Raw genomic sequence first — 136,985 nt, 5'->3', positions numbered from 1 at the left:
GGGTTGGATAAGATACTGTAGGACAGGAAAGGGAAGGGGGTTGGATAAGATACTGTAGGACAGGAAAGGGAAGGGGGGTTGGATAAGATACTGTAGGACAGGAAAGGGAAGGGGGTTGGATAAGATACTGTAGGACAGGAAAGGGAAGGGGGTTGGATAAGATACTGTAGGACAGGAAAGGGAAGGGGGTTGGATAAGATACTGTAGGACAGGAAAGGGAAGGGGGTTGGATAAGATACTGTAGGACAGGAAAGGGAAGGGGGTTGGATAAGATACTGTAGGACAGGACAGGAAAGGGGGGTTGGATAAGATACTGTAGGACAGGAAAGGGAAGAGGGGTTGGATAAGATACTGTAGGACAGGGGAGGGAAGAGGGGTTGGATAAGATACTGTAGGACAGGAAAAGGGGGATACTGTAGGACAGGAAGGGGATGGATAAGATGCTGTAGGACAGGAAAGGGAAGGGGGTTGGATAAGATACTGTAACAGGAAGGGAAGGGTTGGATAAGATACTGTAAGGAAAGGGAAGAGGGGTTGGAAAAGATACTGTAGGACAGGGAAGCCATGATCCCTTATTGATGTCACTTGTTAAATCCACTTCAAAATCAGTGAGACTTGTGTATGTGTGCTATGCAGAGGGATGAAATGGCAAGACACAAAATGTAAAAGTGCCTTTGAACAGGGTATGGCAGTAGGTGCCAGGCACTCCGGTTTTTGAGTCAAGAACTGCAACGCTGCTGTTTTTATTTTACACTCAGCAGTTTCCGTGTGTATCAAGAATAGCCCACCACCCAAGGACATCCAGCCTACTTGACAACTGTGGGAAGCATTGGAGTCAACATGGGTGTGTGCAATTGTGTGTTGAGCAGAGCTTGTGGAGAGCGTGTATAGTTCTCAGGATGTTGTCGACTAATTAGGATATCTCATGTCACTGACTGCGGTGCACACACACGCATTCCCTCACAATTTCGCTCTCACTCAGACATAGACACACACAACACTAAGCAATAAATTGTTGGTATCCAGGCAAGGACATTTCTTCATTCATTCATTCATAGTTGGTGTGAACAGCAGCCATCTCCATCTCAACCACATCCCCAGCACCAACACTAACACCGCTGACCCTTAAGCACATTGGATCATATTTGCCCTACAGGGGAAGTGAGAAACAGAAACATGCGTGGTAGGTGCTGAGAGTGAATTTAGTGAGTGGGATTTAGCCTGGAGTTTAGTGTTAATCAGGCTCCAAGTGAGATTATCTCTTCCTCCCCTCCCTCCCTCTCCTCTTTCTATTCTCTCTCCCCCACCCCCCTCTTCTCTCACTCTCTTTTGTCTCACTCCCCTCTCTCTCTCAGAGAAGATCTGGCAGGTTGTGATCAGCTGTGCTGATTCATGGTTTATGCTAAGTCCCACCCACCTATTAGCCCCTCCCACCTGGCCAAAAGTCCAAATTAAAGGAAATAAATGCCAAAGATATCTGTAAACACATGCGCTTGCACAGCGGTATAGAGGCAGGCTCTCCCATGCCCACGCACAAACACATTTACAAACAAACATGCATCCTATCACATGCCCACACAGATACTCACCGATTCACGGCTGCAGTCATTCACATAGACATACACACACACACACACACAAATAAAATATGGAAATGGTTTCAAAAGAACATTCCCAATGCTCTCAGCAACATTGATATAGAAACCTTTAACACTAACCCATTGATTTAAAACAGAAAAGCAGTGCAAAGGGCTTTACACTGGTTAGTTCTTAAACTCTCAGCCATAATGGGCACTGTGCCATGTAGGTCTATTGGTCTTCTAGTGTGTAACTTTATCTCCAGCTCTCTGTTTCAACCTAATCAATACCCCGACAGATGGTTCTGATGTTGTAACGTGAACCCCGCTTGGGACCAGGCTGAATGGAGTCATCCCATTGATCGACTGTGGTTGGGCTGAAGGAGCAGACCAAGCTTACACTTAAATTCAATCCAGTTTAAACCGGACTTCAGCCAAAGCAATTTGATTGAAGGTGAAAATCTGTATATTAGTGGAACATTATTTCAGAAGTGTTCATGTCTGTGTATCTTATGGTACCAGAGATAATTCTTATTTGTAAATTAACAGTTTCCATGGCGTGTCTGTCAATAGGGCGACAGGTAGCAGGTTGCAAAAGGTTGCTGGTTTGAATACCCGAGCGGACAAGGTGAAAAATCTGTCGATGTGTCCTTGAGCAAGGCACTTAACCCTAATTAGCTCTAGGGTTAGACCCTGTAAAACAACACATTTCACTGCACCTTTCCAGATTTATGTGACACTACAACATTTTATTTTTTATATGCTGTAATTGTCAATGGATAATATCCATGTGTTTGTCAATAATACATCATTGTAAATGTAAAGTATCGATGACATGTCTGTCAATGATTGTGCCTATAACAGTATCTAGACATGCTGTGGATATACAACAAGTTCACAGTCCACTCCAGTCACATGTGGAATAAAGACATAGTGGCAAGAAAAAGTATGTGAACCCTTTGGAAATACCGGATTTCTGCATAGATTGGTTATAAAATGTGATCTGATCATCTACGTCACAACAATAGACAAACACAGTCTGCTTAAACTAATAAAACACAACGAATTACACGTTGTCATGTTCTATTGAACACACATTCACAGTGCAGGGTGGGAAAAGTATGTGAACCTCAACCAAACCTTTCTGTAGTTGCGGATCAGAACTGCACAACGTTGAGGGGGAATTTTGGACCATTATTCTTTATAAAACGGTTTCAGTTCAGCAATATTCTTGGGATGTCTGGTGTGAACTGCTCCCAAAGTCATGCCACAGCATCTCAAAATCGGGTTGAGGTCAGGACTCTGACTGGGCCACTCAAAAGAACGTATTTTCTTCTGTTGAAGCCATTCTTATTGTTGATTTACTTCTGTGTTTTGGGTCACTGTCCTGTTGCATCAGCCATCTTCTGATTCAATTGGCCGACAGATAGCCTAACATTGTCCTGCAAAGTGTCTTGATAAACTTGGGAATTCATTTTTCTGTCGTGGTAGCAAGCTGTCCAGGCCTGAGGCAGCAAAGCAGCCCCAGGAAAGCAGCCCCAGCAAAGCAGCCCCAGGAAAGCAGCCCCAGGAAAGCAGCCCCAGGAAAGCAGCCCCAAGAAAGCAACCCCAGGGAAAGCAGCCCCAAAGCTGTTTTTTTTTTGGACAGCAGTGGCTTTTCTGTGGTATCCTCCCATGAACACCATTCTTGTTCAGTGTCCTACATATCGTGACTGCGTCAAGAGATGTTAGCATGTTCCAGAGATTTCTCTAAGTCTTTGCTAACACTAGGATTCTTCTTAACATCATTGATCATTCTGCACTGTGCTCTTGTAGTCATCTTTTGGGGCCGGCCCTCCTAGGGAGTAGCAGCAGTGCTGAACTTTCTCCATTTTATAGACCATTTTTTCTTACCGTGGACTCATGAATGTAAAGGCTTTTAGAGATATTTTTGTAACCCATTCCAGCTTTATTCAAGTCAACAATTCTTTAATCTTAGGTCTTCTGAGATCTCTTTTGTTCGAGGCTTGGTTCACATCGGCAATGCTTCTTGTGAATAGCAAACTCACGTTTTGTGAGTGTTTTTATAGAAGGCAGCTCTAACCAACATCTCCAATCTTGTCTCATTGATCAGACTTCAGGTTAGCGGACTCCTGACTCCCAATTATCTTTTGGAGAAGTCATTAGCCTTGGGGTTTCATACTTTTCCCAACCTACACTGTGAATGTTTACATTATATATTCAATATAAACAAGAAAATACAATAATTTGTGTTATTGAAGATCAGATCAAATTTAATGACCAATTTACACAGAAATCCAAGTAATTCAAAGGAATTCATACTTTTTTCTTAACACTGTACAATTGGAAACTCTAGATCTTATCAGAGAAAAAAACATCACTCTTAAAAAACAGAGCAATTGACTTCGTATCTTGTACTGTGTGCAGAGTGTTGGCCCTTGCACTAGGCTTGGGCGTTATACTGTATACACGTATACAAGGGTATTTGGAAATAGCCATGGGATGGTTTTTCAATACCTCTTTGAAGTCTTGGGCTGGTGGCTACTTTAAGTAGATACCTGCAGTCAACTTGTGCAATGTGTTAGAGATAAAGCAGCTCGCGTTCTTCATTTCACCTTTCACATTATGAAGCTCACTGTAGTTCTCCAGAACAGTTGAGACAGTCACATTATTGTACATTATGAAGCTCACCGTAGTTCCCAGAACAGTTGAGACAGTTACATTATTGTACATTATGAAGCTCACCGTAGTTCCCAGAACAGTTGAGACAGTCACATTATTGTACATTATGAAGCTCACCGTAGTTCCCAGAACAGTTGAGACAGTCACATTATTGTACATTATGAAGCTCACCGTAGTTCCCAGAACAGTTGAGACAGTCACATTATTGTACATTATGAAGCTCACTGTAGTTCCCCAGAACAGTTGAGACAGTCACATTATTGTACATTATGAAGCTCACCCTAGTTCCCCAGAACAGTTGATCCAGTCACATTATTGTACATTATGAAGCTCACCGTAGTTCCCCAGAACAGTTGAGACAGTCACATTATTGTACATTAACAGTGAAGTAGTTCCCCAGAACAGTTGAGACAGTCACATTATTGTACATTATGTTCCCCAGAACAGTTGATCCAGTCACATTATTGTACATTATGAAGCTCACTGTAGTTCCCCAGAACAGTTGAGACAGTCACATTATTGTACATTATGAAGCTCACTGTAGTTCCCCAGAACAGTTGATCAGTCACATTATTGTAGTTCCCCAGAACAGTTGGGAACATTCCTTGTATTATGAAGCTCACCGTAGTTCCCCAGAACAGTTGATCCAGTCACCTTGATCCAGTCACCTGTTTGTTAAAACAACAGGAGAAAAGGGGAGCAGGTGAGTCCAGCTGTGTGTTGACAGGGGTTGTGTTTTATATTGAAAGTCAGGTCTTCAATAGAGTGATCAGGCACGTGCAACTATAATTTTCCTTCACAGAAAATACATTGGTGAAACACATTCAGCAGAAAATAGCTTCATTTTCCTCAGATGACAACAGAAGTGCAACGCTCTGTCTGGCAGCCACACAAGTAAATGAGCTTACAATGAAAAGTCAAATCCCTTTGAATGAGTTATTTACTTGCGTTTTTTCCTCCTCTGTTCTCAGCCCGTCTCCTCCTACCCCTATTCTCTGAGCAGACATGCCGTTTGCCCTTAGCGACTCCAGACTCCACACAGACACAGCATGTAGCCTACACATGTTGCTCCAGAGCCTGTACTGTTCTTCATTCAGACAAGCATGTGTCAAAACTTTGTTCATTTGCACAATGTCTCTCGTTCACAATCACTTGAAATGTACAAACTCACCAAAAATGCCATTCGCTAGTTCCTACCTATATATGTATAACTTTGTGAGCTGGATTGCCTGTCTTTGCAATTTGTTTATTTTCATTTCTGCATTTTAGCATATTTAGCTAGCAGCCTCCATAGAAATGAGCTTTTACTAGTGCTAATTTTGTTAGCATTCTGGTAATAGACGCCTGCAATAGGTTTGTTTTGGCGTCCCCTTGTGTACGAAAACCAGTAATACCATAAATCCCAGGACGACAGAAGGAAGGCATGACGACATGAAAATCTAGATAGTTCCCTACCCTACTTGGCACAAACAAACCTCACAGTAGTAATTTACTAAACTAATGCAACGTCACTCTTTCTCCTTCCTAACTCTTCTTCACCAGTCCACTCTCACTAATACACTAAAACTTTCTCTCTCTCACTAATACACTAAAACATTTTCTCTCACACACACACACTTGCTCTCTCTCAGATCTCCCTCTCGTTCAGGTGTCTCTCTCAGTGTTCTCTTGCCCTCCCACATCATGTTTTCATCCCTTCATAACAGATTATCTTGCTATATATATATATATATATATATATATATATATATATATATATATATATATATATATATATATATATATATCCCAGCAGTATCAATGGAGGATGGAAGGCTTACTGGATGAGTTGCCCTTCAGTGTGTTACAGGCAGCAGCAGCAGATACACATTACTGTACTCAGGATAGCCTCCTGGCTACTGCAGAGTTGGATTTATACTTAACACGCCGAAGAATGAATCATGTCAATCACATTTAAACCAAAAGCAGCTCAAATAACTGACAGCATGAACGATACCAGAGCAGAGGTCTTCAGACATAGTTGTGTTCTGAAAGACGATTGCAGGCAGAGCACAGAGAACAACATGGTGAATGGTGGTGTATTGGCTACGGTGTTAAAACAAAAGACACTAAGGTTGTGGGACACTTTCCTAGACACAGAATAAACCAATTAGTCTGTTCTTGTCATTTTAGTAACAAGGCCAGGCTCAATAGTTTTCCCCCACAAATTATGTCAAGTGCAATGGTAAGTTGTGATGATTGACCTTTTCCTGCCCATGTTTTTGTGTTGAAAATCTGCACACAAAAGCCATTTAACTTGTCATCAAGAGACTGATAGTAGGCTAGTGATGGCCAATGGGATGAATGACTATTGAGCACAGTTAACATACAGTAGTAGATCCATCTTGCTACAGAAAAGTCCAAAGAAGAAAAGGAACCAGAAGTGTTTGTAACGTTGTAATATTTGAATAAATGCATGTCCTCATTGTCCTGATTGTAATCCAAAAACACTGCACTACAAATAGCCATCTTAAAATGTTGGGAAATTGTATTCAATTATTGTTAAAAATGTTGAATTAGGTCGAGTTGTTTATTTCACATTCATTGGGCCACAAACAAATGCCACAGGATATGGATAAAAGACCCTGGAGCAGTGAGCGGCCAGGCAAATGAAATACCCTGGCGTGCCCATTCTAATCATCATGACCGTTCATTCACTTGTTTTTAACTGAAGATGTTGGAATTTGGAGGTAGTCCAAACGCAGATCTCTTTCAACTTTTACAAAACATTGATTTATTTAAGGTGTGATTTTTTTTTTTAAACACCATCTCCCGTGTGCGCGTCAGATACACCGCGATGCTTATAGCGCAGGCATTTAAATCATCTTAGTATGAAAATGGCGCCGAATGTAGAAAACAAATAAACACCAACTCTAAATCCATCAGCCGCCAGAAATACATTCAAAAGTGCGCTTACCTAAAATAGAAATACCATCAATGAAGAACTATAATTAGTTAAATCCAACGCAACCGAATATTCCGTTCATCCAGTGAAGTTACATTAATGAAGTTACAACGTTGCAGAAACCGGACGCATGCTTTGTTGTGTTGAAGATGCTTATCCGCGCTAGTAAAGGGGAGGAGTCACCATACTGAAGTATCGGACTTTGTTAACCGCATGCACCAATTGAACACAGCTAAATTCTAGATTAACCTATGAGAAGTGGGGGAGATGTTGAATCATATGGTCCATTTCGATAACGATGTTTGAATTGAGTGCTTCATAATTAATCACCAAATTCTCAGAAATGATCCTGAGAGTTTGGTCCAACACCTATGACAGGATGAAAACGCCGAAACAATAACCTATTCTATTTCTCGGCTTTTTCTTATCTATATTATTTTATTACTGCATTGTTGGGAAAGAGCTCGTAAAGTAGCGTTTACTGTTTTACACCTGCTGTATCCTGTGCACGTGACAAATACACTTTGAAACGTGAAACTACAGACGATTGAAATAGACTTAGAGCCTAAGCATAAAGAAATTATTTATCATGGTCCTACAAAAAATATGAATCCAAAGTCATGCTAATTCGAGAGCTAGTCTCCATCACTCACTCAATTATTTCCCATTGATGAACAACAATTCATTGTAACACCATATAATGAATAGCCTATAGTGCTCCAGAGTGGTGCAGCGGTCTGAGGCGTCACTACAGACCCTGGTTCTTTCCCAGGCTGAATCACAACCGGCCGTAATCGGGAGTCCCATAGGGCGGTGCACAATTGGCCCAACGTCGTCCGGTTAAAGGAGGGTTTCATTGTAAATAAGAATTTGTTCTTAACTGACTTGCCTAGTTAAATAAATAAAAGGCCTATAGCGATAATTCATCAGCATTATCCTCCCAGCCTCTCACTTCTCAATGAATCACCTAATTTTAATATGCAGTAAATCAATTACACTATCAAATGAATCCACAGCAGCACATGTATCCACCATCCTCCCACTAGGCAGGGCTGGCCAATGAATGAGCCGGCCTAGGTTAGTGCTGTGTCATTAGGCATCGGGAGAACTGGTCTACACGACACAACCCTCCATCCAAGCCCTTTTCAGGCAGCGCCCCAGCACTTTTCTTTCTGCTGTAGGCTTCCATGCTGTGTGAGAGTCACCACCTAGAACTCCCTCTGCTATTGGCTACCATGCTGAGTGAGAGTCACCACCTAGAACTCCCTCTGCTATTGGCTACCATGCTGAGTGAGAGTCACCACCTAGAACTCCCTCTGCTATTGGCTACCATGCTGAGTGAGGGAGTCGCCCCCTAGAACTCCCTCTGCTATTGGCTACCATGCTGAGTGAGAGTCACCACCTAGAACTCCCTCTGCTATTGGCTACCATGCTGAGTGAGGGAGTCGCCCCCTAGAACTCCCTCTGCTATTGGCTACCATGCTGAGTGAGGGAGTAGCCCCTAGAACTCCCTCTGCTGTAGGCAACCATGCTGTGTGACGGAGTCGCCCCCTAGAACTCCCACTGCTATTGGCTACCATTGCTGTGTGAGGGAGTCGCCCCCTAGAACTCCCTCTGCTATTGGCTACCATGCTGTGTGAGACAGAGACACATAGGATCTGCCTCCAACCAATCCTCAGAAGTGTCTCCCCATTTTCAAGTGTAATGGGCCAGCACTGCTCATTTTATGTAGTGCCCCCCTGCTACACACACACACAGACTCTCTTTATTGGGGATGACATGGTCCCCACCCATCTGTCTGACCCCATTAGTGCCATACGGCTCATGGAGAGGCTAGGGTTGGGGAGGCAGGGGGAGTGGGAGGGTTCAATATTCTCTAAACAACCCATAGAGGGAAAGAGTACAGGTTTTTGTTTTATATATATATATATATATATTATTTAACCTTTATTTAACTAGGCAAGTCCGTTAAGAACAAATTATTATTTACAATGACGGCCTACCCCCGACCAAACCCGGACGACGCTGTGCGCCGCCTATGGGACTCCCAATCACGGCCAGATGTGATGCAGCGAGTTGTTAGGGTACGGTATACAGAGTACATGGTTAGGGTACAAGGTTAGGGTACAGGGTACATGGTTAGGGTACAGGGTTAGGGGTACAGAGTACATGGTTAGGGTACAGGATTAGTGTACAGGGTTAGGGTACAGGGTTCGGGTACAGAGTACATGGTTAGGTACAGGATTAGGGTACAGGGTTAGGGTACAGAGTACATGGTTAGGGTACAGGATTAGTGTACAGGGCTAGGGTAAAGGGTACATGGTTAGGACACAGGGTTAGGGTACAGAGTACATGGCTAGGGTACAGGATTAGGGTACAGGGTACATGGTTAGGGTACAGGGTGCATGGTACATGGTTAGGGTACATGTTCAGGGTACAGGGTACATGGCTATGGTACATGGTTAGGGTACAGGGTACATGGTTAGGGTACAGGGTTAGGGTACAGGGTTAGGGTACCGGGTACAGGGGGGTTAGGGTACAGGGTTAGGGTACAGGGTTAGGGTACAGGGTTAGGGTACAGGGTTAGGGTACAGGGTTAGCCACTGTCACCTTTGTCTCTCCAGACCAACTTCATGTGGCATGAGATCACAGACGACTGTCAGACTGGGCCATGGCATCTGGAAATACTACAGGTCTGTTCCTGTTTTTACAGTATTGAGATGACCAAATATGGGGCAAATCAGTTTCTGTATCTATCATTATAACGTTGTTACTGACCACAAGTGCAGAGCTGGAAACAAGGGGGAATGTTGAAATGGCATTAACAAGCCTCTGGTGTATATACGGATACAGTATACAAGAATATTGTTATTTTTTACTCTGATGTCGTACTGTAACATAATCCAAAATAATTACTGGACATGGTCACAACATGACAAGGGCAGAAGGAATGTAGACAGTCAGATAGGTGTGTTTTACTACACACACCCCTCCCTCCACCCCCCAGTTGTCTAGAAACCCCTCCCTTTCCCTCTCCCTAATGCAGGGAGCAGGTGCTGGGCTGGACCCCAGAGAGATGAGGAGAGGGCACCACTCACAGATGCACCCTCCCCAGAGACTCTGACAGACACAGACAGCCAAGACACAAAACCTCTCACTCTAAGAAAGTAATCACCACACACACACACACACACACACACACACACACACACACACACACACACACACACACACACACACACACACACACACACACACACACACACACACACACACACACACACACACACACACCTTTAGTTGGGCACATGGAGTGTGTTTATATCTCTCGTCTTCATCCCTCTCTTTGGCTCCATCACGGATTACATAACGGCCCCTATACCCCTCCCTCCCCCCTCCCGACTCCTCTCCCGTTGCCTTCCTTCCTCTGTCCTGTTAGCTACTGCATCATGGTTAGAGAAATCTAACACCTTGTTTTGCATCACACAATATATCTATAATACGTAAAACAATATTTGCGGCTGTGAACATCTGGTATTCATAAAATAATGCCAGTCGGCACATATAGTACTGTCTGTAGCATGCTTTAGGAGACTTAGTTTGTGGTTGGAGATCTAAGCTCTAGAAAGCACTAAGGGCATGGATGGATGGTAGGCTAACCGCACATTAATATTCATAGTGCACCATTATGGTATCAAGTATTTATGAAGCAGGAATGTTCCATGTTTCTGCAGTATTCTCCCAGTAGATAGCATACTATAGGAGCAGTAGCTGTGTTGCCCCTCCCCGCTCATGCCCAGTTTGGATGCTTCAGGGAGACATGCTAGTCTAGTTGCACAACATTAGGGTCATCATGTTCAGTAGGAACCAATGAGAGAAAAACATTTGAACGGGGAAAAATCAAATAAATGGTTATTGAACAAGCTCAGGTAGTATTTGCTCTGTTTCAGTAAGTTTTCTCCCAGTTCACACCCACTGAACGCACCCGAGGTTTTCTTACAGAGCTAAACATTTAATACAGACAAGTGAGATGACTGAAAATAGCCACGCCAATGAGAACGTCTGCCCTGTCTGCATCACTGAGATCAGAGGGTTTCTAAAATCTTGGTGATGATGCACGCTCTCAGATTCAACAACAGTCAAAGACACGGGCCTGTGTCAGGGCATTGCTCCATCTATTATGAAACAGCTTAATCCACTTTATAGGCATTATGAAGCTATGTCCACCACAGCCTTTGTGTTTACATCTATTCATGTTATTGCTGTATTCAGTGTTCATCCTCCTGTATCTGTGCCAGTAGAATCATCCCTGAGTTTGTGCTTCCACCTGGTGGCTAAAGAGACAACGACAGTTCTTGGCTCAACCACATACAGAAAGCTTCCCCAAGAGTATTCCTGACAGGGTTGTCTTTGAAAGTGGTGTTGGCCTTCTTCAGCAGAAATGCTCCATTGCAGGTTATGTTCTGGTCAGTTATATGTGATAGTTATTACTACTCTAGAACACACAGTTATTTAGATGAAATCCACATTAGATAAAGACCAAAATTCTGGCACATTGTGTGCTAACAGCACCAGTTGAGAGTCATAGGGAAACCCATAGAAGGGAACACTTTTTCCATTACACCACGATGCCGCAGTGCATGTTGGGACGGCAAGTGTTTGGGAGAGATAAAGACGCCAGAAGGTCTCAGCCAGATGTGATGCCACCACTCCCTACTTCAGCCTGGGTGAGCAGCACCAAAGCACAGGCATGCCAGAAGAAATACTCACACATCAGATCAGTTGTAGCAAACTGGCTCAAATTAAGATCCTACATATGTAGCTCTATGCTTGGTGGGATTAGAGCTCAAATATTCAAACAAGGGGATATTGTATTTCGGACTCCCATAGACCAAAATACAGGCCCTTCAGTCATGTTCCTGTCTGCCTATAAGTAAAACATTTAGCACATGATGTAAAATAAACACATGAAACAGCCTACTTCAATGACTCTAAAGAGCAGCTTTTAGCAGCACTGAAAATAGAATTGGATACTCACCAAACATCAGCATGGAAACACAGGAGACATCCCAGACAGGACGGGGTACAGGGATCCAGTCCAGACGAGTGAGAGAAAGGAATAGCATCAGTAAAATAGATCAGGAAGGGTTGAAATATATATTATAGCTCCCTATCCCCTGTGCACTACCAGAGCTATGGGCCCTGGTCAAAAGTAGTAACTATATAGGTAATAAGGTGCAATTAGTGACATATTCGGCATATTCCTTCCCAATTAATTCTATTTCACAAATGTTCACAATTTTATGTATGAAATACATATAATATTACAAAACTGGCCATCTTGCATTGCATAGTTGTATTGGTCAGCTTTTCTCTGTGAAACGTCAGTGCCTTTAGAATGTATTCACACCCCTGGACTTTCACATTTTGTTGTGTTACAAAGTGGAATTCTTCTTTTTAACCTCTATTTAACTAGGCAAGTCAGTTAAGAACAAAATCTTATTTTACAATGACGACCTTAAAATGTATTAAATTGTCATTTATTTTGTCGACGATCTAAACAAAATACTCTGTAATGTCAAAGTGGAAGACAAATTCTGACATTTGTAACAAATTAATGAAAAATAAAACACTAATATATCTTGATTTGATAAGTATTCGCCCCGAGTCAATACATGTTAGAATCACCTTTGGTAATGATTACAACAATCATTACAACAAACGATTACAGTCTTTCTGGGTAAGTCTCTAAGAGCTTTCCACACCTGGATTGTGCAACATTTACCCATTATTCTTTTCAAAATTGGTCAAATTGGTTGTTGATCATTGCTAGACAACCATTTCCATGTCTTGACATAGATTGACTTAAATCTTGCCAGCAGATTTAAGTCAAAACTGTAACTCAGCCACTCAGGAACATTCACTGTCTTCTTAAGCCACTTCAGTGTAAATTTGGCCTTGTGTTTTAGGTTATTGTCCTGCTGAAAGGTGTATTAATCTCTCCTCTAGGAATTTCCTCCATTTAGTTCATTTTTTTATCCTGAAAAACTACACGATCTTTCACGATTACAAGCATACCCATAACATGATGAAGCCACCACTATGCTTGAAAATATGGATTTGCCCCAAACATAACACTTTGTATTCAGGAGAGAAAAGTGAATTGCTTTGCCACATATTTTTGCAGTACTACTTTAGTGCCTTGTTGCAAACAGGATGCATGTTTTGGAATATTCTTATTCTGTACATGCTTCTTTCTTTACACTCTGTCAATTAGGTTAGAATGGTGGAGTAACTACAATGTTGTAGATCCATCCTGTTTCCTCCTATCATAGCCATTAAACTGTTTTAACGTCACCATTGGCCTCATGGTGAAATCCCTGAGCGGTTTACATTTACATTTACATTTAAGTCATTTAGCAGACGCTCTTATCCAGAGTGACTTACAAATTGGTTTCCTTCCTCTCTGGCAACTGAGTAAGGAAGGATGCCTGTATCTTTGTAGTGAATCTGTGTTTTGATACAACATCCAAAGTGAAATTAATAAATTGACCATGTTCAGACATTCATGTCAGTTGTATTTTTTACCCATCCACCAATAGGTGCCCTTCTTTGCAAAGCATTGGAAAACCTCCCGGGTCTTTGTGGTTGAATTTGTGTTTGAAATTCACTGCTCGACTGAGTGACCTTACAGATTATTGTATGTGTGGGGTACAGAGATGAGTCATTCGAAATCATGTTAAACACTATTAGTGTAAGATAAAATCCACGCTAAGCAAATTTTTACTCCTGAACACATTTAGGCTTACCATAACAAAGGGGTTGAATAGTTATTGACTCAAGACATTTAGGCTTACCGTAACAAAGGAGTTGAATAGTTATTGACTCAAGACATTTAGACTTACTGTAACAAAGGAGTTGAATAGTTATTGACTCAAGACATTTAGGCTTACTGTAACAAAGGAGTTGAATAGTTATTGACTCAAGACATTTCAGCTTTAAATGTTTAATTAAATTGTAAAACTGTCAAGAAATAACGTCTATGGCTCCTCTGCTCGGTGGGTACTGGACTCTAAATACACACACCAAAGAGGCCTATATTATGTATATTTTAAAAAATCAAATAGCCTAATACAAATCAGCAAAATATGAAAGAACAATAATAACAGGTAGTATTGTATTAAACGGAGGTATTCCAAATATAAGCAAGTGGACTGTCTTGACAAGGCCAAGCGCAAAGGCTTTCTGTGGTAGGCTCAGAAACACCTGTTCAACATCAATGTAGAAATAGGCTAGTAAAGCAAAATTCGGATCTCAAAGGGAGGCAAGTCTGATAAATGTAATAGTTATTATTGAAATATCACAACGTCTAGGGCTATATTTGGATCAATTGCAACGCTGTTTGTGAAGAAAAGCGAAATATTTTGACTAAACGGCTGAGTAGTCAGACACCATCCCAATTGTAGTCCACCAATGACACGTTTGGACACCGATAATTACACCAATTGTTAACATTCTTGTTGTCTCTTGTTGTTCCCCCCTTCCCACAAACACGGCGCAATTTGAACTTCAAGCGAACTGAATTGACGGCTGCGCAAAAAAAAGAAACCGATTTTTGCCTTCCATATTAGATTATATTAGACTTTCGATGTTTCCCTAACATGGCACTCTCGTTTTTATTTACCTGAGAGGTGAGACGTTTCTTCCTGATTTCTTCCTGGTATTATTCCGCCATCATAATTCAAGTGTTTCCCGACGCCTTCAGAAGTTACAGCATATTGATCCGAGTATTCCAGTGACGCGTCTTGCAATGACGAAGCACGTCTCTGCTGGTCGCAGGCAGCTGAGGGTGGGTGGGGATACCCCTGTGGACTAGGTCAGGTGCTCACTCCAATAGAAACCAAACCTTAAACGATACCAGATGATATGCGCTCTACTTGCTGGGTAAATCAAATAGATGGTAACCTAATGTTGCTGGATGGGAGCATTGGAGCAGGTAGCTTTTCTTGTCAATGCAGGGATACTATTTACCTGACCACGGTGCCATCAGGTTTATGCAGTGGAGTGCATAACAGGTTTGGAATGTGTGGTCAAAGAACGCTTTGTTCAACTGGGCCTTGTGCCAGCGTGATTTCTCTCGCTCTCTGTTGTAGGATCTTCCGTTGTAATCCCGCTGTGTATACGGGGTATAACACACTTGCACGAATCTACATGTCAAGGAGACAATAATACTTTTTGACTTCAAACTATCCTGGATTCCGCTACCCTCGTATATTTTAATAACCTTCGTAATAAGGTTAGTGTATTCATCTAAAATAAAATGTTAAACTTTTTTCATTCACAATTAATATGATGAAAAATGTATGACAGTCAGATGCACTCCTCCTCAAAGAGGTATGCATTTGAAAGCCCTCAAAGAGGTATGCATTTGAAAGCCCTCAAAGAGGTATGCATTTGAAAGCCCTCAAAGAGGTATGCATTTGAAAGCCCTCAAAGAGGTATGCATTTGAAAGCCCTCAAAGATGAATGCATTTGAAAGCCCTGTCTCTGGGTAAAGCAGTGAGCACTAAGCACAGCTTTCAGGGACATTTCATTTAAACAGCTGTGCTGTCTGAGCATCTGTCCCAATATTACTACTAAGTCCCAGTGGCCATTCCTGGCACATTCTCTTGGTACAAAAATAACACAATGACATAACCTATCTGCCTGGTTCAGCACCATGGTATATGGTATTTAATCTGACCTGAGTGACAACATTAATGCTCTCTTTTCCCCACCTGACCACATTGATGCTCTCTTTTCCCCACCTGACCACAGAAATTTTCTTTTTTCCCCACATGACCATATTAATGCTCTCTTTTCCCCACCTGACCATATTAATGCTCTATTTTCCCCACCTGACCATATTAATGCTCTATTTTCCCCACCTGACCACATTAATGCTATCTTTTCCCCACCTGACCACATTAAGGCTCTCTTTTCCCCACCTGACCACATTAAGGCTCTCTTTTCCCCACCTGACCACAGAAATGCTCTCTTTTCCCCACCTGACCACAGAAATGCTCTCTTTTCCCCACCTGACCACAGAAATGCTCTCTTTTCCCCACCTGACCACATTAATGCTCTCTTTTCCCCACCTGACCATATTAATGCTCTCTTTTCCCCACCTGACCACAGAAATGCTCTCTTTTCCCCACTTGACCACAGAAATGCTCTCTTTTCCCCACCTGACCACAGAAATGCTCTCTTTTCCCCACCTGACCACATTAATGCTCTCTTTTCCCCACCTGACCATATTAATGCATTCTTTCCCCCTCATCTGCTTTTGGCCTAAACCTTCTTGTTTTCTCTATGAATTATCTGAGTAAGATTAAGGCCTCATTCTTATTTTCCACAATTCTTTGAGAATGCTATCGTTTAGAAATATACTACTAGTAATATGCATAAATATATATGCGCATATATTATCAACTGTTGATAACTGTTATAGTTTCATAAAATAAGAAATACATTTTCTTATTTTTTTCTGAGTTTTCAGAGGTTTCCGGTATAGGCTACATTAGTTATTTTTTCTTAGACTAACAGGAAAGATGTCATACAGTGAGTGACCTTTTCAAAAGCCCTCATTAGAGAAGATACACCTCTCACTTGTTTTTCAGTACAGTGAGAAAATGTGTGTGTGTTATGACGGTTGCTCTTATCTCTGTTTGTGTGTGTGATTGTGTGTGTGTTTGTGTGTGTGTGAGCTCCGAAAGGGCTGGTCAGTTTAGAAGCTAATCTACCCAACACAAGGGCGATTCTCCCCTGCTCAACACGATAATGGTGAATGGGGTGGTCCCTCCCATTGACTCCAGAGTGAGTAATATTGTAATGTTGAGAATGTTGAGCCCCACAGTGGAGGTGTCATAATACCCACAAAAACCTAGCGGTCAAACAGGGAAAGGGAAAGGGGGATACCTAGTCAGTTGTTCAACTGAATGCATTCAACTGAAAAGTGTCTTCTGCATTTAACCCAACCCCTCTGAATCAGAGAGGTGCGGGGGGCTGCCATAATCGACATCCACGTTTCGGGCGCCCAGGAAATGGTTCCAATAATTTTTCAACCATTCATTTTTACTATAGGGGATTTTAGAAACACTAAAAATAAGGCCTGTGTTACGTGTAGGCTTTTAAACATCTTATTTAACCGTTATTTAACTAGGCAAGTCAGGCTTTCTTTTTCAGACAAGGTGACTTTTATCAATATATTCGGCTTTATTTACACTCAGATTCCAAAGTGCTAATTAGCATCAAATTAGTCATCATGCAAGACTACAAATGTCATGTTTTATCATTGATTATCATGTCTTGTCTCTGTGCTTTCCTTCTATTCGTTTCCCTCTGCTGGTCTTATTAGGTTCTTTCCCTCTTTCTATTCCTCTCTCTCCCCTCCCTCTCTCCCTCTCTCGCTCTCTCTCTCTATCGTTCCGTTCCTGCTCCCAGCTGTTCCTCATTCTCCTAACTACCTCATTTACTCTTTTCACACCTGTCCCCTATTTTGCCCTCTGATTAGAGTCCCTATTTCTCCCTTTGTTTTCCGCTTCTGTCCTTGTCGGATCCTTGCTTGATGTTCGCTGTTCTGTGTCCTTGTTCCGCCCTGTCGTGTTTTACCTTCTTCAGATGCTGCGTGTGAGCAGGTGTCAAAGTCAGCTACGGCCGGTGCCTTCCCGAAGCGACCTGCAGTCTGTGGTCGCGTCTCCAGTCATTCCTCTCTACTGACGAGGGGATTGCATTAGGATTATCGCTTTTGTTTAAGACGTGAATAAAGACTCTGTTTCCGTTAAGTCGCTTTTGGGTCCTCATTCACCAGCATAACAGAAGGATCCGACCAAGAATGGACCCAGCGACTACGGATTCTCGCAACACTGCCGTCGAGATCCAGGGAGCAATGCTCGGCAGACACGAGCAGGAATTGTCTGCTGCTCGTCATGCCGTTGAGACCCTGGCCGCTCAGGTTTCCGACCTCTCAGGACAGTTTCAGAGTCTTCGTCTCGTGCCACCAGCTACTTCCTGGTCTTCAGAGTCTCCGGAACCTAGGGTTAATAACCCACCATGTTACTCTGGGCAGCCCACTGAGTGCCGCTCCTTTCTCACCCAGTGTGATATTGTGTTCTCTCTCCAACCCAACACATACTCAAGAGAGAGAGCTCGGATTGCTTACGTCATTTCACTCCTTACTGGTCGGGCTCGGGAGTGGGGCACAGCTATCTGGGAGGCAAGAGCTGAGTGTTCTAACAATTATCTGAACTTTAAAGAGGAGATGATACGGGTTTTTGATCGTTCAGTTTTTGGTAAGGAGGCTTCTAGGGCCCTGGCTTCCCTATGTCAAGGTGATCGATCCATAACGGATTACTCTACCTTGACGATATCCTGATTTTTTCACCGTCACTTGAGATTCATGTTCAGCACGTTCGACGTGTACTCCAGCGCCTTTTAGAGAATTGTCTCTACGTGAAGGCTGAGAAGTGCGCCTTTCATGTCTCCTCTGTCACATTTCTCGGTTCTGTTATTTCCGCTGAAGGCATTCAGATGGATCCCGCTAAGGTCCAGGCTGTCAGTGATTGGCCCGTTCCAAAGTCACGTGTCGAGTTGCAGCGCTTTCTAGGTTTCGCTAATTTCTATCGGCGTTTCATTCGTAATTTCGGTCAAGTTGCTACCCCTCTCACAGCTCTTACTTCTGTCAAGACGTGCTTTAAGTGGTCCGGTTCCGCCCAGGGAGCTTTTGATCTCCTCAAGAAGCGTTTTACATCCGCTCCTATCCTTGTTACTCCTGACGTCACTAAACAATTCATTGTCGAGGTTGACGCTTCAGAGGTGGGCGTGGGAGCCATTCTATCCCAGCGCTTCCATTCTGACGATAAGGTCCATCCTTGCGCTTATTTTTCTCATCGCCTGTCGCCATCGGAACGCAACTATGATGTGGGTAACCGAGAACTGCTCGCCATCCGCTTAGCCCTAGGCGAATGGCGACAGTGGTTGGAGGGGGTGACTGTTCCTTTTGTCGTTTGGACTGACCATAAGAACCTTGAGTACATCCGTTCTGCTAAACGACTTAATGCACGTCAAGCTCGTTGGGCGTTGTTTTTCGCTCGTTTCGAGTTCGTGATTTCTTATCGCCCGGGTAATAAGAACACCAAGCCTGATGCCTTATCCCGTCTCTTTAGTTCTTCTGTGGCTTCTACCGACCCCGAGGGGATTCTCCCTGAAGGGCGTGTTGTCGGGTTGACTGTCTGGGGAATTGAGAGACAGGTAAAGCAAGCACTCACTCACACTGCGTCGCCGCGCTTGTCCTAGTAACCTTCTTTTCGTTCCTGTCTCTACTCGTCTGGCTGTTCTTCAGTGGGCTCACTCTGCCAAGTTAGCTGGCCACCCCGGCGTTCGGGGCACGCTTGCTTCTATTCGCCAGCGGTTTTGGTGGCCTACTCAGGAGCGTGACACGCGCCGTTTCGTGGCTGCTTGTTCGGACTGCGCGCAGACTAAGTCAGGTAACTCTCCTCCTGCCGGTCGTCTCAGACCGCTTCCCATTCCTTCTCGACCATGGTCTCACATCGCCTTAGACTTTATTACCGGTCTGCCTTCATCTGCGGGGAAGACTGTGATTCTTACGGTTGTCGATAGGTTCTCTAAGGCGGCACATTTCATTCCCCTCGCTAAGCTTCCTTCCGCTAAGGAGACGGCACAAATCATCATTGAGAATGTGTTCAGAATTCATGGCCTCCCGTTAGACGCCGTTTCAGACAGAGGTCCGCAATTCACGTCACAGTTTTGGAGGGAGTTCTGTCGTTTGATTGGTGCTTCCGTCAGTCTCTCTTCCGGTTTTCATCCCCAGTCTAACGGTCAAGCAGAAAGGGCCAATCAGACGATTGGTCGCATATTACGCAGCCTTTCTTTTTCGAAACCCTGCGTCTTGGGCAGAACAGCTCCCCTGGGCAGAATACGCTCACAACTCGCTTCCTTCGTCTGCTACCGGGCTATCTCCGTTTCAGAGTAGTCTTGGGTACCAGCTTCCTCTGTTCTGTCCCAGCTCGCCGAGTCCAGCGTTCCCTCCGCTCAGGCTTTTGTCCAACGTTGTGAGCGCACCTGGAGGAGGGTCAGGTCTGCACTTTGCCGTTACAGGGCGCAGACTGTGAGAGCCGACAATAAACGTAGGATTAAGAGTCCTAGGTATTGTCGCGGTCAGAGAGTGTGGCTTTCCACTGTAACCTTCCCCTTACGACAGCTTCTCCAAGTTGACTCCCGCGGTTCATTGGTCCGTTCCGTGTCTCTCAGGTCGTCAATCCTGTCGCTGTGCGACTGCTTCTTCCGCGACATCTTCGTCGCATCCACCCTGTCTTCCATGTCTCCTGTGTCAAGCCTTTTCTTCGCGCCCCGTTCGTCTTCCCCCGTCCTTGTCGAGGGCGCACCTATTTACAAGGTACGGAGGATCATGGACATGCGTTCTCGGGGACGTGGTCACCAGTACTTAGTGGATTGGGAGGGTTACGGTCCTGAGGAGAGGAGTTGGGTTCCATCTCGGGACGTGCTGGACCGTTCGTTGATTGATGATTTCCTCCGTTGCCGCCAGGGTTCCTCCTCGAGTGCGCCAGGAGGCGCTCGGTGAGTGGGGGTACTGTCATGTTTTGTCATTGATTATCATGTCTTGTCTCTGTGCTTTCCTTCTATTCGTTTCCCTCTGCTGGTCTTATTAGGTTCTTTCCTCTTTCTATTCCTCTCTCTCCCCTCCCCTCTCTCCCTCTCTCGCTCTCTCTCTCTATCGTTCCGTTCCTGCTCCCAGCTGTTCCTCATTCTCCTAACTACCTCATTTACTCTTTTCACACCTGTCCCCTATTTTGCCCTCTGATTAGAGTCCCTATTTCTCCCTTTGTTTTCCGCTTCTGTCCTTGTCGGATCCTTGCTTGATGTTCGCTGTTCTGTGTCCTTGTTCCGCCCTGTCGTGTTTTACCTTCTTCAGATGCTGCGTGTGAGCAGGTGTCAAAGTCAGCTACGGCCGGTGCCTTCCCGAAGCGACCTGCAGTCTGTGGTCGCGTCTCCAGTCATTCCTCTCTACTGACGAGGGGATTGCATTAGGATTATCGCTTTTGTTTAAGACGTGAATAAAGACTCTGTTTCCGTTAAGTCGCTTTTGGGTCCTCATTCACCAGCATAACAACAAATCCCTGCAAGCTCCTGCACGTCATCTGTAGCTGACATCTTTGCTAACAGGTATTGTGTCAATTTCAAACTTGCAAAAGACAGTTCACAGAGTTGTCAAATTAAAGAGATTTAGCCAATTTATGAATTATTACATTTAGCTAACACTAGATAGTTAATCCAGAGATTTTTTTTAACCTTTGCCTCGATTCGGCAGGCTCGTCCAGATCATCATGGGATTTGGAGTTCTTTATGATAGCCACATTAGCAGCTAATTAACATTTCATTTTTTTTTGTTTTGGGGGGGGGGGTAAATACAGGCAAATACATTGATAAAAGTAACTTTGTCATAGAGATATTTACACTGTTATCAAAACATCACAGAAGGGTAAGCCTACACAAAACACATGCCTTATTTGAAGTGTTTCTAAAATACCTTGTGGGGAAAATGACTGATAGAAAAACGATTGGAACCATTTCCCTGTTTGTTATGGGTATTATGACTCATACTGTGGTACTCTATAGAGAGCAATAGTACATGGTGTCTTTTTGTAGGCACTAACTCCACAATGTCTCGTTGGCCCAAACTTATGTGGAAATTCATGATTAGGGGGGGTTGGATAAACGCTGAAAATAATGTCTGTGGTAAATACAAGTTTAGGAGCTCTTATACTTTTTGTTCTATGAGATCATCTCAGCTAACATCACCTTTTGTGAATTTTGAAGCATTTATGTAATCAAAACAAGCACATAAAGGTTTCATAATTCATAGTCACATTAACTGACTGATATCTCATAAAACAAAATGTATAAGATCTCCTGAGTCTGTGTTAGCCTCAGACCTTATTTTTGGCATTTTTCCCAAAACCCCATTCTTTCCCGATTCCTTTCCCTTCATAGCTGAACGAACCAGAGGTAACTCTATTCTGTTTTTTGGGACTACAAGCTGGCCAACTCAACTTAGTGCCTCTATTGTGCACTTGTGTGTAGGCAATGCCTGCAAGTAAATGTGTGTGTGTATCTGTATTTTATGAAAGGCAATAATGTAGGCTATTATGTTATTATAGCCTACATATCATGTTATTATATGTCAGTAATGTAGCCTACATATAGGTTAATAACATTATACATGCCCAGTAAGCATAATAACGCTGTAAATACGTATTTTCCTGACGTTGAAGTTAGGTTCATTTTCAGTTCTGAATGACAGGTGAAAAGACATCATTGACCAAATTTAAACTGTACATACATTCTCAATGAAGTAAACATAATATCACAATAATACATTTTAAATACATTTAATATAGGAAAGAGGAGCCGAGCGAAGATTGCAACATAGAATATATATTATGGCTCCCATCTGTAAACATGCACTTATGTTAGCTTTCCAAAAGCTTACAAACTGGCAGCAATGATGTTCAAAGTAGTCCAACCTACAGAATAAACCATCAGACCACATCAACTACAATAACATTCTCAGTAATATTCTCAGTCATATTTTTTGTCTTGCTATGACTGTGATATGTTGTTTATCTACCTTAGTTGAATGCACTGACTGTATGTCGCTCTGAATAAGAGCATCTGCTGAATGACCAAAATGTAAATGTAAAAAACAAATACTTGCAAACTGGAAATTATACTAAGTACAAATGTGGTTGCTCCGGACCAGACCAAATCTGAAAGAATCATAGACGTCTAGGCTATGCTTCACAAACTTGAACAGCACAGTACGACACAGTTCAGTACAGTAGAGCACAGGATAATACAGTACAGTAGAGTTTGATTCAGTAGAGTACAGTAGTTTAATTAAGTAGAGTACATTAGAGTAAAGTAGGATACAATTCAGTACATTATACTGTACTGAACTATACTGTATTGTACTGTACTCTACTTTTTTAATGTAATGTACAGTCGGTTACTGTATAGTTCTCTACTGTACTGTGCAGTCCAAACAAAACTTAGTCATCTGTGTTTGCGGGCAAATGGACCAGACCAAATCTGAACCCTTACAAAAAAAGAGTCCGTTTTGAAACAGCCGTAAAGGTGCAGTAACTGCAGTCAACTGTGGTATTTTGGACGCAGTAATTACAGAATAACCAGTGTACTGAAGTTGAACTGCAAATACACTGCAAAATTACTGCAGTAAAAAAACGGTATTATTTTGGATGCGGTATTTGCAGCATACACCAGTTATACTGTAATCTGTTTTCGTAAAGGTAGACGTCTTTGTGGCTGTTTTCCATAAACACATCCACAGACAGAGACTTTCAATCAGTCAAAACTCAATAAAGATATTTAATTTGAGACCTTTAATCCACACAGCATTACATCTGAGATCAGCATACAGTGAACAGTGCCACTGGTCGCGTTTCTTATTGATTTGGCTTTGATTGTGAAGCTTGAGAAGTACATAATCTGCTGTTCTATCGCACTGCAATGATGTGCAATGATGTCTGAGGGGGAAAAAACAGTGTTCGTTGTTTGAAGTAGCTAGGCGAACGTGGCAGTTTCACAGCTACGGATTCCAGCTTTAAACCCATATAGCTAGGTTGTGGAAGTCAGAAAGGCACATAACGTTTTTCTGTCTCTTTGAAAATGATACTATAGGCTAAACAATGGCGCACACCTGAAACGATGTCTTGTATGTGGACTGGGTTGAATTTGTCCTCCTCCATTGCATTATCACAATCCCAGTCTCCCACGTTTGTAATTACCCAGCACAGGAACCAGGAAGAGAAGTTTGAATGCAACACGCGTCCTATTTTTTGTTTTGGGCAACAATTCTGATGCGAGTTTATAATGAGGTTTACTTTGAAGTGATCGGCAATGTCTGATAAGGGTCCTGTATTAACGTCAGGTATCATTTTTTACCTATCGATCGGGGCAGCAATATTTCAAATACTTGAAGAACCCAATTGGAAACTGGCCAAATCCGAATATTCCCGTCAAAAGGAAAACATTCTTAAAACATATCCGTGCTTGACTAAAGAAGATCTGAACTATATTTTGGGGGTATGTAGGGATTCAATTTAGAATACATGTATTATCTTCCCAATCGGCGTTTTAATGATTATCATTACTGTGTTGTCAGCTTGGTCAGCATTGGAACTTTATTATGTCTCTAAAACTGTATTTTACACCATGGGCGATTCCAAGGTGTAACAGCAATTGCTGAATGTCGGATTTTTCCATTTCAAATGTATGTCAAACAAAAAACAATAATTGCAAAGTTAAACAAACCGTACAACTCTATGCACTTTTGTTCTTCAAGCAAATGTATTGTAAACATTTCAGTGGAAGTTGTTAAAAGTAGTCCTTGTGCATGGAGTTGTGTGGTTTGTTGAATTTTTTTGCAATCATTGTTTTTTGTTTATTTTAAAGTGAAAAAAATCCGAGTCTCAGAATCCCTCTGTTACCATAGAATTGCCACTATGTTTTAGGCCTACTGTTCGACAACTATTTAGGCCCATGGACGTTGTCCCTGGATAATAAACATACCCAGGGCATTTCAGGTGCTGAATGAAAGCTTAGACCTCTGGGACCTCGAAAATAAGTGTTATATGGATGTCAAAAATACTTATTTTCTGGACGTTGAAATCAGGTGCATTTTAGAGGCTGAATGAATGGGAAAAAATATGTATTTTCCAGACGTTGAAAATGTGTATTTTTCAGACATTGATTCTATGGCAAAAAAAATTAATGCTATACATGTTCTATCAAGTAAGAAACCAAATATGTATTATTGCTCCCATCTATCACATGCAGTAATGTTATCTGTTCCAAATGCTTTAAAACTGGCTGCAATGATGATCAAAGTAGGCCAGCATACAGAATGAACCAACAGACCACTTTAACTACAATAACATTCTGAGTAATGTCTACAGAATATTTTGTCTTGCTATGACTGGGATATGTTGTTGTTTATCTACCTTGGTTGAATACACTGACTGTAAGTCCCTCTGGATAAGAGCATCTGCTGAATGTCCAAAATATACATGTACAAACAAACAGTAGCTGGGTATTGTTGTAATGATAAAGTACACATCTGGTCTGTGTGGACCAGCTCCACGTCTGTGTTTGGGCCAAATATAGGCCAAAAATCCACCTTCGTGGACATTGAAATCAGGGCTCCAAAAAAATACCCCCAAAATATGGAGGATCAGAAAAAGACGTCCAAAAGGCGATGCCTGATGTCAAATGCTTTGTGGGTCATTTTACCTGAAAAAATAACATTGTAGATCATCTGAAATTATTTAATCTAAACAAAGCTTGTCAAATTGGGACATTTCAGTCCTTGTCAGTACTGATATGGCTGTGTTAATGATAATATATGTGCATATTTGTATTTTTATATGTTATTATGAATATATTATTTTCACTGTTGCAGTAAAAGCTTGGAGTACTTCTACGCTTATAAATCAAGTTTCCATTATAGCAACAGAACACATCACTGATGAGCCTACATACGTTTTCATCATCTCTGTGCTCTTCAACCAAGGAGCCAAGTCAGCATGTTAGGACAGTTCAGAAGAACTGGTTTGCCATTTTCTTTGCTCCGATAACAATGCAGATGCAACGTTGGTAACAGAATGACGTCAGAAGATTGCAGTCATTATGTTGCCAAACTTTGCGTCTGCACTGTTCTTCAAGCCAATATGTTTTCAGTGGAAATTGTTAAAAGTAGTCCCTGTGCAGAGTTGTATGTTTTGTTTAACTTTGCAATCATCCATTTTATAGTGTCAAATCAGAGTCTCAGTGCCACTCTGCTACCGTGGAATAGCCAAGGGGCAGCATATTTTCAGAGGGCGTTGTCTCTCTAGATATCCGGGTTGCCTCCAATGTTTCAATGCCACTGCTGTCTAGGGTCGTGTTGACGAGACTACAGAGGGCGTTGTCAGTTCCTTCATTACGGTTGTGTCCTTCTATTTGAAGGTTCTGGAAATATATAACAGGGGTCTATTGTTTGTGTGTAATGACTAAAATATACTTTTCAAACAAATCAAAGTGGGAACATATTATATTTTTATTTGCTCAATCTCAGTGAATTTAGATTCCCAAAGTCACTCTGTGTTTACCTAGAGTGTGAAGACTCCTGAAATGAATCCCAATGAAACCCGTTACCGGTTAAGATCAGCTCTGTTTGTACAGTGTGATAACCCACTCTGTTCCCTAGGTGGTGTCAGACGCTGCTGGACAAGGTGTGACCATCACTGGAGAGAATACCTACAACAACTGGGACTGGACCAATTCGGTTGTCTTTGCTGCCACTATTGTCACTACCATAGGTGGGTAATATGTTGAATACAACACTGGAAACATTGAATCATGTTCATCTCTCTCCGATAACAGCTGCTAACTCAGTTACCCAATGTCTAACCATAGCACAAATGAAGCTGCCACCCCTGTCTGAAAGCCTATACGTTTGTGATTTGCAGGTTATGGTAATGTTGCCCCAAAGACGGCTGGCGGCCGTATATTCTGCATCCTGTATGGCCTGTGTGGGATCCCTCTCTGCCTCACCTGGATTAGTGAGCTGGGCTCGTTCTTCGGAGACAGAGCCAAGCGCCTGGGACAGGTCCTGGTACTCAAAGGCCTTAGTGTGGTAAGACTCACTGGGAGTCTCTCAGCACGTCTAATGTACTGATTTGGATTTCTATCAATGACTTTTGGGGAGGTGCAATACATGACTTAATCATTTATTAACAGCGATTTGCCAATGGTAAGCCACGTTTAGCCACTGTAGCTGGGTACTAATGACTGAATCCTGTATGGTCCAACTAATGGAGAAGTGTTAGCCTACAAGACATGTTAGCCTTATCACCAGATCTGGTGGAACACTCAAAAATGACAATTGACATGGTCAAATCAAAGGGATTGGTCTAACATTGTCACTTGTGTCACATGCCGATGCTTTGGTTGCTCTCTGGGGTCTAGGCTGGCTCACTGTGCTTTAGCTGCTGCTTTGGTTGCTCTCTGGGGTCTAGGCTGGCTCACTGTGCTTTGGTTGCTCTCTGGGGTCTAGGCCGGCTCACTGTGCTTTAGCTGCTGCTTGTGGTTGCTCTCTGGGGTCTAGGCCGGCTCACTGTGCTTTGGTTGCTCTCTGGGGTCTAGGCTCACTGTGCTTTGGCTGCTGCTCTCTGGGGTCTAGGCTTCACTGTGCTTTGGTTGCTCTCTGGGGTCTAGGCCGGCTCACTGTGCTTTAGCTGCTGCTTTGGTTGCTCTCTGGGGTCTAGGCCGGCTCACTGTGCTTTAGCTGTTGCTCTCTGGGGTCTAGGCCGGCTCACTGTGCTTTGGTTGCTCTCTGGGGTCTAGGCCGGCTCACTGTGCTTTGGTTGCTCTCTGGGGTCTAGGCCGGCTCACTGTGCTTTAGCTGCTGCTGTTAGGTTGCTCTCTGGGGTCTAGGCCGGCTCACTGTGCTTTGGTTGCTCTCTGGGGTCTAGGCCGGCTCACTGTGCTTTGGTTGCTCTCTGGGGTCTAGGCCGGCTCACTGTGCTTTAGCTGTTGCTTTGGTTGCTCTCTGGGGTCTAGGCCGGCTCACTGTGCTTTGGTTGCTCTCTGGGGTCTAGGCCGGCTCACTGTGCTTTGGCTGCTGCTTAGGTTGCTCTCTGGGGTCTAGGCCGGCTCACTGTGCTTTGGTTGCTCTCTGGGGTCTAGGCCGGCTCACTGTGCTTTAGCTGCTGCTTTGGTTGCTCTCTGGGGTCTAGGCCGGCTCACTGTGCTTTGGTTGCTCTCTGGGGTCTAGGCCGGCTCACTGTGCTTTGGTTGCTCTCTGGGGTCTAGGCCGGCTCACTGTGCTTTGGTTGCTCTCTGGGGTCTAGGCCGGCTCACTGTGCTTTGGTTGCTCTCTGGGGTCTAGGCCGGCTCACTGTGCTTTGGTTGCTCTCTGGGGTCTAGGCTGGCTCACTGTGCTTTGGTTGCTCTCTGGGGTCTAGGCCGGCTCACTGTGCTTTGGTTGCTCTCTGGGGTCTAGGCTGGCTCACTGTGCTTTAGCTGCTGCTTAGGTTGCTCTCTGGGGTCTAGGCCGGCTCACTGTGCTTTTGCTCTCTCTGGGGTCTAGGCCTGCTCACTGTGCTTTAGCTGTTGCTCTCTGGGGTCTAGGCTGGCTCACTGTGCTTTAGCTGCTGCTTTGGTTGCTCTCTGGGGTCTAGGCCGGCTCACTGTGCTTTAGCTGCTGCTTTGGTTGCTCTCTGGGGTCTAGGCCGGCTCACTGTGCTTTAGCTGCTGCTTGGGTTGCTCTCTGGGGTCTAGGCCGGCTCACTGTGCTTTAGCTGCTGCTTAGGTTGCTCTCTGGGGTCTAGGCCGGCTCACTGTGCTGTTGCTTTGGGGTCTGCTGTGCTTTGGTTGCTCTCTGGGGTCTAGGCCGGCTCACTGTGCTTCTGCTGCTTTGGTTGCTCTCTGGGGTCTAGGCCGGCTCACTGTGCTTTCGCTGCTGCTTGGTTGCTCTCTGGGGTCTAGGCTCTCTAGGCTCACTGTGCTTTAGCTGCTGCTTAGGTTGCTTTGGTTGCTCTCTGGGGTCTAGGCTGGCTCACTGTGCTTTGGTTGCTCTCTGGGGTCTAGGCCGGCTCACTGTGCTTTGGTTGCTCTCTGGGGTCTAGGCTGGCTCACTGTGAAGCCCTTTTTACATCAGCAGTTGTCACAAAGTTCTTTAAATACATTTAAATGATTGATTGATTGTGACGTCTGCAGAAAAAGGTCCAGTTGATCTGCACGGCCATCTTCCTCCTGTGGGGTCTGCTGGTACACCTGGTGATCCCCCCGTTTGTGTTCATGTCCCTGGAGGGATGGTCGTACCTGGAGGGCTTCTACTTCTCCTTCATCACCCTCACCACTGTCGGCTTCGGGGACTACGTCGCAGGTAGTTACATAGGCTTTTCATGAAGTAGATGGCATTCCTCAGAAAATATTAGTCTATGTTTAAGAGATATCATGATATCACCTAATTCACGTTAGAGGATCATACAGTTATTTGGAGTTGGATTCATTGCCTGGTGCAATCCTGCTTTGTCCAAGCTGAAGAAAGGGTGACATATACTTAATTAAACTATGTTCTCTTTTTGACTCCACAGGTATCAATCCAAACATAGACTACCCAAGGCTGTACCGGGTGTTTGCAGAGGTGTGGATCTACATGGGTCTGGCCTGGCTGTCTCTGTTCTTCAGCTGGAACGTCCACATGGTTGTGTCGGCTCACAAGGTCCTGAAGAAGAGAAGACAGAGACACAGGATGGACCACCTGGACCATCGATGGCAGCTCGAGAAGGACGACATCCGCAGCCCTCGCCGCCTCCCCACCGCCGTCGACATCTTCAACTTCCTGTCTGAGAAGCATGAGGACTACAGCACCGCCATCAGGCAGATTGGCGCTGCCGCAAAGCCGAAGACGGAATTCAAGGAGTTGAGTCGTTCAAAGAGCTGTAGTGACATCCTGGGGACGAATATCCAAACCCTGGAGCATTCCCCACGCCGCCTGAGGCGCCACCTTAGCATCAGTCACAATATGTTACTCAGCAGCTTTGGGATGGGAGAGGAGGGGCAGAGGCTTATCGAGGATGACCCTGTCTTTATGAAAGACCCTGTGTTTGAGGAGAACTGTCTGGATAGGGACACTAGAGCGAAGGCTGTTTATGTGTCCAACTCAAAAGAGAACCTAAACCCCGTCGATCTAGGTCCTAACATCAACAAAGAGGAGAATGTTCAGAATCAAGATGGTGGAGAGAATAGGTTTACTGTATCAAAGGTAGTGGAGGGGGATTCGGGAGAGGAGAATGATGAGAAAGGCTGAAGCCTTGGATCCATCCTCTTCCTGGAGAACTGAATGATGTAATCAAAAGGGGACTATCGCGCTCTCCTAGAAGTTTGGTTGGTGCAGAAAACCTGTGAATTCAGATAAATAAAAAGGTATGATGGGTCTGTGATGGGTCCGCGGATCATCACAACTTTTTATTTATTGTACCCATCACACCTTTTCATTTATCACCCCATCACACCTTTTAATTTATCACCCCATCACACCTTTTTATTTATCACCCCATCACACCTTTTTATCCATCTGAACTGAATGATGTAGAAGCATCATAACAAGGTCCTGGGACAACCAGAGACTGGTGGTGAGGAGTGGAAACAAATTTTCAACGGTTTTCCTTAACATAGTGATCAGTGAAATGTATGACGCAAGATTATCAAGGCCTAAGATCATGAACACAGTCTGGACAACTTCCTGTCTTCTCTGTTATCTTTATCTCGATGTTAAACACACATTTTGGTCTGTGGGAAAAGTAAAAGAAGGAAAATATAGCAAACGATGGACTCCTCAGAGTTGCCAGTGTGATTTACCTGACTCTAAAATGAGAAACTGAAAGCAATGTAGTTTGTCTATTGTTACAAACTGCCTACAGAAATAAAGTTTACATGCGTTTCTATGCAATTTCCATGTTTTTTATATGAGTAGAAGTAGTGGTTATGATAAAGGAGATATAAGATATAGAATCATTTTGTATTTTTTGCTTTGTCATTACCCTCCCCCTGAAAAATATTCCCCCAAAGATCGATGATCAACAATATGTCAAAGAAAAATAATGAAATATAACTGTTTAATCAATACAAATAGTCCACCATTTTCGACAGTGTGCAGGTCTCTCATCTTTTCCAGTATTCTTATTTTGACTCCTACGCACCTGGAACAGACACTATTGAGTACTAAGGAACTTAAAAGAGCCCAGACGGCCTCTTATCATTTAACATAATTACAATTGTAATTACAGTGTTATATTGTGGCAACCATGCGGAATATTTATACTTTTCAATCATATTACACCAGACAAGATGTGCTATACAGAAACAGCACAGACTTTGAGTACAATACAGTTTGAGTGTCATTACTGCATCTATATATACACACACAGACTTTGACTACAATACAGTTTGAGTGTCATTACTGCATCTATATATACACACACAGACTTTGACTACAATACAGTTTGAGTGTCATTACTGCATCTATATATACACACATAGACTTTGAGTACAATACAGTTTGAGTGTCATTACTGCATCTATATATACACACATAGACTTTGAGTACAATCAGTTTGAGTGTCATTATATCTATATATACACACAGACTTTGAGTACAATACAGTTTGAGTGTCATTACTGCATCTATATATACACACACAGACTTTGACTACAATACAGTTTGAGTGTCATTACTGCATCTATATATACACACACAGACTTTGGAAATCAGATGTCTGGAAGGAATTATTGGCTACTTCAGATCACAGACCAGGGCTTTGTGGTAGACTGTTCCTATGAGAAGCTTTCCTTCATAGGGAGCTGCTACAGAGGATCCTATGAGCACACTGCCATCATCAGCATAGACCTGAGTCACCACTGGCTTCTCATAGTGGATGTCCTGAATCCTAATGACCTATAAAACAAATTATGATAAAGAAAACCAATTAAAGCTTTTGGTACATAGGCTGTGTCCCAAATGGCAGTCTATTCCCTATACAGTGCACTACACTACTTTTGGCCAAGGCCCATAGGGAGTATACACTACAGAGCAGGTATTCCCAAACTGGGGTGATATATACTCTATAGGGCAGGTATTCCCAAACTGGTGATGTGATATAGCGAAGCACCTGAGTGAGTTGGGTGTGAAATTACGCAGATACTTCCCCGAAACGGATGACACAAACAACTGGATTGGTTATCCCTTTCATGCCCTGCCTCCAGTCCAATTACCGATATCTGAACAAGAGAGCCTCATAAACGTTGTAACAAGCAGTTCAGTGAAAATTTAATTTAATCAGAAGCCACTGCCAGATTTATGGATTGGGCTGCACTCAGTTTGCCTTGGAAAATCATGCTGTTAAAACACTGATGCCCTTTGCAACCACGTACCTATGTGAGAGTGGATTCTCGGCCCTCACTAGCATGAAAACTAAATACAGGCACAGACTGTGTGTGGAAAATGATTTAATACTGAGACTCTCTCCAATACAACCCAACAATGCAGAGTTAAGTGCATCCTTTCAAGCACACCCGTCTCATTAACCTGTGGTGTGTTATGCACAATTTTCAATTAACAAATAAGGTTTTATATCTAAGATGGTTAAATAAAAAGCAAAATTATTGACTATTATTATATTATTATTTATGCCCTGGTCCTATAAGAGCTCTTTGTCACTTCCCACGAGCCGTGTTGTGACGACAACTCACACTTACGTTTAATAAATGTATCGTATAGTGTGTGGGTGGCAGGCTTACAATGGTGGCAAAAAAACAACATTTGAGAGTGCGCTGACCCTGGTGCTAAAGGGGGTACGCAGCTGGAGGTTGAATGTTTGAAGGGGTAGGGGACTATAAAACGTGTGGGAACCACTGCTATAGGGAATAGGGTGCCATTTGGAACTGAGATCAGAGTGAATTTATTCCTATAATATAATAGAACTAGAGAGGACATGGTAAATGACATACTAACCTCAGATCCAGGTAGATCCTCAGGGTCATATACTGCTACCTTTGCTCCATTAGGGTGACAACCCAGCCAAATGTCACCTGTTACATGGTCCACCTCGATGTTGTCACAGAGAGACCCAACGGCTACAGACTGGTTGGAGACAGACATCATTAGGAATGTGATGTCTGATTGTATTACAGCGGTTGGACCATCTCTAGAAACAATACAAAATATAATATTTTGCCCGTAAAGAAGTTTGCGTTCATATTTGATGTAGTGAAAAAGTTTTACCTTGACATGTACCAAGTCTTTATTTTTCTTTATCTCAAAAACAGCAATCTCATGGTCCAAAATAGCAGACACGTATAGATACCTGGGAGGAAAAAAACACATTTATTGTTTTACTGCATAACACACTTCCAAAGAGCACAATCAATTTGTACAATTTAAACTGTTCGATTCTCAATTGTGTAGACTTTACTGCAATTGTGGAAACAAAGAAGGCACCTTTTGTCGGGTGACATGTTGATGCCGTTTGCAGATAGGAAGCCATGGCCCACTGCCTTCACTCCTCCAGGGCTGTAGTAAACCACGTCAGCCCAGGGTAGACCCAGGATCACAGCCAGCATGTGTAGCACTGCACTGGGATAGGAGTGATCGTTGGTGGCATAGAAGCTCTCCACTCCCACAGCCACAATGTCATTCACACTGCGAGAGTAAAGGGCAAAAACATACAGAGTTATCCAAGCAGAAACACACCACTGTGGAACTCTCACTGGTCATACTGTACAGTACATAGCCAATGTGGTTCATCCACATCATGTAAATGTAAACATCTCACACCTACCTATGAAGGAGATCATGCTTTATAGTTTTCAGGTGCACAATGGTGTTGTCCTCTTCGACAAATAGAAAGATCTCTACCTGGCTCGTGTAATGTTGAGGGTGATTGACAACAAACAGATGGATGGTTTTATCTGGAAGGAGATGGGAGTTCAGCAGTGAGAAATATCGTCTCTACTGTCTCCTCTGGTGTCTAAGGCTCTCTATTGATTGACAGGGAAGACACACACACACACAGTAGTGGTCTGGTCTGGAATGGAGGAATTTGCTGCGATTTCTGACTTGAGTAACTAGAATAATTGCTGACACATGTTTTATACTGTACTCTTTTACTGTGTACTGTTGTACTGTATACTGTATTGTTTTACTGTATACTGTATTAGTTTACTGTATACTGCACTGTTTTGCTATATAGTACCAGTCAAATATTTGGACACACCTATTCATTCAAGGGTTTTTCTTCATGCCAAAGTGTGCAAAGCTGTCATCAAGGCAAAGGGTGGCTAATTTGAAGAATCTAAAATATATTTAGATATGTTTAACACTTTTTGGTTACTACATGACTCCATATGTGTTATTTCATAGTTGTGATGTCATCGCTATTACTCTACAATGTAGAAAATAGTTTTTTAAAAACAGAAAAACCCTTGAATGAGCAGGTGTGTCCAAACTTTTGACTGGTACTGTATATTGTACTTATATTTTATTAATAAAATATATTATAAACATATCTTGTGTAATTTCCATTTTTGTATGTTGTTGAATCAAACAGCTGGCCATTACGGTCTAGCCGGTCTTGAGGGAAAGTGACTAGCAGAGAAATTCACAGTCAAAGTGTGTCTCTATATACACTGTGGATTTTATTGGTTGGGTGGGTGATTACACAAAGCTCACTGGTCCACTTTGTGAAGTTATCACATGTCCGATGTTTTTGAAACAAATTCATTTCATATGTGAGAGCTAAATCTCCCATACTTTACCTGTCTCGTCAATGTAGACACTGATTCCATGGGGGTTGAAGGAGTCCTGGTCCAGGTCTCCTTTGATTGTCAGCTCCACAGGGATGAGTCTGGGGTCCAACAGGTCCAGGGTATAGATCTTCCCTGGGTCATCAGAGAAGGAGGGCATTCCAGGATATTTCAAGCCCTGGGTGGGGGTATTGATTTGACATGAGTGACAGGGTTAGGTTCTAAATGGCACCCTATTCCCTATATAGTGCACTACTTTTGACCAAATTAGTGCACTATGTAGGGAATAGGGTGCCATTTGGGATACAACATGGTGTATGTATTGTATCATTAAAAACAGCCATTTTATTCTGTAAAAATAGTTATTTTATCATTGGGGTGAGGAAGGTATGTTCAACAGGCAATATTATGAATTGAGGACAATATTTTAATTATTCAGTGTGCCTTACCAGAATATGCTTGCCATGAAGGATCGCATCATGACAATGGATTTTACTTACGGTGCTTATGATGGCCAGTCCATCTCGAAGTATGGTGAAGTCCTCTGCTCCATATTCTGTACATATAGGATTGTCCACAAACTATTAGCAATAGCCTATATCAATGTATTATTTTTATCCCATTGGCCAAAGGCCTTCATTAAACATAACATCATCATTATGACACCAAACAAAGCATGCTGGGACACGTTGATACTTGGACTATTAGTCTAATGAACTTCAGCCCTGACACTTGCCCAACTAGCGGTTATACAGCCTGATCTCACACATACTGAGAAGACTCATTATTTTGAGCCTACTGGAATAACTGGAACAGGCTCAAAGTAGAACAGGCTATTTCAACATTACATTGGTATCTATCTCACACCGATGTGAAACATAGAAGAACTATACTATATGTACAGTGCCTTGCGAAAGTATTCGGCCCCCTTGAACTTTGCGACCTTTTGCCACATTTCAGGCTTCAAACATAAAGATATAAAACTGTATTTTTTTGTGAAGAATCAACAACAAGTGGGACACAATCATGAAGTGGAACGACATTTATTGGATATTTCAAACTTTTTTAACAAATCAAAAACTGAAAAATTGGGCGTGAAAAATTATTCAGCCCCTTTACTTTCAGTACAGCAAACTCTCTCCAGAAATTCAGTGAGGATCTCTGAATGATCCAATGTTGACCTAAATGACTAATGATGATAAATACAAGCCACCTGTGTGTAATCAAGTCTTCGTATAAATGCACCTGTACTGTGATAGTCTCAGAGGTCCGTTAAAAGCGCAGAGAGCATCATGAAGAACAAGGAACACCAGGCAGGTCGAAGATACTGTTGTGAAGAAGTTTAAAGCCGGATTTGGATACAAAAAGATTTTTGACCACTGCAAATCTACCAAGACCTGGCCGTCCCTCTAAACTTTCAGCTCATACAAGGAGAAGACTGATCAAAGATGCAGCCAAGAGGCCCATGATCACTCTGGATGAACTGCAGAGATCTACAGCTGAGGTGGGAGACTCTGTCCATAGGACAACATTCAGTCGTATATTGCACAAATCTCGCCTTTATGGAAGAGTGGCAAGAAGAAAGCCATTTGTTATAGATATCCATAAAAAGTGTTGTTTAAAGTTTGCCACAAGCCACCTGGGAGACACACCAAACATGTGGAAGAAGGTGCTCTGGTCAGATGAAACCAAAATTGAACTTTTTGGCAACAATGCAAAACGTTATGTTTGGCGTAAAAGCAACACAGCTCATCACCCTGAACACACCATCCCCAGTGTCAAACATGGTGGTGGCAGCATCATGGTTTGGGCCTGCTTTTCTTCAGCAGGGACAGGGAAGATGGTTAAAATTGATGGGAAGATGGATGGAGCCAAATACAGGACCATTCTGGAAGAAAACCTGATGGAGTCTGCAAAGGACCTGAGACTGGGACTGAGATTTGTCTTCCAACAAGACAATGATCCAAAACATAAAGCAAAATCTACAATGGAATGGTTCAAAAATAAACATATCCAGGTGTTAGAATGGCCAAGTCAAAGTCCAGACCTGAATCCAATCGAGAATCTGTGGAAAGAACTGAAAACTGCTGTTCACAAATGCTCTCCATCCAACCTCACTGAGGTCGAGCTGTTTTGCAAGGAGGAATGGGAAAAAATGTCAGTCTCTCGATGTGCAAAACTGATAGAGACATACCCCAAGCAACTTACAGCTGTAATCGCAGCAAAAGGGCGCTACAAAGTATTAACTTAAGGGGGCTGAAGAATTTTGCACGCCCAATTTTTCAGTTTTTGATTTGTTAAAAAAGTTTGAAATATCCAATATGTTGTTCCACTTCATGATTGTGTCCCACTTGTTGTTGATTCTTCACAAAAAATACAGTTTTATATCTTTATGTTTGAAGCCTGAAATGTGGCAAAAGGTCGCAAAGTTCAAGGGGGCCGAATACTTTCGCAAGGCACTGTATTAATTAAAGCATGAACTGTTATAATGTCAATATGATTACAATTTAATGGACTGGTTCAGACATACCTATATTCTTTAATAGGTGACAGTTGGGGAGGCGTTTTACAGGCACTTCTCTGTTGGCAAGGGCTATTTCACTGCAAATAGAACCCGGTTAATATTACTTTGGTGTGAAAGAAAGAGTAATACAGATCATTCTGAATTCAGCTTTTGACACTCTCACTCACACCACTGCTCAATTCACCTAAAGTAGTTCACAACAAAGTTGCTAAAAGACTATTTTTCACATATCACTTTTAATGTCTGAGGCCTCTGTTGACAATGCCAATCAGGTCAATATTGTAAACTCTGATCAGGGAAATGTAGCATGATTCCGAAGACATTCCAAAGAAGATACACATGCCCTATAATGTTAAAATGTTCAGCAACCATGCAGCCTACCTCAATTTAAGAAGTCTTTGCCCCAAAAGAGCTGCAAATGCAGCAATGCAGATGGTAACAAGCACCCACTTCATGGCAGACAAACTCTTTCCCTTGGTCAAAGGTTATGAAAGCCGTGTGCAAAATGTGGGTGTGTTGTGTACAGGCAGAGTGTAATTGCACAGTTGAACCATGGGGCGAGCTGTAGTTTAGCAATTCCTGGAGGGAGGTCAAATCTGCAGTCCCAAAACTGTGAGCCCCGGGTTCATGATGATGATATTGTCCACATCACTTGTTTGCTGCTTTTCAGACAAATGAGTTGACAACTAAACAACAGTTGAGACTTGCATGCCAAATTAGCAGCCCACATTTAATGTAAAGAAGTTAACACACTTGTGAAGAAAACAATATTCAGTTACATTACAACTGAATCTAGTTCACTTTACAAAGAGGGTAAAAAACATATCAAATACTTGTTTTCCATGTCAAATCAGTGAGATAAACATGACTTTAACCTCTATGCAGGGGTGTAAAGTACTTAAGTAAACATACTTTAAAGTACTACTTAAGTCGTTTTTTGGGGTATCTTTACTATTTATATATATTTTTTTAAACTTTTAACACTACATTCCTAAAGAAAATAATGTACTTTTTACTCCATAGAGTTTACCTAACACCCAAAAGTTACATTTTGAATGCTTAGCAGGACAGGAAAATGACCAATTCACGCACTTATCAAGAGAACACATGGTCATCCCTTCTGCCTCTGATTTGATGGACTCACTAAACACAAAAGCATATTTTACAAATTATGCCTGAGTGTTGGAGTGTGCCCCTGGCTATCCATACATTTTAAAAACAAGAAAATGGTGCCGTCTGCTTTGCTTAAAAGAAGGAATTTGAAACGATTTACACTTCTACTTTTTCTTTTGATACTTAAGTATATTTTTACAATTACATTTACTTTGGATACTTAAGTATATTTATAACCAAATACTTTTATACTTTTACTCAAGTAGTATTTTACTGGGAGACTTTTCCTTTTACTTGAGTAACTTTCTATTAAGGTATCTATACTTTTACTCAAGTATGACAATTGGGTACTTTTTCCACCACTGCCTCTATGGGATCGGTCCCCCCACGGGACAGTTGAAATAAAGAGCGCTAATGTGATTAGCATGACGCTGTAAGTGTTGGTCAAACTCTTCAACAGAGGATCAGGTCTATATAATTATCAAACATACATTAGTAATGGAAAGGAAACACAGACTCTTAGTTTAAGTATTAAAATACTCATTTTAGTAATACAATTGTAGGCAGAAGTTGGTACAGAGTACAGTATAGCAGTACATGATAGTTGTCCCCAAGTTCTGCAAAATGTGTAAGACATCCTGCAACTCATAGAGCCTCTCCCAGTCCTCCTTGCATGAGTTTCCCTGGCAACAACATTTTAATAAATCTAACCTCCCTCTGACAGCAGTAACCATCTTATCAGCAATTAAAAGCTCAGAAGTGGGTTTAACCGAAACCGTGTAAGCATCTTCTGATAGGTGGCTGGTTTTATCAGGTCTGTGACAGCCTTGTGTTCTCAGAAAACCAGATAACCACAGTGGGATCCAGACAGGAGGAGTCTGAATGTAGACGCCTTCTGATGTCTGAAGGTCACATCACTCAAAATCAGGTTAACACACACACAGAGGTCTCCTGAAGAGGAGACCTTACAGTGTATCATAACATAATTTATTAACCCTTTAAAAGGTATAAGGCCTTGGTTTAACCCTCTTCATTAGTAACAAGAACATTTCCCAGGACATAGACATGTCTTGTATGGGCAGAAAGCTGAAAGCTTAAATTCTTGTTAATCTAACTGCACTGTCCAATTTACAGTAGCGATTACAGTGAAAAAATACCATGCTATTGTTTGAGGAGAGTGCACAACAACAAAAACATACATTTTTTATTACCATATCATTTTTGTATGTTCTCTATAGTTATGTACTTGTGTCATTTGACCAATTCGGCACATTTGGGCAGACTTGAAACAACATTTTGAACAGTAATGAAACGGTTCATTGGATCAGTCTAAAACTTTGTACATACACGGCTGCCATCTAGTGGCCAAAATCAGAATTGCACATAGACTCCTAATGGTATCAATAATATGCATATCCTTGCTTCAGGACCTGAGCTACAGGCAGTTATATTTTAGGCCCAAGCATTTTATTTAAAGGGTCCTTAACAGTCAGATTATTCTTATCAAGTCATTTCTCCTGTCATTTATCAACTTTTATACAATGTGGCACTTGCAACATTACTATGTATCGTTACAGGTCTTGTTCAGTGCACCAGCGTTATCTTTGACATATCATTTTGTCAACTTTATTGCAAATCTAACTTCCTGTGATTAGACAGAGCGTGCAATGAATTAACTTAAAAATATTTTTTTTACTTGGCAAGTTGAACCCCACAGGCCACGGCAGAATTCAGTATGGCACAACATTGAGGAACTTTCAGCTAGATATACATGTATATTATGCAGAACAGACATCCCTCCCTGTCATATAGAGTAAGGAATCTTGTTAACTCTATTCATTGCATTTCCATCTGCAACATTCAGTATGTTGCACACTTGCACTCTTCCAACCACAACCCACGTTGGAAGCCTGTTTTATACATAGAGCATTGGCTACTGGTCTACCTTGGCTAGATCACAGACCAAGGCTTTCTGGTAGATTGTTCCAATGAGAAGCTTTCCTCCGTAGGGAGCTGCTACAGAGGATCCTATGAGCACACTGCCATCATCAGCATAGACCTGGGTCACCACTGGCTTCTCAGAGTGGATGTCTTTAATCTGAATCACCTGTGAAAACAATATCATGAAATGTAGATGTATACCAGACAGTGAGCATTACAGAGAAAGACACCCACGCCAGGTCCAGTCCAAGTCCACCCAAGTTCACTTTTAGTCCACCCCAAGTCCACTCAATGTCCACTCCAAGTCCACTCTTAGTACACTCTAAGACCATTTTAAGTCCACTCAATGTCCACTGCAAATCCACCAAGTCCACTCCAAGCCCAGTCCATGCCCACTCCATGACCACTCCAACTCCACTCTGAGTCCACTCTAAGACCACTTTAAGTCCAGTCCATAGCCACCCCAAGTCCACTCTAAGACCACTTTAAGTCCAGTCCATATTCACTCTAAGTCCACTCTAAGACCACTTTAAGTCCAGTCCATATCCACCCCAAGTCCACTCCAAGACCACTTTAAGTCCAGTCCATATCCACTCTAAGTCCATTGCGCTTGTGTGTTTCCTCTTGTACAGTAGTTGGAATGTACTGTAGTCCAGCAGCTTTTACCTATAGCATAGTAGAGGCGTGAACATGTGAAAACAATGTTGGTGTATAGTACAGAGATACACTGCTGGTATATGATCCAGAAAGCAGTTCACTCAGGAAGTTTCAATAGCACACGGCAGGTGTACGAACCTCAGATCCAGGAAGATCCTCAGGATCATTTCGAAATAGTTTCCAGCCATTAGGGTGACAACCTATCCACAAGTCGCCAGTCTCAGGGTCAACATAAATGTTGTCAACAAGAGAGCCCACTTCCACGACCTGGTGACAAAGAATAATATCACGTAAGCTATAAAAATAAAGAGTCACACACTCTATATATATAAACTCCCAGTAATTTATTGGGTAAAACACCTAACGTTTCGGCATCACTGTGCCTTCTTCAGGGCGCCTGAGAGCAGAGGGTGCCTTCTTCAGGGTGCCTGAGAGCAGAGGGTGCCTGAGAGCAGAGGGTGCCTTCTTCAGGGTGCCTTCTTCTGGGTGCCTGAGAGCAGAAGGTGCCTCCTTCAGGGTGCTTGAGAGCAGAGGGTGCCTTCTTCTGGGTGCCTGAGAGCAGAGGGTGCCTTCTTCAGGGTGCCTGAGAGCAGAGGGTGCCTTCTTCAGGGTGCCTGAGAGCAGAGGGTGCCTTCTTCAGGGTGCTTTCTTCAGGACACAGTGAATGCCAAAACGTTGTTTTTTTTACCCAATAAATTACTGGGAGTTTATAAATATTCGGTGTGCGATATTTAGACAGTTTATTCGCCGTTAGTCAGCACCTCTACACTAAATAATTTTCTTTGGGTGTGCACCAGCTCATGCTTTTTAAAATAATAATATCATGAAATGAGTTTTAAAGAGCCTATTCTGGATTCAGATACACAAGCAATGGGAGAGAATAAACACATCAGATTTAGGCTTTCAACAGAGCAGCATGTTTCAATAGTCCATTTGACTATTTACCAGGTGTAAAACGAATCTGCCATTCCTTATATTTTACCTTCACTGGGGCCAAACCATTGCTTTCCAGTCGCTCCAAAACATGTATGTTGTGGTCAAATAAGTCAGCCACATATATGTGCCTACATGAAAACATAAATAGTTCTATGTTACATAACATCACATTAGTTACATCAACAGACCTTATCGTGTCAACATGTGATATCCACTCTATAATCAAACACGTAACAGGTTTGACTGCCCATATGGACAGGATTATTGAACTGTGTGTACACAGGACAGTGCTCAAAGCGCTTTGAAATTGTTTGTGTCATGTCATTATTTTTTAAATTGTAATTTTATCAGACACCCTTATACAGAGCGGCTTACAGTAGTGAGTGCATACATTTGAGTACTTTATACTTAAAAAAAAATGTCATACTGGTCACCAATGGGAATCAAACTCACAACCCTGGCGCCAAGCTCAACTGAGCTACACGGGACTGAACTACACGGGACTGAATACTTGAATAGCGCTATAGAAGTTGAATACATTATTTATATAATTATTGTACCTTTTGTCAGGTGAGATGTTGATGCCATTGGCCATGTAGAATCCCTCAGCCACTACTTTGACCTCTTCAGGGCTGTAATACACAACGTTAGACCAGGGCTGAGCCAGAAGTAACTCCAGAGTATTCAGAGTGCCTCCACTGAAATAGTGATCGTTGGTGGCATAGAAGCTCTCCACTCCCACAGCCACAATGTCATTCACACTAAGAGAAAACCACAGATCAACTTAAAACACTATTTACTCTAAATGGCATATTAAAGAACTGTTGGATGCATAACAACATGACAAAACAAAAATGAGCACTAGTTTGTGCTCAGTTCAAATATCCCTAATTTCTCCAAACTCTCAGTCTTTAGAGTAGCCAAGTTTAGGAGGATAGGCTACATTTCCATATTGTTACCATGTAATTGACACTTTCAGCACTTTTAATATGAAACTCTACCGACAATCTAGGTAACAAACCAAATTGGTTTGAAGCAATGACATGACTTTAGCTCTTGCATACCTGTGAAGGAATTCATGCTTTACGGTTTTCACATAGACAAGGGAGTGGTCCTCCTCAACAAACAGAAAGATCTCCACTTGTGTTTTCTGTTGAGGGTGATTGACCACAAACAGGTATACTGAGTTATCTGGAAAGTGGAGAAAAGACTCAGCTCAATCAATTGATCCGTCTTGTGTTTTTGACAGTTCTCTTTTCACACGAGAGAAGATTGGGAAGAGCAGCAGATGCATTTCAAAACCTGTTTGCGTCCCAAAATGGCACCCTATTCCCCATATAGCGCACTACTAATGACCAGAGCCCTATAGGGAATAGTGTGCCATTTGTGACACAGATTATGGGTTTTATTTACCCGTCTCATCTGTGTATACACTGATTCCATGTGGATTGAAGGAGTCCAGGTCAAAGCCTCTCCCCATGCGGAGCTCCACTGGTTTCATCCTAGAATCTTCACTCATATCAAGGGTGTACATCTTTCCAGGGTCATCTGAATAGGATGGCAATACAGGATCCTTCAAGCCCTAGTAATTCCAATAATATTAAGATTAATATTAGGATATGTTGATAGCCTAATACATTTTTTATGTTGCGTGTTTCATATAGGGCCAAGTCAATGTTGTAACTCACAGTGCTAATAATAGCAAGTCCATTGGGAAGTATTGTGAGGTCCTCTGATCCGTACTCTGTCAGAAATCAGATCACATGTGTTCAGATGTGGCTTTACAGGCAAATAACGTTGTACAGTTACTTCATATAATACCATTGAACATGTGGCATAGAGCTTATGGAAAGGCATGCCTTTTATATCCATGACAGCACTGTTAAAGTTCCCGATGTCCTGTACATTCATGTGTAATGTACGTACCAAGGCTTTTGATTGGATGGCAGTTTGGGAGGTGGGTTTGGACAAGCTTTCTGGAAGCAAGAGTCCTTTTCCTGCAACATGTAAAATAAGGTTCATAGTTACATCCCTTCAAATGGTTCAAACTCCAGAATAACACTGCAATTTTAACACTGTAGTTATGACTTAGGGCATTTTTATGTGTCTATGTACAAACAATCATAAATATAGCCGAGTCAGCTATCACATTTAGTATAGCCTCAGACTACTGTAACTTGAGCAGTTTATAAGTTCAGAAAAGTGAAAATAACCCAAACCATTATTACTCAGTAACAAAGCACTGGCTAATAAAGGAAAGCTAAATAGAAAAACAGGTTAGTTGGCTTATATTGCTTGCTGTCAACAAAACAGCTTTTTGAGGTTGCTAGCAAAAACACTAAATTGGCTAGCTAGCTACTATAACAGCTAGCATTCGATTTTATTCCAGCTAAAAAAGCTACAACTACATAAACACAGCCTACCGTAAATTAATAATTCTCTCTCCAAGAAATGCTGATAAAGCAGCAATAAAAAGTGATATGACAACCAGCTTCCCCATTTTGAATAATTAGATAGTAGTAAATTGAGCAACTTCCGAGGTAACTTCACATGTTCTGTTGAAGAGCTGCCAGTCTCCGCCCCGCCCGGAGGCGACCCTGTCTCGCGCAGACACTCACTGAGCGGCAACAATGCAACTGTAGTTGATGTCAAATGTTAACACGAGCAGTGGCGGATGTCAAATGGTGCCACTGAATGTGTGCGATGTGCATTCCAATGTTGTGTATAAACTCTGGATGCCTAACAGGGAGCGCTTTATTGAAGCCATGTTGGTATTCCTTCTCCGTTGTACTTTTTATTTTGGTAGCTATAGAAATGCATGTATTAATGTCAACATTCGTTTGTGACATTTTTATTCTATTCCAGACATCTTCATACATACTTTTAAATAATATTATGTGAGCTAAACATACAAATACAAAATGAAAAATATATTAAAACATTTCCAGTTTTTTTAGTACCATTACTGTCCACACTACAAGAAAAAAAATACATAAATACATGCAATTTTTTCCTTGAAACATTGAATTTAAATACTGTAGAATTACATTCATTCCTATGGAGGACTGCTCCCACTGGGGAGAGCCAATATGGTGGCTTCAAAGCCTCTCAATGGTCAATAGGAGAGGGTCAGCAATCCGGGGCTTAGATAGTACAGTGTATGCACTAATAATGTGATGTCAGTGATATAGTAGACTTTTCCTTAGTACCAGAATATTACCTTACATTATAGGCTATTCAATCAATTACAGATTCTCCCCCCACAACCAATATAACATATTTTAGGACAATTAGTGAATTTTATTTTAAAATCTCAATCTGCACATGAACAGCTGAAATCACTCATAGAACAGAATACAACATATCCTGTTATCAATGCAGTAGTGGAAATCAATAATAATAATATAGCCTGGTATCAACGCAGTAGGAAGGTGGCGATAGGTCACCATGCAACAATGCTCAATGTATAATACTGTTGTGTGGGAAACATTTTTGGGCTTTTTTCCATGAGACAAATAAAATGCGGAGTAACCCAATTAATTACCCTTTCTTGAACTTGAACACCAAAGTACTCATTCTCAGTTAAATCTGTTTGCAAGTTCCAAACTATTTGATATTTTACAAATTCCATGGCATTAGTGCCAGTGAATTTAAGCTTCAGTGGCGCAGTGGTCTAAGGCACTGCCTCTCAGTGCTAAAGGTGTCACTACAGACCCTGGTTTGATCCCGGGCTGTATCACAACCGGCCGTGATCGAGAGTCCCATAGGGTGGCGCACAATTGGCACTGCGTCATCCGGGTTAGGGAGGGTTTGGCTGGGGTAGGCAGTCATTGCAAATAAGGATTTGTTCTTAACTGCCTAGCCTAGTTAAATAAAGGTTAAATAAAATAGAAAACATTTGTTGTTTAGACTCCATTACATAATACGTTAGGCTGGGCTAGTTGAAATAAATTCATCTGTCTGTGTTGCTTTTACACCAATCTAACCATGCATATATTTCCCAGGGTTTCAACAGCATCAATGTCTGTACATTTCACAGAAAGAACAGAAAACATACAATGATAAAGGACTATTCATATTTGCCTGTTTAAAATTGTTTATTTATGAAGTCGATTTTTTTGCAAGTGATAAGACTCCTCCCAAAATAAAACAAAAAGTTACAAAATTGCCTATGTATTCAAAATCATGTGTAAGAGACCACATTAAAAAACAAACAAACATGTATTCAGAAGTAAAAGTAACACCAAATTGGCAAACTATTGACCCTGTGATAGTCAGCATTTGGTGCATGCAACCTAACAGTTACTGTAGAGTATCTACAGATGTCCAATCCAAGTACGATAGCTTCTAACAACTTCAAAACACCGGTAACTCCTGCACTTAACAGTAGTGTGTGAGCAACTATCCAGCACTGCCAAGTGGGGGCTACATCAGAGAATCCTGTCTCGTTTTGTGAAGTTGTCTACAGGTTCAGTGTATTGCAACAGCAGGAATCCCCAAACAAACTGTTTCAAGCTAGACTGTATATTTGGGACATACAAAATAAATGTTATTATCCATTCTCTTCATCATCATGTCTACATCGTATGAGAATTCCTAGACCAAATCATCCAGACAGGTGACAAATAAAACATGATGTCAAGTCCAGAACTCAAAATATAACTGAACAGGGAAAAGCAATTTCAACATCTTTTCTCCGTCATTCTTCTCAATGTAATAAAAAGGAAACCCACTGGCCAGGCCAACACATAGTAGAGAGTGGGGTGGGCTGAACCGACCCACGGGCCCACACAAACATAGGTGAGGAGGTCCCATGAGGAGGTGGTGGTTTCAGGGCTGTGCTCCGGCGGCTGATGGGAGGTGGAGGTTTCAGGGCTGTCCCCGGCAGCCGCTGGGAGGTGGAGGTTTCAGGGCTGTGCCCCGGCAGCCGCTGGGAGGAGGGGGGTGGAGGTTTCAGGTCTGTGCCCCGGCCGCTGGGAGGAGGGGGTGGAGGTTTCAGGTCTGTGCCCCGGCCGCTGGGAGGAGGGGGTGGAGGTTTCAGGTCTGTGCCCCGGCCGCCACTGGGAGGAGGGGTGGAGCTTTCAGGGCTGTGCCCCGGCAGCCACTGGGAGGAGGTGGAGGTTTCAGGGCTGTGCCCGGCAGCCACTGGGAGGAGGTGGAGGTTTCCGCTGGGATGATGGGGTGGAGGTTTCAGGGCTGTGCCCCGGCAGCCGCTGGGAGGAGGTGGTGGAGGTTTCAGGGCTGTGCCCCGGCAGCCGCTGGGATGAGGGGGTGGAGGATTCAGGGCTGTGCCCCGGCCGCTGGGAGGAGGTTTCAGGGCTGTGCCCCGGCAGCCACTGGGAGGAGGGGGTGGAGGTTTCAGGGCTGTGCCCCGGCCGCTGGGACTTGTGGGGCCAGAGTGTTGGGGGCAGAAATGACAGGTGATCCAGCGTTGTTAGCCAGTGCCTTTGTGGAGGTGATACCTACAAGAGATAGTGGACACATTCTCACCAATGACTTCTACTGTCAGAACACTTATTGACAGGAAGTGAAAGAAGAGAGCAGTGTGATCTATGGTCAGGAGTAGGGCTGTGGCGGTCACTAAATCAGCCGGTGATTGTCAAGCAAATAACTGTTGGTCTCACGGTAATTGACCGTTAATTAACAAACACATTTTGCATCTTCTGGCTTCCACACATAGCCTTCAGGCCACTGATGCAGATGTTAGGGACATTTACATTGTAAAAAGTCTAATAAATATAGCCTACATCATCACAATAAATCCATGATTTATTTAAGACAGGTCTAAAGCCAGGTAGGCTGGCTGGCATGAAAATGTTGTAAATAAATTGATGTCAGAGTGATTAGAGGGACAATAGAGTGCGGAGTACCAAGCAGTTAGCAAGTTTGGTAGGCTACTAATGACCAGCAGCAACATTAGAGCTTGGAGAAGTCTAATTACTGTGACTAAACGGTCATGTGGAATTTGACTGCCTTCATGACTCGTGACTGCCAGTAATATGATCACTGCAACAGCCCTAGTCAGGAGTACTCACCATAGATCACAAATAAAACACTGGTGTTGGGAAACCATTCAAACAATATACAAAGTGTAATGATAACAGCACATCTTCCCAGGGAGTGGCACCCTATGCCCTAAATAGTGCACTACTATTGATAGGGCCCAATAGCACCCTATACCCTAAATAGTGCACTACTTTTGACCAAAGCCCAAAGACCAAAATGCAGTGTTGGATGACTTACCTGCCATCATACTGGAAGAGCTGACTGGAGTGGAGCTGGTAACTATTCCTCCAGGAGTGCTGCCCCTTCCCTGATCTTTAACAACGGAGTCTGGCATCAGAGAGAGAGAGAGACAATCAGATATCTTCAAAATCAACACTCATTAACACAATCCGCCGACAGCTATGATAGCAACACAATCCACTGACAGCTATGATAGCAACACTCATTAACACAATCCACCGACAGCTATGATACCAACACTCATTAACACAATCCACCACCAGCTATGATACCAACACTCATTAACACAATCCACCAACAGCTATGATAGCAACACTCATTAACACAATCCACCGACAGCTATGATAGCAACACTCATTAACACAATCCACCAACAGCTATGATACCAACACTCATTAACACAATCCACCGACAGCTATGATACCAACGCTGATTAACACAATCCACCAACAGCTATGATACCAACACTGATTAACACAATCCACCGACAGCTATGATACCAACACACATTAACACAATCCACCAACAGCTATGATACCAATACTGATTAACACAATCCACCGACAACTATGATACCAACACAAACCAATCCACAGCTATGATACCAACACTCATTAACACAATCCACCGACAGCTATGATACTCATTAACACAATCCACCACAGCTATGATACCAACACAATCACCGACAGCTATGATACCAACACAATCCACCGACAGCTATGATACCAACACTCATTAACACAATCCACCGACAGCTATGATACCAACACTCATTAACCCAATCCACCGACAGCTATGATACCAACACAATCCACCGACAGCCATAATACCAACACAATCACAATCCACCGACAGCTATAATAAACACTCATTAACACAATCCACCGACAGCTATAATACCAACACAATCCACCGACAGCTATGATACCAACACTCATTAACACAATCCACCAACAACTATGATAGCAACACTCATTAACACAATCCACCAACAACTATGACAGCTATGATACCAACACAATCCACCGACAGCTATAATACCAACACAATCCAATCCACCGACAGCTATGATACCAACACAATCCACCAACAGCTATAATACCACTCATTAACACAATCCACCAACAGCTATGATAGCAACACTCATTAACACAATCCACCAACAGCTATGATACCAACACAATCTTAACACAATCCACCAACAGCTATAATACCAACACAATTAACACAATCCACCAACAGCTATGATACCAACACAATCCACCGACAGCTATGATACCAATTAACACAATCCACCGACAGCTATGATACAACACTCATTAACACAATCCACCGACAGCTATGATAGCAACACTCATTAACACAATCCACCAACAGCTATGATACCAACACAATCCACCAACAGCTATGATAGCAACACTCATTAACACAATCCACCAACAGCTATGATAGCAACACTCATTAACACAATCCACCAACAACTATGATACCAACACTCATTAACACAATCCACCGACAACTATGATACCAATACTCATTAACACAATCCACCAACAGCTATGATACCAATACTCATTAACACAATCCACCAACAGCTATGATAGCAACACTCATTAACACAATCCACCAACAGCTATGATACCAACACTCATTAACACAATCCACCACCAGCTATGATACCAACACTCATTAACACAATCCACCACCAGCTATGATAGCAACACTCATTAACACAATCCACCAACAGCTATGATAGCAACACTCATTAACACAATCCACCAACAGCTATGATAGCAACACTCATTAACACAATCCACCACAGCTATGATAGCAACACTCATTAACACAATCCACCAACAGCTATGATAGCAACACTCATTAACACAATCCACCAACAGCTATGATACCAACACTCATTAACACAATCCACCAGCTATGATAGCAACACTCATTAACACAATCCACCACCAGCTATGATACCAACACAATCCACCACCACAATCAACACTCAACAACACAATCCACCAACAGCTCATGATACCAACACAATCCACCGACAGCTATGATAGCAACACTCATAAACACAATCCACCACCAGCTATGATACCAACACTCATTAACACAATCCACCACCAGCTATGATAGCAACACTCATTAACACAATCCACCAACAGCTATGATACCAACACAATCCACCACCAGCTATGATAGCAACACTCATTAACACAATCCACCAACACTATGATACCAACACAATCCACCACCAGCTATGATAGCAACACTCATTAACACAATCCACCAACAGCTATGATAGCAACACTCATTAACACAATCCACCAACAGCTATGATACCAACACAATCCACCACCAGCTATGATAGCAACACTCATTGACACAATCCACCACCAGCTATGATAGCAACACTCATTAACACAATCCCCACCAGCTATGATAGCAACACTCATTAACACAATCCACCACCAGCTATGATAGCAACACTCATTAACACAATCCACCACCAGCTATGATAGCAACACTCATTAACACAATCCACCAACAGCTATGATAGCAACACTCATTAACACAATCCACCACCAGCTATGATACCAACACTCATTAACACAATCCACCACCAGCTATGATAGCAACACTCATTGACACAATCCACCAACAGCTATGATAGCAACACTCATTAACACAATCCACCACCAACTATGATACCAACACAATCCACCGACAGCTATGATACCAACACTCAAACTCTCTGACGTCAAGAACAGACCGGTTATGTCTTCTTTTTTCCCCCCAAAACACTTGAGCGTGTCATCTCTGACCTAGTTCTCCCATGTCACCTGGTTCCTCCGCACATGCCACTTGCTTCCAGTCGAAGCTGGCATCATCTCCAAGACCCTGATGCTTGCCTACGCAGCAGCAAGAGGAACTGTCCTTCCCTACCATCAGGCTTATTTGAAAAGCCTACATCCCAACCCGAGCCCTCCGTTCCACCACCTCTGGTCTATTGGCCCTCCCACCCACACGTTGAGGGAAAGTGTACTTGATATGATTGTGATAGCTTGGTGAGACGACAATACATCTTAAGATGAATGCACTAATTGTAAGTCGCTGTGGATAAGAGCATTGACTAAAGGGCTAAAATGTCAAATGTATACTGTAGTCACATGAACTCCTCTGAAGAAACTGTAAATATCTGTTAAAAAGCCTTCTGCTTCAATGTGTTCAATGGCTGCAAGAGAATCCACTGAATATGAACCTTCTTTTTTAGCAAGTACTTCAAAAAGAAAAGTGTATTGAGGCATAATTTAGCACCATAATCTTAAGATCAAGCGAGGGTTCTAGCACTTAAACATTCAGTTAGGTGTCTTATGCAGCAGGCCTATATGGAGAAGTCTGAGTGGAGGCAGAGGGGAAACTCACAGAAGTATGGGTGTTCCATGGCCTCCCGGGCCGTGAGGCGGCGTTGTGGTCGTAACGCAGCAGCTTGTCCAGGAAGTCCAGAGCCTCGGTGCTCACCAGGTGCTGGTTCTCACTGTGCACAAACCTCTCCCACCTCTTACGGGAGTGTCTGGAGAATGGACCAGGAGAGAGGGTCAATACATAAAATCAATTCAACATTCATTCAGAGTGTAGATTCACAAAGTTCTCTCAATACACTTTTACAAAGACTTTTTGGGGAAAAGGAGACAACAAAAAATGAACAAGTCATATGAATAGATGGAAAGAGACTGGTGGCCAAATGGACCGTACCCATGAGTACTCTGTTGAATTGTCATGTCTGAGGGGCTTTCGCCGTTCAACTCTTTCTGTTAAATGGGTCAATATATTGGGCATTATTAACCTGAATTACTCAAGGCAGGGGTCAGGTAGAAATTGACATTCACATTGAGTATTTGGACCATTTAGTAATACATTCTGAAACCCAGTTCTGTTGAAGTAATCTGACGATGAAATGTTGGATATTCTTACCTGCCCAGAATGTCATTAAACCGTGGGTCTAGTTCAATGTTGTACTTGTCGATGTAGTCATACAAGTCCTCTGTGCCGAGGACTTTAGCAATCCGTACGAGCTGTAAAACAGAAACAGAACATTTTACAGGGAAGACAAACTAAAACAAAAGCCTGAGGCCTACATCTGGAATTCAAATGGCAGTCAAGTAAGAGGGCTAGAAGTATGCACTAAATATCAACCATCAGCCTTGTTGTAAAGACTGTCGTCTCATCATGATCAACACATTGTTTGAGGGTTGTTCATCAGCACTGAGAGACTCAATTCTTCTCACCTGATTGTAGACAAACCAAAACACTCAATCAAAATACTTACTTGTAATCCTACAGAAAGTTGCAATTCAACTGGCAGTCAACTAAGAGAGCAACAAGACATCCAGCTCAAATCAGTGCTGTTGTAGTAAAGACTGGTGCACCAGGATTCAATATCAAGACAATGTGATCAGCACCATGAGAGACAATTCTACCTGGTCGTAGTTGTCGTGTCCATGGAAGAAAGGCTCCTTCCTGAAGATCATGCTGGCCAACATACAGCCCAAACTCCACATGTCTAAACTGTAGTCATACATCTGAAATAAAGAGAGAGGGGGGAGCGCTGTGCTTAAAACATCAATGACTACATTACTGTACCAACTTACACCTACATTATTATAACTACATTAACAACATGCTACTATAGATGTGGCCAACTAGACTAGTCAGTTTCATGTTTATAACTAGTCTTGTCAGACTGTATTGAGTGGTCTCACCTGGTAGTCTACCAGCAGCTCAGGTCCTTTGAAGTAGCGCGAGGCCACTCTCACATTGTACTCCTGGTTAGGGTGGTAGAACTCTGCCAAGCCCCAGTCGATCAGGCGGAGCTACAAGAGAATAGTCATTATTGCTTGTGTTTTTATTTTATTTTTAAAATGTTATTTTTTTAACCTTTATTTTTCTAGGCAAGTCAGTTAAGAACAAATTCTTATTTTCAATGACGGCCTAGGAACAGTGGGTAAACTGCCTGTTCAGGGGCAGAACGACAGACTTTGTACCTTGTCGGCTCGGGGATTTGAATTTGCAACCTTTCGGTTACTAGTCCAATGCTCTAACCACTAGGCTACCCTGCTTAATAATAAGTTCTCATCCCTAATTCTGAGTTCTAGTTCTATGATAATAACACTATTAATACACAGGTCTTATTTAGAGCTTTTCTAAAAACCCAAAGACACTTTTACAATAAGCAACAATAAGGAAACAAAAACATCTAACAAAGTGGGCTGGTTAATTATGGTAGTGATCCAAGCTATAGTAACAGAATGAATGAAGAGCCTGAATCCATACCTTTCTGTGTTCATGATCAATCATCACATTGTGTGGCTTGACATCTCTGTGCATGATCCCCATACTGTGACAGTAGTCAAGGGCCTGAGAAGAAACAATTAGGTCATGGTTTAAGCTAACAGTAGTCTAAATGCCAGATGTATCATTGGGATCTGAGATTTGATTGGATTTATTAGGATCCCCATTAGTCGACGTCAATGGAGACAATTAGTCTTACTGGGTCCGACATAACAGACATTACAGACAAAATACATATATTTAAAAACATGTACATGTAGTGTGTGTGCATCTATCAGTTACACATACATGTCAGTAGATACACACAACAAGTAGGTCACATGTCAGTACATACACACAACAAGTAGGTCACATGTCAGTACAAACACACAAGTAGATCACATGTCAGTACATACACACAACAAGTAGGTCACATGTCAGTACAAACACACAACAAGTAGGTCACATGTCAGTACATACACATACCAAGTAGGTCACATGTCAGTACATACACACAACAAGTAGGTCACATGTCAGTACATACACACAACAAGTAGGTCACATGTCAGTACATACACACAACAAGTAGGTCACATGTCAGTACATACACACAACAAGTAGGTCGCATGTCAGTACATACACAGAACAAGTAGGTCACATGTCAGTACATACACACAACAAGTAGGTCACATGTCAGTACATACACACAACAAGTAGGTCACATGGGGGAGAGGTGTTGTGCAGTGAGGTGTTTATGTGTTTTTTGAAACCATCCCTTACCTTCAAGATTTCAAACATGTAGAATCGTATGTCGAAGTCTGATAAAGTTTGATACAGTTGCTGAAATACAGATAATTTTTTTAAAGTATCAAAATGAGATGGCTGGACATTGGTTCAGAATGTAAGGTTTATTAGAATTCTGTACAGACAGATGAACATGGTCTCTCTCTTCACCTTGAAATCAGTGTTGTTGACATGCTCAAAAACCAGCGGGAGTTCGAGACTGAGAAGACATAAGAAAAGGCATGAGGAACTACAATAACTACAATCATTCACTCAACCAGAACACACAAAAATACATTTGAAAAAAAGAAGAAGAATCAGGATGGTAAAACGTTTTCAATGTAAACTCAAATGATTCAAACCGGGTATAAAGTAGAAAAGTGATATATTTTAAAATAAGATCATCTTTGACAACTAACAACCACCAAAATAAAAACTAGACAGTCAGGGAGAATAATTTGTTTGTTTTTTAAATTACATGGCATTGATTTTATTATAATGTTTGAGTCTCTCAGATAGCATAAGAACAAGGCATAAGCCATGGCAAAATGTGGAGAATTACAGGAAATTAGCTTTAAAACTGCACATCTTCTCACAGCCATTTCCAAAATGTGTTGAATTGCAGGAAATGTGCTTTAAAACTGCAATTGTTCTCTCCGCCCAATGACACAATAGGTAGAATTGCAGGAAATTAGCTTTAAAAATAGTGATGCACCGATATGACATTTTTGGCTGATATCCGATATTTTCCTCGTCAAAAAAAAACCCCAATACCGATAACCGATATTTAAAATTTTAGCGGCCTTTTAAGCATTCTAGTACAGTTAAATAGTTAAAACACACACATGGACGCAGTGTTGTTCATTCATTTCATTCTCAACCAGGATTTCTTTGGAACCCCTTTTTTGTCTTTGCGTGTCAATTAAGCTTGTTGACCAATCAGGACCTGAATATGACTGCACGTCAAATAATAATTTAACGCGTTCATTAATTATTTTGTGTCACAAGGGATTCATCAATACGTATGCTATGATGCTGGTAAAGTTGTCTCGCGCACCTATGGTGCTGGTCATGAAAAAAAAGATTGTTTGCATCCATGAGCTAGTTATGTAATTTTTTTCCCAAAAACATAGCAAAACGACATCATGTTTCACTATATAGCTACGAGTCATCATCTAAAATAAGAACTGTCTGATAAATTAGGGTTATTTGATTAATGGTGGTCAGACCCATCTATGTGAAGCTAGCCACAATTAGGATTAGCCACACTAGTGAACTTTGTGGTTAGCCTTCAAAATAAAATTATGGTATAATTATATTTGTATTCATTTGCATCACAGTCAATGACATACTTTTATTTTGAAAGGCAAAGCGCAAATTCCACTATTGTGCCTAATCCGTATTGTGGCTAGCTTCACAACACATAAGCCGCTCCGGTCAAGCCTCACTAGCCAGATGAAGCTAGCTGGCTGCTCCGGTAGGGAAACATCTGAAAAATAGAGCAATTGGTAGTGTGTACCGGTGCTCGACCAGTCGCCGAAAGCCAATATCACCCACGACAGAGAACAGTTGGATTGTCAAGGGCAATTCTTTCCATTATCTTGGCTTTAATGGATTTTGCATTTGAGTTGTCTCGCTGAAATGTTCTTACTCTTTCATATGACCGCTCGACTTGTTGACTGCTCGATCCACACAGCAGACATTGTGGGCTAGTTTAGGAATGCTGTGTTGCACGTGTAGAGCTACATTTTACGTGGCGTCATTACGTCATGCACCTACGTTATATAGGTATGCACGTCATGTACCTACGTACGTTATATAGGTATGCACGTCATGTACCTACGTACGTTATATAGGTATGCACGTCATGTACCTACGTACGTTATATGTACCTACGTTACATATGCACGTCATGTTACCTATGCACGTCATGTACCTACGTTATACATAGGTATGCACGTCATGTACCTACGTTATATAGGTATGCACGTCATGTACCTACGTTATATAGGTATGCACGTCATGTACCTACGTTATATAGGTATGCACGTCATGTACCTACGTTATATAGGTATGCACGTCAGCTTTGACACCAGGTTTTTAACATCTGCTTTAATCTAGACATCGGGCCGATACCAGCGTTGGCATTTTTAGCTAATATTGGCCGATTCCGATATGTTCACTGATATCTCGTGCATCCCCATTTAAAACAGCAACATTTTGTCTCTGCGGCTAAGAGGGCCTCTAAACCGGCTCCATTGGCCACTCCCCACTAACTTTGCCACAGCTGCTGAAAAAAATCCTAGGGGAAACTCTGGATGGAGATAGCTGAATATGAACCACATTGTTTCTGCTTAGTGATTGAGCAACAGCCATTGTAAAAAAAAGGCACACAAAAAACAAGCATGTGGTTGTGTTATGATTTACACTTTACTAGGACAGACTTATAGAAATTAGGATCATGAGCTCCACTCACCACAGGATCCTTGACGATATCTAAAAGTGAGATGATGTTGGGACCGCCTCGCAAGTTTTCTAGAATCTTGATTTCTCTCTTGATTTTCTTCTTTTTGACTGGCTATCGACAAACATAACCAAATACCATCAGGACTTCATACAGTACGTCTCTTTGGCGAGGAGCGAAATTTGAGTCAGGGGATAAAATGCCAATACTAAAATCAATTATAATTAATATGGTACCAACCTTGAGAATTTTGACAACAACCTTCTCATTGTTGGTGATATTTATGGCTTCAAACACCTCACTGTATTTGCCTCGTCCTAGTTTGCGCACCAGCTGGTAGTCATCTTGGTTCCTACATAGTGAAGAGAATTGGCAAGCAATGTGATGGCGTGACAATTTCAGCTAGGTAACACCAACTAGAATCTAACACACATATCAGAACATGCAACAGAAAACAATGTGTTCAGCTTTGAACCACACACGCACTACGTACCCCCATTCCACCACATGGGACTCGTAGTCCCAGTACTCCCGAGGCCTCTGTGTGTTTACATCAGGGTAAACTCGAGAGCGGCTTGGGACAGAGCCGGACATATTATACACAGGATGTTCTCTGGATCACCTGGGACATAGAAAATAGACACACCTATTATAATAAAAACAAACATGATGTGGTGTATGTGAGTCCACATCGCACTTTAATGTCATATTTTGCACCCCTCCCCCCCCAGAAGGACAAACAAAAACAAACTTTTAAAGCTTTTTACAGTAGTTACAGTAGTACTTACATTATAAATTGTGTTTTAGTCATAACAATTATATAACATGGGCTTTTAAACCCACCCCTCAGCTACTTTCAGTCCATCCCACCTATCTCCCTAACCCCTCAGCTACTTTCAGTCCATCCCACCTATCTCCCTAACCCCTCAGCTACTTTCAGTCCATCCCACCTATCTCCCTAACCCCTCAGCTACGTTCAGTCCATCCCACCTATCTCCCTAACCCCTCAGCTACTTTCAGTCCATCCCACCTATCTCCCTAACCCACCCTCAGCTACTCTCAGTCCATCCCACCTATCTCCCTAATCCCATCCCTCCGGTACCTCCAGTGCATCCCGCCTATCTCCCTAACCCCCGTCTCAGTCATCCCACCTATCTCCCTAACCCCACCCCTCAGCTACTTTCAGTCCATCCCACCTATATCTCCCTAATCCCATCCCTCCGGTACTCTCAGTTCATCCCGCCTATCTCCCTAGCTACTTCATCCCACCTATCTCCCTAACCCCACAGCTACCAGTCCATCCCAACTATCTCCCTAACCCCACCCTCAGCTACTCTCAGTCCATCCCACCTATATCTCCCTAATCCCATCCCTCCGGTACTCTCCGTTCATCCCGCCTATCTCCCTAACCCCCTCTACTCTCAGTTCATCCCACCTATCTCCCTAACCCCACCCCTCAGCTACTTTCAGTCCATCCCACCTATCTCCCTAATCCCATCCCACCTCTCCCTAATCCCATCCCTCCGGTACCTCCGGTACTCTCAGTTCATCCCACCTATCTCCCTAACCCCACAGCTACTCTCAGTCCATCCCACCTATCTCCCTAATCTCACCCCTCCGCTACTCTCAGTTCATCCCACCTATCTCCCTAACCCCACCCCTCAGCTACTTTCAGTCCATCCCACCTATCTCCCTAACCCCACCCCTCAGCTACTCTCAGTCCATCCCACCTATCTCCCTAACCCCACCCCTCAGCTACTTTCAGTCCATCCCACCTATCTCCCTAACCCCACCCCTCAGCTACTTTCAGTCCATCCCACCTATCTCCCTAACCCCACAGCTACTCTCAGTCCATCCCACCTATATCTCCCTAATCTCACCCCTCCGCTACTCTCAGTTCATCCCACCTATCTCCCTAACCCCACCCCTCAGCTACTTTCAGTCCATCCCAACTATCTCCCTAACCCCACCCCTCAGCTACTCTCAGTCCATCCCACCTATCTCCCTAACCCCACCCCTCAGCTACTCTCAGTCCATCCCACCTATCTCCCTAACCCCACCCCTCAGCTACTTTCAGTCCATCCCACCTATCTCCCTAACCCCACAGCTACTCTCAGTCCATCCCACCTATATCTCCCTAATCTCACCCCTCCGCTACTCTCAGTTCATCCCACCTATCTCCCTAACCCCACCCCTCAGCTACTTTCAGTCCATCCCAACTATCTCCCTAACCCCACCCCTCAGCTACTTTCAGTCCATTCCACCTATCTCCCTAACCCCACCCCTCAGCTACTCTCAGTTCATCCCACCTATATCTCCCTAATCCCACCCCTCCGGTACTCTCAGTTCATCCCGCCTATCTCCCTAACCCCACAGCTAATCTCAGTTCATCCCATTTATCTCCCTAACCCCACCCCTCAGCTACTTTCAGTCCATTCCACCTATCTCCCTAACCCCACCCCTCAGCTACTCTCAGTCCATCCCACCTATCTTCGTAAACCACCCTCTGATGATTTCCATGTGCCATTTGTCAACTGTGCTGTTTCTAATAAATTCTGAACCTATCTAATCGATATCAAGGAAGATCCATATATAAGAAATATCTATAAGAAATATCTATAACTATAGATGGAGAATTACGTGACTGATTGAAAGTAATGTAGACTAATGAATCATTCTGTTTGGCATACTGTTGGCATCAGGTATTTGACTGCTGTCTCGCTTGACTTGGCACAGTAGGCCTATAAGACAGTGTGATTGATCACCATGTGAATGGTACCTTGGAGGTTTCCTCCAAGCTGCAGGTGACAGGTGGGGTCGCTGCAGAGCTGATGCTACGTTGGTTTGGTAGAGGCTGCAGGATAAAACACACAACAAGATGTTAGTTGGCTAGCTACATATTTTAGTCAGGTAGCCATCATGATATGGGCAGGTTTCCCAGACACAATTTAAGATCCGTCTTAGACTAAAAAGCCTGCTACATGGAAATGAATTAAGTACAGGACTAAGCTTATTCTGTGTTTTGGAAATCGCTGATATACTGGTCAAAAAAATGTAAGATAATAGTTTGCTAAAATCAACAAACCTGATTGTTGTAGTTGTTAAGGAGGACATCCAACCAGTCTAATCAGGGGGCACCGGGCTCAGTAGAGTCATCACTAGGATTCCCACTGTCATATGCCCTGTTGAAAGACATACATGTGATTGATTTAGTACAATACTTGGCCAAAGAGTCTCGACTCAACCTCTGACTTAACTCAAAAACCTGTCACTGCTTACGAGCTTTATTTCTATGGTATTGTTTACCAGTCTGTCAAGTGTCAACAATGCTGAAAATCATTCACTGTATGATGAAACCGATCAGAAACATCTGTGGTGCACAAAGCAGTTTCATTATGATAACCAGTGTCCGGCTGGGACCCACACGGTTTAATAATATGTGGTGAAACTCCCTCGAGACAGTCACACACGCACGAGCCATGGCCTGCACATGTAGCCAACTAGCTCGCGCTAGCTGCTTCCATGATGAACTGCACCGCACCAAAAGCCGGATGGGAATACTAGGTTAGCTAGCTAACTAACAAGCAAATGTTATATATAGTTATATTCACGAAACATGAATTGCTGGGCAGGTAATCATCTATAAATGTTAGTAAATCAGTAAATAGTATTAGCTGACGTACATACGTTGAAGATTATTTGTTTTCAGAAGAAAAAAAGTGACAACGGAGTGCATTAGCGAGGCAACTGGCTGACAACGCCTTAGCTAACATTCTGTGGGCTACGTTGATAGCTGATGGTAGTAAAGCTAAACATACTTATGTATGCTTTAAGAGTATTTGTCTTATATGCAATAACATGCTAAGTTGACTCAAAGCAATGGCCATCTCACGTAGGTAAATGAGCTAACGTGTATTACCTCTCGACGTTGTTGGGACATCAATATGGCGATGCTTGGTTTAGCGGCAATGTGCACCTCCATTCCTGTGAGGGGCGCTGTGCTTTCTTTGTGTGGAAAATGGGAGAGAGAAAACACGAGGCTGTACTTCTCTGAAAACCCTTACTGACACCTAGTGGTTAAATGGGAGAACCTCTGTGTCACAATTCAACCCTAATTATGTTATACATATTATATATCTATTTTTCACAGTGCGCCACATGCCAGAAGTTTCGACATTAGATGGGTGGTGTATTCGAGTCCATATCCACATCGTACTATTAATTATTTTTTTGGGGGGCAAAAAACACATTATACATTGTCCCATTTCAAAGGACAAAAACAAACTGTTTTTACAGCTTTTTCTTTTGTTGTTACATCTAAATCACACACACACATTTTGTACAGTAGTTACACAGCAAACATAAAGTAATTAGATATTTTGATATACATTACATCTAGATAGATAGTACTTATTAATTTAAAAAAATTATAGTCATAACTATTATAGAACATAACCCCAGCACTCAGCTACTTTCAGTCCATCCCACCTCTCCGTTAACCTCCCTCTTGTGATTTCCAACTGTGCTGTTTCACATACATTCTGAACCTATCTAATCGCATAGATTGTAAGTTAAAGATAAATATTCTTACTAAAGTTATTATTATATTGTTGATTGACTATGGTCGTACTTCCTCCTTAGTTATTTTCCACAATATAAATCTATGTTCTCACTGGGACAAGACCAATGATGTTCCAGACAGGGACAACGCACAACGGAAACGATGCTGTTCTGATTGACCAATTGAAAAACGGGGCGGGATTGGGTTGTGGGTTGGGGAACGCTCCATTGACCTTTCGTCACTCATTGTTTCAAGCCACACCCACTAAGCGGAGAAAGCATACCTCAACGTCTGTCCAAGAATGTTGAAATGTTGAATGTTTTGAAGGAACGCGTTGTTCAGTACAAACCGTCACACTACCTAGCTACTGTTTAATCAAACTGAATGCACCCCAGGTATGTATGACGTTCCGGACCCATGGACATAACTCCAAAACATTAGTATTTTATTAGAATCCCCATTAGCTTCTGCCAAGGCAGCCATTACTCTTCCTGGGGTCCAAACATGAACAAAACAATACATCACAACAAAACAATAGTCTACATCATAAATAAAACAACACATCACACAATACATTGTGCACTATACACATTTGCATATCTGCTCCACCTTTACAAATGTACAGTACAAAATGTACTGTACCGCCTTTCGTTCCAGTACTCTGCTGCCTGTGACTGGAACGAACTGCAAAAATCACTGAAGTTGGAGACTTTTATCTCCCTCACCAACTTCAAACATCAGCTATCTGAGCAGCTAACCAATCGCTGCAGCTGTACATAGTCTATTGGTAAATAGCCCACCCATTTTCACCTACCTCATTCCTATACTGTTTTTATTCTGTTTTATTTATTTACTTTTCTGATCTTTTGCACACCAATATCTCTACCTGTACATGACCATCTGATCATTTATCACTCGTGTTAATCTGCAAAATTGTAATTATTCGCCTACCTCCTCATGCCTTTTGCACACATTGTATATAGACTCCCCCTTTTTTTTCTACTGTGTTATTGACTTGTTAATGGTTTACTCCATGTGTAACTCTGTGTTGTCTGTTCACACTGCTATGCTTTATCTTGGCCAGGTCGCAGTTGCAAATGAGAACTTGTTCTCAACTAGCCTACCTGGTTAAATAAAGGTGAAATAAAAAATATATTTAAAAAAGTACAATATTACAACAATACAATATTACAATGTGTGGGTGTGTGTCTCTTCACAGTTCACAGTTCGTGTTGTGCCTTGAGGTCTTGTTTTATCTGGGGGTTTTTAAATCTGATTTTACTGCTAGCTTGAATAACCTGATGTGGAATAAAGTTCCATGTAGTCATGGCTCTATGTAGTACTGTGTGTTTCCCAGCCTCTGTTCTGGACTTAGGGACTGTGAAGAGACCACTGGTGGCATTTCTTGTGGGGTATGTATGGCTGTCTGAGGTGTGTTAGCTGTTTGAACAGACAGTTTGGTACTTTCAGCACGTCAATACCTGTCACAACATCAAGTAGTGATGAATACAATCTCTCCTCCCCTTTGTGCCCGGAGAGATTCACCTTGACTTTCTTGATATTAGCCCTCCGTGTACATTTAAGGGCGAACCGTGCTGCTCTGTTTTTGGCCAATTGCCTATGTCCATCTTTGCAGCATTTGATCATATAACTCGGCAGTAGTCCAGGTGTGATAAAAACACATATGTATGATATTAATTTAAGCCCGTTTGCTACAGCAGGAAATGAATCCTGCAGCAACAGAAAATGTTTCCCCGGCTGTTTGGCGCCGACAGAGATGAACGCTTCGCGTTCTTAGGAAACTATGTAGTATTTAGTTTTTTTTACAAATAATTTCTTCCACTGTTACCCCAGGAAATGTTAAGTCTTATTACATACAGCCTGGAGGAACTATTGGATATAAGAGCAACATCAACTTACCAACATTACGACCAGGAATACCACTTTCCCGAAGCGGATCCTCTGTTTCGACCACCACCCAGGACAATGGATGGCAGCTTCATTAAATAGTACCCGCAAAACACCTGTCTCAAGTCAACAGTGAAGAGGCGACTCTGGGATCCTGGCCTTCTAGGCAGAGTTCTCCTGTCCAGTGTCTGTGTTCTTTTGCCCATCTTAATCTTTTCTTTTTATTGGCCAGTCTGAGATATGGCTTTTTCTTTGCAACTCTGCCTAGAAGGCCAGCATCCTGGAGTCGTCTTTTCACTGTTGACTTTGAGATTGGTGTTTTGCGGGTACTAATTAATGAAGCTGCCAGATGGGGACTTGTGAGGTGTCTGTTTCTCAAACTAGACACTAATGTACTTGTCCTCCTGCTCAGTTGTGCACAGAGGCCTCCAACTCCTCTTTCTATTCTGGTTAGAGCCAGTTTGTACTGTTCTGTGAAGGAAGTAGTACACAGCGTTGTACGAGATCTTCAGTTTCTTGGCAATTTCTTGCATGGAATAGCCTTCATTTCTGAGAACAAGAATATACTGACGAGTTTCAGAAGACAGTCCTTTGTGTCTGGCCATTTTGAGCCTGTAATCAAACCCACAAATGCTGATGCTCCAGATACTCAACTAGTCTAAAGAAGGCCAGTTTTATTGCTTCTTTAATCAGCACAAAAGTTTTCAGTAGTTCTAACATAATTGCGAAAGGGTTTTCTAATGATAAATTAGCCTTTTAAAATTATAAACTTGGATTAGCTAACACAGCGTGCCATTGGAACACAGGAGTGATGGTTGCTGATAATGGGTCTCTGTACACCTATGTAGATATTCCATAAGAAATCTGCCGTTTCCAGCTATAATAGTCATTTACAACATTAACAATGTCGACACTGTATTTCTGATAAATTGTATGTTATTTTAATGGACAAAAAATGTGCTTTTCTTTAAAAAACAAGAACATTTCTAAGTGATCCCAAACTTTTGAAGGGTAGTCTATGTTTTTTCAGCAGCAGCATATCAATAATGTCAAAAGCTGCACTGAAGTCTAGCAAAATAGCTCCTACAATCTTCTTATTATCAGTTTCTTTCAGCCAATCATCAGTCATTTGTGTCAAGGCCGTACATGTTGAGGGCCCTTCCCAATAAGTGAGTTGAAAGTCTGTTGTTCATTTGTTTACTGTGAAATAGCATTGTACCTGGTCAAACACATTTTTTTCCAAAAGTTGACTAAGGGTTAGTAGCAGGCTGATTGGTCGGCTGTTTGAACCAGTAAAGGGTGCTTTGCTATTCTTGGGTATCGGAAGTACTTTTACTTCCCTCCAGCCCTGAGACACACACTGTCCTGTAGGCTTAGATAGATGGGAGTGGCAATAGTCCGCTACCTTACAAGTTGTCAGTACCAGACGGTTTGTCATTACTGATAGACAGCAATACTATATTAACCTCTTCCACACTCACTTTACAGAATTCAGATTCAGTTATGCATGAAAATTAAGGTTTAGAGTTTGTTATTGGCATGTCATGCCTATGTTTGCTAATCTTGCCAAGGAAAAAGTCATTAAAGTAGTCAGCAATATCAGAGGGTTTTGCAATGTTCAATTAATCAGTGCTGTTCTGAACGACCAAAGAAGAATTTGAAAACAGAGAAATATTGAACGACCAAAGAAGAATGCCTTTGATAAGAGAAATATTGAATACAGAATGAAAATACTTTCTCTTTGGTCGTTATGACTAATGGACAACATACACTGAATGGACAAAACACTAGGAACACCTTCCTAATATTGAGTTGCACCCCATCTTGCCCTCTGAACAGCCCTCAATTTGTCGGGGCATGGACTCTACAAGGTGTCAAAAGCATTCCACAGGGATGCTGGCCCATGTTGACTTCAATGCTTCCCACAGTTGTGTCTAGTTGGCTGGATGTCCTTAGGGTGGTGGACCATTCTTGATACACAAGGGAAACTGAAAAACCCAGCATACCCCGTTCAAAGGCACTTAAATATTTTGTGTTGACAATCCACCCTCTGAATGGCACACATACACAATCCATGTCTCAACTGTCTCAAGGCTTAAAAATGATTATTTAACCTGTCTCCTCCCCTTCATCTAAATTGATTGATGTGGATTTAACAGGTGACGTCGATAAGAGATTCACCTTGATTCCCCTGCTCAGTCTATGTCATAGAAAGACCAGGTGTTTCTAATGTTACATACACTCACTGCATATGCTTATGCTACACTTTCAGAGTGCGGTATCAATTAATCCACTCATTGTGTAGGCCTACCCTCTTCTAAATTGCTGTAACAATGAAAAGGAAATGCCAGAGGCATGTTTTGTTTGCATCACTGACCACAGGAACCAGTCACCTATAATCAACATAGTCTAGAAAGAGAAGGTCTGTGTTTTGTACACCGCTTGAATGAACAGTCACATCTTGGGAGTATTTTGTCTTCTAAGTCGGTGGGTTGTTTGTCGACTGATATTATAATTAGTCATTTGTAAACTGTAAACCTTTTTGTTTAAATGCTCATCTGATTCCTCAATCTTAAAACATTCCCACGGTCATCCACTGTTTCCTGCAGAGACACCTGACACAGCCCCCATTCTATCTCATAGAAGTGGGTCTGTGTCTATTGTCTCTCTGGTTCCAGCCAATCAGCTCTAAGGACAGGTATAAAACCTCTGATGGGTCTTTTAACTAAGAGGTAGAGGACTCGTGTTATGACTTCCACCCACCATGGAGCTGTAAGTCACTTTTTTATTGCATCATGGCCTCTTTGATTGATATATTCTTTATAACAATGTAACATTTAATTGAAATGTTGTGCGTTGTCTTGACTTAGTCTTACAAAGCATTATATTTAACACTGTACAACTATCTTCTTTATAAAAGGGAAGGGAATGGGGGGATACCTAGTCAACTGTACAACTATCTTCTTTATAAAAGGGAAGGGAGGGATACCTAGTCAACTGTTCAACTATCTTCTTTATAAAAGGGAAGGGAATGGGGGGATACCTAGTCAACTGTACAACTATCTTCTTTATAAAAGGGAAGGGAATGGGGGGATACCTAGTCAACTGTACAACTATCTTCTTTATAAAAGGGAAGGGAATGGGGGGATACCTAGTCAACTGTTCAACTATCTTCTTTATAAAAGGGAAGGGAATGGGGGGATACCTAGTCAACTGTTCAACTATCTTCTTTATAAAAGGGAAGGGAATGGGGGATACCTAGTCAACTGTTCAACTATCTTCTTTATAAAAGGGAAGGGAATGGGGGATACCTAGTCAACTGTTCAACTATCTTCTTTATAAAAGGGAATGGGAAACTGAAACTATCTTCTTTATAAAAGGGAAGGGAATGGGGGATACCTAGTCAACTGTTCAACTATCTTCTTTATAAAAGGGAAGGGAATGGGGGATACCTAGTCAACTGTACAACTATCTTCTTTATAAAAGGGAAGGGAATGGGGGATACCTAGTCAACTGTTCAACTATCTTCTTTATAAAAGGGAAGGGAATGGGGGGGATACCTAGTCAACTGTTCAACTATCTTCTTTATAAAAGGGAAGGGAATGGGAAGTCAACTGTTCAACTATCTTCTTTATAAAAGGGAAGGGAATGGGGGATACCTAGTCAACTGTACAACTATCTTCTTTATAAAAGGGAAGGGAATGGGGGATACCTAGTCAACTGTTCAACTATCTTCTTTATAAAAGGGAAGGGAATGGGGGGATACCTAGTCAACTGTACAACTATCTTCTTTATAAAAGGGAAGGGAATGGGGGGATACCTAGTCAACTGTACAACTATCTTCTTTATAAAAGGGAAGGGAATGGGGGGATACCTAGTCAACTGTACAACTATCTTCTTTATAAAAGGGAAGGGAATGGGGGGATACCTAGTCAACTGTTCAACTGAAAAGGCCAATGCTCTTTATTTTTCTCGTAGCTCCTTGTGTTCTCTGTCAGTTCTGGCGCTAGTGGCTGTTGTGTTCATGGTACCAATGAAAGGTAAGTCTCATTTTCCCTAAACAAGGATCATATATCAGACTATATCGATTTGCTCCAGTAAGCTTTTCCAGTGAATTGTTCAGCGTGTCATACACTGGCCAAAAACTACTTGCTTTTATTGCTGTGGTGAAAAGGTCTGATACAGTAATATGACATGATATTACTGAGGTTATGGAGATTCAATCAGTTAATAATAGTCCTGTTTTCTTTTCAGACAGAAGTGAGGATGTGTTAAGCTTTTTGAATGGTGAGATGGTTGGCTAAATGCTAATGCACCTGTTTATTGTCTTGTGTTGATGAGACCCAAACAGTTGTTAGTCTTGATGGAGAAATCCCATTTTCAAAAAATGATCAGAGGTGATGAGATTCTAATAAGCTGTTGGTTAGGTAGCTCATTCTCAGATGTTGTTACAGGTGCCCTTGATGTTGCTCCAGCTACTCAAAGCACCTCAGGAAAAATCAAAGGTCTGTTCTTCACACTTATATATTTATTTATCTATCCTCATTTTGTTACTTTTAAAATCACTAACTCGATCTGCCATCTTTCTTTTCTACTTTCCCCAGGTCCCGAGAACACCTTTGGTAAACCAGCTCCAACCCCAGGTCCCGAGAACACCTTTGGTAAACCAGCTCTAACCCCAGGTCCCGAGAACACCTTTGGTAAACCAGCTCCAACCCCAGGTTAGTGAAAGTAGATTTTGATGTTTGAGGGAAATGTTTCTAACTAGCATCTGTTATTGCCATGTTGACCTAATTTATTACCAAGTCCTTTAAGACCAACAGAGAACTCTGCAGGTTTGTTTTTATTACGTTTAGTTTGTAATCAAACGGTCAAACTTTGTTGTGAAATATAATGAAATCAATGTTACATTACGTGTATCATTACTCCGCAATCATTTGTCTTCCAGAAATCTCAAATGTTACGCAGACTGAAAACTCTGCTTGTTTAACAGGTTAGTGTGGGGAAGGTTGAGCTGGGAAGTTATCAATAGTCAGTAGTTAGTGTTATTGATATGTGGTTGATCATGTGTTTTTTGTGTTATTAATCATTATCTGATCATGTATCAGATGTTGTAGACTCAGATGCCAGATCCAAAGAGAAATGCAACTCTGATGATCTTACAGGTGTGTGGAGTATGGATGGAAAATAATGCTATATAGGAAGTTTCAATATCATTTCAATATCAATATAATTTTCAGAGTTGTTTTATTCAATGTCCCACAGATGCAGAACGATCTGAAAGTAACTCTGCAGAAAGCAGAGGTATATTAAATATCAAAATAATCTGTCACTGAAATATCCATAGGGGAAAATGAATCTGGTAATATTGATTTCATAGACTGTTATGGCCACACCAATTCTGATTCTCTCTCTCTCTCTCTCTCTCTCTCTCTCTCTCTCTCTCTCTCTCTCTCTCTCTCTCTCTCTCTCTCTCTCTCTCTTTCTTTCTTTCTTTCTCTCTTTCTTTCTTTCTTTCTCTCTCTCTCGCTTTCTCTCTCTATCTCGCTTTCTCTCTCTTGTCTCTTTCTCTCTCTCTCTCTCTCTCTCTCTCTCTCTCTCTCTCTCTCTCTCTCTCTCTCTCTCTCTCTCTCTCTCTCTCTCTCTCTCTCTCTCTCTCTCTCTCTCTCTCTCTCTCTCTCTCTCTCTCTCTCTCTCTCTCTCTCTCTTTCTTCAGAGGATTATGATGACTCTCTGGGATCTAATTCAAAGATGACACAAACTGGTATGTCATGTTTTACATCAATGTAAAAAAATGGTAGCTAGATAATTGATGGCGTCACTGTTTTTCACCTCAAACAGAAATGCAGAAGGTACCACAGGATTCTAATTCTGCTGGTCAGAATTCCAGCCTCTTATAATTACATCCCATAGACATGTAACTAACACTATATAAGAGATTGAACAGGACATCAACAGGGCTTGTCTTGTTGTAAGGACAGCAACAGAGACAGAAAAAATAATGTGGTCGTGGTTGTAGCAGCCGCCAAACCCTCTACTGAGATTCAAGATATGTCATAATCTACTCGATGAACAGTGTATTTAAACAAACGTAGAATTAACATACTTAGAATAAAAACATATTAAACCAATAGCACTTATTCATATCCATAGATTTTTGTACAAAGAGTAAATTCAAAATGGAATCAGTTGACAGTTCTAACCGACTCTTCATCCCCAATACAGTGACAGACGACAGTAGCAGCGACGAGACTGACAGTTCTCCTCCAAGTGATGTGAGAAAATACAAACAACCTCCAGGAAGGAGAACCATAAACCCAGACCATGTCGACAGCATGCAGACAACCACCAGGCAGGATCCAACCAATGGGAGCGAGGAGCTGGATAGAGAGACTCAGAGGGACCCCACAGTGGGGAGAGAGAGAACCAGCAGAGTGCTCATTGATCTCAACAGTGAAGAGGATGTGATGGTGGGCTGTCAGGGTACTGTCTGTGTGCCCGGAGAGCAGGGGACTACAGTCAATGGAGGTGAAAATGATGAGAATACAAGTCTAAACAGTAGAGATAGAGATATCCAAAGCCAAGAGGTCACAGGCACAGCCATGGAGCAGGTCCTACGTAGGGATAGTTGTAGGGGTGTAGTGAATGGAGTGTTGGACACAGTCAGAGAACAGCAGGACTTGGACAGTATGGAGCATGTCAATGGTAGACCCAATGGTACTGATGAAGCCAAGAGTAGAGGTTCATCTGGCTTCTATTCTACCATGATTCCAAACTACGGCTTTACAAAAATGAAGATCCACAGCAGAATTCTTTAACTACTGAACCTATATTATTGAAAAATATCTGAATGATTGCTTTCTATCCTAACAGAAACCAGAGATGACATCAGCACTGAGACGAACCCAGTCGGTAGGTTTAGAGGAAACACACATGAACAATAAAACAATCCCAGTAAAAACCCTGAGGTCCCTGAGCACTTCTGTTCAGATGGTAAGTAGGGTTATGTGTTCTGGTAAGGGAAGATACAGAGAAACAGCAGATTATTTATATCCACCTAAATATGTGCTGGAAACACTTTGGTGAGGTAAATATCACTTTCTCGTATTGCGAAACCCACAAATGTTCTCTAGCAGGTCTGAAAATATTTCCTGTTTTGCAAAAATATTTAAATTGATGTGGTGAATTCGAAACATTACCCCAGTGAATACTTTGTATAACAATTTCTGTTTCAAATAAGAGCACTGCTTCTAAGACCTAAGTAGAAACAGACCAGAGGTGTTACCTACCGGAGGTCAACCTACATCCATATTACACATTCAACAGCACACCACTGTTTTCAGACTTATCTTACCACTCACAGGCACAATGTTTAAATCATACTGAGTGTTCTCCATGTTGGCTGCTCTGTGTTCTAGTGATTGGTTAGCCTCCAGGAGCCCCAGCCAGGAGCCCCAGCCAGGAGCTCCAGCCAGGAGCCTGTCAGTGCCAGAGGCTTCCTCCAGGTAGAGTTGGCTCAGCACTACCCTGCAGGGCCTGTAAATCTCCCTGCCTCTCACTCGTGTGTCGTCTCTCTCAAGCTCCACCGACTCTACCAGACCACAGAGTCCCTCTCACACTTATATTCATGACAGAGACGTCAGTACATCTGGATATTTACCACCAATTTTTCACTTGATCTTGAAATGGTATAAATGGTATTCTGACAGCAGCTGTGCCCCCTGGTCTTACTGCCGGTAGTCAATTTGAATTGTAGGTGAATGGAAATAAGATGTTTGGCTCCAAATTGATCTGATCAATCTGATGAAATAAAGGTTTCTCAAAAAGCATTGTTTGTTGTACTAATTCGAGGTAATTCAATAAAAGGCTGTGTATACATGCAAATTCACAATTGTAAGGAAAGACAAGACATTGTTTGAAGGCAGAATGTCTTACAGTGTTACACAACTGCTTGGACTACATGACCATTCTACACAGAACATTTTCTACATTTCAACTTCACCCAATCATTCAACTGTCAACTTGGCCCATACAAACAACATTTGGTAACTTTGTATAAAATATAATATGTCAGTGATTCAACAACGGAAGAAAAATGTGTTGACAGAACATGTCACTGTTACCTTCTTGCTGCGGCAGCAATTTCCCAGACATGAACGCTTCTCTCATCCAACAGTGTTTTATAGTGATCTCTCCCATGTGTTGGAGTTGACATGGGGTGACTGCCCTGACACATCAGCCTTGCTGTTTGCACACAGGCAGTAACACATGTACCTGTGCCTGTGCCTGAGGCACAGCTTCAACATCAACTGCTGTGCTGAGCAAAACCAGTGGCACAGAATGAGGAGCAGCTGATTACTAAATATACACGATGAGCTTGTGACCCTCGCGTGATGAGTTACCTTGTCTGAGACCTGAGGACTTGTCTGAGACCTGAGACCTGAGGACTGAGGACTGAGCTGATGTCTAGGCTTTAGCTTAGCAGGCTACCATAGTCTTGTGTCACGATTGGTAGAAAGTAAATTGACTGGACCTTACAGCTGGAATCCCCAGTAGGTGGAAACATCGCCACTCTGGCCGCCCCAATACCGTTGTTATTGTTTTAGTTTCCCAGATGAGGATCATCATGAGAAAAACAACTGCAGTACATATTGTGCTTTTCTATCGCACCTGCAATGCCTGAGGGGGAAAAACTGTGTTGGTTGTTTCCAGTAACCTCTATGTTGTTGTAATATCCCAAACGGACCTGGTTGTTTCCAGTAACTTCTATGTTGTTGTAATATCCCAAACGGACCTGGTTGTTTCCAGTAACTTCTATGTTGTTGTAATATCCCAAACGGACCTGGTTGTTTCCAGTAACTTCTATGTTGTTGTAATATCCCAAACGGACCTGGTTGTTTCCAGTAACCTCTATGTTGTTGTAATATCCCAAACGGACCTGGTTGTTTCCAGTAACTTCTATGTTGTTGTAATATCCCAAACGGACCTGGTTGTTTCCAGTAACTTCTATGTTGTTGTAATATCCCAAACGGACCTGGTTGTTTCCAGTAACTTCTATGTTGTTGTAATATCCCAAACGGACCTGGTTGTTTCCAGTAACTTCTATGTTGTAATATCCCAAACGGACCTGGTTGTTTCCAGTAACTTCTATGTTGTTGTAATATCCCAAACGGACCTGGTTGTTTCCAGTAACTTCTATGTTGTAATATCCCAAACGGACCTGGTTGTTTCCAGTAACTTCTATGTTGTTGTAATATCCCAAACGGACCTGGTTGTTTCCAGTAACTTCTATGTTGTTGTAATATCCCAAACAGACCTGGTTGTTTCCAGTAACTTCTATGTTGTTGTAATATCCCAAACGGACCTGGTTGTTTCCAGTAACTTCTATGTTGTTGTAATATCCCAAACGGACCTGGTTGTTTCCAGTAACTTCTATTTTGTTGTAATATCCCAAACGGACCTGGTTGTTTCCAGTCTCTTCTATGTTGTTGTAATATCCCAAACGGACCTGGTTGTTTCCAGTAACTTCTATGTTGTTGTAATATCCCAAACGGACCTGGTTGTTTCCAGTCACTTCTATGTTGTTGTAATATCCCAAACGGACCTGGTTGTTTCCAGTCACTTCTATGTTGTTGTAATATCCCAAACGGACCTGGTTGTTTCCAGTCACTTCTATGTTGTAATATCCCAAACGGACCTGGTTGTTTCCAGTAACTTCTATGTTGTTGTAATATCCCAAACGGACCTGGTTGTTTCCAGTAACTTCTATGTTGTTGTAATATCCCAAACGGACCTGGTTGTTTCCAGTAACTTCTATGTTGTTGTAATATCCCAAACGGACCTTTGTTTCTAACTGTTGTTGTAATATCCCAAACGGACCTGGTTGTTTCCAGTAACTTCTATGTTGTTGTAATATCCCAAACGGACCTGGTTGTTTCCAGTATGTTGTTGTAATATCCCAAACGGACCTGGTTGTTTCCAGTAACTTCTATGTTGTTGTAATATCCCAAACGGACCTGGTTGTTTCCAGTAACTTCTATGTTGTTGTAATATCCCAAACGGACCTGGTTGTTTCCAGTCACTTCTATGTTGTTGTAATATCCCAAACGGACCTGGTTGTTTCCAGTAACTTCTATGTTGTTGTAATATCCCAAACGGACCTGGTTGTTTCCAGTAACTTCTAGTAATATCTGGTTGTTTCTATGTTGTTGTAATATCCCAAACGGACCTGGTTGTTTCCAGTAACTTCTATGTTGTTGTAATATCCCAAACGGACCTGGTTGTTTCCAGTAACTTCTATGTTGTTGTAATATCCCAAACGGACCTGGTTGTTTCCAGTAACTTCTATGTTGTTGTAATATCCCAAACGGACCTGGTTGTTTCCAGTCACTTCTATGTTGTTATCCCAAACGGACCTGGTTGTTTCCAGTCACTTCTATGTTGTTGTAATATCCCAAACGGACCTGGTTGTTTCCAGTAACTTCTATGTTGTTGTAATATCCCAAAGTCGGTTGTAATATCCCACCTATGTTGTTAATATCCCAAACGGACCTGGTTGTTTCCAGTAACTTCTATGTTGTTGTAATATCCCAAACGGACCTGGTTGTTTCCAGTAACTTCTATGTTGTTGTAATATCCCAAACGGACCTGGTTGTTTCCAGTAACTTCTATGTTGTTGTAATATCCCAAACGGACCTGGTTGTTTCCAGTAACTTCTATGTTGTAATATCCCAAACGGACCTGGTTGTTTCCAGTAACTTCTATGTTGTTGTAATATCCCAAACGGACCTGGTTGTTTCCAGTAACTTCTATGTTGTTGTAATATCCCAAACGGACCTGGTTGTTTCCAGTAACTTCTATGTTGTTGTAATATCCCAAACGGACCTGGTTGTTTCCAGTAACTTCTATGTTGTTGTAATATCCCAAACGGACCTGGTTGTTTCCAGTAACTTCTATGTTGTTGTAATATCCCAAACGGACCTGGTTGTTTCCAGTAACTTCTATGTTGTTGTAATATCCCAAACGGACCTGGTTGTTTCCAGTAACTTCTATTCTATGTTGTTGTAATATCCCAAACGGACCTGGTTGTTTCCAGTCAACTTCTATGTTGTTGTAATATCCCAAACGGACCTGGTTGTTTCCAGTAACTTCTATGTTGTTGTAATATCCCAAACGGACCTGGTTGTTTCCAGTCACTTCTATGTTGTTGTAATATCCCAAACGGACCTGGTTGTTTCAGTCACTTCTATGTTGTTGTAATATCCCAAACGGACCTTCTATGTTGTTGTAATATCCCAAACGGACCTGGTTGTTTCCAGTAACTTCTATGTTGTTGTAATATCCCAAACGGACCTGGTTGTTTCCAGTAACTTCTATGTTGTTGTAATATCCCAAACGGACCTGGTTGTTTCCAGTAACTTCTATGTTGTTGTAATATCCCAAACGGACCTGGTTGTTTCCAGTAACTTCTATGTTGTTGTAATATCCCAAACGGACCTGGTTGTTTCCAGTAACTTCTATGTTGTTGTAATATCCCAAACGGACCTGGTTGTTTCCAGTAACTTCTATGTTGTTGTAATATCCCAAACGGACCTGGTTGTTTCCAGTAACTTCTATGTTGTTGTAATATCCCAAACGGACCTGGTTGTTTCCAGTAACTTCTATGTTGTTGTAATATCCCAAACGGACCTGGTTGTTTCCCAAACGTACCTTCTATGTTGTTGTAATATCCCAAACGGACCTGGTTGTTTCCAGTCACTTCTATGTTGTTGTAATATCCCAAACGGACCTGGTTGTTTCCAGTAACTTCTATGTTGTTGTAATATCCCAAACGGACCTGGTTGTTTCCAGTAACTTCTATGTTGTAATATCCCAAACGTAATATCCCAAACGGACCTGGTTGTTTCCAGTAACTTCTATGTTGTTGTAATATCCCAAACGGACCTGGTTGTTTCCAGTAACTTCTATGTTGTTGTAATATCCCAAACGGACCTGGTTGTTTCCAGTAACTTCTATGTTGTAATATCCCAAACGGACCTGGTTGTTTCCAGTAACTTCTATGTTGTTGTAATATCCCAAACGGACCTGGTTGTTTCCAGTAACTTCTATGTTGTTGTAATATCCCAAACGGACCTGGTTGTTTCCAGTAACTTCTATGTTGTTGTAATATCCCAAACGGACCTGGTTGTTTCCAGTAACTTCTATGTTGTTGTAATATCCCAAACGGACCTGGTTGTTTCCAGTAACTTCTATGTTGTAATATCCCAAACGGACCTGGTTGTTTCCAGTAACTTCTATGTTGTTGTAATATCCCAAACGGACCTGGTTGTTTCCAGTAACCCAAACGGACCTGGTTGTTTCCAGTAACTTCTATGTTGTTGTAATATCCCAAACAGACCTGGTTGTTTCCAGTAACTTCTATGTTGTTGTAATATCCCAAACGGACCTGGTTGTTTCCAGTCACTTCTATGTTGTAATATCCCAAACGGACCTGGTTGTTTCCAGTAACTTCTATGTTGTAATATCCCAAACGGACCTGGTTGTTTCCAGTAACTTCTATGTTGTTGTAATATCCCAAACGGACCTGGTTGTTTCCAGTCACTTCTATGTTGTAATATCCCAAACGGACCTGGTTGTTTCCAGTAACTTCTATGTTGTTGTAATATCCCAAACGGACCTGGTTGTTTCCAGTAACTTCTATGTTGTTGTAATATCCCAAACGGACCTGGTTGTTTCCAGTAACTTCTATGTTGTTGTAATATCCCAAACAGACTTGGTTGTTTCCAGTCACTTCTATGTTGTAATATCCCAAACGGACCTGGTTGTTTCCAGTAACTTCTATGTTGTTGTAATATCCCAAACAGACCTGGTTGTTTCCAGTAACTTCTATGTTGTTGTAATATCCCAAACGGACCTGGTTGTTTCCAGTCACTTCTATGTTGTAATATCCCAAACGGACCTGGTTGTTTCCAGTAACTTCTATGTTGTTGTAATATCCCAAACGGACCTGGTTGTTTCCAGTAACTTCTATGTTGTTGTAATATCCCAAACGGACCTGGTTGTTTCCAGTCACTTCTATGTTGTTATCCCAAACGGACCTGGTTGTTTCAGTAACTTCTATGTTGTTGTAATATCCCAAACGGACCTGGTTGTTTCCAGTAACTTCTATGTTGTTGTAATATCCCAAACGGACCTGGTTGTTTCCAGTAACTTCTATGTTGTTGTAATATCCCAAACGGACCTGGTTGTTTCCAGTAACTTCTATTTTGTTGTAATATCCCAAACGGACCTGGTTGTTTCCAGTCACTTCTATGTTGTTGTAATATCCCAAACGGACCTGGTTGTTTCCAGTCACTTCTATGTTGTTGTAATATCCCAAACGGACCTGGTTGTTTCCAGTAACTTCTATGTTGTTGTAATATCCCAAACGGACCTGGTTGTTTCCAGTAACTTCTATGTTGTAATATCCCAAACGGACCTGGTTGTTTCCAGTCACTTCTATGTTGTAATATCCCAAACGGACCTGGTTGTTTCCAGTAACTTCTATGTTGTTGTAATATCCCAAACGGACCTGGTTGTTTCACCAATAAGGATTCCAGCTGTAAGAGTAGTCACTGTTTACTTATAAAGTAAACACACCACAAGTTGGAATCTGAAGTGACACTCCAATATGGCTTCATTTTGTGGTGGATACCAACCACGGAGATCCTCCACTATTACATTCTCAGTGTTCCTTTCCAGACCTCCGTGTACTGGCTCTGATGCTTATAAAACTCTGTTTCTGTAAAAAGCAGTCTGCACAGGAAGCTAGCTCTTCTATCTCTGCTGTCTTAGAACCTGGAACCTGCCAGGAACAGTGTGGTGCCTGGACAGAGAAATCCCAAATGGTCAGCTGCTCTGGGGTTTATGGAGATGAAGAAGAATCCTTAGACAAATGTTTAGACAGAAATATCCCATCCCCTCATCTAGAGGACAGCATCTTGGGGAATGAGTGAGCGGAATGGATTTCTCCTAAGTCCTAAACAGTACGACATCTCTTTATCTCTCTTATGAAACTGATTTTACATGACAATCACTGGAAAATAACACACGCACGCACGCACGCACGCACGCACGCACGCACGCACGCACGCACGCACGCACGCACGCACGCACGCACACACACACACACACACACACACACACACACACACACACACACACACACACACACACACACACACACACACACACACACACACACACACAGTAGAGAGAGAGAGAGAAAGACCTCAACAAACACAAACTTAACTAAATTAACATATCCCACTTGTATTGTTCAGACAGGACCTGAACAGGCAGACTAAACAAATCCAAACTGAGTCGTCGGGTTGTTGGGAAGGATGAATTACAACCCAGTGCTAAATGGGAGAAGTGATGGTGTCTGACAGTTGAGTTCCTCTGTGAGCCGCTGCCGGGTCTGATTTCTCCTCTGCTGAGGCAGTCATTAGTGGGCCAGACAGGAGGCTCTCCTCCATGCATCATGTCATACTACTTAAACTGCTAAGATGAAAGGTCAGGCTGCTCCTTCTCTTAACAAGTTAAACAGAGGTTAACATAGATATTTGGTTTATTGCCATTGGTTATTACACAATATGGCTTTAACACTAAATGGGTGGACTTGGACCGTAGATTCTGTCCGGTAGTGTTGTGGTCAGAGGAGGGTTAACAGACAGGGGGAACTGGTGTCCCTGGGTCGACTGCTCTGCTGGGTGGAAGACAGGACTGCACCATGTCTGCCCTCCAGGCTTCGTTTGTCATGTTTGTCATTTATTATCATGTCTTGTCCCTGTGCTCCCCATTCTATTCGTTTCCCTCTGCTGGTCTTATTTGGTTCTTTCCCTCCTTCTATCCCTCTCTCTCCCCCTCCCTCTCTCACTCTCTCGCTCTCTCTTCTCTCTATCGTTCCGTTCCTGCTCCCAGCTGTTCCTATTCCCCTAATCATCATTTAGTCTTCCCACACCTGTTCCCGATCCTTTCCCCTGATTAGAGTCCCTATTTATTCCTTTGTGTTCCGTTCCTGTCCCGTCGGTTCCTTGTTTAGTATTCACCATGCTGTGATTGCGTTTCGCCCTGTCCTGTCGTGTTTTTGCTGTGATTGTGTATCGCCCTGTCCTGTCGTGTTTTTTGCCTTCATCAGATGCTGCGTGTGAGCAGGTGTCCCTGTCAACTACGGCCTGCGCCTACCCAAAGCGACCTGCAGTCTGTGGCCGCTTCTCCAGTTATTCCCCTCTACAGACTAGAGGTTTCTGTTATTCCCTGTTTGGACTTAAATAAACTCTGTTTCTGTTAAGTCGCTTCTAATGGGTCCTCTTTCACCTGCATGACAGAAGGAACCGACCAAGGAATGGACCCAGCGACTTCAGACGCTCGTTACACTGCCGTCGAGATCCAAGGAGCCATGCTCGGCAGACACGAGCAGGAATTGTCTGCTGCTCGCCATGCCGTGGAGAACCTGGCCGCTCAGGTTTCCGACCTCTCTGGACAGTTCCAGAGTCTACGTCTCGTGCCACCTGTTACTTCCTGGCCTGCCGAGCCTCCAGAACCTAGGGTTAATAACCCACCTTGCTACTCCGGGCAGCCCACTGAGTGCCGCTCCTTTCTCACGCAGTGTGAGATTGTGTTCTCTCCAACCCAACACATACTCTAGAGTTTAGAGAGCTCGGGTTGCTTACGTCATTTCACTCCTTACTGGCCGGGCTCGAGAATGGGGCACAGCTATCTGGGAGGCAAGGGCTGATTGCTCTAACAAGTTCCAGAACTTTAAAGAGGAGATGATTCGGGTTTTTGACCGTTCAGTTTTTGGTAGGGAGGCTTCTAGGGCCCTGGCTTCCTTATGCCAAGGTGAACGGTCCATAACGGATTATTCTATTGAGTTTCGCACTCTTGCTGCCTCTAGTGAGTGGAACGAGCCGGCGCTGCTCGCTCGTTTTCTGGAGGGACTCCACGCAGTGGTTAAGGATGAGATTCTCTCCCGGGAGGTTCCTTCAGATGTGGACTCTTTGATTGCTCTCGCCATCCGCATAGAACGACGGGCAGATCTTCAAATCACCGGGCTCGTGGAAGAGAGCTCGCATCAACGGTGTTTCCCTGTCCGCATCGCAACCATCTCCCTCCTCTGGCTCAGAGTCTGAGCCCATGCAGCTGGGAGGGATTCGCATCTCTGACTAAGGAGAGGGAACGGAGGATCACCAACCGCCTGTGCCTCTATTGCGGAGTTGCTGGACATTTTGTTAATTCATGTCCAGTAAAAGCCAGAGCTCATCTGTAAGCGGAGGGCTACAGGTGAGCGCAACTACTCAAGTCTCTCCATCAAAATCCTGTACTACTTTGTCGGTCCATCTACGCTGGACCGGTTCGGGTGCTACATGTAGTGCCTTGATAGACTCTGGGGCTGAGGGTTGTTTCATGGACGAAGCATGGGTTCGGAAACATGACATTCCTTTCAGAGAGTTAGATAAGCCTACGCCCATGTTCGCCTTAGATGGTAGTCATCTTCCCAGTATCAGATTTGAGACACTACCTTTAACCCTCACAGTATCTGGTAACCACAGTGAGACTATTTCTTTTTTGATTTTTCGTTCACCGTTTACACCTGTTGTTTTGGGTCATCCCTGGCTAGTATGTCATAATCCTTCTATTAATTGGTCTAGTAATTCTATCCTATCCTGGAACGTTTCTTGTCATGTGAAGTGTTTAATGTCTGCCATCCCTCCTTTCTTCTGTCCCTACTTCTCAGGAGGAACCTGGCGATTTGACAGGAGTGCCGGAGGAATATCATGATCTGCGCACGGTCTTCAGTCGGTCCCCCAACTCCCTTCCTCCTCACCGGTCGTATGATTGTAGTATTGATCTCCTTCCGGGGACCACTCCTCCTCGAGGTAGACTATACTCTCTGTCGGCTCCCGAACGTAAGGCTCTCGAGGATTATTTGTCTGTGTCTCTTGACGCCGGTACCATAGTGCCTTCTTCTTCTCCGGCCGGGGCGGGGTTCTTTTTGTTAAGAAGAAGGACGGTACTCTGCGCCCTGCGTGGATTGACCAGGGCTGAATGACATAACGGTTAAGAATCGTTATCCGCTTCCCCTTATGTCATCAGCCTTCGAGATTCTGCAGGGAGCCAGGTGCTTTACTAAGTTGGACCTTCGTAACGCTTACCATCTCGTGCGCATCAGAGAGGGGGACGAGTGGAAAAACGGCGTTTAACACTCCGTTAGGGCATTTTGAGTACCGGGTTCTGCTTCGGTCTCGCCAATGCGCCAGCTGTTTTTCAGGCATTAGTTAATGATGTTCTGAGAGACATGCTGAACATTTTTGTTTTTGTCTATCTTGACGATATCCTGATTTTTTGACAAGAAAAATCTCCGTCATTCGAGATTCATGTTCAGCACGTTCGACGTGTTCTACAGCGCCTTTTAGAGAATTGTCTCTACGTAAAGGCTGAGAAGTGCTCTTTTCATGTCTCCTCCGTTACTTTTCTCGGTTCCGTTATTTCCGCTGAAGGCATTCAGATGGATTCCGCTAAGGTCCAAGCTGTCAGTGATTGGCCCGTTCCAAGGTCACGTGTCGAGTTGCAGCGCTTTTTGGTTTCAAATTTCTATCGGCGTTTCATTCGTAATTTCGGTCAAGTTGCTGCCCCTCTCACAGCTCTTACTTCTGTCAAGACGTGTTTTAAGTGGTCCGGTTCCGCCTAGGGAGCTTTTGATCTTCTAAAAGAACGTTTTACGTCCGCTCCTATCCTTTACTCCTGACGTCACTAGACAATTCATTGTCGAGGTTGAAAAGGCGCTGGAGGTAGGCGTGGGAGCCATTCTATCCCAGCGCTTCCAGTCTGACGATAAGGTTCATCCTTGCGCTTATTTTTCTCATCGCCTGTCGCCATCTGAGCGCAACTATGATGTGGGTAACCGTGAACTGCTCGCCATCCGCTTAGCCCTAGGCGAATGGCGACAGTGGTTGAGAGGGGGACCGTTCCTTTTGTCGTTTGGACAGACCATAAGAACCTTGAGTACATCCGTTCTGCCAAACGACTTAATGCCCGTCAGGGCTCGTTGGGCGTTGTTTTTCGCTCGTTTCAAGTTTGTGATTTCTTACCGTCCGGGTAGCAAGAACACCAAGCCTGATGCCTTATCCCGTCTGTTTAGTTCTTCTGTGGCTTCTACTGATCCCGAGGGATTCTTCCTTATGGGCGTGTTGTCGGGTTAACAGTCTGGGAATTGAAAGACAGGTTAAGCAAGCACTCACGCACACTGCGTGCGCATTTGTCCTAGTAACCTCCTTTTCGTTCCTGTTTCCACTCGTCTGGCTGTTCTTCAGTGGGCTCACTCTGCCAAGTTAGCTGGTCATCCCGGTGTTCAGGCACTCTTGCGTCTATTCGCCAGCGCTTTTGGTGGCCGACTCAGGAGCGTGACACGCGCCGTTTCGTGGCTGCTTGTTCGGACTGCGCGCAGACTAAGTCGGGTAACTCTCCTCCTGCCGGTCGTCTCAGACCGCTCCCCATTCCTTCTCGACCATGGTCTCACATTGCCTTAGACTTCATTACCGGTCTGCCTTTGTCTGCGGGGAAGACTGTGATTCTGACGGTTGTCGATAGGTTCTCTAAGGCGACATTTCATTCCCTCGCTAAACTTCCTTCCGCTAAGGAGACGGCACAAATCATTATTGAGAATGTATTCAGAATTCATGGCCTCCCGTTAGACGCATTTCAGACAGAGGCCCGCAATTTAACACGTTGACAGTTTTGGAGGGAGTTCTGTCGTTTGATTGAAGTCCGTCAGTCTCTCTTCCGGGTTTCATCCCCAGTCTAACGGTCAAGCAGAGAGGGCCAATCAGACGATTGGTACATTCTACTCTTCCCTTCAGCCTTTCTTTCAGAAACCCTGCGTCTTGGGCAGAACAGCTCCCTGGGCAGAATACGCTCACAATTCGCTTCCTTCGTCTGCTACCGGGTTATCTCCGTTTCAGAGTAGTCTGGGTTACCAGCCTCCTCTGTTCTCATCCCAGCTTGCCGAGTCCAGCGTTCCCTCCGCTCAAGCGTTTGTCCAACGTTGTGAGCGCACCTGGAGGAGGGTGAGGTCTGCACTTTGCCGTTACAAGGCACAGACGGTGAGAGCCGCCAATAAACGCAGGATTAAGAGTCCAAGGTATTGTTGCGGCCAGAGAGTGTGGCTTTCCACTCACAACCTTCCTCTTACGACAGCTTCTCGTAAGTTGACTCCGCGGTTTATTGGTCCGTTCCGTGTCTCCCAGGTCGTCAATCCTGTCGCTGTGCGACCTGTCTCTTCCGCGACATCTTCGTCGCGTCCATCCTGTCTTCCATGTCTCCTGTGTTAAGCCCTTTCTTCGCACCCCGTTCGTCTTCCCTCCCCCTCCCGTCCTTGTCGAGAGCGCACCTATTTACAAGGTACATAAGATCATGGACATGCGTTCTCGGGGACGGGGTCACCAATACTTAGTGGATTGGGAGGGTTACGGTCCTGAGGAGAGGAGTTGGGTCCCGTCTCGGGACGTGCTGGACCGTTCACTCATCGATGATTTCCTCCGTTGCCGCCAGGATTCCTTCCAGTCTGTAAATGCGCCAGGAGGCGCTCGGTGAGTGGGGGTACTGTCATGTTTGTCATTTATTATCATGTCTTGTCCCTGTGCTCCCCATTCTATTCGTTTCCCTCTGCTGGTCTTATTTGGTTCTTTCCCTCCTTCTATCCCTCTCTCTCCCCTCCCTCTCTCACTCTCTCGCTCTCTCTTCTCTCTATCGTTCCGTTCCTGCTCCCAGCTGTTCCTATTCCCCTAATCATCATTTAGTCTTCCCACACCTGTTCCCGATCCTTTCCCCTGATTAGAGTCCCTATTTATTCCTTTGTGTTCCGTTCCTGTCCCGTCGGTTCCTTGTTTAGTATTCACCATGCTGTGATTGCGTTTCGCCCTGTCCTGTCGTGTTTTTGCTGTGATTGTGTATCGCCCTGTCCTGTCGTGTTTTTGCCTTCATCAGATGCTGCGTGTGAGCAGGTGTCCCTGTCAACTACGGCCTGCGCCTACCCGAGCCCTGCAGTCTGTGGCCGCTTCTCCAGTTATTCCCCTCTACAGACTAGAGGATTTCTGTTATTCCCTGTTTGGACTTAAATAAACTCTGTTTCTGTTAAGTCGCTTTTGGGTCCTCTTTCACCTGCATGACATCGTTTGTAACACACACACATTTGTGTGTCTGGATTTATCCAGACCTCATGGTCTTAGTATTCAATAGACCCAAGAAGACGAGGAAACATCAATGGACTGATTTTATTGAACAGGGGTAAGGTTTTGCCACAGGGGAAAAGCTCCTCCTACTTGACCACGGCCGGTCACACTTCATTTTCGTGGTGGTTGTGGTCAGGTAATGGGTAACACTCTTGTTCTCAATGTCCAGTGGAACTATGCAAGATCAGGCTTTGGCTGTTCTCACACAATCTGGTCAATCCATCTGTTTCTACCATTATTACGTCTGGATTAAGATTACATTAGGATTTGAGCTATTAATGTACTATAATTCCTTTGAAGCCATTTGTGGCTGCAGTTTAAAATCAATTTCAAAGTCACTCCTTAAAGGGGAAATCTGCAGTTTATACAAAAATCTAATGGGTAGATATCATTCATTAAATGTCCCAAAATGAATGTACCAATTACCCCTTTGTAGGAGGACAAAATGGTCCTCCTTCCTGGATGAGAGGTGACTTTCCTGAGATGTTACTGATTTTGTCTTTCAGCCACTGCTGTCATGACCATACTAAGGAGTTAGTTGATTTAGTGAACAACTGGACAGTTCTGGTGTAGAACTAAGTAACAAACAGCTAATCCAAATGCAGTCGCCAAAGCATCACATATTGCGTTGTTGAATGTTAAACCTTTTAAATTAAACCAGACGAGAGGGAATGAGTTTATCGAAAACCCTTGAACCATGCTTAACTGTGGTTGGGATCATTTGCCAGGCCATGCCACCTTGAATGGCAGCCATCCTAATTGGTTTCTGGCTGTTTTCTTTGGCTTGTAAACATGTTAAAATCATTTTGAATATATTGAAGGGAACATATTATGAAGCTGACTTGACTGATGTGGGCTCCTGAGTGAGTCTAATGTCTAATGTTGTGTAGATCTCGTCACCTATTGGACTGTGTGTGTGTGTAGTGTGTGCTGTGTAGCAATCCATGTAGGCAGTTACAAATACAGAATGACAAGAAAAATCATTGTTTTAAATGGTGGTGATTTGTCAGCTGATCTTAATGTGTTCATTTCATGTATTTATAAATCTCATTCTGTACCTGATGAAGATTTATCCTATCCAATCCCTATTCTTAAACTGTGTGTGGTTAGGTTTCAGCTCATAGCTGTCTGTGGTCACTGTAATGTCGTTAGTATGGGGGCTGGTGTCTAGTGCTTTGGTCCTCCCCCACTTTCCCCTCCTACCTGTGGGCACTGGATAGAGTTACATCTGAACCTCTTCTGGTTCTTAACAAAACCTGTCTGCAACTACAGCACCAAGCATGGAATCAGCCTGTGTGTCTGGAATAAACAGACGTTTCCTCTACTGTAGACTGAAAGAGAACATGTGTCTATAGTCAGGTCTCTTGGGGAGGAAGACGTTTCTCTCTCCAATTACTTTTCCAGGTGAAGGTTAAATGAATGAAGACACATTGAGGGATATGAAAAGGCTGCCTGGGCTTCTGTAGGAAGCCTGCTTCCTCACCCATCTTCCTCATCTCCCCTCTTCCTCACACCTCCTACTTATCCCCTCTCCTCCTCACCCCTCCTCCTCCTCTTCATCCCTTCTCCCCCTCCTCCTCACCCTCACCTTCTCCTCAGACCTCTTAGTCTTAGAGTTTTATTCAGTAGCTGTAGGAGAGAAAACGGGAAGGTGGGGGTTCAAGGGGAAATCACAAGAGTACACACCCCAGCTGGCCAAGTCCTGAGTAGATTTGTCAGAGCAGAAATGGTCTCTCTCGCTCTCTTTCTGCTTTTCAAAGGCGCTTTGGCTTGAAACCAGGCACAGGACGGCAGTGCTCTTAGATTAGTCATTGGCCCCTGTGTTTGACAGTTCACAGACGGGCCTAATATGTCTGGGTAGAGAGAGACGTGAAACCTGGACCTGGGTTTTGGGTAATAGGCACCTCCGGCGATATTGGGATCATTCCTGTTCTCTGAATGTGTGGCATTTGTCTTATACTAATGCCAATGTTTCCTATGACATTTTGGTCTGTTGTGGTGCATACCTGGGTTTTGTGCCAAATACCAAGAATGAGGTTAGAATATATTTTCATTGATTTAAACCTAGTACACAGTGTAGCCTAGCGGCAGGGTAGCCTAGTGGTTAGAGCGATGGACTAGTAACCGGAAGGTTGCAAGTTCAAACCCCTGAGCTGACAAGGTACAAATCTGTCGTTCTGCCCCTGAACAGGCAGTTAACCCACTGTTCCTAGGCCGTCATTGAAAATAAGAATTTGTTCTTAACTGACTTGCCTAGTTAAATAAAGGTAAAATAAATGAATTTCAGAAATACTATTTTTCTTTGACATGTCATTGAAAAATGTCAAATATCAGTGTTATGAACCCTGGGGTTAGGAATATGAGATTTTGAAATGATCATACTGACCCTGATATCAATAAATAGTCATTTGGTGGATAGTAGGCATAACTACAAATAAGTTTAACAAACCGTTTACACTATACTTAAGCAATAAGGCCAGAAGGGGTGTGATATTTGGTCTGATATACCACGGCTGTCAGCCAATCAGCATTCAGGGCTCGAACCACCCAGTTTATAATTACAGTTATCATGCCCCTATTGGTCCCATATCACAACTCATTTACATTCTGTCTTCCCTTCACCTATTCATTCAGAAACATTACAAATAGAGCCTCATTCAAAGGATCATGAAGAAATAAGTCAAGCTCAAACCTCCATTAGACGTAGGGGACAATATAAGCAGACCACTCTGTCTATAATGTTCCCTTCCTCCTCACACCTCTCAATGTCTGCGTCCAAAATGGCACACTATTCCCCTGCACTACTTTTTACCAGAGCCCTATAGGTACTGCACTACACAGGGAATAGGATGGGACCCTGGCAAAAATAGTGCACTACATGGGGAATAGGGTGCTATTTGGGATGTAGACAATATCCCTGGCTGGCTCAGGAAGACGCTGGCTAAATATACAACTGACCCACCGCAAGTTTGACTTTCCATCACAAAGCCAAGCAAACACAGTCTGTAGGCTCAGTGAAGTGGAGGTGGTATCATGTGGGGGTTAAGGCTATTTTTCTTTAGGAAATCTGTTTAAACACCATTGAAAAAGTAGTGGCACCATGTCTGGATTGAAGAAGGAGCTTTGAGCTATTGAGTTTTTTTCTTCTAATTCTAATATACCAACGTTTCATTTGATGATTAGAAAAACTCAAGGTGGTTTAGCTAATGTGGACCAGATGGGGGTTTGTTGCAACGATCCCAATTTTCCTAAGCGTTAGTGGAGGAGGGGTAATAAAAGCCATAGATTTTCACAGTTCAGCATGCAAACACCCTCCCTTGTGTTCAAACTCTCAGAGGGGACGGAAAGCAAGCGAGACCGCAATATTATACTTTGTTTTTATTAAATCCAGTGATTGACAGCACAGAGAGATTTTTCCAGTCTGTAAATCCAGGCCCAATTGAAGAGGACAGAGAGCACTGGGCCCTGGCATTATGCTACTGGCTGTAGTACACAGGCTTTAGGGATGTGGTGTCTCCTCTCCTCTCCTCTCCTCTCCTCTCTTCTCTTCTCTTCTCCTCCTCTCCTCTCCTCTCCTCTCCTCTCCTCTCCTCTCCTCTCCTCTCCTCTCTCCTCTCCTCTCCTCTCCTCTCCTCTCCTCTCCCTCTCCTCTCCTCTCCTCTCCTCTCCTCTCCTCCTCTCCTCTCCTCTCCTCTCCTCTCCCAGCTCCCTCCCCTCCTCTCCTCTCTCTCTCCTCTCCTCTCCTTAAATCTCTCTCCTCTCCTCTTAAATCTCTTCTCCTCTTCTCTTCTCTTCTCTTCTCTTTCTTCTCTTCTCTTCTCTTCTCTTCTCTTCTCCTCTCCTCTCCTCTCCTCTCCTCTCCTCTCCTCTCCTCTCCTCTCTCCTCTCCTCTGATTCTCTTCTCTTCTCTTCTCTTCTCTTCTTCTCTCTCTCTTCTCCTCTTCTCTCCTCTCCTCTCCTCCCTCTCCTCCCATGCTTTGTGGTAAACCACTGGGAGCTGACAGGTTAGCCCGGAGGAGCATTATGCTTCCTTTAGAATCAAAACACATCAGCTCAGTTTTTTTCAGTTCCAAAATTGTACGTGCAAGGCAGAGCTGGTTACATGGCCAAGTGGCCGTGGGCCCCAAAGGTGCGGTGGATTGGAAGTCTTGTGCACATATGTCGGAATATGTTAAACATGTATATTAGATTGGAGCCTTGTAAAATGGAAAGGGCCTCCTGTTTCATTGGACTTGTAAAAGGATAAAACGCTCACAGCTGTGTACAAGTGTTAGTACCTCTTATTACGGTAAACAGTCTCCGATCTATCTAACTGACTACAGTAGGCCACTGCAGATTGGCTGTGGAGTATTGACCACTCCCGGAAGGGGTCAATGTGTCCATCTGACTGACTACAGTAGGCCACTGCAGATTGGCTGTGACCACTCCCGGAAGGGGTCAATGTGTCTATCTAACTGACTACAGCAGGCCACTGCAGATTGGCTGTGGAGTATTGACCACTCCCGGAAGGGGTCAATGTTTCTATCTAACTGACTACAGTAGGCCACTGCAGATTGGCTGTGGAGTATTGACCACTCCCGGAAGGGGTCAATGTGTCTATCTAACTGACTACAGCAGGCCACTGCAGATTGGCTGTGGAGTATTGACCACTCCCGGAAGGGGTCAATGTTTCTATCTAACTGACTACAGTAGGCCACTGCAGATTGGCTGTGGAGTATTGACCACTCCCTGAAGGGGTCAATGTTTCTATCTAACTGACTACAGTAGGCCACTGCAGATTGGCTGTGGAGTATTGACCACTCCCGGAAGGGGTCAATGTGTCTATCTAACTGACTACAGTTAGACAATTCATCAATAGATGATTCATACATGTAACGTGTGCGCTGGTAGTCAGGAAGGAAGTTCAGGGAGTGAATCATTTCATAAATGAACAAAACATAATACAAAACAAGAAACACGAAAAACGCACAGACATGAAGCTGATACAGAAACAATTCTCCTCCAAACTCCAAACTTCCATGTCTGACGTTGATTAAATCAGCTTAGTGACGTTGACTAAATCAGCTTAGTGACGTTGACTAAAATCAGCTTAGTGACGTTGACTAAATCAGCTTAGTGACGTTGACTAAATCAGCTTAGTGACGTTGATTAAATCAGCATAGTGACTTGGATTAAATCAGTTTAGTGACTTGGATTAAATCAGTTTAGTAACGTTGTTGACCTAATCAGCTAAGTGGCGTTGATTAAATCAGATTAGTGACGTTGACTAAATCAGCTTAGTGACGTTGATTGAATCAGCTTAGTGACGTTGATTAAATCAGCTTTGTGACGTTGATTAAATCAGCTTAGTGACGTTGACTAAATCAGTTTAGTGACATTGATTAAATCAGCATAGTGACTTGGATTAAATCAGTTTAGTGACTTGGATTAAATCAGTTTAGTGACGTTGACCTAATCAGCTACTGCAGTGGCGTTGATTAAATCAGCTAAGTGACGTTGATTAAATCAGCTTAGTGACGTTGACCTAATCAGCTAAGTGACGCGTTGATTAAATCAGCTAAGTGACGTTGATTAATCATCAGTTTAGTGACGTTGACCTAATCAGCTAAGTGACGTTGATTAAATCAGCTTAGTGACGTTGACTAAATCAGCATAGTGACGTTGATTAAATCAGCTTAGTGACGTTGATTAAATCAGCTTAGTGACGTTGACTAAATCAGCATAGTGATTAAATCGTTGATTAAATCAGCTTAGTGACGTTGATTAAATCAGCTTAGTGACGTTGATTAAATCAGCTTAGTGACGTTTGATTAAATCAGCTTAGTGACGTTGATTAAATCAGTTGAGTGATTAAATCGTTGATTAAATCAGCATAGTGACTTGGATTAAATCAATTGAGTGACTTGGATTAAATCACCTTAGTGACGTTGACCTAATCAGCTAAGTGACGTTGATTAAATCAGCTTAGTGACGTTGACTAAATCAGTATAGTGACTTGGATTAAATCAATTGAGTGACTTGGATTAAATCACCTTAGTGACGTTGACCTAATCAGCTAAGTGACGTTGATTAAATCAGCTTGAGTTGATTAAATCAGCTTAGCGTTGATTAAATCAGCTTCGTGATGTTGATTAAATCAGCTTAGTGACGTTGATTAAATCAGCTTAGTGACGTTGATTAAATCAGCTTAGTGACGTTGATTAAAACAGCTTAGTGACGTTGATTAAATCAGCTTTGCTTTGGTGAACACTGGCCGTATGATTATTTCTCTGTATGTCAGTCTTCATGATCCCAAAGTATTCAAGAGATATAGCAGTTTGCAACAGATTTAGGTAACAAATTGCTCTCGCTTGAAACCAGACTTCTAGACGTCTGTTCTCTGGAGAACCCCAGGCATCTGCTCCTGCACTACCCACTTTAATTGGATCCTGACCTGGATCTCTGTATCCTGAGGATGGGAGTACTGTGTGAGCCTTTTGACCAGAGCCGTATCGGCCCTGTTCAGACGTAGTGCACTGTAAAGGAGTAGGGTGCCATTTGGGGACGTCACCACAACCCTGGATCATTAGTATCATTTTGCCTCCAGGACAGATGTTGAAACGCATTCAAACAGCTCATATTTAACAGAGGTCAGTGTGTAGTTTATAACCACTAGTGCTTCAGCTCTCTAAAAGATATGGCTGTCGTCAAGAACCTCTGATGAACATAAACATGATATGACTGGTCAATGGGGAGAGAGAGGTGGAATGCCTTGCCTTCTCTTTAGAGGGACCGTTTAAGGGCTTTTACAATGAATCTGGTCAATTGAAGAAAACTCCAGGGCCTCTATAGTAGTCTATAGTAGTGGTATCATCTGTGGTTTCATTTGATGAATCCAGGATCACATTCTGCACAGTGGAACAAAAGCAGTGGTTTTAATAGCATGAACATTTCATAAAACTGGCTTGTTGAGACTCACTATGATACACACAATGAATCATCCTCCTTTTAATTGTTCCAGTCTAATGATACACTATGAATCCCTCCTTTTAATTGTTCCAGTCTAATGATACACAATGAATCATCCTCCTTTTAATTGTTCCAGTCTAATGATACACACAATGAATCATCCTCCTTTTAATTGTTCCAGTCTAATGATACACTATGAATCATCCTCCTTTTAATTGTTCCAGTCTAATGATACACTATGAATCATCCTCATTTTAATTGTTCCAGTCTAATGATACACTATGAATCATCCTCCTTTTAATTGTTCCAGTCTAATGATACACTATGAATCCCTCCTTTTAATTGTTCCAGTCTAATGATACACTATGAATCATCCTCCTTTTAATTGTTCCAGTCTAATGATACACTATGAATCATCCTCCTTTTAATTGTTCCAGTCTAATGATACACTATGAATCATCCTCCTTTTAATTGTTCCAGTCTAATGATACACTATGAATCATCCTCCTTTTAATTGTTCCAGTCAAATGATACACTATGAATCATCCTCCTTTTAATTGTTCCAGTCAAATGATACACTATGAATCATCCTCCTTTTAATTGTTCCAGTCAAATGATACACTATGAATCATCCTCCTTTTAATTGTTCCAGTTAATGATAGTCTAATGATACACTATGAATCATCCTCCTTTTAATTGTTCCAGTCAAATGATACACTATGAATCATCCTCCTTTTAATTGTTCCAGTCTAATGACACACTATGAATCATCCTCCTTTTAATTGTTCCAGTCAAATGATACACTATGAATCCCTCCTTTTAATTGTTCCAGTCTAATGATACACTATGAATCATCCTCCTTTTAATTGTTCCAGTCTAATGACACACTATGAATCATCCTCCTTTTAATTGTTCCAGTCTAATGATACACTATGAATCCCTCCTTTTAATTGTTCCAGTCTAATGATACACTATGAATCATCCTCCTTTTAATTGTTCCAGTCTAATGATACACTATGAATCCCTCCTTTTAATTGTTCCAGTCTAATGACACACTATGAATCATCCTCCTTTTAATTGTTCCAGTCTAATGATACACTATGAATCATCCTCCTTTTAATTGTTCCAGTCTAATGATACACTATGAATCATCCTCATTTTGATTGTTCCAGTCTAATGACTCAAAGGGAAATATAGTCAAAGTGATGCAGACCTCCGCCTCTCATAAAGAGGAATCGAGCCAGTATTCTGGATGAGAAGAATGTGGGTGACGTGAACTTAAATAAATCAGAAGCAGATATTAAAGGAGGAGGGTATAGTGGCTTGTGGGAGGGGACCAAGAGAAAGTCTACTTCCTACTTTACACTCCCGTCAGCTGCAATGGCTTCCATAAGGGGAGTTTTAGTAGCCACAGCGGGTTGGCTACTTCAGTCCAATCCTGTCAGTCCAATCCTGCTCACGAGCAAATCCCAGATCACATCCCAGATCACAACCGTTAACTAAACCCGCACTGGACACTACAATGTACTTATTTGACAAAAGAGGAATCTAAAATGAAGTGGCTGTGAATTAGATAGTCGGGCAGGAGAAATAAATAACACAAACCATCTGAGAGGACCAAAGTCTTTATCCAGTAGTGATGTATGAAAACTCAACTTTCACTATGTATCACTTATCCATTCAAAGTCGGTGTTTACAGGAAGTTAGTTGGAATGCTTTGTTGGATCAGTTAGCACAGTCATAATGTGTTTGTGCCTTAAGCTTCCCATCTGTGGTGACTTCCTTAACAATTGGACAACCAGAAATGGATCTACTTCAAACACTGTGCAGGAGACTACTTCAAACACTGTGCAGGAGACTACTTCAAACACTGTGCAGGAGACTACTTCAAACACTGTGCACGAGACTACTTCAAACACTGTGCTACTTCAAACACTGTGCACGAGACTACTTCAAACACTGTGCACGAGACTACTTCAAACACTGTGCACGAGACTACTTCAAACACTGTGCACGAGACTACTTCAAACACTGTGCACGAGACTACTTCAAACACTGTGCACGAGACTACTTCAAACACTGTGCAGGAGACTACTTCAAACACTGTGCAGGAGACTACTTCAAACACTGTGCACGAGACTACTTCAAACACTGTGCAGGAGACTACTTCAAACACTGTGCACGAGCCCCACTGTGCACAAGCAAGCAAAACACTGTGCAAAAAACACTGTGCACGAGACCACTGTGCAAGACAAACACTGTGCAGGAGACTGTGTTCTTCCAGCTACTCCTCAAACACTGCACGAGACTCTCCCTGTCAATCAACTGCAACATATTTTTCACTTTCAGGCTATCAATGAAGTACGCTAGAGTAAATGGCTTGTCTAACTACAGTATCTTAGCTGGCATGACTGCTGGTAAGGTGGGTAGACTTTAGAAAAGCAAGCAATAACTAAACATGCAGAGAAGCATCTTTAAAAGAAGAACCACCGTTCAGGAGGCAGCTCAAGAGGTCTGCTTAGAAATGCTGAAAAAGCATTAAAGCATTAAAACTATGAAAACTATGAAGCATTAAGCACGATTTCATGTTGTTGTTTTTTAGAAGGGGAGTTAGGCTACATGTAATTATGTACATGTTGTACACAAAAGATATGCTCAACATGTTCCTGAAGCAGCTATCTAGGCAGCATATGATACAGAAGTAAGACAGAGACACAGTCTAGTTAGCGGTTTAGTGTTATTTTTTCATCATCATTGGAAATATTGGCTAAGCAGGAGGAAGACAGGTAAAATAGTAGTGTTCTTTTGCAGCAACTCTGGCTAGTTGCTACGACAAGGCAGCAACTAAAAAGATTAGCCGACATCATCACACTAATAGTTTTATGCTCCAATGCAATGTGTCAGGACAGCGTCCTGCTTGTGCAATTGTAAAATCCATTAAAACAGACAGAGAAGGTTGTAGCCTTCATAATGGACTTGAATGTTAGTTTCTGATATCTTTTTATTTCAGCTGTTCAGAAATAAGAGGCAGAGACACAGGCTACATCACCGTGGTTCAGAAGAGGCTGAGGAAAGACAGAAACATGAAGGGAGGTGGAGTGTGGGCGGCAGCTACATAAAATAACACATGTAGAACGTGATCCGGTTCTGTAGCTTTGAGAAAGAGGTTTCAGAGGGCCGGGGCAGAAACTCCATATTCGCAGCCAAGTCCAAAGATAATGATAAACGATTAAGGGGCAACCAAGAGAATACTGCCAGTTTCTCAATAACCAAAACACTGTCCTAAAAACTGATTGGATGGACTGAAAGGAGTCTCATCCAGTTGTAAATCAGATATGATAATTCAAATCATGAACTAACCCTTTAAGTATTGTGGCTTTGACTCCCAGTCTACACTAGCAGCAGCAAGTAGGTTGATCCATCCCAAACAGAGCCAGGACGTCCCCGGCAGGGGCGCAACTTTGGTTTTAGAAGAGGGGGGAACATAACTTTTTTTAAATTATTTCTATCCAGTCTGATACACTCCATACAGCCTACCTGACCACTCGGAGGTGTCCGCATGGTCCTAAAGCACACCGTTGCCTAGTTTTGTATCACATCCCAATGATAAAACTTGGGGGGATAAAAGTATATGCCCCCCCCACATCCCCAGTGAATGTTGCGCCCCTGTTCCCCCGGTGTAATCTCTGAATTTTTGTTGTTGTACTACAATCATTGGTAGGCTCCACGGTGCAGTTTCAGTTGTTCGGAATCATGAAAGAAATCAACGTAGCCACTGCAGGGATATATAGCCATGATGTCACGTAGCCTGTAGAGAGACACAGCAGTACACAAACTGAAGGCATTTTCAATTAAATGTTCACCTACAGTTTCACCTAGCAGTATACAACTCCTATTGACACCTACAGTTTCACCTAGCAGTATACAACTCCTACTGACACGTAGTATTGCATTATACCACTTTTCAACATCAATGATCTGTAAAGTCAACCTCTAACGTCACATTATTGTTACGTTATGCAGACCTGGGTCAAATAAAACATAGGTGTTTCTATTTAAACATTTTATTTTCTCTGATTTTAATATTTTTTTAAATAAATACTCAGCTCCAAAACAACCCTGGTTTTAACAGTATTTGAAATACTATTTGAAACTTATTTGTAAAGATTTTTTTGACAAATCTTTTGACTGATCTCCTTAATTTAATTGAATTGTCTAATGTGCGGGCATGGCAGGGCAGATTTCCCTGGTGACCAAAGAATGAAATTCAAGAGTGGCTGGTTTTACAAGATTCTTGTTCATTGTAAAGGGACTCAGTTTACAAGATTCTTGTTCATTGTAAAGGGACTCAGTGTCCAATTTCAAGCATAACTGAGTGTACGCTGGCCTCACGTATTGCTCAATTGGAGAGATAAACTGTCCCGTTCCCTGGGTTCAGAACTGCAAAGAATGTGCTTGAGATGTAAACACACCACCTCAAAAAGAGAGTGACGTTAACAGGAAGTGCTAACATTAGTTGGTTAGCTTAAGTTTAGGCATGTAAAACGACTACTTAGGACAGGGGTGTCAAACTCATTCCATGGATGTCACGCCTTGGTCATTGTATTTTGTGTTTTTGTTATATGTTTGGGTAGGCCAGGGTGTGACATGGGTTTATATGTTGTGTTTCGTATTGGGGTTTGTATTATTTGGGATCGCGGCTGATTTAGGGGTGTGGTATAGGTTTGGCTGCCTGCGGCGATTCTCAATTAGAGTCAGGTGCTTATTGTTGTCTCTGATTGGGAACCGTATTTAGGCAGCCTGACTTTCGCTTTGTATTTTGTGGGTGTTTGTTCCTGTCTCTGTGTTGTAGTCACCAGATAGGCTGTAATTAGTTTCACGTTCCGTTCTGTTGTTTTTTGTATTTAGTTTCAGTTATTTCATGTACCGTCATAACTTTCATTAAAGTCATGAGTAACCTACACGCTGCATTTCGGTCCGACTCTCTTTCTTCAACAGATGAACGCCGTTACAGAAACACCCACCTCTCACGGACCGAGCAGCGTGTAACTGGCAACGACGTAGATAACTGGCAGGAGCTAAAGGAGGACGTTATGGAAGGTAAAGGCATGGAGTATATGACGTGGGAAGAAATCGACAGGTGGGCGGCCGACCCAGAGAGAGTGCAGGCGCCCGCCTGGGATTCGCTTCAGCAGTGCGAAGAGGGCTACAGGCTAATGGAGTCAAAAAGGAAAACACGGCGACGCAGAGCGAAAACCGAAAGTAACCCCCAATTATTTATTGGGGGAGGGCGCAGAGAGAGAGTGGCTGAGTCAGGGTTCAGACCTGAGCCAACTCTCCCTGTTAATCGTGAAGAGCAGTTGCAGTGGGAGAGGCTGCACCACTTGGAGAATTGGACATGGGAGGAGGAATTAAATGGTAAAGGACCTTGGGCTCAGCCTGGAGAATATCGCCGTCCCAAGGAAGAAATAGATGCAGCTAAAGCGGAGAGGCGCTGGTATGAGGAGGCAGCACGGCGACGCGGTTGGAAGCCAGAAAAGCAGCCCAAAAAAACTATTGGGGGGGGGCTAGAAGGGAGAATAGTTATGCCAGGTAGGAGACCTGCGCAAACTCCCTGTGCTCACCGTTGGGCTAGAGAGACCGGGCAGGCACCGTGTTATGCTATGGAGCGCACTGTGTTTCCAGTGCGGGTGCAGAGCCAGGTGCGGCACATACCAGCCCTTCCTATTGGCCGGGCTAGAGTGGGCATCGAGCCAGGTAAGCTTGGGCAGGCTCGGTGCTCAAGAGCTCCAGTGCACCTGCACGGTCCGGTCTATCCAGAGCCACCTCTACACACCAGTCCTCCGGTAGCAGCTCCCCGCACCAGGCTTCCTGTGTGTGTCCTCGATCCAGTACCACCAGTTCCAGCACCACGCACCGAGGCCTCCAGTGCGCCTCGCCTGTTCAGCGCAGCCAGCGTTTTTCTCCTCTCCTGCGCTGTCGGAGTCCCCCGCTGTTTAGCGCAGCCAGAGCTTTTCTCCTCTCCTGCGCTGCCGGAGTCTCCCGTCTGCCCAGCGCCGCCAGTGCTCCCAGTCTGCCCAGCGCCGCCAGTGCTCCCATTCTGCCCAGCGCCGCCAGTGCTCCCAGTCTGCCCAGCGCCGCCAGTGCTCCCAGTCTGCCCAGCGCCGCCAGTACCGCCAGTCTGCCCAGCGCCGCCAGACAACCAGTCTCTTCCAGATCTGCCAGACAACCAGTCTCTTCCAGTTCCGCCAGCCAGCCAGGATTTACCGGGGCCTACTACCTGCCTGGGCTTCCTCTCAGTACTGGGGTTCCTCTCAGTACTGGGCTTCCTCTCAGTACTGGGCTTCCTCTCAGTACTGGGCTTCCCCTCTGTCCCGAGCTGCCCCTCTGTCCTGAGATGCCCCTCTGTCCTGAGATGCCCCTCTGTCCCGAGCTGCCCCTCTGTCCTGAGATGCCCCTCTGTCCTGAGATGCCCCTCTGTCCTGAGATGCCCCTCTGTCCTGAGATGTCCCTCTGTCCTGAGATGCCCCTCTGTCCCGAGCTGCCCCTCTGTCCCGAGCTGCCCCTCTGTCACGAGCTGCTCCTCAGTTATGTGGGGATCTGGGTGAGGACTATTAGGCCATGGTCGGCGGAGAGGATGGATTATCCCAGGACGCGAAGGGGAGGAACTAGGACATTAATGGAGTGGGGTCCACGTCCCGAGCCAGAACCGCCACCATGGACAGACGCCCACCCGGACCCTCCCTATGCTCTTGAGGTGCGTCCGGGAGTCTGCACCTTAGGGGGGGGTTCTGTCACGCCTTGGTCATTGTATTTTGTGTTTTTGTTATATGTTTGGGTAGGCCAGGGTGTGACATGGGTTTATATGTTGTGTTTCGTATTGGGGTTTGTATTATTTGGGATTGCGGCTGATTTAGGGGTGTGGTATAGGTTTGGCTGCCTGAGGCGATTCTCAATTAGAGTCAGGTGCTTATTGTTGTCTCTGATTGGGAACCGTATTTTGGCAGCCTAACTTTCGCTTTGTATTTTGTGGGTGTTTGTTCCTGTCTCTGTGTTGTAGTCACCAGATAGGCTGTAATTAGTTTCACGTTCCGTTCTGTTGTTTTTTGTATTTAGTTTCAGTTATTTCATGTACCGTCATATCTTTCATTAAAGTCATGAGTAACCTACACGCTGCATTTCGGTCCGACTCTCTTTCTTCAACAGACGAACGCCGTTACAATGGAAGGCCTAGTGTCTGCAGGTTTTTGGTTTTTCCTTTCAATTAAGACCTAGACAACCAGGTGAGGGGAGTTATTTACCCGTTAGTGACCCTAATTCATCAATCACGTAACAGGGAGGAGCGAAAACCCACAGACACTCGGCACTCCGACAGAGTTTGGGAAACCCTGGGTTAAGGTAAGGGTTAAGGTTAGGTAAAGATTAGCTTAAGTTGAGATATTTGGGCAAAAGTGGCGCCCTAAGATGATATCGAACTCAGTACGCGTGCATTTTTCCCAGTAGGATGGACTTATTCACGAGGTCCCAACATCATGTGACCATGGCATGTTTTAGACCTAAAATAACTCTCCTAATGACTAATCTTTATTCTTAGTCACTACAAAAATGTACTAATTGTTTGCGAATCGCACATCATTAATAAGCTAGCCATACTGAGTAAATTTAACTAGCGAAATTATTCAGGATGTACTAGTCACAGTATAGTTTTCATTGGCCGCCATTAAGTTTAAATACTATCAAAAATGAAATCTATAGCTGAAGATAATATTAACATTTTTAGACTGTTGGGAAAGCCTTCAAGGTGAAGCTGGTTGAGAGAATGCCAAGAGTGTAAAAAGCTGTCATCAAGGCAAAGGGAGGCTACTTTGAAGGATCTCAAATACAGTATAAATATATTTTGATTTGTTGAAACAATTTTTGGTTACTACATTATTCCATATGTGTTGTTTTGATGTCTTCACCATTATTCTACAATGTAGAAAAAGTGTAATATTGGGATGCAAACTCAAAATGTAAGACATTATAATTGTGTATCTGACATGGTACAGGTGTATTATTCTTTAAGCCCATAACCATGTGTGTGAGGTGTAAACTTTGTTGCAAAGTAGAATTTCTCAAGACAACCAAGAATCACTCTGTGTGGCCCTGGTTTGTATTATTATGAGTAAGTACATCAATGCTCCCATTTGTCCATGTTTCTTGGAGATCCTTTGAATGGTAATGTTTTGTGATACTATCAACTCATTCTGTGGTTTAAGCACATTCATAGTTCTATAACACCTAATGTCACTTTACTTAAGGTGTCTATGCACCCTCTATGAGGGCATATGACATGGTTATGATGCCCATCTTTCCATTCTCTGTGACAGAGAGGTTGTAAATGAGATAACATCCTGCTATAACATCTGGTATGTAAACTCTTATGTAGTATGTAATAATATATGACATAAGTTGTCAGGCAGACTGTAGAGTAGCAGTTGTAATTAATAGTTGACATTAGAGCGTACATCAACAGTATGTTCAGTCATTTTTAACACCCATTATAACCAGTGTTGTAACATCTCATGCTATTTAAAACTACTTTTGACAGCTCATGACAAATGTTATAATGTGTTATATGGCTGTTATAAAAGGCTTTATGAATGCATGAATAAGGACACCTACAGTAAAGTGTTACCAATACTACTTATTTGGTGTAGGAATTGTACATCTGTGTCCCAGAGTGATTATTGATCTGAGCTAGCAGCTGGTAGTCCTGATCAACTATTAACACTGTCTGTCACTCAAGCAGCATCACCGGTGGTCCTAATAACCTATTAACACTATCTGTCACTCCAGCAGCATCACCGGTGGTCCTAATAACCTATTAACACTGTCTGTCACTCCAGCAGCATCACTGCTGGTCCTAATAACCCATTAACACTGTCTGTCACTCCAGCAGCATCACTGCTGGTCCTAATAACCCATTAACACTGTCTGTCACTCCAGCAGCATCACTGCTGGTCACTAATAATCACCTGGTCCTAATAACACACTGTCTGTCACTCCAGCAGCATCACCAGTGGTCCTAATAACCCATTAACACTGTCTGTCACTCCAGCAGCATCACCAGTGGTCCTAATAACCCATTAACACTGTCTGTCACTCCAGCAGCATCACCAGTGGTCCTAATAACCCATTAACACTGTCTGTCACTCCAGCAGCATCACCAGTGGTCCTAATAACCCATTAACACTGTCTGTCACTCCAGCAGCATCACCGGTGGTCCTACCTCCATTAACACTATCTGTCACTCCAGCAGCATCACCGTGGTCCTAATAAACCATTAACACTGTCTGTCACTCCAGCAGCATCACCAGTGGTCCTAATAAACCATTAACACTGTCTGTCACTCCAGCAGCATCACCAGTGGTCCTAATAACCCATTAACACTGTCTGTCACTCCAGCAGCATCACCAGTGGTCCTAATAACCTATTAACACTGTCTGTCACTCCAGCAGCATCACCGGTGGTCCTAATAACCTATTAACACTGTCTGTCACTCCAGCAGCATCACTGCTGGTCCTAATAACCCATTAACACTGTCTGTCACTCCAGCAGCATCACTGCTGGTCCTAATAACCCATTAACACTGTCTGTCACTCAAGCAGCATCACTGCTGGTCCTAATAACCCATTAACACTGTCTGTCACTCCAGCAGCATCACCAGTGGTCCTAATAAACCATTAACACTGTCTGTCACTCAAGGTCACTAATAACCTATTAACACTGTCTGTCACTCCAGCAGCATCACCAGTGGTCCTAATAACCCATTAACACTGTCTGTCACTCCAGCAGCATCACCAGTGGTCCTAATAAACCATTAACACTGTCTGTCACTCCAGCAGCATCACCGGTGGTCCTAATAAACCATTAACACTGTCTGTCACTCCAGCAGCATCACCAGTGGTCCTAATAACCTATTAACACTGTCTGTCACTCCAGCAGCATCACCGGTGGTCCTAATAACCCATTAACACTGTTTGTCACCGGTGGTCTAGTCTAGTCTAGTTAGGTTCTTTCCACTAGTCCAGGGGCAGACAGATGATGACCGTTTGTTGTTTTTGGATGATAGATTAAGTAAAGAGAAGGGAAAGATGTGGGTTATATGGTCTGATTAAACTGTCCACAGGTCACTGGGTTTCCATTGGGCAGAGAGAGTATCATCAACCCAAACCAGATGTCCTTATGGACTGTGTTTTCTTAGCTGATGTCACTGGTGATGATCTGAGAGGTTTGGTCTGGGGTCTGGAATGGTGGGAGTGTTCTATGAAGCTGCTCTACACAAGCAGTTCAGACAATCTAGCCACCTAGCTACTATGGCAACAGAATAGATATTTGACTTCAAAGATTTGCACTAACTGTGATCCGAAGACCACATGATATAACACGAAAAGGAGCATTAGCATAAAACATATTTTTATCGAACAATACATAAACAATACAAAAACACATAAACAATACACAACATTGGCCCAGATTTCCAAATGTTCAACTATTTATGAAAAGATCTTGATGATTTTTCAGGAGGTGGACCGAAATCTGTCAGAGCTCTCAAACCACTGTATGTGTGTGTAAAGTCTTTGGAGGGGTTGGACAAAAAGGACAAGACAAGGAGCAGTTGGACATCCATGGATATGGCACAATGAAGTGGACCTCTTCTTCTTCTTCAAACAGGGATCATGGATGGCGGATAGAAAAGGAAGCAGCAAAGATGCAGGACAGAGGACAATCTGAGTGAACCCTGCACACATTGTAAAGCCATCAGAACAGAGCCTGTGAGTCAGTAGCGCTCCTGGGGAAAAGAAGGAAGAACGCAGGAGAAGAGGAGGAGAGACGGAGGGAGCACATGGAATTCCAAAGGTAAACGAGAGGACAGTCAGGGGACGGGACAGGCAGACTTCCAGAGCTCTACCTGCAGATGTAATCTAGGATCTGTTCCTCTGCTCTGCCAGTCACCATCACCACTGTCTGAGGCTGAGGGCTGAGCTTCTGCTTGTGCTTCTGAAAAGCACTCTGTAACAACTGTTGATGTAAAAGAGAAGAGCTTTAGAAATCCATCTGATTGGTAATTGATGAAAGGATGGGGGATGTCGGGGTCTGCATGGTACTGAACTACTGCTGATTCTTCCTAAAGGGTTGCATTTCTCCCATGATTCAGCCAGTATGGTACTGAACTACTGCTGATTCTTCCTAAAGGGTTGCATTTCTCCCATGATTCAGCCAGTACAGATCCATCAGCGTAATAACACAATATGTTTAACATCAATAACATGAACATCCAGCACGTATTGATGAGAGTGAAGGGCATACAGTCCAGGGAGGGTTCTACAGTGGTGTTATGTCATATTTGGGTGCTCTGAAGTCCGTGGAAGGTTCAGTAACGAGTCATTTGTGTGTCCAGAGCCCAAGTAGTAGACTATATAGGGAATAGAGTGCCATTTGGGCTGCAGCCGTTGAAATAGCTGTCCTCCTCTACCTGTTCATTATAATGCCCAGTAGTTTAAGGATAGATATTAACCGGTCATGAGTCTATATATCATCCCATGTTTCATGGACTTTTTGCTGACACATCCTCCCTTAACACACCTATCAAATCCTCCATGGTCTTAAATACACCATTGTGCTTTCAATATATATATATATATATATATATATATATATATATATATATATATATGATACAAATATTGTATTCTCATTAAGTACACAACTGTAATTACAACTTTCATTTGAAGAATAGGCTAATTGAAGTGATCCTTCACCAAAGTGTTGGATATTTATCCTCTGGATGTTTCTGTCCTTCAGGCGTCATCTTCTTACAGTTGTTTTTCTGTCTCTGTCTTTGTTCTGAAAGAGAGAAAACATCATCAGACCTCCTGGTTTTCACCCACTGAAGATGACTCCCTATCCCCTTAATAGTGCACTATTTTTGACTATGTCCCATAGGACTCACGCTTACTTTTGGTCAAAAGTAGTGCACTATATAGGGAATAGGGTGCCATTTGGGACGCACACTTAGATTAGATGCATGAACTGAAGTAGCCCAGCTCTCCATTTCACCTCATTTTTCAGTCTGCAGTCACAATGACATCATTGTAATCTAGGCCAACAGAGTGAAAAATAAAGGGTTTGAATCAGAATGGGATGTTTAGCATTTGTCTGTTCTATCAAAACAGAGCACTCTTGATTTTCTCCTGTGGTTATTTCTTTGGGGTCCAGGTTGTCTGGACAGGAAGCCAGCCCAGGGAACAGCAAGCAGAGCCTCATATTTTCCCTTCTCACCTCTCTGTGTTTTGTGACACACCTGGCTTGCATTACGTCTATTCGCTTTGGTGAGGAGGTTGTAAGTTATAGGAATGGCATTGTTTCTTGAGTCAGAGCGAGGCCGTACCGTATGTGAGCTAAGCGGGAGCTGGAGCTCCTAATCAATGCTCCTGGAGTCAAATGGAGCCTAATCAGATTTCAAAACAAGCTTTGGTCAGTTTTCTTACTGAAGCTTTTGGGGAAATCTTATGGCTACTGACAGAATGTTAATACACTGAACAAAAATATAAAGGCAACATGCAACAATTTCAAAGATTACAGTTCAAATAAGGAAATTTGTCAATTGAAATAAATTCATTAGGAGATAATCTAGGGATTTCACATGACTGGGAATACAGATATGCATCTGTTGATCACAGATACCTTAAAAATGTTTTAGGGGTGTGGATCAGAAAACCAGTCAGTATCTGGTGTGACCACCATTTGCCTCATGCAGCGTGACACAACTCCTTTGCATAGAGTTAATCAAGCTGTTGAGTGTGGAATGTTGTCCCACTCCTCTTCAATGGCTGTGCGAAGTTGCTGGATATCGGTGGGAACTGGAACATGCTGTAATACACATTGATCCAGAGTATCCCAAACATGCTCAAACTCACATGTCTGGTGAGTATGCAAGCCATAGAAGAACTAGGACATGTTCAGCTTCCAGGAATAGTGTACAGATCCTTGCGACATGGGGCCATGCATTATCATGCTGAAACATGAGATGATGGCTGTCTGCCATCTGCCCGGTACAGTTGAAACCGGGATTCGTCCATGAAGAGCACACTTCTCCAGCATTCCAGTGGCCATCAAAAGTGAGTATTTGCCCACTGAAGTCGGTTGTGACGCCAAACTGCAGTCAGGTCAAGACCCTGGTGAGAACAACGAGCATGCAGATGAGCTTCCCTGAGAGGGTTTCTGACAGTTTGTGCAGAAATTCTTAGATTGTGCAAATCCAGTTTCATCAGCTGTGCGGGGGACTGGTCTCAGAGGATCCTGCATGTGAAGAAGCCGGATGTTGAGGTCCTAGGTTGGCGTTGTTACACGTGGTCTGCGGTTATGAGGCCGGGTTGGTCATGTGTAACTCAGTTGGTAGAGCATAGTGCTTGCAACACCAGGATTGTGGGTTCAAATCCCATGGGGGACCAGAATGAAAATGTAAGCACTCACTACTGTAAGTGTACCTGGATAGAGTCTGCTAAATGACTCACTACTGTAAGTCTCTCTGGATAAGAATGTCTGCTAAATGACTCACTACTGTAAGTCTCTCTGGATAAGAGAGTCTGCTAAATGACTCACTACTGTAAGTCTCTCTGGATAAGAATGTCTGCTAAATGACTCACTACTGTAAGTCTCTCTGGATAAGAGAGTCTGCTAAATGACTCACTACTGTAAGTCTCTCTGGATAAGAATGTCTGCTAAATGACTCACTACTGCAAGTCTCTCTGGATAAGAGAGTCTGCTAAATGACTCACTACTGTAAGTCTCTCTGGATAAGAATGTCTGCTAAATGACTCACTACTGTAAGTCTCTCTGGATAAGAGCTTGCTAAATGACTCACTACTGTAAGTCTCCCTGGATAAGAGAGTCTGCTAAATGACTCACTACTGTAAGTCTCTCTGGATAAGAGCCTGCTAAATGACTCACTACTGTAAGTCTCTCTGGATAAGAGTCTGCTAAATGACTCACTACTGTAAGTCTCTCTGGATAAGAGTCTGCTAAATGACTCACTACTGTAAGTCTCTCTGGATAAGAGCCTGCTAAATGACTCACTACTGTAAGTCTCTCTGGATAAGAAATGACTCACTGCTCTCTGGATAAATGACTCACTACTGTAAGTCTCTCTGGATAAGAGTCTGCTAAATGACTCACTACTGTAAGTCTCTCTGGATAAGAGAGCAAATGACTCACTACTGTAAGTCTCTCTGGATACTCACTACTGTAGTCTCTCTGGATAAGAGAGTCTGCTAAATGACTCACTACTGTAAGTCTCTCTGGATAAGAGAGTCTGCTAAATGACTCACTACTGTAAGTCTCTCTGGATAAGAGAGTCTGCTAAATGACTCACTACTGTAAGTCTCTCTGGATAAGAACATCTGCTGGAATCTATTTCTGTTTTCTTTAGATGTGGACATCATTTGTTGAATAAATATTATTGTTATATTAAGGTTAAGGAGGTTTCATCTGCATGAGTTAAATACACCCTTCAAGGAGGCTTATCAATGATATACATTTCCCCTTTTTGTATTGAAACAGTAGCGTATCTAAAATATTGATTTACTAAGCATGGATTTTCCACGCTTTCTTTTTCACTTAATGAAATAGTTGTGTCCTGGCTATTCTGTGAAGTAAATAATAAGTTAAAATGATTACATTGTCCTGAATAGGGCGGCACTACTCCAACATGACTAACTAGTTGGAAAAATACATTCAAACAAATTCATCATGCTCAGTGTCATATATTGACACTGAGGAGGCAGGGTAGCCTAGTGGTTAGAGTGTTGGACTAGTAACCGAAAGGTTGCAAGTTCAAATCCCCGAGCTGACAAGGTACAAATCTGTTGTTCTACCCCAGAACAGGCAGTTAACCCACTGTTCCTAGGCTGTCATTGAAAATAAGAATTTGTTCTTAACTGACTTGCCTAGTTAAATAAAGGTTAAAAAAATACATCTACATGTTTTATCTCTATTAAATTTATTTTGTCTTTATAACGATCCTGTTGCTGATAATCTAATTACATTAATATGACAATTAATTTAAATGCGCTAATTTATTTAATGTGCACTTTAGGACTGACTCCTGTTTCGTGTTGGATTAGTCTTTAACTACTTCCATATGTCTGTCCATGATAAAACACCCAGTGAAGATCATTTCAATACAATACAAGGCATGAGGTGGAATACAGTCGCAGGAGCAGCAGCACTGCACAGCACACAACACTATGCTGCGGAACCCTATTCACTTTATAGTGCGCGGACTCATAGGGCTCTGGTCAGAAGTAGTGCACTATGGGAAAAGGAGAGTACATACTATTAGTACTGCTCACAGCAGAGAGGGAACGCAACAGTCAACAAAAAGCTTCCTCTGAACACAAAACATTCACTTCTGTAGCTCAGTTGGTAGAGCATGGCGCTTGTAACGCCAGGGTAGTGGGTTCGATTCCCGGGACCACCCATACGTAGAATGTATGCACACATGACTGTAAGTCGCTTTGGATAAAAGCGTCTGCCAAATGGCATATATTATTATATTACTTCAATTTTTTCCGATTGGTAACACTTTATCATAACTTTCATGAATAAATATGATTATTAAACAATTTAATCAACAATTTATAAATAAGTATTTCAATATTGGTAAAATGTACAAGTATTTATAATGGCTTACTCATAAACGTTTTTATGAAGTGTCACCAGCACTTCTGACTTTGCATTTGGTTTAATACTCAATATCCAGTATCCATTTAACTAAAGGTACTGGGCTGGACCAATGTTGCTGTAATGTTTGGACCCTAAGGGGAAGCCTGGTTTGCAATGGGAGTCTTCACTGCCAAGCATCATCACTAGATCCTATGAAGACAAGATCCCAGGCATTCTAACCTTGATATGGAGACTATAGATTCACTGGGTTTTTCCACTTTATAATTCTATAAATCTAGAGCTAGAATATACAGTATTCATAAATGCTGGCCATGCTCTGTCTAAATGGAATATAGAGTATAGTATGCAGTTTGATAAAGTACACTTGATAGGCATGATATGGTTGAGGCATGTAGTCTCCTACACAGTAAGTCATAGCTACAGCTTAAGCATGTATGACTTTATTTTCATACATTTTATGCCTCAGTTGAGGGTAACAACACTTGTGAAAACCTTGAAGAGACAATGATGTTTTACTTTATACAGTGTTCTCTCTCTACAGTCTACAATAGCTCATTAGCCCACTCTGCAGGTCTTGAAATGTGTTGAAAAGACAAAACTGCACTCGTATTATATACTGAATAGTTCACATATGCTTCATTTAATTATATTCTTCTTCTTTAGAAAAAAAGAAACGAGTGGCTGCTGAAGGGTGTTTTTCTGGGAGTAATGAGCACTGGGGCAGTGTCCCAAATGGCACCCTATTCCCCATATAGTGCACTACTTTTGACCAGAGCCCTATGAGTCCTGGTACAAAGTAAAGCACTTTAAAGGAAATGGGGTGCCATTTGGGACAGCCTTAATGGGAGAAAGGAGTGAGAGCTGTTATGGAGACCAGTTTTACTTTAAGCATCACATCAAAGAGCTAAAAGAGCGAGCTCAATCTGTTTCAAATACCAGCAGCAGAATGAATACAGGGTTCAGCACTGGATCAATCATTTAAAGGGCAATTATCTCATTAGCTGGTTTATTCTGTAGGATTCTAACAATGTCCAATTACTTCCAGGATACATTTATTCTGGATTCATTATTGGGATATATGGTCAGAATCTGTTTTCATGTGTCTGTTTCCAAAAGTCCAAATCCAATGACCAATTATACTGTTGTAAAACTTGTATAGTCGCTGAACTTTGAATTAAAACCATTCACAGCATTATAAATCTGAAATATTTCTTCATGCATTGTATAAATATGACTCCTTCCGGATAGTGAAGAGTATTTTCACATTGTCATTCTCTTTCTGATGTTTAGCTGCCTTAGTCAAACATTGTATATTCATTCTATGTTGCAAATCTAAGGCATACATTCTATACATGCATACATTCTATACATTCATACATGAATACATTCTATTCATGCATACATTCTATACATTCATACATTCTATACATTCATACATTCTATACATTCATACATTCTATTCATGCATACATTCTATACATTCATACATTCTATACATTCAATACATTCTATTCATGCATACATTCTATACATACATTCTATACATTCATACATTCTATACATTCAATACATTCTATTCATGCATACATTCTATACATTCATACATTCTATACATTCATACATTCTATACATTCAATACATTCTATTCATGCATACATTCTATACATTCATACATTCATACATGAATACATTCTATTCATGCATACATTCTATACATTCATACATTCTATACATTCATACATTCTATTCATGCATACATTCTACATACATTCATACATTCTATACATTCATACATTCTATACATTCAATACATTCTATTCATGCATACATTCTATACATACATTCTATACATTCATACATTCTATACATTCATACATTCTATTCATGCATACATTCTATACATACATTCTATACATTCATACATTCTATACATTCATACATTTTATACATGCATATATTCTATACATACATTCATACATTCTATACATTCTATACATGCATACATTTTATACATTCATACATTCTATACATGCATACATTCTATACATTCATACATTCATACATTCTATACATGCATACATTCTATACATTCTATACATGCATACATTCATACATTCTATACATACATGCATACATTCTATACATACATTCATATATTCTATACATGCATACATTCTATACATTCATACATTCTATACATGCATACATTCTATACATACATTCATACATTCTATACATGCATACATTCTATACATACATTCATACATTCTATACATTCATACATTCTATACATACATTCATACATTCTATACATGCATACATTCTATACATACATTCATACATTCTATACATGCATACATTCATACATTTTATACATGCATACATTCTATACATACATTCATACATTCTATACATGCATACATTCATACATTCTATACATGCATACATTCTATACATTCATTCATACATTCTATACATTCTATACATGTATATATTCTATACATACATTCATATATTCTATACATTCATACATTCTATACATTCTATACATGCATACATTCTATACATTCATACATTCTATACATTCATACATTCTATACATTCATACATTCTATACATTCATACATTCTATACATGCATACATTCTATATATTCTATACATGCATACATTCTATACATTCATACATTCTATACATGCATACATTCTATATATTCTATACATGCATACATTCTATACATTCTATACATGCATACATTCTATACATTCAATACATTCATACATTCTATACATTCATACATTCTATACATTCATACATTCTATACATGCATACATTCTATATATTCTATACATGCATACATTCTATACATTCTATACATGCATACATTCTATACATTCAATACATTCATACATTCTATACATTCATACATTCTATACATGCATACATTCTATACATTCATACATTCTATACATGCATACATTCTATACATTCTATACATGCATACATTCTATACATTCTATACATGCATACATTCTATACATGCATATATTCTATACATGCATACATTCTATACATTCAATACATTCATACATTCTATACATTCATACATTCTATACATGCATACATTCTATACATTCTATACATTCTATACATGCATACATTCTATACATTCATACATTCTAGTTATTGTTGAATGATACTATCACAATCCCTACCATTGGGTTCAACGATGAATGAATATCTTTATGCTGTGCATGGGACAAAAAAAACATAATGTCTACAGTTTCTGTCAAATGGCACCCTGTTCCCTATATAATGCATTACTGTTGACCAGAGCACTATGGACTCTGGCACCCTGTTCCCTATATAATGCATTACTGTTGACCAGAGCACTATGGACTCTGGCACCCTGTTCCCTATATAATGCATTACTGTTGACCAGAGCACTATGGACTCTGGCACCCTGTTCCCTATATAATGCACTACTGTTGACCAGAGCACTATGGACTCTGGCACCCTGTTCCCTATATAATGCACTACTGTTGACCAGAGCACTATGGACTCTGGCACCCTGTTCCCACTATATAATGCACTACTGTTGACCAGAGCACTATGGACTCTGGCACCCTGTTCCCTATATAATGCACTACTGTTGACCAGAGCACTATGGACTCTGGCACCCTGTTCCCTATATAATGCACTACTGTTGACCAGAGCACTATGGACTCTGGCACCCTGTTCCCTATATAATGCACTACTGTTGACCAGAGCACTATGGACTCTGGCACCCTGTTCCCTATATAATGTACTACTGTTGACCAGAGCACTATGGACTCTGGCACCCTGTTCCCTATATAATGCACTACTGTTGACCAGAGCACTATGGACTCTGGCACCCTGTTCCCCAGATATAACTGGCACCCTGTTCCCTATATAATGCTGTTGACCAGAGCACTATGGACTCTGGCACCCTGTTCCCTATATAATGAGTTGACCAGAGCACTATGGACTCTGGCACCCTGTTCCCTATATAATGCACTACTGTTGACCAGAGCACTATGGACTCTGGCACCCTGTTCCCTATATAATGCACTACTGTTGACCAGAGCACTATGGACTCTGGCACCCTGTTCCCTATATAATGTACTACTGTTGACCAGAGCACTATGGACTCTGGCACCCTGTTCCCTATATAATGCATAACTGTTGACCAGAGCACTATGGACTCTGGCACCCTGTTCCCTATATAATGTACTACTGTTGACCAGAGCACTATGGACTCTGGCACCCTGTACCCTATATAATGCACTACTGTTGACCAGAGCACTATGGACTCTGGCACCCTGTTCCCTATATAATGCACTACTGTTGACCAGAGCACTATGGACTCTGGCACCCTGTTCCCTATATAATGCACTACTGTTGACCAGAGCACTATGGACTCTGGCACCCTGTTCCCTATATAATGCACTACTGTTGACCAGAGCACTATGGACTCTGGCACCCTGTTCCCTATATAATGCACTACTGTTGACCAGAGCACTATGGACTCTGGCACCCTGTTCCCTATATAATGCACTACTGTTGACCAGAGCACTATGGACTCTGGCACCCTGTTCCCTATATAATGCACTACTGTTGACCAGAGCACTATGGACTCTGGCACCCTGTTCCCTATATAATGCACTACTGTTGACCAGAGCACTATGGACTCTGGCACCCTGTTCCCAGATATAACTCTGCACCCTGTTCCCTACTGTTGACCAGAGCACTATGGACTCTGGCACCCTGTTCCCTATATAATGCACTACTGTTGACCAGAGCACTATGGACTCTGGCACCCTGTTCCCTATATAATGCACTACTGTTGACCAGAGCACTATGGACTCTGGCACCCTGTTCCCTATATAATGCACTACTGTTGACCAGAGCACTATGGACTCTGGCACCCTGTTCCCTATATAATGCACTACTGTTGACCAGAGCACTATGGACTCTGGCACCCTGTTCCCTATATAATGCACTACTGTTGACCAGAGCACTATGGACTCTGGCACCCTGTTCCCTATATAATGCACTACTGTTGACCAGAGCACTATGGACTCTGGCACCCTATGGACTCTCCCTATATAATGCACTACTGTTGACCAGAGCACTATGGACTCTCTGGCACCCTGTTCCCTATATAATGCACTACTGTTGACCAGAGCACTATGGACTCTGGCACCCTGTTCCCTATATAATGCACTACTGTTGACCAGAGCACTATGGACTCTGGCACCCTGTTCCCTATATAATGCACTACTGTTGACCAGAGCACTATGGACTCTGGCACCCTGTTCCCTATATAATGTACTACTGTTGACCAGAGCACTATGGACTCTGGCACCCTGTTCCCTATATAATGCACTACTGTTGACCAGAGCACTATGGACTCTGGCACCCTGTTCCCTATATAATGCATTACTGTTGACCAGAGCACTATGGACTCTGGCACCCTGTTCCCTATATAATGCACTACTGTTGACCAGAGCACTATGGACTCTGGCACCCTGTTCCCTATATAATGCACTGTTGACTGAGCACTATGGACTCAGAGCACTGTGGACACTATGGACTGGCACCCTGTTCCCTATATAATGCACTACTGTTGACCAGAGCACTATGGACTCTGGCACCCTGTTCCCTATATAATGCACTACTGTTGACCAGAGCACTATGGACTCTGGCACCCTGTTCCCTATATAATGCACTACTGTTGACCAGAGCACTATGGACTCTGGCACCCTGTTCCCTATATAATGCACTACTGTTGACCAGAGCAGACTATGGACTCTGGCACCCTGTTCCCTATATAATGCACTACTGTTGACCAGAGCACTATGGACTCTGGCACCCTGTTCCCTATATAATGCACTACTGTTGACCAGAGCACTATGGACTCTGGCACCCTGTTCCCTATATAATGCACTACTGTTGACCAGAGCACTATGGACTCTGGCACCCTGTTCCCTATATAATGCACTACTGTTGACCAGAGCACTATGGACTCTGGCACCCTGTTCCCTATATAATGCACTACTGTTGACCAGAGCACTATGGACTCTGGCACCCTGTTCCCTATATAATGCACTACTGTTGACCAGAGCACTATGGACTCTGGCACCCTGTTCCCTATATAATGCACTACTGTTGACCAGAGCACTATGGACTCTGGCACCCTGTTCCCTATATAATGCACTACTGTTGACCAGAGCACTATGGACTCTGGCACCCTGTTCCCTATATAATGCACTACTGTTGACCAGAGCACTATGGACTCTGGCACCCTGTTCCCTATATAATGCACTACTGTTGACCAGAGCACTATGGACTCTGGCACCCTGTTCCCTATATAATGCACTACTGTTGACCAGAGCACTATGGACTCTGGCACCCTGTTCCCTATATAATGCACTACTGTTGACCAGAGCACTATGGACTCTGGCACCCTGTTCCCTATATAATGCACTACTGTTGACCAGAGCACTATGGACTCTGGCACCCTGTTCCCTATATAATGCACTACTGTTGACCAGAGCACTATGGACTCTGGCACCCTGTTCCCTATATAATGCACTACTGTTGACCAGAGCACTATGGACTCTGGCACCCTGTTCCCTATATAATGCACTACTGTTGACCAGAGCACTATGGACTCTGGCACCCTGTTCCCTATATAATGCACTACTGTTGACCAGAGCACTATGGACTCTGGCACCCTGTTCCCTATATAATGCACTACTGTTGACCAGAGCACTATGGACTCTGGCACCCCCTATATAATGCACTACTGTTCCCTATATAATGCACTACTGTTGACCAGAGCACTATGGACTCTGGCACCCTGTTCCCTATATAATGCACTACTGTTGACCAGAGCACTATGGACTCTGGCACCCTGTTCCCTATATAATGCACTACTGTTGACCAGAGCACTATGGACTCTGGCACCCTGTTCCCTATATAATGCACTACTGTTGACCAGAGCACTATGGACTCTGAGCACTGTTGACCAGAGCACTATGGACTCTGGCACCCTGTTCCCTATATAATGCACTACTGTTGACCAGAGCACTATGGACTCTGGCACCCTGTTCCCTATATAATGCACTACTGTTGACCAGAGCACTATGGACTCTGGCACCCTGTTCCCTATATAATGCACTACTGTTGACCAGAGCACTATGGACTCTGGCACCCTGTTCCCTATATAATGCACTACTGTTGACCAGAGCACTATGGACTCTGGCACCCTGTTCCCTATATAATGCACTACTGTTGACCAGAGCACTATGGACTCTGGCACCCTGTTCCCTATATAATGCACTACTGTTGACCAGAGCACTATGGACTCTGGCACCCTGTTCCCTATATAATGCACTACTGTTGACCAGAGCACTATGGACTCTGGCACCCTGTTCCCTATATAATGCACTACTGTTGACCAGAGCACTATGGACTCTGGCACCCTGTTCCCTATATAATGCACTACTGTTGACCAGAGCACTATGGACTCTGGCACCCTGTTCCCTATATAATGCACTACTGTTGACCAGAGCACTATGGACTCTGGCACCCTGTTCCCTATATAATGCACTACTGTTGACCAGAGCACTATGGACTCTGGCACCCTGTTCCCTATATAATGCATTACTGTTGACCAGAGCACTATGGACTCTGGCACCCTGTTCCCTATATAATGCACTACTGTTGACCAGAGCACTATGGACTCTGGCACCCTGTTCCCTATATAATGCACTACTGTTGAGCAGAGCACTATGGACTCTGGCACCCTGTTCCCTATATAATGTACTACTGTTGACCAGAGCACTATGGACTCTGGCACCCTGTTCCCTATATAATACACTACTGTTGACCATAGGCTGTCATGTAAAGTACTTATGTACAAATACTTTAAAGTGCTACTTAAGTAGTTTTTGGGAGTATCTGTACTTTAAATTTTTCTCCACTACATTCCTAAAGAAAATAATGTACTTTTTACTCCGTACATTTGACCTGACACCCAAAAGTACTCCTTACATTTTGAATGCTTAGCAGGACAGGAACATGGTCTAATTCACGCACTTATAAAGATAACATCCATGGTCATCCTCTACTACCTCTGATCTGGCAGACTCACAAATGCATCTTTTGTAAATGATGTCTGAGTGTTGGAGTGTGCCAAGAAAATGGTGCCATCTGTTGTGCTTAAAAGAAGACATTTACTTCTGATACTTAAGTATATTTAGAACCAAATACTTTTAGACTTTTACTCAGGTGGTATTTTACTGGGTGACTTTCTATTAAGGTACCTATACCTTTACTCAAGTATCACAATTGGGTACGTTTTTCACCACTGGGAATATGGTTCCACTTGAGACAGGGACCCAGAGTTGTAACGGCAAGGTGGTTAACAGCAGAAGGAATGAGGAGGAGAACAGCCTCAGATTAAGGCATGATGCACATCTACATCATTCACCCAGCACTGAGATTCACATGTCTCCTGCAGTCCTCAAGACAATTTAAATACTATCTCCAGATGTGACTATTTTGGCTGACTGTATGCTTGTAGTAGTTATTTTGTCCAGGGTATTTGTGACTTGTCTCTCATTCACATTGCTCCGGGCAAACACCAGGCTCACTATCATTTCTTCTCCAAGATGAACGTATGCAGTGATCGACAGAGCAGCATAACTAAATTCAGGATGAGTCGTCAGGCAAACTTGTGAGAACTGCATGGATGAATTGTTACGGGTTCATTTATACTTTGTTGATACACGATTCTCTACCGCTCACTCTCCACCTGGAGTAATGATCTTGTCCAGTTCACAAGGTTCAAACCAACGGCTTAGTCCTCACTGTTTCCTCGTGACGTCAACAATCTGTCCTCATCTAGGACACTCATCCTGGGGCTGATGCAGGTCCTGCGTGGCTCAGTTGGTAGAGCATGGTGCTTGTAATGTCAGGACCGTGGGTTTGAGTCCTGCTGGACCACCCATAACAACATGTATTTACGCACTACTGTAAGTCACTTTGGGGACAAAGCGCCTGCTCAATGGAATATATTATGCAGGTCTAATGTAATGAGAGTTGAGGTTGTACTTCAGTGTTTCTTCTCTGACTGATCCCATGGACTCCACCAGTGGTAGGGAACAGAGGTGTAGATTTCACACTGCGGGGAGGCTGCCACATGTCAACCATTCCCACATCAATGAGCTTAGATGTGCAACGGTCAGGTTAGGATGAAATTGGCTCCTTATTAATAACTACAGTATTACACTGATTTGAACGAGACCTACCTAATTAATTCAACATATTCTTATGATCAAACTAATGATAGTTTGGTGACAGATTGAACTAATATAGACTATCTATAGGGGACTATCCAAATAACGTGGGGCTAAAACCCAACCTTTAGCCATGAGGAGTTCGGCCACAAGACGCAGCCCACAGTGAAATTCTCATTTCCTCAATGACAGATTTACCTACAATAAGAACCCAGAACTAGCTCTAAAATAGTTTTTTGGAAGTTGAAATGCCACTTAAAGGGACTCCATGAACGGCCTAGTTTAGTTATTTTTCTCTGGGAGGATTTCAACCAATAAGACCCTTGACATCCACACCATACCACTCTCCTGTCAGTCATACAGTAGCTCTGCCCCTCCAGTGGCACTCACCATTTTCCTCTGTTTGCTGAGGCAGAAAGTACAGATGTGTTTGGGCTGGTTCTCTGAGCCCCGGTCGGGCGAGGGGCTGAGACTGTGGAGGGTGTGGTGGTGGAATGGGGGTGTGGAGGTGTGGCACGGCTGCCCATCCCCACATGCCTCGCCCACCAGCAGTACATTACCCAGGTGGGAGATGTAGCTGGACGCCAGCCGCAGAGTCTCGATCTTGGACAGCTTCCTGTCGGCTGGCTCGGTGGGGATGAGGGTCCTCAGGGCAGTGAAGGCCGTGTTCACGCTGTTGGTGCGGTCCCTCTCTCGAGCGTTTGCCACGTTCCGCTGCCGCACCTCCACGACCGGGGCCCCTGCCACCATCGGGGGCCCCGCCAGCCTCCCGGCAACTCCGCAGAACTTCCTCTTCCTGCTTCCCACCTTGATCTGAAACCCGTTGGAGCCACCGTTGAGACGGAAGGAGGACTTCTGGGAGTCGGAGCCCGAGCTCTCGCTGCCGCCGTTCTCCTCCTCGTCCTCTGACATCATGCTGATGTCGGAGAAGATGAAGCGGCTTGGGGGAGCCGTATGCACCATCGTAAAAGACATCAGTCCAGATCTACAAGACAGGTGGGAGACTCCTCTCTCATATAGAGACCTGTAGAAAGACCAGATCCCCCAGTACTGTAGATCCTCTACTTAATCCTTGGACATGAGGACAAAAGACACTCAGATTAAAACACTATTTGCTATCTCTCGCTCTTTCTCTGCTTCTCTCACCTCTCTCTCTCTCCTCTCTCTCTCTCTGTCTCACTCTCTCACCTATCTCTCTCTCTTTCTCTGCTTCTCTCACCTCTCTCTCTCTCTCTCTTCTCTCTCTCTCTCTCTCTTTCTCTGTCTCACTCTCTCACCTATCTCTCTTTCTCTGTCTGTCTGTCTCTCTCAAGGTGGACCCCTCCTTCACTCCTGGCTGGATATATTGTGAGCGTCTGTTTCCTCTGAGTTCCCCTCAGCGTGCTGTTAGCCTCCCTCTGCCTCTACACAGATACACGTGTGATTTCTGTCTGAGTGTCTCCGTATGGCTGTCCTTTATAGGCGGTGGGAGGGCCTGCTGCTCCGCTCTACTCTACTCCCCCCTCTGCTCTATGTAGGCGGTGGGAGGGCCTGCTGCTCTGCTCTACTCCCCCCTCTGCTCTATAGAAATCTCAGAGATTGAGTTAGACTCTCTGAGTGTCTGGGCTGGACTAGGGTTGGACTGGGGCTGGGGTATGACTGGGGCTGGGGTTGGACTGGACTGGGGCTGGGGTTGGACTGGGGCTGGGGTTGGACTGGGGCTGGGGTGGGCTGGGGTTGGACTGGGGTTGGACTGGACTGGGGCTGGGGTTGGACTGGACTGGGGCTGGGGTTGGACTGGGGCTGGGAAGGTGAAAAGAAAGGTGGTCTGTATGATGATGAAAACAAATACATGTGATAGACAGTCACTGAACGCTGGATGGTAAGGTCCACTACTTTATGCTCTCTCTCTCTCTCTCTCTCTCTCTCTCTCTCTCTCTCTCTCTCTCTCTCTCTCTCTCTCTCTCTCTCTCTCCTCTCCTCTCCTCTCCTCTCCTCTCCTCTCCTCTCCTTCTCCACTTCACCATCTACACAGAAGCCTATTGATTTCATGTCAACTGTTTCACACCTCTCGTTCTCAACTAGCACAACAGCACAGTTCTGGACTATTGTCTTCATCTCAGTGTTCTACGATATGAGAAAGCACTGCCTTGACTGATTTGACTAGCGTGGCACTAACGTGAGGTTAGGGCAACACGTGACGGCTGTTGAAAGATAATATCACAAATGTATAATTTGTCAAGTTACACAATGTTTCAGTCAACCTTCATCTTTCTTATTTATTCATAATATTTATTCTGTGAAATTGACAGCGGAAAAGTAGCCAACAGTCAGCGCCATGGTTGATTAACAGGAAGTGCTAGAGGCAATAAAGTTGGGAGGAGGAAGTGGACGGACGGGAGAATACTGCAGCCAGGTGGACCTGACAGAATGCCTATGCTACTATTACATAGACATGCAGTAGCAGGATTTTCTCTCCACTTGACATATCTCACAGGACCATGCAGGCAGCTCAACACAGTATTACTTTCACCATCCTAATCAACTGCTTCAGGGGAGAAAACATTTTCTTGCTGAACAATAATCAGATATACTGCAAAATGGTCCTAGATGCCAAGAAAATGTCATCAACATAGGAAATAATATACTGCTTTCCATGGCAACATTTCCACATTGCAAAATATGGCCACATTTCAATTGCAAAATTACATTTGATAAATTAATTGAGTAAGTGAAAATAGCTAAAAACAATTGTACAAAAGACACGGCTTCCTTTTCTTGCTACATCATCAGCTGACATGTCCTTCTATGTGTTCTGTCCATTGGTATAACATCTCAACATGAATTCATTACTTAATATCTAGTGTCACTGATGAGGGACACATCTTTAACCCTGTCACTGATCAGGGACACATCTATAACATGTCTCTGATGAGGAACACATCTTTAAACCTGTCACTGATGAGGGACACATCTTTAAACCTGTCACTGATGAGGGACACATCTATAACATGTCTCTGATGAGGAACACATCTTTAAACCTGTCACTGATGAGGGACACATCTATAACATGTCTCTGATGAGGAACACATCTTTAAACCTGTCACTGATGAGGGACACATCTATAACATGTCACTGATGAGGGACACATCTTTAAACCTGTCACTGATGAGGTCCTTTAAACATGTCACTGATGAGGGACACATCTTTACACATCTTTAAACCTGTCACTGATGAGGGACACATCTTTAACATGTCTCTGATGAGGAACACATCTTTAAACCTGTCACTGATGAGGGACACATCTTTAAACCTGTCACTGATGAGGGACACATCTTTAAACATGTCACTGATGAGGGACACATCTTTAAACACGTCACTGATCAGGGACACATCTTTAAACACGTCACTGATCAGGGACACATCTTTAAGCCTGTCACTGATGAGGGACACATCTTTAACCCTGTCATACATTTTTAAACCTGTCACTGATGAGGGACACATCTTTAACCCTGTCACTGATGAGGGACACATCTTTAACCCTGTCATACATTTTTTAACCTGTCACTGATGAGGGACACATCTTTAACCCTGTCACTGATGAGGGACACATCTTTAAACGGGTCACTGATGAGGGACACATCTATAACATGTCTCTGATGAGGAACACATCTTTAAACCTGTCACTGATGAGGGACACATCTTTAAACGGGTCACTGATGAGGTACACATCTTTAAACGTGTCACTGATGAGGGACACATCTTTAAACCTGTCACTGATGAGGGACACATCTATAACATGTCTCTGATGAGGAACACATCTTTAAACCTGTCACTGATGAGGGACACATCTTTAAACCTGTCACTGATGAGGGACACATCTTTAAACCTGTCACTGATGAGGGACACATCTTTAAACCTGTCACTGATGAGGGACACATCTTTAAACATGTCACTGATGAGGAACACATCTTTAAACCTGTCACTGATGAGGGACACATCTATAACATGTCTCATGATCTTTAAACCTGTCACTGATGAGGGACACATCTTTAAACCTGTCACTGATGAGGGACACATCTATAACATGTCTCTGATGAGGAACACATCTTTAAACCTGTCACTGATGAGGGACACATCTTTAAACCTGTCACTGATGAGGGACACATCTGTAACATGTCTCTGATGAGGAACACATCTTTAAACCTGTCACTGATGAGGGACACATCTTTATAACATGTCTCTGATGAGGGACACATCTTTAAACCTGTCACTGATGAGGGACACATCTTTAAACCTGTCACTGATGAGGGACACATGTCTCTGATGAGGAACACATCTTTAAACCTGTCACTGATGAGGGACACATCTTTAAACATGTCACTGATGAGGAACACATCTTTAAACCTGTCACTGATGAGGGACACATCTTTAACATGTCACTGATGAGGAACACATCTTTAAACCTGTCACTGATGAGGGACACATCTTTAAAAATGTCACTGATGAGGGACACATCTTTAAACCTGTCACTGATGAGGGACACATCTTTAAACATGTCACTGATGAGGGACACATCTTTAAACCTGTCACTGATGAGGGACACATCTTTAAACACATCTTTAAACCTGTCACTGATGAGGGACACATCTTTAAACATGTCACTGATGAGGAACACATCTTTAAACGTGTCACTGATGAGGGACACATCTTTAAACACGTCACTGATGAGGGACACATCTTTAAACACGTCACTGATCAGGGACACATCTTTAAGCCTGTCACTGATGAGGGACACATCTTTAACCCTGTCATACATTTTTAAACCTGTCACTGATGAGGGACACATCTTTAACCCTGTCACTGATGAGGGACACATCTTTAACCCTGTCATACATTTTTAAACCTGTCACTGATGAGGGACACATCTTTAACCCTGTCACTGATGAGGGACACATCTTTAAACGGGTCACTGATGAGGTACACATCTTTAAACCTGTCACTGATGAGGGACACATCTATAACATGTCTCTGATGAGGAACACATCTATAACATGTCTCTGATGAGGAACACATCTTTAAACCTGTCACCGATGAGGGACACATCTTTAACCCTGTCACTGATGAGGGACACATCTTTAACCCTGTCACTGATGAGGGACACATTTTTAAACCTGTCACTGATGAGGGACACATCTTTAAACATGTCACTGATAAGGGACACATCTATCAACGTGTCACTGATGAGGGACACATCTATAACATGTCACTGATGAGGGACACATCTATAACATGTCACTGATGAGGGACACATCTATAACATGTCACTGATGAGGGACACATCTATAACATGTCACTGATGAGGGACACATCTATAAACGTGTCACTGATGAGGGACACATCTTCAACATGTCACTGATGAGGGACACGTCTATAAACGTGTCACTGATGAGGGACACATCTATAAACGTGTCACTGATGAGGGACACATCTTCAACATGTCACTGATGAGGGACACGTCTATAAACATGTCACTGATGAGGGACACGTCTATAAACATGTCAATGATGAGGGAAACACCTTTAAACTCCCTCCTCAGTTCCAAAATATTATTAATGACAAAAAACACCCTTCACCGCCTCCCTCCCTTCCCCTGGTCTACCCAGTCTCCCTCCCTTCCCCTGGTCTACCCAGCCTCCCTCCCTTTCCCTGGTCTACCCAGCCTCCTTCCCTTCCCCTGGTCTACCCAGCCTTCCTCCCTTTCCCTGGTCTACCCAGCCTCCCTCCCTTCCCCTGGTCTACCCAGCCTCCCTCCCTTCCCCTGGTCTACCCAGCCTCCCTCCCTTTCCCTGGTCTACCCAGCCTCCCTCCCTTTCCCTGGTCTACCCAGCCTCCCTCCCTTCCCCTGGTCTACCCAGCCTCCCTCCCTTTCCCTGGTCTACCCAGCCCCCTCCCTTCCCCTGGTCTACCCAGCCTCCATCCCTTCCCCTGGTCTACCCAGCTTTCCCCCCTTCCCCTGGTCTACCCAGCCTCCCTCCCGTTCCCTGGTCTACCCAGCCTCCTTTCCCTGGTCTTTAACCCAGCCTTCCTCCCTTCCCCTGGTCTACCCAGCCTCCTCCCTTTCCCTGGTCTACCCAGCCTCCTTTCCCTGGTCTACCCAGCCTCCCTCCCTTCCCCTGGTCTACCCAGCCTCCCTCCCTTTCCCTGGTCTACCCAGCCTCCCTCCCTTCCCTGGTCTACCCAGCCTAACTCCCTTCCCCCTGGTCTTCCCAGCCTCCCTCCCTTCCCCTGGTCTACCCAGCCTTCCTCCCTTCCCCTGGTCTACCCAGCCTACCTCCCTTCCCTGGTCTTCCCAGCCTCCCTCCCTTCCCCTGGTCTACACAGCCTCCCTCCCTTTCCCTGGTCTACCCAGCCTTCCTCCCTTCCCCTGGTCTACCCAGCCTCCCTCCCTTCCCTGGTCTACCCAGCCTCCCTCCCTTCCCCTGGTATACCCAGCCTCCTCCCTTCCCTGGTCTACCCAGCCTCCCTCCCTTCCCCTGGTCTACCCAGCCTCCCTCCCTTCCCCTGGTCTACCCAGCCTCCCTCCCTTCCCCTGGTCTACCCAGCCTCCCTCCCTTTCCCTGGTCTACCCAGCCTCCCTCCCTTCCCTGGTCTCCCCACCCAGCCTCCCTCCCTTCCCTGGTCTACCCAGCCTCCCTCCCTTCTTCCCCCTCCCTTCCCTGGTCTACCCAGCCTCCCTCCCTTCCCCTGGTCTACCCAGCCTCCCTCCCTTCCCTGGTCTACCCAGCCTCCCTCCCTTCCCCTGGTCTACCCAGCCTCCCTCCCTTTCCCTGGTCTACCCAGCCTCCCTCCTTCCCCTGGTCTACCCAGCCTCCCTCCCTTCCCATGGTCTACCCAGCCTCCCTCCATTCCCTGGTCTACCCAGCCTCCCTCCCTTCCCTGGTCTACTCACTCTGCCTCCCTTCCCCTGGACTTCTGCCTCCCTTCCCTGGTCTACCCAGCCTCCCTCCCTTCCCCTGGTCTACCCAGCCTACCTCCCTTCCCCTGGTCTACCCAGCCTCCCTCCCTTCCCCTGGACTACCCACTCTGCCTCCCTTCCCCTGGTCTACCCACTCTGCCTCCCTTCCCCTGGTCTACCCAGCCTCCCTCCCTTCCCCTGGTCTACACAGCCTCCCTCCCTTTCCCTGGTCTACCCAGCCTTCCTCCCTTCCCCTGGTCTACCCAGCCTCCGTCCCTTCCCCTGGTCTACCCAGCCTCCCTCCCTTCCCCTGGTCTACCCAGCCTTCCTCCCTTCCCCTGGACTACCCACTCTGCCTCCCTTCCCCTGGACTACCCACTCTGCCTCCCTTCCCCTGGACTACCCACTCTGCCTCCCTTCCCCTGGTCTACCCAGCCTCCCTCCCTTCCCCTGGTCTACCCAGCCTCCCTCCCTTCCCCTGGTCTACCCAGCCTACCTCCCTTCCCCTGGTCTACCCAGCCTCCCTCCCTTCCCTGGTCTACCCAGCCTCCCTCCCTTCCCCTGGTCTACCCACTCTGCCTCCCTTCCCCTGGACTACCCACTCTGCCTCCCTTCCCCTGGTCTATCCAGCCTCCCTCCCTTCCCCTGGTCTACCCAGCCTTCCTCCCTTTCCCTGGTCTACCCAGCCTCCCTCCCTTCCCCTGGTCTACCCAGCCTCCCTCCCTTTCCCTGGTCTACCCAGCCTACCTCCCTTCCCCTGGTCTACCCAGCCTCCCTCCCTTCCCCTGGTCTACCCAGCCTCCCTCCCTTCCCCTGGTCTTCCCAGCCTCCCTCCCTTCCCCTGGTCTACCCAGCCTTCCTCCCTTCCCCTGGTCTACCCAGCCTACCTCCCTTCCCCTGGTCTTCCCAGCCTCCCTCCCTTCCCCTGGTCTATACAGCCTCCCTCCCTTTCCCTGGTCTACCCAGCCTTCCTCCCTTCCCCTGGTCTACCCAGGCTCCCTCCCTTCCCCTGGTCTACCCAGCCTACCTCCATTCCCCTGGACTACCAGCCTCCCTCCCTTCCCCTGGTCTACCCAGCCTCCCTCCCTTCCCCTGGTCTACCCAGCCTCCCTCCCTTCCCCTGGTCTACCCAGCCTCCCTCCCTTCCCCTGGACTACCCACTCTGCCTCCCTTCCCCTGGTCTACCCACTCTGCCTCCCTTCCCCTGGTCTACACAGCCTCCCTCCCTTCCCCTGGTCTATACAGCCTCCCTCCCTTTCCCTGGTCTACCCAGCCTCCCTCCCTTCCCCTGGACTACCCACTCTGCCTCCCTTCCCCTGGTCTACCCACTCTGCCTCCCTTCCCTGGTCTTCCCAGCCTCCCTCCCTTCCCCTGGGTCTACCCAGCCTCCTCCCTTCCCTGGTCTACCCAGCCTTCCTCCCTTCCCTGGTCTACCCACTCTGCCTCCCTTCCCCTGGACTACCCACTCTGCCTCCCTTCCCCTGGACTACCCACTCTGCCTCCCTTCCCCTGGTCTACCCAGCCTCCCTCCCTTCCCCTGGTCTACCCACTCTGCCTCCCTTCCCCTGGACTACCCACTCTGCCTCCCTTCCCCTGGTCTATCCAGCCTCCCTCCCTTCCCCTGGTCTACCCAGCCTTCCTCCCTTTCCCTGGTCTACCCAGCCTCCCTCCCTTCCCCTGGTCTACCCAGCCTCCCTCCCTTTCCCTGGTCTACCCAGCCTACCTCCCTTCCCCTGGTCTACCCAGCCTCCCTCCCTTCCCCTGGTCTACCCAGCCTCCCTCCCTTCCCCTGGTCTACCCAGCCTGGTCTACCCAGCCTCCTCCCTTCCCCTGGTCTTCCCAGCCCAGCCTCCCTCCCTTCCCCTGGTCTACCCTCCCCCTTCCCTGGTCTACCCAGCCTCCTCCTTTCCCTGGTCTACCCAGCCTGGTCTACCCAGCCTCCTCCCTTCCCCTGGTCTACCCAGCCTACCTCCATTCTCCTGGACTACCCAGCCTCCCTCCCTTTCCCTGGTCTACCCAGCCTCCCTCCCTTCCCCTGGTCTACCCAGCCTCCTCCCTTCCCTGGACTACCCTCCCTTCCCCTGGTCTACCCAGCCTCCCTCCCTTCCCCTGGTCTACCCAGCCTCCCTCCCTTCCCCTGGTCTCCCCTCCCTTCCCTGGTCTACCCAGCCTCCCTCCTCCCCTGGTCTACCCAGCCTCCTCCCTTCCCTGGTCTACCCAGCCTCCCTCCCTTCCCCTGGACTACCCACTCTGCCTCCCCTTCCCTGGTCTACCCACTCTGCCTCCCTTCCCCTGGTCTACCCAGCCTCCCTCCCTTCCCCTGGTCTACCAGCCTCCCTCCCTTTCCCTGGTCTACCCAGCCTCCCTCCCTTCCCCTGGTCTACCCAGCCTCCCTCCCTTCCCCTGGTCTACCCAGCCTCCCTCCCTTCCCCTGGTCTACCCAGCCTCCCTTCCCCTGGTCTACCCACTCTGCCTCCCTTCCCCTGGTCTACCCAGCCTCCCTCCCTTCCCCTGGTCTATACCAGCCTCCCTCCCTTTCCCTGGTCTACCCAGCCTCCTCCCTTCCCCTGGACTACCCACTCTGCCTCCCTTCCCCTGGTCTACCCACTCTGCCTCCCTTCCCCTGGTCTTCCCAGCCTCCCTCCCTTCCCCTGGTCTTCCCAGCCTCCCTCCCTTCCCCTGGTCTATACAGCCTCCCTCCCTTTCCCTGGTCTACCCAGCCTTCCTCCCTTCCCCTGGACTACCCACCTCTGCCTCCCTTCCCTGGACTACCCACTCTGCCTCCCTTCCCCTGGACTACCCACTCTGCCTCCCTTCCCCTGGTCTACCCAGCCTCCTCCCCTTCCCCTGGTCTACCCACTCTGCCTCCCTTCCCTGGACTACCCACTCTGCCTCCCTTCCCCTGGACTACCCAGCCTCCTTCCCTGGTCTATCCAGCCTCCCTCCCTTCCCCTGGTCTACCCAGCCTTCCTCCCTTTCCCTGGTCTACCCAGCCTCCCTCCCTTCCCCTGGTCTACCCAGCCTCCCTCCCTTCCCTGGTCTACCCAGCCTACCTCCCTTCCCCTGGTCTACCCAGCCTCCCTCCCTTCCCCTGGTCTTCCCAGCCTCCCTCCCTCAGCCTCCCCTGGTCTACCCAGCCTTCCTCCCTTCCCCTGGTCTACCCAGCCTCCCTCCCTTCCCCTGGTCTTCCCAGCCTCCCTCCCCCTGTTCTTCCCAGCCTCCCTCCCTTCCCCTAGTCTATACAGCCTCCCTCCCTTTCCCTGTTCTACCCAGCCTTCCTCCCTTTCCCTGGTCTACCCAGCCTTCCTCCCTTCCCCTGGTCTACCCAGCCTCCCTCCCTTCCCCTGGTCTACCCAGCCTACCTCCATTCTCCTGGACTACCCAGCCTCCCTCCCTTTCCCTGGTCTACCCAGCCTCCCTTTCCCTGGTCTACTTCCCTTCCCCTGGTCTACACAGCCTCCCTCCCTTCCCCTGGACTACCCAGCCTCCCTCCCTTCCCCTGGTCTACCCAGCCTCCCTCCCTTCCCCTGGTCTACCCAGCCTCCCTCCCTTCCCTGGACTACCCAGCTCTCCTCCCTTCCCCTGGTCTACCCAGCCTCCCCCCTTCCCCTGGTCTACCCAGCCTCCTCCCTTCCCCTGGACTACCCACTCTGCCTCCCTTCCCCTGGTCTACCCACTCTGCCTCCCTTCCCCTGGTCTACCCAGCCTCCCTCCCTTCCCCTGGTCTACCCAGCCTCCCTCCCTTTCCCTGGTCTACCCAGCCTTCCTCCCTTCCCTGGTCTACCCAGCCTCCGTCCCTTCCCCTGGTCTACCCAGCCTCCTCCCTTCCCTGGTCTTCCCAGCCTCCCTCCCTTCCCCTGGTCTAGCCTCCCTCCCTTTCCCTGGTCTACCCAGCCTGGACTACCCACTCTGCCTCCCTTCCCCTGGACTACCCACTCTGCCTCCCTTCCCCTGGACTACCCACTCTGCCTCCCTTCCCTGGTCTACCCAGCCTCCCTCCCTTCCCCTGGTCTACCTCCTCCCTTCCCCTGGTCTACCCACTCTGCCTCCCTTCCCCTGGACTACCCAGCTCTGCCTCCCTTCCCCTGGTCTACCCAGCCTCCCTCCCTTCCCCTGGTCTACCCAGCCTTCCTCCCTTCCCCTGGTCTACCCAGCCTCCTCCCTTCCCCTGGTCTACCCAGCCTCCCTCCCTTTCCCTGGTCTACCCAGCCTCCTCCCTTCCCCTGGTCTACCCAGCCTCCTCCCTTCCCCTGGTCTACCCAGCCTCCTCCCTTCCCCTGGTCTTCCCAGCCTCCCTCCCTTCCCTGGTCTACCCAGCCTCCCTCCCTTCCCCTGGTCTACCCAGCCTCCTCCCTTCCCTGGTCTTCCCAGCCTCCTCCCTTCCCCTGGTCTAGCCTCCCTCCCTTCCCCTGGTCTACCCAGCCTTCCTCCCTTCCCCTGGTCTAGCCTCCCTCCCTTCCCCTGGTCTACCCAGCCTCCCTCCCTTCCCCTGGACTATGCAGCCTCCCTCCCTTCCCCTGGTCTACCCAGCCTCCCTCCCTTCCCCTGGTCTACCCAGCCTCCCTCCCTTCCCTGGTCTACCCAGCCTCCCTCCCTTCCCCTGGACTACCCACTCTGCCTCCCTTCCCTGGTCTACCCAGCTCTGCCTCCCTTCCCCTGGTCTACCCAGCCTCCCTCCCTTCCCCTGGTCTATACAGGCTCCCTCCCTTTCCCCTGGTCTACCCAGCCTCTCCTCCCTTCCCTGGTCTACCCAGCCTCCCTCCCTTCCCCTGGTCTACCCAGCCTACCTCCCTTCCCCTGGTCTTCCCAGCCTCCCTCCCTTCCCCTGGTCTACCCAGCCTCCCTCCATTCCCCTGGTCTACCCAGCCTCCCTCCCTTCCCCTGGACTACCCACTCTGCCTCCCTTCCCCTGGACTACCCACTCTGCCTCCCTTCCCCTGGACTACCCACTCTGCCTCCCTTCCCCTGGTCTACCCAGCCTCCCTCCCTTCCCCTGGTCTACCCAGCCTCCTCCCTTCCCCTGGTCTACCCAGCCTCCCTCCCTTCCCCTGGTCTACCCAGCCTCCCTCCCTTCCCCTGGTCTACCCAGCCTCCCTCCCTTCCTCTGGTCTACCCAGCCTCCTCCCTTCCCCTGGACTACCCACTCTGCCTCCCTTCCCCTGGTCTACCCAGCCTCCCTCCCTTCCCCTGGTCTACCCAGCCTCCCTCCCTTCCCCTGGTCTACCCAGCCTCCCTCCCTTCCCCTGGTCTACCCAGCCTCCCTCCCTTCCCCTGGTCTACCCAGCCTCCCTCCCTTCCCCTGGACTACCCACTCTGCCTCCCTTCCCCTGGACTACCCACTCTGCCTCCCTTCCCCTGGACTACCCACTCTACCTCCCTTCCACCCTCAGTCCCAATCCTGCTGAACTCCTCTGACATGGGTCAGGGACCTGTCAAAATTCGGAAACTGTTCTGGGAGCAGTACCGCAGACGGCTCGATTGGGCCATTAAGGCGTCTGTCTGCTGTCCGGCGTGATGAGTGACGTGTGTGTGTGTGTGTGTATGTGTCTGGAAGCTAGGATGTTGCTGGGGACAGTCCAGGAGCCCGGTCTGCCACACTCCACTCAACCGGTCTTGAAGTGATGCAGGCTAAACAGCTGAGAGAGAGAGAGAGAGAGAGAGAGAGAGAGAGAGAGAGAGAGAGAGAGAGAGAGAGAGAGAGAGAGAGAGAGAGAGAGAGAGAGAGAGAGAGAGAGAGTAGAGAGAGAGAGAGAGAGATAGATAGAGAGAGAGATATATAGAGATAGAGTGAGAGATAGATAGAGCGAGAGAGATAGAGAGAGATAGAGAGAGAGAGAGAGAGAGAGAGAGAGAGAGAGAGAGAGAGAGAGAGAGAGAGAGAGAGAGAGAGAGAGAGAGAGGAGAGGGAGGGGAGGGAGGGAGATACTTGCTTCCTGCACAACTAAGGGAGTTCACACAACTGGAAGACATCAAATTGACTTTTGAGTTTTCCATTCATTTCCTCTTTTATGACAACGTTTCTCACAGATACATATTCAATTTAATAAGTTCAAAAACAATTTAACAACTTATTCCTCAAGTTAATAACCTTCAGAATATTAAAAAATAACAAAATACTGTGTCAATTAACTGTGTGGGCTTATTTATATCTGGTGTGTATACAGAATATACAGTATCTCCATTACAAGGCTGTGAAAGACCCATTACAAAAGACGTCAAGATATTTGTATAGTTTTCTCCTAACTCTTAGAGGCTGATGTAGCAGCACGCACGGTAGGTGAGACAGTACCGGAGAGAATATCATGCGAGATGTCATCACTTGTGACTGGTTTCAGGAAACTAAGCGTATGTCAGACGAAGTGGTAGAGAAATGATTTGGCAGCCTCACACTCTTCTCTCTCTCTTAGATGCTTGCTGGTAATTGGGTTTTTGTGGCCATGCCGTTTCTTCCAACATCCTTTTCTATTTTGTAATGAAGGATGAAGTCAGTCTCCCCTTTAAATTCCATGCCGTAATCTCCAACATCTTCAGATGCCAAGGAATTCTGATCACTGGAGCTGCTGTGGAATGGAAAACTGAACTGCTGATCTGACTGGGAAGCAGCCAGGGACTGATTTTATTTGCCAGCCACCTCCGTTCTGACAGCACCTACTGAGAATGTAATGCATTGATTCTAAAGACGTGGCGCCAAAATCATTATCACCTCGGACGGAGAGGGGAGTTCTGACTCATATTAACTGTACAGTAGAATTATCCTAGACTTGCCAATCCAGGAACAAATGCTCTCCAGTCAATGAATAAGGATGAGGTAGCCACTGATAAACAGTTTAGACAATATCCTCTCCCTTCTGGCTTCACTGTCAGTATTATTAGAGCTCTTTCTGGCATGGACACACAGCGCTGGTTCCTCTTCCTTCCCCCAGATCATTTCTGTAAGTGAGAAAGGGGTTCTCTGTCAACTTACCTAGGAACCGATTGAATATTTACACTTTATACCATTGTAACTTCTGAGTGTCAATCACTGTTTCCTCCCGGGTGTCACATGGTGGATGAAAGGTTCAGTCCTAGGCTTTGAATACCATGATCTCAGGAGGGCCTGGCCCCACTACAGGGCCATGCACCACTAGAACATAGCAAGCCCCACTACAGGGCCACGCACCACTAGAACATAGCAAGCCCCACTCCAGGGCCATGCACCACTAGGACACAGCAAGCCCCAATGTCGTTCTAAGACCCTATATAGATTTATCAACTGTGTTCAATTTCAAAGAGCTGTTTAAAAAAAATCCTTTCTGCCCAATGACCATGCATGCAAAACACACACACACACACACACACACACACACACACACACACACACACACACACACACACACACACACACACACACACACACACACACACACACACACACACACACACACACACACACACACACACACACACACACACACACACACACAAGATTTAATAGCACATTATTTCGGGGAAAGAGACCAGATGCCTGTGACAAGTTCAGCTTCACATCCATGGTCATGTGACAATGCTGCCTGTTGACTTGTTCAAAGCTAGATAAGGTCGGGGGGATTTTATAGAAACTAGTCACAGATGTCAATCTGGTGTTGCAGGTATGAGGCATAATGTGTTGCAGCTTGATGTTTGAAGACTTGAGCCTAAATGACTCATTGGTTGTACTGTGGCCTTTCAGTTTTATGCTTTGTGTAACGAGTTTATAATGAGCTTGACTTAACTATGTGCACTGATAGGACCGACCGACCATCTGACCTGCTCGAGCTCATAGGCAACCAAAGGCCTGTTTTTGTCTGTGGCAACTCAAACACCCTGCTGGGTTATTACAGTTGGAGGAGTTTGGAATACCAGCAACTTTTTATCAAACAGAGTTGGAAAGGCCACCACATGCAATACTGTAGTCCTACTGTAATGCCAATGAGGCACAAAGTATTTCAACAGACCCTTTTCATTTCAAAAACTGTGAATAAACTACTTAACACTTTATTTTCATTCACATTTCCCCCTTTAATTTTACATTATGCTCGTTTAAAGCTTTAGGTGGTTCAACTTTAGCAAAAGATACATTTCTGTGGTGTTTTTATGATTTCAGAAAGATTCAGAACGTTTCCAGTGATAAAAAATAACGTCATAATTTCCATGTTTCTACCAATATGACCCATAGACATTTACATTTACATTTAAGTCATTTAGCAGATATTCACCTGACCCAGTGGAACAACCACTTTACAATAGTGCATCTAAATATTTTAAGGGGGGTGAGAAGGATTACTTTATCCTATCCTAGGTATTCCTTAAAGAGGTGGGGTTTCAGGTGTCTCCGGAAGGTGGTGATTGACTCCGCTCTTCGAGGTGGTGATTGACCCGCTGTCCTGGCGTCGTGAGAGGAGTTTGTTCCACCATTGGGGAGCCAGAGCAGCGAACAGTTTTGACTGAGCTGAGCGGGAACTGTACTTCCTCAGTGGTAGGGAGGCGAGCAGGCCAGAGGTGGATGAACGCAGTGCCCTTATTTGGGTGTAGGGCCTGATCAGAGGTCTTAAACTTGGTCCAAAAAGTTGTTGCTTAAGAATGTTCTTTTCCACATGGACACGTGGTACGATAGGCTACCATTATCAGCGGTTAGGTTGGAGATCATTTCATGTTCTTGTCTTGTGTTCATAACTGTTCTGTGTTTGTAGATACACAAACATGCCTCTCTCTCAGTAACAGACAATTAGCTGAAAATACACTTGCAACCTTCCTAATGATGAAATCCCTACACTGAGATGAAATGCAGCTACACATCATCAAATCTATTTTTTTTTCTGTAATTCTGAAAAGATATCGTCTGACATAATGTGCAGCTGAGTTGGACCTAAAACTCTCAGCCTGATGGCTGTTGCCAACAATACATCAGTCTGTAAAATGTATAAAGGTTCAGAAATGTTGTGAAATAGCACAGTTACAAATACAAATCAAACTGGATGGACATCAGAAATAGAGGAAGGACTAAAAACAAGCAAAATATGACTATTGTAAAATATATTGTGTCTATAAAATGTGTATAATATGTATAAACTGAAGGTAGAAGACTAAGTGATATTGTTTATTAGTTTACTCCAATTGGGGAGGGGTGGTAGGGTTTGCGGGGAATAATTGTAATGAATACTCAGGGATAAAAATGACATAGATTCACGTGCAGAGCACAGCAGGTGGTTATTTCGCTTTTGCAGAAGGCAGGGATCATGGTCACAGGCAGGCAAAGGTCATACACAGGTAGGCAAACAGGCAGGAATCAAAACAAGGACTGAAGGCTATAACTGGTTCTCACAAACAAGCTAGGAAAAGGCTTAGTGTGGTCAAAACTAACAATACCTCACAAAGGCGCAAACATAATGAATTAAATAAGACGCTGATGAGACCAGGTGAGTAACTAACACAGGTGAAATCAATGAACACAAATGAAAGACAGGGCTATGTTCAAGAACACAAAGAAACTGGGCTACGTTCTAGAACACAACGAAACAGAACACAAGGTTGACTAAAAAAATAAATAAAGAACCTTACAATAATATAGGTATATTCTACAAAAAAAGTGTGTATATGTATGTATGTAAATTCAGCAAAAAAAGAAACGTCCCTTTTTCAGGACCTTGTCTTTCAAGGACTTCACAGATCTTCATTGTAAAGGGTTTATACACTGTTTCCCAACTGTTTCCCATGCTTGTTCAACGAACCATTAACAATTAATGAACATGCACCAGTGGAAGGGTCGTTAAGACACTAACAGCTTCCAGACGGTAGGCAATTAAGATCACAGTTATGAAAACTTAGGACACTAAAGAGGCCTTTCTACTGACTCTGAAAAACACCAAAAGAAAGATGCCCAGGGTCCCTGTTCATCTGTGTAAATGTGCCTTAGGCATGCTGCAAGGAGGCATGAGGACTGCAGATGTGGCCAGGGCAATAAATTGTAATGTCCGTATTGTGAGATGCCTAAGACAGAGCTACAGGGAGACAGGACGGACAGCTGATCGTCCTCACAGTGGCAGACCACGTGTAACAACACCTGCACAGGATCGGTACATCCAAACATCACACCTGCGGGACAGGTACAGGATGGTAACATCCAACTGCCCAAGTTACACCAGGAAAGCACAATCCCTCCGTCAGTGCTCAGACTGTCTGCAATAGGCTGAGAGAGGCTGGACTGAGGGCTTGTAGGCCTGTTATAAAGGCAGGTCTTCAACAGACATCACAGGCAACAACGTTGCCTATGGGCACAAACCCACCGTCATGGGACCTGTTGGATGGGAGGGTGAGGGTTAGGGCCATTCCCACCCAGAAATGTCCAGGAACTTGCAGGTGCCTTGGTGGATGAGTGGGGTAACATCTCACAGCAAGAACTGGCAAATCTGGTGCAGTCAATGAGGAGGAGATGCACTGCAGTACTTAATGCAGCTGGTGGCCACACCAGATACTGACTGTTACTTTTGATTTGGATCCCCCCCTTTGTTCAGGGACACATTATTCCATTTCTGTTAGTCACATTTTGTCACGACTTCTTCCGAGGTCGGTCCCTCTCCTTATTCGGGCGGCGTTCGGCGGTCGACGTCACCGGCTTTCTAGCGATCGCTGATCCACTTTTCATTTTCCATTTGTTTTGTCTTTGTTTTCAACATATCTGATTTCTATTCCCCAATTACATGTTCATTATTTAACCCTCTGTTTCCCCCATGTTTGTGTGCGTGTTCGATTATAATGTTCAGGTCATTAATTGGCTGGTATTGTTCGCCGGGTTCGTTATTTACGCGTATTTGTTTTATACTGGTGCTGTTCGTGGAATAACTGACCTTGTACACTCATCTCTGCTCTCCTACGCCTGATTCCAAGCACTAGTTACCCACAGCCTGACAGAAACACACACATCAAATGGAGTCAGCAGGAGCAGTTACCCCGGTACTAGGGGTTGAGGAGCGCATCCAGCAGCATGAGGCGATGCTACAACATCTCGGCACCGCCATGGATCGCGTTCTACAGACGATGGAGCGCTGGGAGAGAAGAGGAGTTCCTCCAGTGCCTCCACCAGCACCACCATGGACACCACTGATCACCCCTCCTTCACCCGGTTCCAGTGGGATTTGGCTCTCCCTTCCGAGGGAGAACGATGGGAAGGCAGCGGGATGTCAGGGTTTCCTACTCCAACTGGAACTCTACCTGGCGACCGTGCACCCGGCTCCTTTGTGCCGGGGCTTTCCCTGTCTCCCAGGGAAAGCCCTGGATTGGGGCAATGCCGTATGGCAGGAAGGAGGAGCGGTGCTGGACCAATTTGAGGATTTCACCCTCCGCTCCAGGGCAGTCTTCGACCACCCGCCTGAGGGTAGAGCAGTGGGAATTGGCCTGTAGGGAAACAACCTTCGGCCAGTTGGTGGACATGTTCATAAGGTTGTATAACCTGCTGGCTACCTGCGGACGTCCAGATCGGGGTCTGTTGATTCCATCCCCCAGCACCACCGCTCCTATGCCCATGGAGCTTGGAGGTGCTGGTATTAGAGCGACCGGAGGAGGAGCCGATCCATGCACCATCTGTGGCCGCAGAGTGCACACTGCCAGCCGGTGCTGGGGAGGTTCCTCTAGGAGTCGAGGCAGCAGGCAGGGCACTCTCGTGTTACCCCAGGTGATTGGGTACCAGGCTCACCCAGAGCCCCCTGTTGCTCAGATGTTTTTGTTTATTCATTTTCCTGAGTTTTCACTGCATTCCCAGCATAAGGCGCTCGTAGATTCAGGCCCAGGGTACTGCATTTCCCCTTCAGGGGTGGAGATGGAGAGTGACCGCATTTCAGCAGTGCTTAATTGACCGACTCCCACCACGGTAAAGGAGGTGCAGCGATTTTTAGGGTTTGCCAACTACTACCGGAAGTTTATCCAAGGTTTTGGTCAGGTAGCGGCTCCCATTACCTCACTGCTGAAGGGGGGACCGTTGCGTTTGCATTGGTCGGCTGGGGCGGACAGGGCTTTTGGTCACCTGAAGGCTCTGTTTACCTTGGCTCCGGTGCTGGCTCATCCGGATCCCTCTTTGGCGTTCATAGTGGAGGTGGACGCGTCCGAAGCTGGGATAGAAGCCGTGCTCTCTCAGCGCTCTGGTACGCCACCAAAGCTCCGCCCCTGTGCCTTCTCTTCGAAGAAGCTCAGCCTGGCGATGCGGAACTATGACGTGGGGGACCGGGAGCTGTTGGCTGTCATCAAGGCCTTGAAGGCGTGGAGACATTGGCTTGAGGGGGCTAAACACCCTTTTCTCATCTGGACCGACCACCGCAATCTGGAGTACATCCTGGCGGGAGGAGACTGGACCCTCTCCAGGCATCGTGGGCCATGTTCTTTACCCGTGTTGTTTTCACCCTGTCCTACAGACCAGGTTCCCAGAACACTAAGGCAGACACACTGTCCCGGATGTATGACACAGAGGAGCGGCCCATGGATCCCACTCCCATACTTCCGGCCTCTTGCCTGGTGGCACCGGTAGTGTGGGGGCTGGATGCGGACATCGAGTAGGCATTACATATTGTGCCCACTCCCCCCCAATGTCCAGCTGGGTGTCTGTACGTTCCGTCTGCTGTCCGCGACCGTTTGATCTATTGGGCCCATACGTCACCCTCCTCTGGTCATCCGGGCATCGGCCGGACAGTGCGCTGTCTTAGTGGAAAGTACTGGTGATCCACTTTAGCTAAGGACGCGAGGGTTTATGTCTCCTCCTGCTCAGTGTGCATCCAGTGCAAGGTCCCTAGGCACTTGCCCAGAGGGAAGTTACAACCCTTACCCGTTCCACAACGGCCGTGGTCGTACCTGTCAGTGGATTTCCTAACGGATCTTCCTCCATCACTGGGTAACACCACGATCCTTGTCGTTGTGGATCGGTTTTTCTAAGTCCTGTCATCTCCTCCCTTTGCCCTGTCTCCCTACGGCCCTACAGACTGCGGAGGCCCTGTTTACACACGTCTTCCACAGCACTACGGGGTGCTTGAAGACATAGATCTGATCGAGGTCCCCAGTTCACGTCAAAGGTCTGGAGGGCGTTCATGGAACGTCTGGGGGTCTCGGTCAGCCTTACCTCGGGATTCGAGGCGTCGGGCGAGGGGCCTTCAGTACCTCGTGGAGTGGGAGGGGTACGGTCCGGAGGAGAGATGCTGGGTACCGGTGGAGGACGTATTGGACCCCTCGATGCTGCAGGAGTTCCACCGTCTCATTCCGGATCACCTGGTGCGTAGAGCTGGCACAGGACTTACCAGGCTGGGCAGACGCACCGGAGACACAGTGCGCAGAGCCGGCGCAGGATATCCTGGGCCGAAGAAATGCACAGGAGACCAGGAGCGCTGAGCCGGCACAATCCGTCCTGGCTGAATGCCCACTCTAGCATGGCAGATGCAGGGAGCTGGCACAGAGCGTACCGGGCTTTGGATGCGTACCGGAGACACAGTACGTGTAACCGCAAAGCATGGTGCCTGAAGGGTCACACGCTCCTCAAAGCGACTGTGTTGCTCCAGACTCCAACCCCTCCAAACCCTTTCGTCCCTCTCCACTGCCAACCACTCCTCGCTCAAACGGTCCAATAATTCCTCCTCGGCCTCGGACTCACCGCTCAGCACCGACGTCCAGGTCATCTGCCCCCCCCAAATGTTTTGTTGGGGTTGCCTCTCAGGTTTCCGTTGTGTTCTCTCCTCCTGACCACGCTGCTTGGTTCGTTTGTGGTGGGATCTTCTGTTACGTCCGTTGTTGGAATGAGACCAGGGTGCAGCGTGGTAAGCATACATCTTTATTGATTTTGATGAACTCCCGAAAAACAACAAAAGATAAACGAACGTAAAGTTCTGCATGCTATACAGCAACTAACAAAATCAAGATCCCACAACTGAAGGTGGGAAAAAGGGCTGCCTAAGTATGATCCCCAATCAGAGACAACGATAAACACCTGCCTCTGATTGGGACCCATACCAGGCCAACAAAGAGATAGAAACCTAGATTTGCCCACCCAAGTCACACCCTGACCTAACCAAATAGAGAATAGAAAAAGGCTCTCTAAGGTCAGGGTGTGACAAGGTTAGAATAAAATAAACACTGGGGGAGAGAAGTTTACAACTCAGAACCATATAGTTCTTGATCAAATATTTCAGTTTTTTTGTGTGTGCTGAGGAATTCAAAAATATTTTAATTCTTGCTGAAGCCTTTGTTAAAGCTGTTGCTCGGACAGTTTATAGGTGGAGAGGGGAGATGCATTGAGTTTCCGCCATTTTGAATGTTTATTAAGTAGTAATTATTGCTCACAGCAACATATTCCATGCAGTAGTCTACTTCTCTATGAACACGACATAGCCATCTGAATGATCTTTCTCACCACTAAGTATTGCTGTGCAGATCAAGTCATTCATATGCTGTGCCTTTGTTTTCTATCCTTCATCTAGGTCCATCTGGGTTAAATAGTTAACAGTGAATGAACGGCTTGCATCATCTTTCTATCAGAAGACACACGGACTACAGTCACATAACGTGTCATTTTCAGCTATAGAGGTTACAGATTATTTATATGATGTGTTCTGTAGCTGCTGTTGTAACATAACTGATCTGATCTAGCATGAGTACCAGAGGA

At 44.2% G+C, this 136,985-nt stretch overlaps 5 protein-coding genes and 1 pseudogene across 11 annotated transcripts; 2 read left to right on the top strand and 4 right to left on the bottom strand.

The window, feature by feature from the left end:
- Window positions 1-15,798: 15,798 nt before the first annotated feature.
- On the top strand, window positions 15,799-30,796 carry LOC124019518 (potassium channel subfamily K member 5-like). 2 transcript variants are annotated; one of them, XM_046334877.1, is made up of 5 exons: window positions 15,799-17,058; window positions 26,546-26,657; window positions 26,808-26,974; window positions 29,059-29,227; window positions 29,439-30,796. In XM_046334877.1, exons 1-5 carry the CDS (start codon window positions 17,023-17,025, stop codon window positions 30,152-30,154), a joined length of 1,200 nt encoding a protein of 399 aa, XP_046190833.1. In that variant the 5' UTR covers window positions 15,799-17,022; the 3' UTR covers window positions 30,155-30,796. The 2 variants fall into 2 exon arrangements, with proteins under 2 accessions (XP_046190833.1, XP_046190832.1); XM_046334876.1 differs by lacking the exon at window positions 15,799-17,058 and adding an exon at window positions 23,912-24,384.
- A 152-nt stretch (window positions 30,797-30,948) lies between these two features.
- On the bottom strand, window positions 30,949-37,691 carry LOC124019519 (serum paraoxonase/arylesterase 2-like). 2 transcript variants are annotated; one of them, XR_006835794.1, is made up of 10 exons: window positions 37,553-37,691; window positions 37,178-37,248; window positions 35,148-35,203; window positions 34,660-34,825; window positions 33,684-33,813; window positions 33,344-33,544; window positions 33,128-33,209; window positions 32,858-32,986; window positions 31,587-31,801; window positions 30,949-31,424 (listed from the first exon to the last, which is right to left on the bottom strand). XR_006835794.1 is itself a non-coding variant. In XM_046334878.1 (9 exons), the coding sequence occupies exons 1-9, from the start codon at window positions 37,624-37,626 to the stop codon at window positions 31,640-31,642; spliced, it is 1,071 nt and encodes a 356-aa protein (XP_046190834.1). In that variant the 5' UTR covers window positions 37,627-37,691; the 3' UTR covers window positions 31,503-31,639. The 2 variants fall into 2 exon arrangements, 1 of the variants encoding a protein (XP_046190834.1); XM_046334878.1 differs by lacking the exon at window positions 30,949-31,424 and having other exon boundaries at window positions 31,503-31,801.
- A 1,882-nt stretch (window positions 37,692-39,573) lies between these two features.
- LOC124019520 (serum paraoxonase/arylesterase 2-like) lies at window positions 39,574-44,409 on the bottom strand. The gene is made up of 9 exons (XM_046334879.1): window positions 44,242-44,409; window positions 43,745-43,815; window positions 43,507-43,562; window positions 43,232-43,400; window positions 42,883-43,009; window positions 42,379-42,579; window positions 41,865-41,946; window positions 41,021-41,149; window positions 39,574-40,391 (listed from the first exon to the last, which is right to left on the bottom strand). Exons 1-9 carry the CDS (start codon window positions 44,316-44,318, stop codon window positions 40,218-40,220), a joined length of 1,086 nt encoding a protein of 361 aa, XP_046190835.1. The 5' UTR covers window positions 44,319-44,409; the 3' UTR covers window positions 39,574-40,217.
- A 2,579-nt stretch (window positions 44,410-46,988) lies between these two features.
- LOC124019521 lies at window positions 46,989-60,721 on the bottom strand (annotated as a pseudogene).
- Window positions 60,722-61,415: 694 nt separating this feature from the next.
- On the top strand, window positions 61,416-70,920 carry LOC124019523. Of its 4 annotated transcripts, none has more exons than XM_046334883.1 (11): window positions 61,416-61,610; window positions 67,102-67,163; window positions 67,378-67,410; window positions 67,578-67,628; window positions 67,728-67,844; window positions 68,072-68,116; window positions 68,232-68,288; window positions 68,389-68,427; window positions 68,840-68,887; window positions 69,349-69,651; window positions 69,997-70,460. In XM_046334883.1, exons 1-11 carry the CDS (start codon window positions 61,600-61,602, stop codon window positions 70,065-70,067), a joined length of 837 nt encoding a protein of 278 aa, XP_046190839.1. In that variant the 5' UTR covers window positions 61,416-61,599; the 3' UTR covers window positions 70,068-70,460. The 4 variants fall into 4 exon arrangements, with proteins under 4 accessions (XP_046190839.1, XP_046190837.1, XP_046190836.1 ...); XM_046334881.1 differs by lacking the exon at window positions 61,416-61,610 and adding an exon at window positions 70,542-70,920 and having other exon boundaries at window positions 66,901-67,163; window positions 69,997-70,035; XM_046334880.1 differs by lacking the exon at window positions 61,416-61,610 and having other exon boundaries at window positions 66,901-67,163.
- A 29,862-nt stretch (window positions 70,921-100,782) lies between these two features.
- LOC124019524 (basic helix-loop-helix transcription factor scleraxis-like) lies at window positions 100,783-117,023 on the bottom strand. Of its 2 annotated transcripts, XM_046334886.1 has the most exons (3): window positions 115,789-117,023; window positions 102,146-102,230; window positions 100,783-101,405 (listed from the first exon to the last, which is right to left on the bottom strand). In XM_046334886.1, the coding sequence occupies exons 1-2, from the start codon at window positions 116,371-116,373 to the stop codon at window positions 102,192-102,194; spliced, it is 624 nt and encodes a 207-aa protein (XP_046190842.1). In that variant the 5' UTR covers window positions 116,374-117,023; the 3' UTR covers window positions 100,783-101,405; window positions 102,146-102,191. The 2 variants fall into 2 exon arrangements, with proteins under 2 accessions (XP_046190842.1, XP_046190841.1); XM_046334885.1 differs by having other exon boundaries at window positions 100,783-102,230.
- Window positions 117,024-136,985: the final 19,962 nt, after the last annotated feature.

The sequence above is a fragment of the Oncorhynchus gorbuscha genome, unplaced genomic scaffold, assembly GCF_021184085.1.
Source record: "Oncorhynchus gorbuscha isolate QuinsamMale2020 ecotype Even-year unplaced genomic scaffold, OgorEven_v1.0 Un_scaffold_617, whole genome shotgun sequence".
Lineage (NCBI taxonomy): Eukaryota > Metazoa > Chordata > Actinopteri > Salmoniformes > Salmonidae > Oncorhynchus > Oncorhynchus gorbuscha.
This window is presented reverse-complemented; position numbering and strand designations above follow the sequence as displayed.

Bases quoted from the DNA above. Each gene is read 5' to 3' on its own strand.
- LOC124019518 (XM_046334876.1), top strand. From the start codon at position 24,199: ATGTCTGATAAGGGTCCTGTATTAACGTCAGGTATCATTTTTTACCTA. The intron at 26,975-29,058 runs GTAAGACTCACT...TGACGTCTGCAG, and splicing joins TACTCAAAGGCCTTAGTGTG to AAAAAGGTCCAGTTGATCTG. The intron at 29,228-29,438 runs GTAGTTACATAG...TTGACTCCACAG, and splicing joins CTTCGGGGACTACGTCGCAG to GTATCAATCCAAACATAGAC.
- LOC124019519 (XM_046334878.1), bottom strand. From the start codon at position 37,626: ATGAAGTGGGTGCTTGTTACCATCTGCATTGCTGCATTTGCAGCTCTT. The intron at 35,204-37,177 runs GTATGTCTGAAC...CTATATGTACAG, and splicing joins TCACCTATTAAAGAATATAG to AATATGGAGCAGAGGACTTC. The intron at 34,826-35,147 runs GTAAGTAAAATC...ACCCCCACCCAG, and splicing joins GACTGGCCATCATAAGCACC to GGCTTGAAATATCCTGGAAT.
- LOC124019520 (XM_046334879.1), bottom strand. From the start codon at position 44,318: ATGGGGAAGCTGGTTGTCATATCACTTTTTATTGCTGCTTTATCAGCA. The intron at 43,010-43,231 runs GTAAATAAAACC...TCCACTTTCCAG, and splicing joins TGTATACACAGATGAGACGG to ATAACTCAGTATACCTGTTT. The intron at 41,150-41,864 runs GTAAAATATAAG...CTTTGTCACCAG, and splicing joins ATGGTTTGGCCCCAGTGAAG to GTCGTGGAAGTGGGCTCTCT.
- LOC124019523 (XM_046334880.1), top strand. From the start codon at position 66,932: ATGGGGGGATACCTAGTCAACTGTACAACTATCTTCTTTATAAAAGGG. The intron at 67,845-68,071 runs GTTAGTGAAAGT...TTTGTCTTCCAG, and splicing joins TAAACCAGCTCCAACCCCAG to AAATCTCAAATGTTACGCAG. The intron at 68,117-68,231 runs GTTAGTGTGGGG...ATCATGTATCAG, and splicing joins AAACTCTGCTTGTTTAACAG to ATGTTGTAGACTCAGATGCC.
- LOC124019524 (XM_046334885.1), bottom strand. From the start codon at position 116,373: ATGTCTTTTACGATGGTGCATACGGCTCCCCCAAGCCGCTTCATCTTC. The intron at 102,231-115,788 runs GTGAGTGCCACT...TCTCTCTTTCAG, and splicing joins TCAGCAAACAGAGGAAAATG to AACAAAGACAGAGACAGAAA.